At 45.7% G+C, this 137,877-nt stretch overlaps 2 protein-coding genes across 3 annotated transcripts; one reads left to right on the top strand and one right to left on the bottom strand.

The window, feature by feature from the left end:
• Positions 1-18,637: 18,637 nt before the first annotated feature.
• Positions 18,638-86,078, bottom strand: CWC22 (CWC22 spliceosome associated protein). 2 transcript variants are annotated; one of them, XM_077319556.1, is made up of 20 exons: positions 85,940-86,078; positions 80,766-80,870; positions 79,006-79,073; positions 75,719-75,835; positions 75,319-75,546; positions 71,430-71,558; positions 66,333-66,501; positions 63,714-63,767; positions 60,749-60,884; positions 60,452-60,658; positions 60,270-60,332; positions 59,703-59,807; positions 56,451-56,532; positions 54,930-54,990; positions 48,819-48,896; positions 37,170-37,322; positions 35,493-35,620; positions 32,526-32,627; positions 31,192-31,382; positions 18,638-23,467 (listed from the first exon to the last, which is right to left on the bottom strand). In XM_077319556.1, exons 2-20 carry the CDS (start codon positions 80,784-80,786, stop codon positions 22,881-22,883), a joined length of 2,679 nt encoding a protein of 892 aa, XP_077175671.1. In that variant the 5' UTR covers positions 80,787-80,870; positions 85,940-86,078; the 3' UTR covers positions 18,638-22,880. The 2 variants fall into 2 exon arrangements, with proteins under 2 accessions (XP_077175671.1, XP_077175672.1); XM_077319557.1 differs by having other exon boundaries at positions 31,213-31,382.
• Positions 86,079-97,607: 11,529 nt separating this feature from the next.
• LOC143828627 (baculoviral IAP repeat-containing protein 5.1-like) lies at positions 97,608-104,602 on the top strand. Its single transcript, XM_077318912.1, has 4 exons — positions 97,608-97,798; positions 100,557-100,690; positions 101,747-101,867; positions 104,208-104,602. The coding sequence occupies exons 1-4, from the start codon at positions 97,661-97,663 to the stop codon at positions 104,328-104,330; spliced, it is 516 nt and encodes a 171-aa protein (XP_077175027.1). The 5' UTR covers positions 97,608-97,660; the 3' UTR covers positions 104,331-104,602.
• The last annotated feature ends 33,275 nt before the right edge of the window (positions 104,603-137,877 follow it).

Raw genomic sequence — 137,877 nt, 5'->3', positions numbered from 1 at the left:
CCACTTTTCTCTACCCAAAGGTGTCTCAAAGCGGCTTCCAGTCGCCTTCCCTTTCCTCTCCCCACAACAGACACCCTGTGAGGGGGGTGAGGCTGAGAGAGCCCTCATATTCCTGCCCTGTCAGAACAGCTTGATCAGTTCTTTGGCCAGCCCAAGGTCACCCAGCAAACTTTATATAAATTACTGTTTAATTATGATTTTATGTTTCTTCGTTTAGATCTGACTAGTTCAATGTACTACGCTTATTACATCTCAGTAAATGTTTCCCTACTAATGATTTCCACCAACATCAGTCAAAGCATGACAGGCCAAATCGAGGTTCCTTCCACCCAGTGTAACCGTTTAAAGCACCTTCTATTTTTAAAAAGAAAATTACGTGCATCTTCTAAGCAACTATATTACTCTACATCTGTGCACTAAAATATACCGAAACAAACCTCAGTGTATTGTTACGATCCCTTATAGAGAACTTACAGCTGTCGCCCCGTGAATTTCTGAGGATATGAGGATTCTAATGCGAATGTTTTCAAAGCATACATTATGGCACTGTGCATTGTACCCTGGGTGTAGGAAGAGTAGCAGATCTTTTGAAGGGAAATGCATTTTTATCCACACATAAAGAACAATGACCCTGACCTAGATAGCCCAGGCTAGCTTGATCTCATCAGATCTTGGAAGCTAAGCAGAGTCAGCTCTGGTCAGTATTTGGACGGTAGACGACAAGTCCTGGGCTCATTCTGCACGCAGTAGATAATGCACTTTCAAGGTGCTTTTGCAGCTGGATTTTCCTGAGCAGAACAGGAAAATCTACTTCTAAAGTGCATTGAATGTGTTTTATCTTACATGTGCAGAACGGGTCCAGGGTTGTGATGCAGAGGCAGGCAATCCTGAGCTTCTCTTGCCTTGACCTCCCCATGTGGCCTCCATAAGTTGGCTTCAACTTGAGAGCAAAAGGACAAAGGAGAAACAAAAATGTGTGTCCGCAATTCAGTGAAGCCCGAATTGTGATGAGATAAAGAGCCATGCTGTGACATAGATTGACTCAACATTCTACAGAGCAAGTGCATTATAATTGGACCTGTTTTGGCTCTACTTATTTAAATAAACCACTGGCTCTAAAGTGGTTACACTTTGCTCGGGTTTTCCTCCCATTTTCAAGACACCCATTTTCCATTCTTCATTATTATTTTTTTACTGTAATGTAGTTTATCTGCCACCTTACCTATAGTCTTGCCTAGGATGCAATGACTTGCAAATAGACCGGTAATTTATTTTGTCTTTTTCTGCTGATTGCGTTTAGAGTTGTTTAGTTATATAAGACAATTTCAGCAAAGGAACAATTGTCGTCTACCTTGCAGTGTTTCAGCATATTGTTTAAAGGTCCCATTGGTCTCTTTAAACATATTAGAGGCATCTCCTTCTGCTGTGTCTATTACTACAATTAGGCCAACTGTAGGCATACAATATTATTCATGCTCCTTAATTACGTGATTCAGTTCCTGGCACTGTCTGAGAGTAAGGCTCATTTTATTTTTACTAAATATCGGGGAATGTTGGAACTGCCCCTTGCATTTCCTCCAAACTTCATCATTCAAGGGTCCCCAAGCATGCTGAGTTTCTATGCAGCATTGACTGCCATTTTTCTTTGTTGCAGAAGTCCTCATTTTCATGTTGTGTTGTACTACAAGCATAGAATAGTGACAAAGCAACACTGTTTACCTGACATCTTTCAAAGGAGCACAAACTTGGTAGTTTTGAGATGGCCCTAAGTGCTGTGCTCTCCCTCCCTTTCACTGCTGCTTTGGTTCACCCATATAGTAGGTGCTGCCAAGATTGCTGGGAAGCAGCAATGAAAATGAAAGACTGATGGTGCATCTGGTTGTCAGAAACATCACAGCTACTTGACCAGAGTCTACACCAGGCTTTCTCAACCAGGGTTTTGTGAAACCCTGGGGGGTCTTGATGGCCCTGGAAGGGTTTCCTGAATGGGTGGAAGTTATATTTTTTAAAATTTGTTAAATATATATTAGGTGATATCACCATATTTAGTATGTCAATCCATCCACCAGCTCCCAAAGTTGTCAGTGATGTGCCTGGAGGGAGTGGGAAGGGGATGGGGCCCAGGTAGGCATGTACACAGTTATGCTTCCCAACCATATTCTGCACGGCAGTATCACTTCTGGGATTTCTTGAAGCCTGAAGAATGTTTCAGGGCTTTCTCAACTGTAAAAGAGTTGAGAAAGGCTGAACGTAGAGAAAAGCGGCATATAAGAAGCAACTCTTCTTCCTCTTCTAAGCTGCAGTGTGGCAGTTCTAGGAACACAACGCCATATATGAGAATGGCTGGTATAGGGACTGTAACAAGGACACAGCAATGATGATAATTTCTACGGTTAAGATTTGTTGCCTTCTCCAAATAGGTAGCAAATGCTCCTCAGTGCTATCAGGTCTTTCCTTTGGGAATTTAAGCTGACGGTTACTTGCTCAAAGCCAGTGTACTTCATTGCCCACCAGGGATTTGAACAGATGTTAGCAGCCTGGCTGGGCTCAAAGCTAGTACCTGGTTTGGAGACCACCAAAAGAGACCAGCGTTGCTATGCAGAGGAGGGCAATGGCAAACCACCTCTGTTCATCTTTTGCCTTGAAAACCCATTGACAGTTGGTTGCAACATGATGGTACTTGTCATTATTTCCTCTGTCCAAGCCCAAACATCCTAGACACTGCATCATGCTAGCACTCAGATACAATTACAAGCACATTGTAGTTATGCAGTAAAATAAACAGCGATCTGTTTAAGGAAAGTAGAATTATAGGTTGAACCAGGTTGATGATACTGCATGATGCTTGACTAGTGGTTGTGTGGTTGAAACACGTGCTATTTTTATCTATCCCACTTCAGCTCCCTTTCAACCTAACCCTTTGGCAAAATAACTGTGACACAAAAATATTGACTTGTAAAGCCCACTGGCTCCTAATTTTATGACTGAATGAAAGCTGGAAGGTTTCTGCATTTCTTACATAAGCTGGTCTTTGAGTAGGTTGAGTATAAGTGATGTTTTGCTCTTCCTATGGCAGTTCTCCAATATCCAAGAAGAATGGGCCTTGGGTTGGATCCTGCCAGTCTGTTTTGCAGTTGGAGGCAACCTGTCCAAGTCTTATGAAACCCCACGACACCTTGAGAATGGATATTTCCAAATTATCCCCCGTCCCTTCTGCAACTCTTCCCAGATACCCAGTTTATGTTATTCTGAAGTTTAACTCAATATCCAGGTTTATTAATGGCTCTTAAGAATGTATTCGGTTGGGTTGAAATCAGGCATCAATAGTTTGGGTGATTCCCCAAGTGAAGTTCGGACTGGTGGGAGAATTTCATTATCTCAGCCTGGAGCGATGAGCAGTGACTCCTAAACTTTCACTTGACTCAAAGCACTTTCCAGAAGCTGGTCTCGGTGCTATGAGGGAGGCTGGAAAGGCAGACCACCAACATGCATGTACTGCTCTCAATAGAGAAGAAGGAAGACTATTCTTAGGTGAGACCTTTTGAGTTTTTTTGATATGGCACTGTTCAAAAAGTGCACACAGTGTGGAGGCTAAATAGCACAAGTAGATGACTATACATCTTGCCTCTTGTTTGTGGGTGAGAGGCATTCAGTTTCGGGTTGCTCTGCCTGTAAGAGGTGCTTTAAAAATCTGCTTCAACCATACCTAAGGGGCAACCCTTAATCGTGACTTCGAAACTACAAGTGGTATAGAACGCAGTTGCTCAGGTCCTCCTTACTAGGACCCAATAGAGGGCATTTATTCAACTGGCCTTCCAGCAGCTGCACAGGTTCCTGGTTGAGTTCCAGATCAGGTTCAAGGTGCTTTAAAGACCAATTCTAAGCTTCTGGCTTAGAAGCAGGTAGGAAATACACTTTTTCTCCCCCTCAAACTACATTCATATAATTCAGTCTCTCTAAACTTTTTTTACTGTTGATAAACCCCTGAAACTTTCTTCAGGCTTCAGGAACCCGCAGAAATGGTGTGATCGTGCAGAATATGGTAGGGAAGCATAACTGTGTATGCACCTACCTGAAGCCTCCCCCTTCCCACCCCCTCCAGGCCCATCATTGGCCATTTTGGGAGGGGTCGGTGGGTCAATATCCCCATATATGGTCATATTATCCTATAAAAGTTTAACAAATTTTAAAAAATATATTTAAATGTTAATTAACTCCCACTCATTCAGGACAGTCCTTCCAGGACTGTCAAGCAACCCCAGGGTTTCACGAAACCCTGGTTGAAATACAACAGGAGGAAAAATAAAGAGATATCTTATGACACATCAACGAACGCCACTGAGTAACCACAAGCCTCCATTCATCTTAGACTAAAGACTTCCATGGCATTCTTTACCCTGGTCCCATTTATGTTAGAAATTAAACACTGAAGGGGATTGGGAAGTGATTTTTTTAAAGTGCTGCCAGACTTAAAATTAATCTTGCCTTTCAGAAGTGTGATTCCTCAAATTAAGAATGAACGTGCCATTGACCTTGAAAATGGGAGCACAACATCCAGCTGACTTCTTCGTTGTGTGTGTGTGTGTGTGTATTGTTACACACAACTGCAGGCATTGTCATTATGAAAATAGGATCCATAAATAGCATAAAATTGAAAGCTATTTGAGATGACACAGGCAGGCAAAATGAAGTAACCCCTAGTTATAGCTTTCTGCCCTGTATGGCAAGCCCAATCATTACTTCCACCTCATTTGTAATCAAAGCAAGGCAAAGATTGCAGAATGTGGCAAATACTGCCACGGGGACATTAGAAGCTCACCCTCGGCTTCCATATTGACCTCCGATGCACTTTTAGCTTTAAATTGGCTGCTGGGAGGCATGTAAAAATAACCCAAGGTCACAGGAAATTGTTGCAAGATCAGTCCGCGCTTTGCAAAGAAACGACAGTGTGTTTTAAAGCACGCTTCTGCTTTTGTCAATATAAAAATGTAGCCTTTTGTTTTCCAGTGACACACAGAACGAACGTTTGGATTTGAGTCCAGGAGCACCTTAGAGACCAACAGAGCAGAGGTGACCAAACTGACTCTCCGTAGTCATCTGGAGAGTCATAGTTTTTCTACCCTTAGACAAGAGGTTCAGGGTATAAGCTTTCGAGGGTCATGGCTCCCTTAGTCTCTAAGGTGCTACTGGAATGTAAATCTAACATGCTTACTGTGGACCAACATGGCTACCCTCTGAAACATGTAAAGAACTAATTTATTTTTTATTTACTTAATTTGTATCCCCCCTTTCTCCTCAATGGGGACCCACAGTGGCTTACGTTAGTTTGTGTGACAGACTCAAAGTCAACTGGCGAGCTTCCATGACAGAGTGGGGATTCGAACCTGGGTCTCCCTGATTCTAGTCTGACACCCTAACCACTACATCAGATTAGCCTATCCAACTTTTTGCTACCAGTTTACATCACCTCTATGTTTGCCGGTGAGGCGATCGGATAAGAAAGGCAGCAAACAAAATATTGTGAGCATTTTCCAATATGGCAAGCATGTTTGTAGAAGCTTAACTCCAGCTTTTAGAATATAAATGCAAATGGTGGAGGACAGTTTCTTCATTTAATGTTTGCTGTATGTCAAATATATCTACAGTATTTGCTGGCGTATAAGACTACTTTTCCCCCCTAAAAACATGCCTCCAAGTGGGGGGGTCGTCCTATACGCCGGGTGCACTTCAGTTGGGATAGACATAGCTACAGGTCCATAGTACTGTAATGTAATGTAACATACTCTGTATTTTGAGTGGAAATGTTGGGGGGTCATCTTATACGGCCAGTCGTCTTATACGCCGGCAAATACGGTATATCTATTTATATCTAGAGCAGGGGTTTCTTGATGGCCCTGGAAGGGTCTCCTGAATAGGTGGGAGTTAATCAATTTTAATAGATTTTTTACATTTGTAAAACATTTATCAGGTGATATGACTATATATGGACAAATTGACACACACCCCCAATGGCCAATGATGGGCCTGGAGGAGGGTGGGAAGGGCTTCAGGAGCTTCAGGAAGGTGTTTATGCAGCTATGCTTCCCAACCGTATTCTGCATGATCGTACCACTTCTGGGGTTTCTTGAAGGCTGAAGAAAGTTTCAGGGGTTTCTCAATGGCAAAAAGATGACAAAGGCAGAGAGAGAGACAGAGAGAGAGACAGAGAGAGAGAGATACCATGCAGAGACTGTAAAAAAAAAAAACCACATTCTCTAACTGGCAATTGAAGGGTAACTGCTTTATCTGTTTTAAGCGTACAGAAAAAAGTTTCTGACATCAAGGTATAACTCATTCCAGATGAGCATTTAAGATAAATAGGGTAACAAGTGTTTAACCCCATTTAAAAGGTTACTTGAAAGCCAATTCTACTGCTTTCAAATCATGGCTTAGGATGCCAATGTGTTGACATAGCAGGCAAACACTCTAATTTAGCTGAAGACACTTTTAAACATCCGGCTGGCATGTTTATACTAGTAGCAACTGGCACATGGCTGAATGCAGCTAATGTCTGGCCTCCATGGGTGTAGTTACTCACAGAAGCAAGGAGCGTTAGCTAGCAGACAGGATAAGTGGATCTGTGGTGTTAAAGAACAAGTGCTATGGAAACTGGATTTAATGAGATAAGTTAATTTTCCGGGAGGGCTTCTTTCAAAAACACTCACAACGTTGGGTTGGTCTTCAAATGAACTAAAACGAAAACGAAGCTTGGTAAACATTACAACTCCAAAACCCACAACCTGACTCCTTTATCATAACATTCTTCTGTAAATCTTATTTGTAAGCAGGGGTGTGTGATTCTGTCCATTTTATCCGAACAAAGTCCGAATCAATGCTGATTAAAGGTTTCTTTGGCTTCCCCCGAAATGAATTGCAACACCTGCTACAATGAATCACCCGCATCACGCAGCCTCCAATTGATTTGGGCTTTGACCCGGTGACTTGTTGATCCTTTTCACTACCCTCCCTTTGGAAAGCGGAGAAAGTGAAAGGGAATTGCTGAAATGGCTGCTGGCCATTTAAACTCTCCCTTTCGCTCCCCTTTTCTGAGGGAGGGAAGTGAAAGGGAATGCTGGCTGCCAGCCAGTGGACTGGGGGGGGGGGGTTCAAACTGCCCCACACAGAACCCAAGCTGATCCAAGGGAGAGACTTCTCTCCCCATATCAGCTGCTGGTCAGGCTGTGTGAAGAGGGGGTGGTATGAATCACCCACCCCACAGCTCGACAAACAGCTGATCAAGTGTTTGGGGACTCTGGAGGCATTTAAGGGGATCTAGGTCCCTTTAAATGTCTCGGAACTGAATAATTCAGCATACCCTGAATGAAACCAAACTTGAACCAAAAACTATGATTCAGGTGATTTCAAATACTGACCTGAACCCAAAATGAACCTTTTTTTGTGTGTGCACAACCCTCTTTGCAGCTAGTAAAATATTACTGAACTAAAGGAACTCAAGGAGATTATAACATTTAATCACTTCTACATTCTTTTGTAGATGTGCAGCAGATAATTAGATGAACATGATTTGTCTATGTGAGGAACCCCTGGAGAGTTACTTTGGAAATTGCATCACGGCATCAGAATGCCCCCCTCCAACTCTAAGCTGGGGTGTATGTGGCTTGAGCAGATTAATTTCCCCTCATCCTGTTTGGTTTGAGACTCAAATATTCTCAGCAGTCCTACTCCAGTAGCACAGTTAGCCTACATTTGGACTACCCCCTTTTTTGCTTACTTTGGAAGTCGCATATCTTGTAGAAACTTTGTCTCTAGGTGGCTTGTTTTCAACGTTTTCTTCAATTCATAGGAGGGGTGGGAAAGCATTGGTATAACAATGTGGGGACTTAATGGGGAGAAAACTTGGAAACCCCTAAAATCTCTTCCTCATATATTATATGAATTCTCAGGGGAATGAGCTGACTCTCACTCCTTCCCATGAAGGCTTTTGGATGATATTGGTCCAGTCACAGTTCTGTCAACCAGCCTACCTCACAAGCTGACTACTGTGGAGAGAGAAAGGGAAGGAGAGAGTAAGCCACTTTGATTTTCCTTAAAGTAGAAAAAAAGTGGCATACAAAAGCCAACTCTTCTTATTCCTCCTTAGGTTCTCTTTTGGCCCAGCCCCAGCCCCACCTCTCCTGGATTGGTAAATTTTTGAAGTAACATTTTTTTCTGGAAAACTGAAGACTGTCTTCCTCCCACTATGCCGGTGGTTCTCAATTTTCCTAATGCCACAACCCTTTAATACAGTCCCTCATGTTGTGGTGACCCCCAACCATAAAACTATGCAAATGTTCTTTCATAAAAATTAAACCAAAACTGACAAATGGCATGAAGATCCATTGTTCATGATTGTATATAAATTGTTTTTTCCGGGGGTTTCTCCGTTCAGTTCTGCCTCTTGTCCTACCATGCCGATCTTGCTCTTTTTGACTGCTCCAGACAGACGAACGCTCTATCTCGATCTACCCCACACAGCTGCTGTGTGAATGGTACCCCGCCCCGGCCAAGCTGCTTGCCCTGCCGCGACCCCTGTGAAAGGGTCGTTCGAGCCCCGAAGGGGTCCCAACTCCCAGGTTGAGAACCACTGCACTATTTTAGAAGGAAGATATAGGAAAATACCCTATACCGAAAGGAAATGCACCTGTGGCTCTGGACATGGAGAAACCATGGAACATGTTCTCTTTCAATGTCGATAATATAATGACTTTCGATCTAGTCTAATTCTTCCATTGCTAGGCAGATTCCCAGGGCGCTCAGGAGAATTTTACATTTCTCTGTTGCTTGCAGATATAGGAAATAATACAACTTATAGAGTTGCCAAGTTTTGCGCAGCAGGGATCAAAATTCGTAATAGAATGGTCTGTTTTAAATGAATCTAGACAGCTGTGTTTATCTACCTTTTCTATTTTCTATTGTTATCTTTTAAGATGTTTTAATTCCTGGTTTTAATGGATGTTTCTGTATCGTCTTATGCTGGTCCATGACCGTAATAAAACTAACTAACACTGCACTATGCAGACATGCCAACTTCATCTCTGAAAGACATGGCTTTTCTACATTCATCATCTGCACAGGACCAGCTAGTTTTATCTAGATGGAGAGATAATATCCTTCCCCAGTTCAGGAGGGGAAGAGATTTTTGAAGCTGACATTTATGAACAAGAGTGCCGTCTAACAGGTGCTCAGATATTTTGAGACTGCAGAACACCAAAGTGGACATTAGCCTATCACAGGATTTTCTTTTAACAAGAGACAGGGCAGGGTTCTCACTTTTATTATGGCTATGAGTCTAAAGGAGTCCCACTGTGGGGAGATCTATTAGGATCAAAGAAAAAGTAAAGAGAAAAGCCAAGGAACATGTGCTGTGAAGAGTTCCCTTCTAACCCCCACCATTCTCTGTGCCCGAACTATAATATAGCACAGGAAGGAAATATAACTCTCAGCACATAACATTATGCCACCCGGGTTACAATAGATGAGCACATTTCCAGTCACCAATACATTAGTTGTTGAAGTATAGAAGCTGAAGACTGTTGATATATAGAAGCTCGATGAGCTGAAAGCTTCTTTACTCCTGAGAGCTCAAGAATCTCAAACTGTTGCAAAGAGACATGTTCTCTTTTTTGATGTCTGTTCTCTTTCGGGCTCTTTTTTTTTTTTTAAGCACATGCAAATGTCCTCTTTTTGGGTTGGAAGGTTAGGAATCTTCTAAGTTAGTAGCAATTATCACAACTTAGGTAGTTGTAGAGTTAAAATGAGATTTGTCACTAGTGATCACTAGTTCAAAATACTCAGCTGGAAAATATGTTCTCTTTTCTGCTTTTCAAAATATGGTAAAACAGTGTTGCACGTAACTGTAACTGTTGTTCATCGAGGTGTCTTCTGTGCAGGCATTCAGACTATGCTGTCATGGGAGGCTCTCTCATTTATTTATTTATTTATTTATTTAGATTTATATACCGCCCTCCCCGAAGGCTCAGGGCCACTTTAGTATTTTTTACTACTTCAAGAAGAAGTTCCTTTACTGCAAAGCTCATTAGAGGCCATTTTCCTGCCTAATGATCACATGTACCTCAGGGAAGGGGTCCCCCTTTCCCTCAGTTCCCCTGAGCTGCTACAAATGCCATGAGTACAACTGTGTCCTATGAATTCACAGTGGGGAAGGAGGGAGGGAATGTGTGCCTGCACAGAAGACACTTCTCTATATTTACAAGATGGACACAACCTTGTCAGTGGATAAATGGGTAGGTGCTATGGCTAGGAGAATCTTCTTTCAATTCAAATCTAATTCACCAACTGCCCCCTTACTTAGAGTCTTCTAGCAACAATTTCTGCATGTGGCTGCCTCTGAAGAGGCTACAATTGGTAAGAAGAAATAGCAGTGGTCCTTCTGTCTGGAATCAACTACTTGGAACATATAACTTCAGCTGCATCAATTTCACTGATTGCGCATTTGATTCCAGACCCAGTTCACAGTGTTTTAAAGCTCTCATACTTACAGAATCACATCTCCCATTATACCCCCAAGGTAGGAGCTTGCACATGCTCAGGGATTCCACAGGTGTGCAGAATGGTAGTCTTTGATTTTACAAATCCCCTTCACCCTGGAAATAAGAGCACACAAGAAACATGTTGTGTTAGGGAGGGAAAGAGAAAGAACTAGCAGCTGCAAAGCTGTTTGGAAGTGACAGGTGGTCTGTAGCAGTGGTACTTAACATTCAGTTACCATCAAAACAGTAATATTTTTGTCCCTGGCACAACACCTGTAACTCAGGAAGGCTTGCACCTTGCATGTTCTTTCTGCATTGGCTGTTTTAAGGTGGGAACCACCTGCCAATCACACGCCTCAACTAGGCAATGGCCTTGTCCACTCTTCTGAAACATGGTTCATGATGGTTAGAAGAGCCACAAGTGGAATGTCAGAGAGCCACAGATGGCTCCTGAATATTACTGTGCTAAAACTATTAGGAAATGCTGTAGATGTGTCACTTAGAAAAATCATGTCTAGGATACAGGAAACTATATAGCCTCAAAGCTATACAAGGCAAGCAGAACGAATGAAAAAAAACTGAAAAAGGGAAAGTAAATCTTAAAATTAGATAAGAAGTAAATGGTTTTCATTTGAGTTATGAAGCAAAGGGAAAAATGAAGTTCTGGCAGTTAGATAAGGAGCCCCATGTTTGTAAAGCAGCAATTGTTTTGAATTCGAAAAGAGACTGCATCAATTTAGAGCAAGGAGAAATGAAAATCAAGGCGCAAATATTGAAGCTCAAGGGGGGCAATGCTTATGTTACAAGAACAGCTGAACATTTAGAAAAAGCAAAGAATTCTGCAAAAGGGAGAAAATTGAATTTAAAAACCATTAAGGTGGTCAAGCATTGCCCCCTGTCCAAGAGAGCAGCATATTAAGCAAAATGTATAATGGGAGCGGGGTTCAGGTTAACATCAAACTTAACCAAACTAATAATCCAAGTGTGAGAAAAACAAAGATCAGTGTGTGGGAGAGGAGAAAGAAATGTGGTTTCTAAAACCTTTTAGAGATATTTGAAAATACATTGGTAGGATAAAGAACCAAGTATGTGGATGGGTCATAACTAAGATAAGCAGGTTGTATTGTACAGCTATAAAAAGAGGTGCAAGCAGTCCATCAAAGCTTAAGCAAAATTGTTTTCATAACCAGAAAGAAGCTATGATGTATTGTTGTACATCATGTACAGCAATAAGGAGAAAAGGCTAATTTCAAGTTCTGTGCAGCACAGTAGATAAGAGAATAAGAACATCACCTCCAGCAGAGATTCACTAGGAGGCAAGTCACTGGCCAGAGTCCCAAGTTCCAATATTACATTAATGTTGACCTACCTTAAAGGCAAAATTTGCTGACTGAAGTGGATAGGTTGCTGAAATCAGTGAGGCCAATCACTTGCCCACTTGATTCCTGTCCTTGGTTGCTCAAGATCAGTGACAAGAGGATAGGAGACCCCATCCAGGACATTGTATATCTCTCTATCAACAGGAGTGTTCCTGGAGGAACTGAAAGAGGCAGGGGTCTGACCATTACTGAAGAAACCATTGTTGGATCTGCGAGACCTGGCCAGTCACTGCCCCATCTCGTACCTTATGTTTCTGGAGAAGGTGGTTAAAAGGGCCACTGTGGACCAACTCTTAACATAGCTAGACGATACTTTGGTTTTCGATCCTTATCAGTCTGGCTTCTGGCCTGGCCACAGGGTGGAGATGGTGCTGATCACCCAAATGGACGACCTCTGTTGCCAGCTGGATTGAGGCACGTTGATGCTGCTCATGTTCTTAGACTTCATGGCAGTATTCTGCTTGGTTGACCACAGCTTCTGGCTCTCCGTGTCTGGAATTCGTGGGACAACACCAATGGCTGATCTTCTTTCTCCAGGGCTGTGGACAGAAGATTGCTGAGGGAGAGTTGTGTCACTGCCAGCTCCCCTGTGGAGTTCTGCAGGGCATATTTTTGTCCCCTATACTATTCAACAAGAGCCTCTTGTGGCGCAGAGTGGTAAGGCAGCTGTCTGAAAGCTTTGCCCATGAGGCTGGGAGTTCAATCCCAGCAGCCGGCTCAAGGTTGACTCAGCCTTCCATCCTTCCGAGGTCGGTAAAATGAGTACCCAGCTTGCTGGGGGGTAAACGGTAATGACTGGGGAAGGCACTGGCAAACCACCCCGTATTGAGTCTGCCATGAAAACGCTAGAGGGCGTCACCCCAAGGGTCAGACATGACTCGGTGCTTGCACAGGGGATACCTTTACCTTTACCTTTTTATACTATTCAACATCTTTATGTGCCCAGCTGGCCCAGCTGGTCCAGGGATTTGGCCTTGGGTTTCACCAATTTGTTGATGACACCCAACTCTACATCCAGATGGTTGGCCAACCAGACTCACCCACTGAGAGAGTTGCCAGTTGTCTGGATACAGTGATGGTTTGGCTCAAGCAGAGATACCTGAAACTCAACCCTTTAAAGATAGGGGTCCTATGGCTAGGCAGGAAAGGTCCGAGAGAGGACTGTCTTTATTGACTATGAACCCCAAAGTGGCTTGGCCAATACAAACAGGATGGCAATCCCTGACCCCCAAGATATACATTTGGCCTTAACCAGGGCCAAGGCCTTTTTGGTTCAAGCCCCGACCTGGTGGAATGAGCTCCCAGGAGAGCTGCAGGCTCTTCAAGAGCTGGCTGTTTCAAAAGGCCTGCAAGATGGAGCTGTTCCGCCAGGCATTTAGTTGAGGCCAATAACCAGCAACACCACTCAACTGGCCTCCTCCTGTGATGAATAAACAATAAAAAACTACAAGCAATGTTCTTAAATACTGGTGCAGTAATGGAATTGAATGAGATATTTTAAATGGTCTTTAAGTGGTTCTAATTAATAATTGTTCATTGTTCTTAATGTTATTTTGTATCCAACTTTATGTTGTTAACAACCCTGAGATGGCTTGCCAGGAGGGGTGATCATATAGATCCAAGTAATAAATAAAATAACTCTACATGGCTCTACAAATGCTCAACAAGCGGCAGAACCCAAATGCTGAGTGACATGCAAAGTTCCCTTGAAAATATAAAACTGAGCAGGGAAGGGAAGGTGGGATTATGTCTTAAAATTCAAAACTGTATTGGTGTTTACAGTAGGGATAGATAGCCTTACAGAAACACTAAGATGCACTGAGAGAATTGCCACATATATCCAAAAAGCAGAAATATTAAGAAGGCTGGGAAAAGCTATATACAAAGATGATAGGTGGTCTGTTTTAAGATCACAATGCAAAACAGGGATGATTGTAAACAATATAAATTTAAGTATTCATTGAATAAAAACAAGGAAGCAGCAGAAGAAATTAGAATGACAATTTGAGGAGGTTGCTAGAACATACAAACTAAATTCTGATGCAAATAATCTCATGCAGGGGCCAAACAATTAAAATCTGTCTATACAGATATCAACCAAACCTTCCAATCAGTAACTATTTCTATTAAATAATGTCCTAAAGAATACTCATTTGCATTATATGCCACAACACACAGTCGTATCCTGGAAAATCAATCTAAAAGTTCCATCTGGAGATGGATCATACTGATGTCAAAGGCTTTCACAGCTGGAGTCAAGTAGGAATGCACAATTAAATTCCATTGGTCTCCTCTTTCTCCTGCATCAGCAAGTAAAGGCCTTCCAGGTACAGTTATATAACCTGTTGGTAGAAGCCTTTCTGGATTCCAGCATGATATCAACAACCTGTGCGGAATAATCCTTTGTCCTCAGCGCTTCCCGCTCAATCGCCACATGGTCAAACTGAGCCACTGAGGACAAGGATGCCAAATAGAGCCCTGGATCAGGAGATCCAGTGCCACTGGAATTGGAAATGGTTGTCAAGAGGCTAGCTGACAAATCGTCGAATACCATGGTCTGCGTGGCCACCTGGGTGTGATTAGAAACATTTTTGCTTGCAGGAATCGGATCTGTCTGGGTACTGATGGTAACACCGGAATCGGGGGAAAGGCACATAAGGGGCCGTGAGGCCATTGAGAGATCAGGGTGCTTATCTGATCCACCAGAGTATGAAAGTATCGGACATGAACCATTCAAGTTGGTTTCTGGCGAGTAGTGAACAGGTCAATAATGGGGATACCAAAATGATGAATCAGCAGTTTGAACACCCTTGGATTTAGAGCCCACTCCTCTTCTAATAACTGCTGGCGGCTGAGCCAGTCCATCTGGGCATTTAAAGTGCCCTTGATGTGTTCTACTCAGATCAACTTCAGATTGGCTTCTGCCCACTGTAGAATTGGCGTGGTCTCCTTGTGGAGACCCGATTACCTGGACTCACCTTGGTTGTTCATATATGCCCTGGAAACAATATTGTCTGTTCTGATTAACAGTTTGGATTGGAATATTGTGTCCCTAAAGTGTATTAGTGCCAGATGTACTGCCTGAAGTTCCAGAACTTTTATTGGTAGGAGCTTCTCCCTCTTGGACCATGTAGCCTGAACTAAAAGATGGTTCCATTTTGCCCCCTAGCCCGAGAGACAGGCATTGGTGAAGATCTGGAAATCTGGATCTGGAGTGATCACTCTGCACTGTGATAGATTATTGGCCTTGGTCCACCATACCAACTCCTGTTTTGACGCTTAAGGGTAGGATAAGTTTCCTGTTGATCTTGTTGGAGATGACGTGTTGGTGAGGTCTGAGCAGGAGCTGAAGAGCTCTTGAGTGCATTCTGCCCCATTGAAGGGCTTGTCTGTGTACCGCCATGGTTCCCAGGAAGCTTGACAGGGCACTGGGAGAAGCCGATCTTGCCCTGAGAAGCTCCCTGGCCATGATAGTAGTATGGGAAATATACTGAGGAGGAAGGAAAAATTGTTCCTTTTGTCCCCTATACTTGTTGTTTGGTATTTATTACAATACCCAGATGCTCTAGTTTCCAGGATGGTTCTAGGGAACTCTTTTGAAAATTGATGAGGAAACCGAATGATGTAAGGCAGTCTATAGTTCGTTGTGTGTCCTTGATGGATTGCTCCCTGGTGATTGATCTGAGTAACAAATCATCTAGAAACAGGTGGAGGTGAATTCTCTCTTGACGGAGAACCACCACCGAGTTCACCAGGAGTTTGGTAAACACCCTGGGTGTTGGTGATAGACCAAATGGCATTTCCCTGTATTCGTAAAGAAGGGCATCCACCTGGAATCTCAGGAACCTGCAGTGTGGTTGATAGATAGGCACATGGAGATAGGCCTCTGTGAGATTGAGCAAGGTCAAGTATTCCTTGAACTGCAGTACCTCCACTATGGAATGCAGCATCTCCATTCACAAGTGTCGGGATCAAAGAAATTTGTTCACAAATTTGAGATCTAGGATGGCTCACAAATCGCCCTTGTGCTCTGGAACAGTGAAGAAGACTGAATAAATTCCTTTACCTTGCTCATCCCCCAGTACTGGCTCAATGATCTGTATTTGCAATACAGATTGCAAATACTGGGGCTGTCCTGTAGTCACTTTGTGTTTGTTTTACTGTCTCCCTTTTCTGGTTGGGGGTTAAACTGTCTGGAATACTTAAAGTGACATGCTCCTCTCTTGTTTTGGCACTGGTTTTGAGACTAGGATCCCCTCTTGAAATCCTGACAGATTCGTGGAAGGGCGTCATGGGAACAAAAGGAATAGCTGTTGAACATGTTTGGGCATGACTTTTTTTCACAGGTTTCAATCCGGACCTTGTTCAAGGCTTCACCCACCAGCATGTCACCCTGAAAGGAATAGGCCATAACTATGGCCTTTGAAGTATAATTGGCCTGCCAGGCCTTTAGCCATAAGCTCTGCCTGGCTGCAGAGGAGGCCGCCATGGCTTGGGCAGCATCTACTAAAAAGCTAACTGTGTTTAGCATCCTCTTAACACCTTCCAATTTTGCTCTCCGAATCATGTCTGACCCTTTGGGTGACGCCCTCCAGCGTTTTCATGGCAGACTCAACACGGGGTGGTTTGCCAGTGCCTTCCCCAGTCATTACCGTTTACCCCCCCAGCAAGCTGGGTACTCATTTTACCAACCTCGGAAGGATGGAAGACTAAGTCAACCTTGAGCCGGCTGCTGGGATTGAACTCCCAGCCTCATGGGCAAAGCTTTCAGACGGCTGCCTTACCACTCTGCACCACAAGAGGCTCATTTCCTCTTTGGTAGTAGTTGGGATAATTTTCTGGACCAGATGATGGAGGGCCTATTTGTGACTATAGAGCCCTGACTACCATTGCTATGGCCTCATATGATGTTTCTAAGGGACCCCTGACCATCCCGACACCTGTAACGCCACAATGGGCACATCAATAACTTGGACTTGCAGAATATTTTCAGCATACTGAAGTAAAGTATAAAGTTTCTTAATAAACCCCAGGAATTGTCTATTTAATCCACTCTTCTCTAATCTTTCTCAAAAACTGTGGAAAAGGGAAGTTTTTCCAATGTTTCTATTACAGGGAATAATTTGGGGTTACCCAATCTGTTAATATTGGAATCAGTTGACTTTGGTGTCTGAGGAACCATCTGTTTCAGATCCACTGCTGCAATGGCCTTACAAAGGAGACCTTGATAATCTTCAGGCTTAAAGAACCTCTTTGAAGGTTCAAAGACTTTAATATCCTCTTCTATCTCCTCATCCGAAAAGAACTCTCCTTCCTCTCGATGAGTGCCCTCACTGTCTGTGCATTCCATATTAATGGGATCTATTCTGGTTCTCTTTTGTGCCGCCTTGGATAGCCGGGGTAGGTTAGACTCAACATTACGAGTGGGGGTGGGGAGAGAAACTAGTGGGAAGGCCAAACAGAAGAAAAAACACCCTCTTTAACCCATCTCCTCCCTCATTAATCCACTCTGCCTGAGAAGGGGCCCCAGACCACTTATGTGACTGCCTTGGGGTAGATGGCAAACAGACTCAAAAAGATCTAGTGTCTGAAGCGAGTCTGGATTCCCCGTAATGGCTGCCTATGAAAGGAAGCCCGAAGTGGTGGCTGAAAAAAATGGCTGTTCCCGCCCATATAGAGCATTTCTTTCCTGCTGCGCTTCACTGCTGCTCGTCCGCTGATCTGTTCTCCCTGCCACGACCAGTGCAGCCCATGCTGGGAATGTGCTAGTTGGGAACCAAAGAAATGCTCTCCAAAAGAAATTTGTCTATGCGCAAGTTCTCCATAGCGGCATGTGTGGGGGGAACTGAATGGCGCGCCAACACAAATGGCCATCTAAGCCAAGGAGCTGCTAGCATGACACTCCCTCTAATTCTCTCCTAACTGCAGAATTAGAAGAAAGGAGGGGAAACAGAAGATTAGAAAATAAGATGTATAGGAAAGGGATAAATGTTGGAAATATGAAGAAGCCTACAGATAAAGGTGCGCTTCCAATCAGAGGCAGGAAGACAACTGATTTAAGGGTTCTTCCCACAAAAGAAACAGGAAGTTGCAAAAGTTTTAGTCCTGCCTCCCAGAGTGCATGGTGGGAAAACCCAGTCAAGATGCCCTCCGCCTCAGGAGAACCCTGAGGTTTCTTAATGGCCCTGAAAGGCTTTCCCAAATGATTGGGAAATACATTTTTAAAATTCGGTGTTATTACTATATATGGTCATGTCAACCTATTCCCCCCTCCTAAAATGGCCAATGATGGGCCTGAAGGGGGTGGGAAGGGGAGGAATGTATACAGCTATGCTTCCCAACCATATTCTGCACAATCACACAACTTCTGGGGTTTTTCAAAGCCTGAAGAATGTTTCAGGAGTTTCTCAACAGTAAAAAAGAGGTCTGCATATTTTGAGAGGAATATCCAGATATGTAAAAAGCAATTAGTTTGTGAATCAAGAAAATACGCAAGATGACTTGAGGAAAACTGAGCCTAGTTATGAAAACTAAAAGAAATCAGAGAAGGAAGATTCTCCCATAGAATTCTAAAAGCAAAAAAGAGACAAGTTTCCTTGTAATGTCAATTAATGACTGCTTCAAGGAATAACTAGCACTGGGAACCACACTTATGACATTCCTGAAACTGGGGATGAAATTAGGGTCAGGGCATGCAGTCCCAACCCAATTTCCCCACAGATCCTGTAATTTCAAACCAAGTCAAATCAATTTTATTGTATTTAACCATAGGCCGTTACAACAGACAGCAAAAAACATTACCGAGCAAGGGTGTGGAAAACTTAATACAGTAAAATGTTAAACAAAACGATTCCTTCTACAAACGACAGCTGCTTCTTCCAGTCCTTGTACCTGGATTTTAACCAGCCGTCATGCCGAATGTTACCATTCTGTATATATTTTCAGGAGACACTACATTACAAGTCTGGCTTGAACACTAAGCCACATAAAATATACAAATGGCAGGTCAAGACTTTTTTTGGCCCAACATATAGTAAGCACTTCATATCATACATGTTCTATTTAGCTTGACCAATGCAACAAATACAGAATGGACCGTGAGGACTTACACTGAAAACATACAACGGAATCTGAATGGTAAAAAAGCGCATGTAAAAAGAATAACATTTATCTTATGTATACTGAGGTACATTATGATGCTTCTAAAGCACCCTTTACCACCTGGAAACATTTGGAGCTGTGATCAAATTCATATATTCATTAGCTTCTTGTCTTCTGTAAGCTTAGATTCCCTAGAAAACTAATTCCTTTTAGGGACAGGAGATGCGTCTCCATAATGTGTCAAAGTACCCTGTTCAAGTTTTCAAAGAAGAAAAAACTCTGCTTAGGCAGAGGGCGTTGGACCCAACCAAGCTTCTGGTTCTTCCTCCTTCCTTCCACTCATGGGAGATACCATTCCATAAGAGGAAGGCTGCCTTTGAACCTAACTATACTTGGGTCCAACCCATGATACTCTTGCCATCCCATAGCCCGTCATATGGATTCAAGCAGAAATAGACAGAAAGCTCGATAAAGTACAGCTATAGTCCCAACTGTTAGGAATAATCTTACAAATGTATTCCCAAGTGTTTCCAGCTCGGAAGAATTCTTCACACAGAGATTTCTGAGCAATCTATTTGTGCAGATTTTCACTACCAAACCACTTCATAGCAGGTTTTATTCAGTAAAGCTGACCAGTTATGACTTATTCTATTCACAAGCTTCTGTGTACATGCATTCTTCTTTAGTCAGACTAAAATGCAATTACCAGTCCATTCATACAGGGTGAGCAGCAAATTAGCATACAGCAGAATGAAGATGTTTAATAGTCAAAGATCAAACAGGAATAACAAACTTAGTTTCTATGGTTACTATTTGTTTGGGTTTAATTCTGAGGGAAAAACATAATGAAAGAAATAAATATATCAAAATTGGAGACTGATGGGCAGATGTACCCTTTTAAATTGTGGAATGCTGAGAGTAACTGAGAGCCTGCCGTTATGTTCCATCTGTCTCCTCTCAAGTGTGAAGGCAACCTTTACAGCCCCCTCTTCTTTGAAGGGGGGGGCAACTTGCCATGTAGTATAGCTCCTTAGTCCCCAGACCAGAGAAATATATTCCCACATACCAATCCAAATTACATTACATTCTACTATTCTTTACATTAAAAACTACAATTTCAAAATAAGAAGTAAAACAACGAAGTATAGCCCTTCTAGGGGATTTACTGAGAACATAGATGTAAAGACTGAATGAGGTTAGCATAAACAGTGAGATGAGAAACTAATATCCCTATTTAGTCCTGGGGATTCCATTATTCTGAGAGCTGTAATAACTTGCAACTCCATCCATTTCCCTTTCTAGGCTGTTCTTGAATTTTCTTTGCAAGAAATCAGCTACTTTGAGATTAAATGTTAAGGAAAGTTGAAGTGTTCTCCATGTTTCTCACTTTTGTGATTCCTGATGTTAAAATTTGTGTTCACATTTATCCTTTGGCATGGGGCTTTGGCATTTAATGGCATATAACAATGTTAGTGTTGACCTTTTTAAAACATTCGCTATAAAACGTTTTATAAAACCAATGGTGTATTTAAAAAAATATAATCAAAGAGATCAAAAAGCCAAAGAACAGAAACTATTACGTTTAGGGAAAAACTGATAGTTTTATCTTGTGTTTGTAAAAAAAATAATCTATTTACTTCCATCAAACGCCTTTATTCCTAGAACGGCTTCCAGCTGTGCCATCTCCAATATTGTCCAGCTAAAATAATCATGCATGTTTAACAAAGCAATCATTGGGGAAAGTATATAGAACACTACTGCTATTTACATGTACATTACAGGTGCGCAATTACTTAGACTTCTACAAATTTCTGATTTGGGCGGGGCTGCAGAAGCACTCATTGGCGTTCCATCTATAAATACAAAAAGATCCAGCAGAATGTGGCTCACGGCTTTGAAGTCATCAATAAAGCAGGGATAATACATATGAGGCTCTGACAGACACTTCCAAAGCATGTCATATTTAAAGAGAGAAACTTTTCTGAAGCAATGAGCCAAGTAGTACAGCAATCCTTCTTGCTATCTTCATATCAGTAGAATCAAAAATTCACTTAAAAACAAACCAGGCTTCAGATAATTTCTGTAGCTGAAAATCAAAGCAAAAATCCAGGTTTCTTTGGTGGACTTCAGGCTCCATCCTAGCTAAGATGAACTTTTCAGTGTTGCCCCACTATTAAGGTTAGATCTAGACCAAATTTTCTACCAATGAAAGACACTTGTCGACAGAGCAGGCATTTCCTCTTTTTTCCTTTCAACTGCAGCTGATCCACTAATCTTCCTGAAATGTTGCTTCTGGGAGACCAAGGGCCTTCTCCAGAACAGCATGAGGGGCAATCTGGGGATCAGAATGACCCATTATGCACGGGGGGGTTTAGCGCACATTCGGGGTGGAATGGCGGCAACTAAAATCACCGATAACGCACGGTGCCAGCTGCAACTGGCCGCAGCTTCGGTGCATGCCGCCGAAAAAGCCGCGTTAGCGAAACGCGGAAGAAAGCGCAGCTTCCGGGTGACCGGGATGCAACCAGAAGCGGCGCCCGGATCGCTGCGTGCATAATTGGTTACTCTGGATTTTGCCACCGTCGCACCCCGCCCCGTGCATAACCGGTGTGCGTCGCGTCTTCCCCCTCCGCGTTTTCCATGTGACCCGAAATTGCCATTTCGGCGGCCGTGCATAATGGGCCTAACAGAAAAGGAGAATGAGCAGAAATGACACTTCCCCTTCTGTTAGTGGAAAACTGTTCAGATCTAATCTTTACTTTTCACATGTACAGCAACTATTTGATAAAAGGCCTCATGGAGTTGCTCAATTGTAAACAAATCTGGCTCAACCAAGAAGGAAAGTTATGACAGTGCCCATTGTACTGCAGTTATTAAGTTCTGAAGAAAGGTATACACTTTTATTAGTTGTACGGGCCAACTGTTAGTATCAATTTGCTGTGACATTCAAAAGAGAGCCTACCTTGCTTTACAAATCCTTTATATAGTTCTTGGATTTTTTTTAACCTCTTAGAAGTTTTTTGAACATCATTGTCTAGAAGGACAAAAGAAAATCAGGGAAGTGGACATTATGTGATGTAACCAGTCTTCCCCAACCCCTGGGCCATGGACCGGTACCGGGCTGCGGCGCCAGTGGGTGCGCCCCCCCCCCCCGCAGTGCGGCACTTGCTGCGCCGGGGCCCGGAAGCGATTGGTCATTTGCGCCCGCCAGCGCACCAGCACCCCCCCCGTTCCTGGGTGTCTCTCTCCCCCCCCAGTCCCCGGCCCGAAAAAGGTTTGGGACCACTGATGTAAGCAATACCACAATATCTTCAGATTTCTGTAAAGGTTTCAAGTTCAAAGCAGCAGCATACATTTTTAATAATAATAATAATAATAATGATGATGATGATGATGATGATAAAAAAGGCAAGCTCAATTTACCAATGCCATTTTTTGCTTCAAGGTTTACATGATTACAGAAATGCGGGCGTGAACTATTTCAGCACCCATGCTCAAATTATACTGTTCTATAAATCATCTTGACAACAAAAGTAACAAAACTCCAGCTGTTTAGAAAGCACAAATAATATTTTCAGTGTTTTTTTTTTGGGGGGGGGGGGCCGTGATACCAAGCACAAAATTTCAATGAAATGTTTTAAACATTTTTTTATTGACAAAATAAACAGGGTTTGATTTTTCTTCGACCCAAACATCAGATAAGCAGAAGGCTTCAGTAGTTATCATAGCAATCATAAAAAGACATACTGAAAAGTTTATAAAAGGTCCAATAACTTTTACAAAGGAGGACTTTATACAAATGGAGCTTACTACAAAATGGGACCTCAGAAGGAAAAACCACCCGAAGGAAAAACCACTTTATCTGCCAGCATCACTTGCGCCTACGTGGTGAGTCCTCCCTGTGTCTTCGCCGATCGTCGTCTTTCCTCGACACTTTCAGTGGCTCAGCATATCGGCTGTGCTTTTGTGGGATCTTCTCGGAGCCATTTCGATAACGCTCCTCCTCATCCCTCGGACTAGGATAGTTATGGGATTTCTCTCTGGATTTGGATCTGTCCTTCCGCCTTCTGTGGGGTTCGCCATCCTGAGTCCAGGGCCTGTCCCTGACTTCGTTATCCGAAGACGAATTTCTTCGCTCTCCTCTTTTCTTTTTAGAATGACTGTGTCGGCTTTCTAAATGGGCGTTGCTTTCCTGATCCCTGTCCTTGCCACCCCAGTAGGCGTTCCTGTCACTATAATAATCTCGGTCATAGGGCGGTTTCTTTGGAGCGTCGTCTCTCCGAGTTGGGTCTCTTGAGTTTCTGTCGGCATCCCTTTCTGAGCTTCTCTCCACATCGTTCTCCCACTCGGGTTGCCTCCTTTCCTTTTTCTTTTCCAGTTCTTTCTTTTTCCTCTCCTCTTTTCGCCGGGAACCCGAGTCCGCTGATTTTTTCTTATGAGACTTCTTCCGTTTCACACCTAAAAGTATAAATACACAGGATTTTGCTTTCAGGTTTATTATCTTAGCACAATGCACCACAACAATGGCTTGGATCCATTGACCCTATTGCAGAAGAAGAGTGCCATGAGCACTCTGAACTTTGTTCCCCCCACAAAAGTTGACCTGTAGGACCTTCCAACAACTTGTAAAGGCCTCCTTCTTGTGCAACAGGATCTCTGGATACACACAACGTACTGTTGCGTAGATACTATGCCAATATGCCAATTAATTAATCACTTCTCTGGTTTGAGATAATGATTTTAAAAAAATAATAAGTTGGAAGTTTTCCAGTACAAAGAAGCTGCATCCACCTTATTCTTCTATTTAGTCAACCAATCTTTGACAAATAAAGACCATGCAATTCCAGCATTGTTCACACTATTGCCTCCCGCATACTTCAGTGCTTAATTTTACAGTCTTTTCAGCCACAGAGGTATTATTATATTTGTAGGCTGCTGTTCCTGGGCCTGGGCTAACAATAAAACCATACAAAAAACACATAGACCCTTCCCCCTACTTCCCCTAATCTGCCAACCCCGGGGTGGTGGTGTTACACATCAGAAACCCCAAGGGGGGGGGAGGTCTTCTGTAGTTTGACAAGCAGCATTTCAGCTCCTTTAACTTGCAAATAGTGTTCTCGCCTCTCTGTAACTACCCCCCCCCTCCAAATTTCAAAGCTTTAAAAGTACACAGCTACGCTGAGAAAATGCTTTATTATTGGAACGGAGCTTTTACTCTTACATCAAGGGTAAGCTACTTGGTCAGCACTAAATGCCTCATCGGAAACAGAAGGGTCAGCTAATCTACAGATTCTAGTCACAAATAATGAACAGCCTGAATACAATTTACGTACATCTGGTGAGGCTCAGAATACATTTGGTGAATATCAACATCTCCGCTAATAGTGAATGTGAAGGTTAGGAGTCTACCAGCAGGACAGTAACATGGAACCACATACCGACAAAGTGGAAGTTTCTCTACCCTTGAAAGGACTACCCAGCTATGGAGCATCCTACCACTTTGTAAGTTAAAAGGAATTCCAGTGCAAAGAACTGATTATGCTCATTGCTTTCAACATTTCAAGACTCAAGAGAGCAAATGGAGGGGGAGAAGAGGCAAACCTTGGCTTGTTCAGTCCTCTAACTAAGAACATCCAAGAGGTATAGTTTGATTTTACAGCTCCATGTCACAAGCACCCTTGGCACTAGTCCCTTTATTCCTGGCAGTAAAACGTTCTACACCCTTCTACACCCTACTCTGAACCTTTGAGGAGCAGAGGAAAAGGGAATCAAGTCCTTACCTAAAATCATACTACCATGAAATTTTCATCTTCCCAACTACACTGTCTCTTGTAGAGTAGAGGGAGGGCTTCCCAACTCAACCTTTAAGCATAAATATGCACAGTAGCTGAGTTACAGAATTGGATTTTAGAGGTTCAGGATTAAGGCCACTTTCAAACAGGCTTTTTACTGTGGTTTCACTGCCAAAGTGCCAGGTGTTTTTGTTTTCTTTTTTGGTACATTCCAAATAAGTCCCTGCCTGTTCTCCAGTCCCCGTTCCCCGCCCCATTTTCAAAACCACTTTTGTTCTCATGTTTCTCTTTGAAGTGAAACCTGTTGGCTGATTGCCAAGACTGTTTCCTTATATGACATTGCCTCTGCAAACATGAGCCCTCTTTGCTGACCTTGTATCCTAGCAACAAATTAGCTGTGTGAAAGAGGCTGCTTTGCCTCTGCAGGATAAGCTCTGAGTTTGCAGTGCATTCCTTTTACGGGATGATTCTCCCGTTCCATTCCTCCCTTTTGCATCTGGGTAACAAAGAATGGAAGGAATGCATTCTGGATGGAAGATATACTTCTGGGTAGCAATGAGTGCATGAATGAGAACTTGAGGTACTTGTGGACTGAAAGTTAGATATGAGTAGACAGTGTGATGCGGATGTAAAAAAAAAAGCAGTAAATGCAATCTTGAGCTGTAACAACAGAGGCAGCACATTGAAATCACAAAATGCCATAGTCCCACTGAATTCCACGTTGGTTTGACTGCACCTGTAGTACTGCAAGCAGTCCTGAATGCCTCACTTCAAAAAGAATGTGGACAAAAATGAGAGTGTGCAGAAGAAAGTTATGGGAATTATCTGGGGTCTGGAGACCAAGCCCTATGAGGAAAGGCTGAGGGACCTGGGAATGTTCAGCCTGCAGAAAAGTGCATTGAGAGGGACCATGATTGCTCTTTAAGTATTTGAAAGGCTGTCCCTGGGAGGACAGCAGGGAGAAGACTAGGAGCCTCAGTAATGGGCTTAAACCAAGTGTAGATGGATACCTGCTAGATATTAGGAAAAGAAATGTTCAGTCACAGTAGCTCAGCAGTGGAATCGGCTTCCTAAGGAGGTGGGGAGCTCCCCCTCACTGCCAGTCTTCAAGCAGCGGCTGGGCAGATACTTATCCTGGATGCTTTAGGCTGATCCTGCACTGGGCAGGGGGTTGGACTAGATGGCCTGTATGGCCCCTTCCAACTCTAGGATTTTATGATTTAAACATTACCTGAAATCTTCTCTTCCTACCTTGCTCCACAGAAGGCAGAAAGGCAGGAGTGAGAAAATACCCTAAATGACCAGTGGCTACCCTTTTTTTCAAACCATCTTGTAACAAAGGCCAGTTATATTTGTCCTATGCCAATGTGATTTCCCACTGCAGCTCTTCCTGAGTCCTATGGCCGAACTAAACATGGGTTGAGCCATTCTAAAGAGTTGACATCTCTTTAAACTGCACAATGGGGACACAATGCTTGTCACGATCACCACCGAGTAGGAAAAGAAGAGGATCCTACCATCTCCTGTGCCATTTTTCCCAAACTGTAACAGTGCCAGGGGTGTTATTTGCCCCTGCAATTCATCCAGCACTGTTCCAGAACAGCAGCACAGTGCACGGTTCCAACCAGAATCAAGCACACACAGTGCAGTTTAATGGATTTTCCAGGTAGGAATGCTTTAAAATGGCAGCATGCCCCTAGGGGACTCCCGTCTGGTATAGAATGGCTCTGGATCTCACATTTTCCACTAATGCAAGGCACTGCTGGTAGAAGCAGGGCGCAACTGTCACAGAGCTCCCCTCACTACAGATCCCCTTCTTCCCAAGCGTCACTGACCCCCCAGGGGCAGGTTTTCACAGGGCATGGCATGTTCCAGCAGAAGGGAAAAAGATCGGAATGTTTCTTGCTGTGGTCTACTTCGGTGCTTGCACAGCAATGTGATCCAAGGCATTGTCAGCTTGTGCAACTAGCACATGATCTGCAAGAACAAACTTCCACAGCATATGAAATTAGGCCACGATCAGCAGTAATACGCTGGAACAGCTATACTCTTGGGACAAAACGTCTTCACGGTGACAGATCTGCACGAAAGCACCATCTGAATTCCAGCCATCAAAGCAGCCTGGAGCTCTCTTCACTATCATTACAAATAAACAAATTAAAGTGGATTTCCCCTCCCCTCTCTCACATCTGTAGAAATGCTACAACATTTAATCATTTTGGCAAACATTTCTGGCTTTGTTACCCCAAAAGTATCAGAACGTAGTGCTGAGGCTATCAAAATACATCGCTTTTCCAATCAACTACTTTTCGGGAGGGGGGGAGGAGGACAAAACATCAGTGTAGAAGGTACTAAAATTTTTTAAAAAATGGGGTGGGGGTGGAGAGGGGAGCCATGCTTACACCAGCAGACTGCAGCCTCAGTTAATTTGTCACCAAGGACTTACCTCTCTGATTCCTATCTAGTTGCAGCTGTCTACGCAGGAGCCATCTGGCTTCTCTGTTGAAAAGCCACATCTCTGACCTCAGCACTCCATTACGCCTCCCTCTTTAGCGCTTTGGTATAAATCTGATATTCTAGATTTCGGCAGCACAAAGCAAACTCGTGGCAAAAGACTAGGAGGCCCCTCCTCGAGCATTCCTAAACTGCACGGTTCTGGTGAATTAGAAGATTTTCGGTCCCTAAAATCGTTAATAAATTAATTTTAAACCAGCGTGCAGAATTCTACATGCAGACGCTCCTGCTGGGTTGTCATCTGCTCTCGCCACCGACTGTATACTCGAGGCTGGGCGAACAGGCGTTTTTGGGATTAACAACGTTCACTGCATTTCATATTAAGTAGTTTAAAAACCAGCAGGTAATTCTTGATGGGGGGAAATCTAATTATAAAATTGCCTTTATTGTATATTATGAAGTCGGCAAAGGACTTTTGGAAAGGACGGGAGGAAACAAGTGGGAGTATAACATACCACATACATCACAACTACGGTTAATATTTTCAGAACTGGGAATTGGGTATGCAGGGCCAATTTAACTAAAAACAGACTGTAGTGAATTCATCTGTGGTATCTGAGGAGCGGGGTTTGGGCATGCAGGCCATCCATAAGGTTTGGTCACACTCTGCAATCTGGCGACTGTTTATTATTACTGTATGAGCTACAGTCCATTCTTAACTTAATCTCCTTCATAGAGCCAGCTTGGTGTAGTGGTTAGGAGTGTGGACTTCTAATCTGGCAAGCCGGGTTTGATTCTGTGCTCCCCCACATGCAGCCACCTGGGTGACCTTGGGCTTGCCATGGCACTGATAAAGCTGTTCTGACCGAGCAGTGATATCAGGGCTCTCTCAACCTCACCTCCCTCACAGGGTGTCTGTTGTGGGGAGAGGAAGGGGAAGGCGAATGTAAGCCGCTTTGAGACTCTTTTGAGTAGAGAAAAGCAGCATATAAGAACCAGCTCTTTTTCTTCAGTAATATCAGGGCTCTCTCAGCCTCACCTCCCTCACAGGGTGTCTGTTATGGGGAGAGGAAAGGGAAGGTGACTGGAAGCCGCTTTGAGATTCCTTCGGGTAGAGAAAAGCAGCATATAAGAACCAACTTTTCCTCTTCTATATCCAACAAATTGAAATTCCTCGGTCACATTTCCAAATGAACTAGGTGCCAAACTGAATTTTTAAAAGTCTGATTATTTGGGTGACAATATTTCAACAAGTGACTAAGCCAGCCTTCCTCAACTTTTTATCATTGAGAAACCCCTGAGGCATTCTTCAGGGTTTGAGAAATCCCAGATGTGGCAGAACCATGGAGAGTACGGTTGGGAAGCATAGTTGTCTACACGCCTACCCAAGGCCCCTCCCCTTCCCACCCTCTCCAGGCCCATCATTGGCCGGGGGGGGGGGAGAGCAAGTCAACATGACCATATATGGTCACATCACAATAAGTGTTTCACAAATTTAAAATATATATACACAATTAATCAACCTCCACACATTCAGGAAACCCTTCCAGGGTTATCAAGAAATCCCTGTACTAAACAAACTATGCCGGTGTAGTGTTAGCGGTTAAGAGTGTTGGACTGGTATCTGGGCCAGCCAGGTTTGAAATCCCTGTCATGCCACAGAAGCTTGCTGGGTACCCTTAGGCCAGTCACACGTTTTCAGCTTAATGCACTTTTTATAAGGTTCTTGGGGGGATAAAACGGAGGCGTGAACAGCGCAATCCCCTTTATGTCCCCACTAGGGAGAATGGTGGGGTACAAATGAAATAAATAACTATTTAAGAAAATAAAGCTAGTTAGGGGATTCTCCCAATAGCCACTAGAGATCATTGTCCATGGGGTCGCGATGGGTCAGACACGACTTCGCACCTAACAACAACAACTGAGATGTTACTCTCTACAAAGAAATGGAGCTGTACACAACTGTTTTTACAAGGGAAGGAAGGGATGTCATTCCACAAGGACCACAGCATGAAAGTTTTTAACATCAGAAAAAAGCCTAACTTCAGGACTTTTCTTTCAAATGAACAATTCTGCATGTGAGTCTGGACATTCCGGGACTCCCGACCATGACTGGAAGCCTGGACTTGGACACACACAACCTGCCCAGTTTGCTCGGGGAGACCCCAGCTGCGCACTAAGGGGGACCCCCCCCAGGAGGAAACATTGCTGCCACCGAGACCACTGCCACCATCATCCATACTGCTGTGCCTGGTGCTTGCTCCGGCCCGCTTGCAGGTGGTGGAGTGGGACATTGTGGGACTACTGAAGAGTTCTACCTGACGCGTGGCACGCCCTGCTCTAGCCGAGAGGGAGCCAGTGCCCAGCATGGAGAGAAGAAGAAGAGTTGATTCTTATATGCCACTTTTCCCTACCTGAAGTGGTCTCAAAGCGGCTTAGTCGCCTTCCATTTCCTCTCCCCACAAAAAAATCAGAGTCCAGTTGCACCTTTAAGACCAACAAAGATTTATTCAAGGAATGTTGGTCTTTGTTGGTGCTACTGGACTCTGATTTTATTGTGCTCTCCCCACAACAGACCCCCTGTGAGGTAGGTGAGACTGAGAGAGCCCTGATATTCCTGCTCGGTCAGTTTTATTAGTGCCGTGGCGAGCCCAAGGTCACCCAGCTGGTTGCATGTGGGGGAGGGCAGAATCGAACCTGGCTTGTCAGATTAGAAGTCCGCCAGATTAGAGGGTGCAGCTGCAGCAGCGTGAGCAGTGGTTGCTGCCTAGGTACTGCTGGGAATACGCCAAGGGAAGTGGGCGGGGCTAATAAAGCCTCAGGGGAGGAGTAGGGCGGGGAAACAGGGGAATGGAGTCAGGGATAAAAGGAGAGGTGGAAAGGGCAACAGGGTGGTGGAGAGAGAGAGAGAGAGAGAGAGAGAGAGAGAGAGAGAGAAAAGGGTTAAGAAGGGGGATGGAGAGCCTAGCTCCAAGGGACAGCAGGAGGGGGGTCATCCCAGGCAGAGAAAGAGAGGTAGAGTTAAGGGATAAGGGTGGGATGGAGAGCTAGGTCCAAGGGACAGCAGGAGGGGGGGGGGGTCATCCCAGACAGCAGCCCAGGAACATGGACCATGTCCAAGGCACCCCAGGAAAGGGGGAGGAGAGTGACTCTAGCAAGTTGAACAGCAGGTAACATAACAATTTATAATACAACAATATAACTTTCATAATGTCACAACACCCCATCAAAGGGACACAACTTTTATTAAAGGAACAGGGTATTTCTACCCCAAGCCTGTGACTTTACCGATGGCAGTAATAAAGGTATCAGAACTCAAAGGCCACGGAGAGGGAAGAACCAAACGAAGGTTGACATTTATTGGCGCTTAAATTAATGAACTGATTGCATATTTTATCCCACCATTCCTCCAAGGAGCTGCCCCTGATCCTGCACTTAGCTCGATTTAGGGCTTGAAATGTGATGTTACGGTATTTGAAAACAGCTGCCTCCATCACAGAATGGCTTAGAATATACCGACGTTCTGTGGTTTGTCCTCTGCTCCCCAAGCAGCCATTTTGTGGTGGGACCCACTGAAAATTCCAAAAGTGCCCAAACGCTCAACATATTGGGTGGCCCCCAGCCCACAGCAGAACTGTGGACATTTGTCTTTAACCAAGGAATCCACTGTACATAGAAACAGAAGTCTCAATAACCTCACCCACATATTTCTGAATGTATTTGGGCTCTCTTACATCTTCAACCGGGCAATTTACCATTTGATGATGCCCACCAGTTCCAGTAATTGAAATTCCTGTAATTTCAGACATGTAAGAAGCAATGTGCCAACCGTAGAGCCATTTATATTTCCCCTCGGTGCAAATTTATAACGGCATGCAGAGTAAGCGAAGAAAAAAGAAAAGAAAAAGAGGATAAATTATAGATGGGAGTTAATACTTGAATCACTGCTGTGCTCACTGTCAGACGACGATTTGCTCTCGCTGGAGGACCCTGAGCTATCACTGCTGTTGTTGCCACTGCCCGATTCAGACGATTCAGAGTCTGAGGACGAATCCGACGACTCCACATCTTGCTTCTGAGTCATAATCATCTTTGGCGCATTTTTCAGATGTTCACGTAGCTCGTCCCTAAACAAATAAATTAGGCCGGTTTTAACCAGACAAGTAACTTTAATTATCTTCTTGCATGCGTGTCCCCCCCATGGCAACCTGCGTCTTTCCGAGCAGAACATGATCACTTAAGAACACAGTCAGTCCCTGTCTCCATAGCCCCACCCCAGAGTTCGTATCTTTTTGTGACTCCAAAGAGAAACAGAATCCTGAGGACACAATAATCTGTTCCACTTAATATTTCTGGTAAGGCCTTGGAGGAGGAGCATGTCTCATGTCTTAAGCGCCACTCAGCGCTTAATACCCACTCAGGGTGGCTGTCCCACCCCTGAGTGCCTCCTCCTCCAACCGGCTTGCCTGTATGTCCAGCAGCCAGCCAATCGCCTTCCGCCTCCCACCCCTGACCCCCCCCTCCTCCTTCCACTTCCCTCTGAGGCTTGGAGGCTGCAGATCCTGCCATGTGAGAGCTGCCCCTGCCAGTGAGTTCCCTAACAGCTGCCTGCAGCCTTTCCAGGTCCGGGGAGAGGGGGAGGCCATCCACAGAGTTTTTCCACTCCACCTCCCTAATATAGTGCCTGTTGTATTCCTGAATGTAACGGGCTTGGCCCCTAGTCTTTAAACAGCCCGTGGCGCCACGGGCGCCACGGACTATATAATTCGTTAAGCCCCCTAGAGGTGGGCTTTGTCCGTGATGAGGAAGGGTCCGGGTTGGACCCTTCCTCACGACAGACAATCGGAGGGACCAATCGGCAGGCGCGAAGCGCCTGCCGATTGGTCCCTCCGATTCCCAGGCTGAGCAACTGCGAGCCGCGCGCAGGGCGGCTCGCAGTTGCTCCCAGACTGACGCGGCGAGAGGCGCGAAGCGCCTCTCACCGCGTCAGACCGCCGCCCGAAGGAACCCCCAGCAGTCGCGCGAAGCGCGGCTGCTGGGGGTTCCCTCCCTGGGGGTTCCCTCCCTGCCGGTCTGATGCTGCGGGAGGCACGAAGCGCCTCGCGCAGCGTCAGACCGCCGCCCGAGGGAACCCCCAGCAGTCGCGCAAAGCGCGCCTGCTGGGGGTTCCCTCCCTGCCGGTCTGACGCCTTCTCCCCTTTCAAAACCCCTTTTTATAAAGGGGCTTTGAAACTAGTTTTCTAATAAAATGCAAAACAGGTTTTCCTTACGTCAGTCCCCCAAGACCAATGGACGTGAAGAAGTTGATGGCAAATCTTGTGTTTCTTGGGTTGTCCCGAGGCAAGAGCCCTTCGAAGAACAACTGCAGAGTTCTGTTAAAAAAACAAATGGAGCCATCAGGCTACAGGCCATTTTTCAAGCTTTCCACAGAGTGAGCTTGGGGTGATAAGAACATGTTTTTTTAAAATCCTGTTAAGCCACTGCAATTCTTCAAGAAACCACAACGGATTCGTCTCATTTACACAAAGCTTAACAGAGGTCCAGCCTTCGTAAGGGTAAACATCTTCACGCTACCGAATTAAAGATTTCTTTTTCCGACCGGGCAGAAGAGAAAAAAGTAGCTAACCACCTTTCAACAAAACAGAGTGCTGTGAAACTTTCGATTAACTTTGACTGCTGGAATCTCATGAGCATTCCAAATAACTGACTGCATTTTGTAGAGGAGAGGTGAGTTTTATTTATTATCATTCAATAGATGAACACAGACCATTGTGGGCTGAATCAACATTTTGGGGCTGGATCTATTCTATAGTGCATGACAGCTTCATGACTAAGCTAGCAACCTATCTGAACTGATTAAAACATTTCCATGGAAAACCAACACTGGAGAGAAGCAGGATCACTGCCTAATTACCTTTTACCAAAATGATCTTTGCTGGTTGGTCCCGGTGTGAAAATGGTTAGCATAATGATTTTTCTATGTTGAAACGGGGGCTTAGCAAAAGTTGCCCATCCCCTCCACCCCCTGCATAACTTTTCTTGGCACTGAAGCCAACATGCACGCAACCATTTTGGGTGTAGACTAATATGAATCCATCGCTTCCTGAAATCACAAGTCAAAAATACTAGAATTCTTTGGTACCTAGCCATGCTGTCCAGTAAAAAGCTCTTTACATCTTGAAGCCTGCGCATATTTCAACAATACTTGCAGGACACTATGTTGCCATAAGGACTGAAAGGGGACGCATAGATATTGAACTAGGAACCAAGAGGCTGATGGGATGATAGTAACCTTGCCATTGGCTTATCCTCACCTCTAAGCCTCTGCCTCAATGCCCCACCCTCAACAAACTGAGGCTCAGAAGAGGAACAAGTGGTCAGAAAATGGCATCTATCATCACACGCTCTCTCCCACAGAGATCAGGGGAAATCCCTAGAGCAGGAGTAGTCAACCTGTGGTCCTCCAGATGTTCATGGACATTTGCTGGCAGGGGCTCATGGGAATTGTAGTCCATGGACATCTGGAGGACCACAGGTTGACTACCCCTGCCCTAGAGCATCACCTGAAAGTGACATCATCTCCTTCTTCAACTCCAGTCTACACAGGCACCACTTTCAAATTAGGGATGGGCACAAACTGGCTCACAAGCCAGAATTCAGCATGAACTTGGGACAGTTCAAAGCTTGGGAACCAATGTTTGGGAAAGCTGCCTTTCCCTGTCTTTTGGCCCATTTGGTTCAGCTGTCTGGGGTCAGCCATTTAAACTTTACAGTGGTGCAGCTGCTCCATTGTTAGGTCGAAACAGTCAACTGGCAGGTGTCTAACCCTTCAGTTTTGCTCCTCTCTTCAAAAGGGGGGAGGGTATGCAAAACCAAAAGCTTACGTGGCTCATAGCTATTTACACCTAAGGTCTCAACGGGTCCACTGTCAGGTTTAAATGGCTCCGATCCATGTAACCCTTCGTTTTTGCTCCCCCCACTTTGAAATGGCGGGATACAAAACAAAATGGTTCAACCATTTAATCCTTCCTAGGTTTAGGAATGATGCTCCCTTTCTCCCAGTTGAGGCAAGGCGGGACTGGGAGAAAGGAAGTCTTTGTCTGGTCCTGGTGAGTTGCGGTTGGGAGAACGGTGGAAGGGAAGTCCTTTCCAGGGTGGACCCTGTCTCCTTTCACCCACCCATGGTTTAGCTTCAGCCAAGAGAAAGGGGGAGCTGAACTTGCTGGACCAGTTCAGGTGGAGCCTGCTTGGGTCAGCTTGGGGTTTGGTTCATGGGCCACTCAGAACCCTGAATTGCACCATCCTTTTTAGGGTTGTGCCCATCCCTGTTTCAAACTCTCCTGGCATTTTCTCAAGGAGATGTTGGAAATCCTTATGCAATAATGTGGAGAGAGAAAGGAAATGAGGAATGCCAAGTGAGACATCTCACACTTCACAAGAGACTGAAGGGTTTAAGTCTGTCATTGAACACAACATCAACTGCTAATGACTTAACTAAGGGTTTCATTACAGGAAAGGACTAGTGTGAACCGCTGGGTCAGTGCTTATTCACTGTCTAGTCACAGGCATGGGGGAGCCAGTTGTAACAACATCTAGACAACTACATAATGACAGTTGGCAATGCTTGAGGCTTTCTCATGGACTGGTGTCTGGAACGAAAGTGGTTTGGGGAGGGAGACTGACGCTTCAGTACATGTCAAGTTTGCACCTGTTACAGTTGACTCTAAGGGGATATATTTTCCAGATTATTACTCTACAGTGTTTCAGGACATGGCAGGACAGAAATGCCTTGCACTCTCAACTTTTCAACAAGCATATTGTTTGATGGAAAAACACTCAATAATTCCTGTGAATCCCCATGTGGCATCATTTCTTTCCGCCATTCCATTTTGAAAAGACATTAAATCTGGTCAATGCCACCTTCCAAAAGTGTCAAATGAGCAAACCGAAGCCAAGACTATCAGACTGCTGTAAAAGGGCTGGGATTTAGTCTCCCTTCCAAAGCTCAATTATATCCAAAGAAACAGATCTAACCTACTGCTCAACTTAGATTTGGAATCGTGGTTTGTAGGTAAGAAATAGGACTCATGTGCTTTGATTCGAGCCTGGCCTTTTGTAGAATTGTGCTCGCTCCATCATCTGCAGAACGTAACTGGTGCTCAGGACTCGTGTTTCCAGAGCAACATGCTAGCATAGCTATCTAGCAGGAAACGTAGAGTGTTAAAGCTTCTACTCACTCATCTTTTAACCTTGCATTAAGGTTAGGAAGTCCCATATATTCACTAAGTTCCTGGAAGAATATTTTAACAAAAATCCGACTGGATGACGTGGTGGTTTCTTCACTCAGGGTTATGCATTCGAGGACCTACACGTTTTAGAGAGGGACAGGATATCATCAACGTCTACATCAGTCAAAAGAATCTAGTTCATGTCTTATTTTCATACTGAGGTGGTTCTCTTTAAGCATGGCAAACGGCTCAGTTGTTTAAACAAGTATCTAGGACGGGTAACAGCCGTTTCAATGCAAAATCCTACATATGCACTGGGAGTAATCCCAAGTAGGTGAATTCAGAAGTAAGTCACATTTATTCAACGGGAATTATTCCCAAGGAAACGAAAGCCCAGTGGCCCATTAAAGACCGACAACTGCTCACGTCTCACAAAAGCTCTTACTGAAATAAATGTAATCTTCAAAAGGCCACTGGACTTTTGCTACACTGGTACAGACTAATATGGCCCCCCTTTCAATTATTCCCAGAAAAGTGTTCTTAAAACCACAGACACCTTTTCCAACCTTCCTCTATTCTGAGATGCAACGTTCTGTCAGGGGGACTCGTGATCGCTTGAAGCTGCCTTATACTAAATCCATCAAGGTCAGTATCGTCTACTCAGACTGGCAGCCGTTCTCCAGGGCAGTGGTCCCCAACTCCCGGTCTGGAGACCGGTGCCGGTCCGTAGATCAGCCGCGGCTCCTCCTTGTCCTCCCTGGCTGCTGCCTCAGGGGCTGCTCTGCCACTCTGCCGCTGGCTCACCTTTGGTGCTCTCCAGTGGCTGCCATGGCTGGGGCTCCCCCTTGGCGCGGCACTGCACAGCTACTGCTGGCAGCGCCCCCCAGCGGGCAACGGGAAGTCAGGGGCGCCAGCGGGAAAACAAGTGGATCAGGGGCTCAGGCACCGGCAGTGACGTCCCTCAGCAAAAGACCACCCCCCCACCGGGCCTCAGTAAAATTGTCAAGCGTTGACCGGTCCCCAGTGATAAAAACGTTGGGGACCACTGCTCCAGGGTCTTGGGCAGAGCTCTTTCGCATCACCTACTGCCAAATTCTTTAATGGGAAATGCCGATGATTGAACCTGGGACGTTCCACATGATAAGAGGCTCTAAAGGTAAAGGTATCCCCTGTGCAAGCACCGAGTCATGTCTGACCCTTGGGGTGACGCCCTCTAGCGTTTTCTTGGCAGACTCAATATGGGGTGGTTTGCCAGTGCCTTCCCCAGTCATTACCGTTTACCCCCCAGCAAGCTGGGTACTCATTTTACCGACCTCGGAAGGATGGAAGGCTGAGTCAACCTTGAGCCGGCTGCTGGGATCGAACTCCCAACCTCATGGGCAAAGCTTTCAGACAGCTGCCTTACCACTCTACCAGAGCCAAAACCCCATCAGTTCCAAAAGTGGCTAGCAATACATATTTTAACCAATTCTATCTAATTTTGAAGCATTAAAAAAAAATCTGTCCGGTTCAGGCCCATCCCTAGTTCAGACTCTCCTGGCATTTTTCCAGGGCAGTGTGGAAAGTCCTATGCAGTAGTGTGGGGCGAGAAACACATTTCAAACTATATCCGTCGTTGGCTGCCAGCGACAAACATCCTAACTTTTCAGTCCAAATGCTAGAATTGTTTTGTTTTGTCATGCTTACACTCCATGGCAATGAATCTGTATATAAAAGGTGGGCAAACATCTTGGCAACATTCCTCAGCTTGTTTGTTTCCAGCCGGTGTATGGTATCGTACTGCTCTTTGAAAATGCCTTCAAAAGCTTCCATGTATTCTTTTTTCAACATGCAGAACCTCTGAAATCATAAGACATAGTGAAGGCAAACGCATTCCGATAAGTGAATATGGATATTCCCATACACCCATGTTCTGAATCCAGAACCGTTCTACCTATGGAACTACAGTTGGCAAGTTAATGTTGCTATAGGAAATGTTATACTACTTGCTATCGTCAGTTATTTATTTTATTTTATTTATTACTTGAATTTATATACCGCTGTTCCCGTTCGGGCTCACGGCGGTTTTTATTTATTTATTTATTTATTTATTTATTTATTTAGATTTATATACCGCCCTCCCCGAAGGCTCAGGGCCGTTTACATTAAAACTAATCAACGATACATGAAACAGTCTTCGTTAAAACATACAGTAAATAATAACAGTGGTTGTAACCATATAACAGAATAATGTAACAGTATAACAGTATAATAAAATAATATAACGATGGAACGGTGCAATACCACAACAGGTCCAGAGCGCTCTGGTGGAGTTCTGGGAGGAAGGGGGGAAATGGGGGGAGGGGGGAGCGGGGGCCCTTCATTCGCTGTTGGTGGTGCCTGGTCTCAACCAAATGCCTGGCGGAGGAGCTCCTTTTTGCAGGCCCTGCGGAACTGTTTAAGCTCCGTCAGGGCCCTGATCTCCTCCGGGAGCTCATTCCACCAGGTGGGGGCCAGTACAGAGAATGCTCTGGCCCTGGTCGAGACCAGGCGGACTTCTTTAGGGCCAGGGACCATTAGCCGGTTGGTGGCGGTGGAGCGCAGAGCTCTTTTAGGGGCATAGGCAGGGAGGCGGTCCCTCAGGTACACTGGGCCCTGACCATGAATGGCCTTGAAGGTAATTACCAGAACCTTTAGTCTGATCCGGAATTCAACTGGCAACCACTGCAGTTGGTGGAGAATGGGCCGGATGTGGGACCTCCACGGTGTTGCTGTGAGGATCCTGGCCGCTGCGTTTTGGACCAGCTGTAGTTTCCGGGTCAAGGCTAAGGGCAGGCCTGCGTAGAGCGAGTTACAGAAGTCCAGTCTAGAGGTGACCGTCGCATGGATCACTGTGGCTAGGTGTTCCGGGGCCAGGTAGGGCGCTAGTAGTTTGGCTTGGCGGAGATGGTAAAATGCCAGCCGCGCTACCTTTGTGATCTGGGCTTCCATTGTAAGGGAAGTATCCAGAATCACGCCTAGGTTCCTGGCGGAGTGAGCCGTAGAGAGCTGTACTCCATCCAGGGCAGGCAGGCACGCTTCCTCGCATGGGTCCTTCCTACCCAGCCACAGGACCTCCGTCTTTGAAGGATTGAGCTTCAGACGACTCTGCTTCAGCCATCTCGTCACTGCTTCCAGGCAGCTGGCTAATGCTTCTGGGGGGGAGTCAGGGCGGCCATCCATCAGGAGGAAGAGCTGGGTGTCATCGGCATATTGATGACAACCCAGCCCAAACCTCCGTACCAGTTGTGCGAGAGGGCGCATAAAGATATTGAATAGGATAGGAGAGAGGACCGCTCCTTGTGGGACTCCACAAGTAAGTTGACGACGGTCTGATGTTTTGTCTCCAATTGCAACCCTCTGTCCACGATCCCGGAGGAAGGAGATCAGCCATTGGAGGGCTGTCTCTCGTATTCCGGCATCGGTGAGGCGGCGAGCTAGAAGCTCATGATCGACTGTGTCGAACGCTGCTGAGAGGTCTAGTAATATCAGCAGTGCCGACCCGCCTCGGTCCAACTGGCGACGGAGGTCATCCGTCAGGGCGACTAGCGCTGTCTCTACCCCATGGCCAGGCCGGAAGCCTGACTGGGATGGGTCTAGGACCGAAGCTTCTTCCAGGTACTCTGTTAGTTGGTTTGCGACATGAAAGAGTAAAAATACAATAAAACCCCTAAAATACCCCAATTGCATTGCTAAACTTATTAAACTAAAGGATGGCAGCACTAATAAATCAATTTATCCCTTCAACCAGCCAGGCCACAGTCTTGCCATCCTACGGGGATAGAAACCACTGTCATTTTGTGGTTGACCTGATGTTATGAAATGGGCTGTACTCTCTCTATGTTCTGTGTAAACTGCCCTGAGCTGCAAGGGAGGGATGGATAGATGTGTCAGGATTGTAGAATCTCTGTCATAAATTAGCCTGAGTTCCTCCATGTCAGTTATACTGCTTAATTGAACCTGGCGCCTGCTAGCCCCGGCCTTGTAGTTTGTAGCAATAAAATAGAATAGTGATGTTATTCTAACCTTATCTTGTTATGGGCACACAGGGTTGTTGTCAATTCTCTCAAGGATGGGAGTTTGGAATCCTGTTGTTGTTTCACATATGTCTTTTTTCACTAACCCCCCTCCTTGGGAACTGTCAAGTATTGGGCGGGAGAAATGTATTGATAAGCTGAGGCAAATCTGGCTTCGAGTCAGATTTGACTTTCAGTCCAATGCGTATAGTGCTAATCAATAAAACTATTTTCTTTTGAATAAGTTTTGTTGTGAGTTTCCTGTGCGTCTGACATCAAGTCAAATCTCACAACTCCTTTCACCTGCAAAATGCAGGGCGAGGGACATACTTTTTCTGAGCAGGGAGAGGGCCTGGATTGGGACCTCTCCCAGGGCGACGGCGCGAGTGCCGGCCCGCACAGCTCGGGCATGATGCGGGCAATCTCGGGGACAACCCCGGGGCCCGAGGAATTTTTGGAACGACACGTCACCCAGCGCAGGCGATTGTCAAAATACGACCGCCCTACTGGGGACGAGAGGTGGCCGGAGCACCTGGGACTGCCTAGCTACGCGCTGGAGCCTGTGGGTGAGACACAGGACTTGCAGTACAAGCTGGACAGGGTGACTAACTGGCTGCAGGATCTTTCGGGTCGGTTGGATCCGGAGGAGAAGCGCCGAACGCAACGCCTGCTGAAGGAAGTGCGTGGTGGTGGTGCGCACGATACCAGCCTGCGACGAGTGAGTGGTGGGCTTGCACTGCGGGAGCACGGCATGGCGGACACGCAAGCGGCAGCGGATGCTGAGGCGTTGGCCAGGGCCAGGGCGCAGCTGGAAATCGAGGCGGAGGCAGAGGCTCGAGCGAGAGAGCAACGCGAACAAGAAGGCGAGGGCGAGGAGCGAGAGGACGAAGGCGGCGCGGGCGGCGATGGAGCCGGAGGAGACGGCGCGGACGGAGGCGAGGACGCAGCGGCGGCGGCGGCAGCGGCGGCGGCAGCGGACGTTGCGGGAGCCGAGGCGGCGGCGGCAGCAGCGGCGCGCGAAGCGGCGCGAGCGGCAGCGTGAGCAGCGGAGGCAGCCCGGGTGGCGGAACGAGCAAGAGTGGCGGCGGGGAGAGGACGAGGCATCGGCCGCGGTGCAAGACCCCCAGCACCGGCCCCGGCACCGGCGGATTGGGGCCCGGGGCGCCTACCAGCCCACCTCCGGGGTGTGGAGATGCGGAGCACCTATAAATTCAAGGCTAAGTTTTCCGGAGACCCCTCCGATTTTCCTACGTTTCTGGTGCACCTCCAGGCCTACATGATGGAAATGGGGTTCACTTTCCAGGATGATGCTGAGAAAGTGCGCTTCGTGGGCCAAGCCCTAGAAGGCAAAGCAGCCAAGTGGTTTGTGGACTTGTACCGCTATCACCCCCAAGCCATTCGTGACTACAACCATTTCATGAGAGCCCTGCGCCAGATGTACGTGGAACCGTTCGAGCGAGAGACCGCGGAGAAGAAACTCAGGGCTCACCGACAAGGGAAGTTGTCAGTGGTCGAGTACGCCAGGGAGTTTAAAGAGCTGGCTTCCTCGGTGCCGGACTGGACGGAGCCCCAACGTGTGCTGTCGTTTGTGGGGGGCCTCAATCCTACCCTGGCAGACAAATGCCTCCTCCTGGAAGACCCGCTTACAGTCGAAGGTTGGGTCCAATTGGCTGGGGAGATGGAAAATCGATTGGAGCGAGCTTCGATGGTGCAAGTCCTGGCAGGCAAAACCGTGGCGAAAACTTCCACCCCGGCGAAAACCAAGCCCCGAGCCAAGTTGGAGCCGTCTGAGCGCACCCGGCGCATGGAAAAAGGGCTGTGCTTGGGTTGTGGCCAAGCGGGGCACTTTCTCGCAAACTGCCCCTCAAAAGCAACAGCGACCCCGAGGGCCGTGAGCAGCTCCCCACCGAAAGCCCAGCCTGCCAAGAAAACCACTCCCAAGAAAAGTGCCAAGTCTCTCCTGGTGCCGGTGACTGCCGTGCCAGCAGTGGACGACTCGGAGGAGGGAAGCGGGCTGGAGGACGAGGATCAAGCCGAGGAGCAGTCGGGAAACGAGGACGGTCTGCTGTAAAGGCGCCCCGCCAGCAGGCCGCCAACAGGGGCAAACGCGTGGTGAGTGATTCCCCCTTACTACTCCTACCTGCCAAGCTCTCCAACCCCAAGTCGGGGAAAACAGTGGGAGTCCGGTGTATCGTGGACTCAGGGTGCACCCAATCCCTAGTGAGCCCGGCACTGGCCGAGACTTTGGGGGTGGGAAAGGTGCCGCTGAGGGAACCCTTGCCCATCACCCAATTGGATGGGAAATGTGCTCCCGGAGGGGAGGCCACGGCGAAAACGCGCCCAATGGACTTGGACATAAAAAAACATTGGGAGCAAATCCAGCCTTTGGTAGCCCCTCATTCTGCCTTCCCTTGTGTGTTAGGGTTGGATTGGCTGAAGGAACATGACCCCCTAGTGAAGTGGAAAGAAGGGACCGTGGACTTTACCTCTCCCGCCTGCGAGCAGCACGCTCGACCGCGGGATTCCCCACTGACGGGGGTTGTGGCCGCTTTGGGATCGGGGGGGACAGCGCTCCCTCCTGAGTATCGAGACTTTGCTGATGTGTTCGCGGAGGTAGAGTGCAACCAACTGCCCCCCCACCGTAAAACTGACTGTGCCATTGAATTAAAGAAAGGGGAACCACTCCCCAAAGCCAAACTTTATTCCATGAGCCCCCGGGAAATGGCGGAGCTTAGGGAATTTTTGGATAAGAACTTGGCGAGGGGTTTTATTAGACCGGCCACATCTTCATTGGCGGCCCCGGTCCTTTTTGTAAAAAAGAAGGACGGTTCGCTACGTTTGTGTACTGACTACCGTGGGTTGAATGCGGTCTCCACCTGCAATGCCTACCCGCTCCCCCTGATAAAAGACTTGTTGGGCCACTTGGGGAAGGCACGAATTTTTACAAAATTGGATTTGAGGGAAGCCTATTACCGAGTTCGGATCAAGAAGGGGCACGAATATCTAACGGCTTTTAACACCCCCCTGGGGCAATTTGAGTACACCGTAATGCCGTTCGGCCTCGCCGGCGCTCCGGGCGTGTTCATGAATATGATTAATGAAATTATGCATGATTTATTGTACCAAGGGGTGTTGGTTTACATTGATGATATTCTTGTGTATTCTGAGAATGTTGAGAGTCATGCTGATCTGGTACGCGAAGTGCTCAACCGCTTGCGAAAGCACCAATTGTTTGCTAAACTGTCTAAATGTGAGTTCCACCGCGATGCGGTGGAGTTTCTGGGGTTCCGTGTCTCCCAAGCGGGGATTGAGATGGACCCTGGCAAGGTGCGTGACTTGCTGGCTTGGGAACCTCCCCGCACCAGGAGGCAACTGCAAAGTTTCTTAGGGTTCGCTAATTTTTACAGGACTTTCATCCCCAATTTTGCCAAAGTGGCGCTGCCCCTCACTGACTTGTTGAAAACCAAACAAGGGGGAAAAACGGCGAGCCGCCCGGGGACGCCCCTTCTGTGGACTCCCCCCTGTCAAAACGCATTCGACAAACTAAAGTTATTGTTTACGTCCGAACCCGTACTGGCCCATGCTGACCCTTCTAAGCAATTTACTGTACAAGTAGACTCCTCGGACGTAGCAATGGGGGCCGTGATCCTCCAAGAGGGGGAGGACGGAAAGTTACACCCGCTGGCCTATCTGTCAAAGAAATTCTCAGGGGCAGAGCGAAATTGGGCAATTTGGGAAAAAGAGGCGGCTGCAGTAAAATTGGCCCTTTCCACCTGGAGGCATTGGCTAGAAGGATCCGCGATCCCATTTGTAGTCTGGACGGATCATAAAAACCTTCAGGCACTTAAGCAGCCCCGATCGCTTTCCGCCAAGCAAATGAGATGGGCAGAGTTTTTCGCCCGTTTCAACTTCTCCCTAAAGCATCTGCCGGGTAAAATGAACTTTTTGGCAGATGCATTATCACGCCTGCCCCAGTACAACAGCAAACGAGACCCATTGGTGGACACCGTTTTCACTCCCGCCCAACTAGGGATGGCCGCCGTGACGCGCAGCCACGTAAAGACTGATACGCCCATCCCAGGGGGCTGGGTCCAGAAGGAGATGTCACAAGATCCGGAGTTTTGCTCCCTCCGCCCTGATCTGACTGAGAAGGGGGGGCTCTTTTTTAAGGGCGAGAGACTCTTTGTTCCTGTTGCGGCCAGGGGAAAAGTTTTGAAACTTTGCCACGACGCAAAAACTGCTGGACACTTTGGTTTTGTAAAAACTTTGCACCTAGTCAGGAGACAATATTGGTGGCCGTCCCTGCGCAAAGATGTGGAGAAATATGTGCAGGGATGCCCTATTTGTATTGCCTCAAAACCGGTTGGAGGCAAGAAAAAGGGGCTATTGCAACCACAGCCCACCCCCTCTCGTCCATGGACAGATGTCACTATGGACTTTATTACGGACCTCCCTCCCAGCCATGGGAACACCGTTATATGGGTGGTAGTGGATGCTTTTTCCAAACAGGCTCACTTCATTCCCTGCACGGGGGTGCCTTCAGCACCAAAATTGGCTTCTCTTTTCATTGAACACGTGGTACGTCTGCACGGGATCCCGACACGTGTCCTGACGGATCGGGGCCCCCAGTTCGTTTCTAAGTTTTGGAGGGAACTCCTGAGACTTTTGGGGGTGGAGCAAGCCCTCACTTCAGGCTATCACCCTGAATCAAATGGCCAGACCGAAAGGGTAAACCAAATCCTGGAACAGTACTTACGTTGTTTCATCAATCACCAGCAGGACAATTGGGTCTCTTTATTACCGATGGCTGAATTTGCCTACAACAATGGGGTTCACGCCTCAACTGGGGTATCACCTTTCAAAGTAGTGTATGGGACTGATTTAGCAACAGCCCCCACCTGGGAGCTCCACTCCACTGAGGCTCCTGACATAAATAAATGGGCAGCCACCATCAGTACAGGTTGGCCAGAAATTGTAGCTAGCCTCAAGGAGGCAAAACAAGCCTATAAAGCTCAAGCGGATAAGAAAAGAGTACCTGCACCTGACTGGAAAGTAGGAGACCTGGCCTATTTGTCTACTAAGAACCTGAGGTGCCAACAGAAGTCAAAGAAACTTGGCCCTAAATACGTGGGGCCATTTAAAGTGATAAAACTGATTAATACTGTGACTGTTGAGCTAGCTTTACCAAAGACTTATAGGAATGTGCATCCGGTTTTTCATTCCAGCCTGCTGCGGAGAGCTCCGGTCCCTGACGAGTGGCACCCTCCTCCAGACCAGCCTGTGCCAATTTTCATCGATAAAGACACCCACTATGAAGTCAACCAAATTTTAGACTCTCGTTTGCACAAGGGTCGCCTTCAATATCTGGTCGATTGGAAAGATTTCCCCTCGGGGGACAAAGAGTGGGTGGAGGCAAGGAATGTGAAGGCACCCCGCCTCCTCCGGGCTTTCCATCGAGCATTCCCGGATTGTCCTCGCCCAGTAGATGCCGGCTAGATGGAGGAGTGAAGTTAGTTTTAATGCGGAGGGATGTCAGGATTGTAGAATCTCTGTCATAAATTAGCCTGAGTTCCTCCATGTCAGTTATACTGCTTAATTGAACCTGGCGCCTGCTAGCCCCGGCCTTGTAGTTTGTAGCAATAAAATAGAATAGTGATGTTATTCTAACCTTATCTTGTTATGGGCACACAGGGTTGTTGTCAATTCTCTCAAGGATGGGAGTTTGGAATCCTGTTGTTGTTTCACATATGTCTTTTTTCACTAACCCCCCTCCTTGGGAACTGTCAAGTATTGGGCGGGAGAAATGTATTGATAAGCTGAGGCAAATCTGGCTTCGAGTCAGATTTGACTTTCAGTCCAATGCGTATAGTGCTAATCAATAAAACTATTTTCTTTTGAATAAGTTTTGTTGTGAGTTTCCTGTGCGTCTGACAAGATGGATAGAAAGATGGATAGATAGATAGGCCTTTCTTTTGGGACACTACTATTAACAATAAAATGCATTGCATATGGCCAAAGGCACATACTAAAAAGGTAAAGGTATCTCCTGTGTAAGCACCGGGTCATGTTTGACCCTTGGGGTGACGCCCTCTAGCGTTTTCATGGCAGACTCAATACGGGGTGGTTTGCCAGTGCCTTCCCCAGTCATTACCGTTTTACCCCCCAGCAAGCTGGGTACTCATTTTACCGACCTCGGAAGGATGGAAGGCTGAGTCAACCTTGAGCTGGCTGCTGGGACTGAACTCCCAGCTTCATGGGCAGAGCTTTCAGACTGCATGTCTGCTGCCTTACCACTCTGTGCCACAAGAGGCTCTAAAAATGGTTTCTCCTGGCTGTTTCCCATGGAAATCAGGCACTTCCAAGAGAAAGGCACATACTAGCTTGGGCCAAAAGATCCCACTTTCCAAAAGGAAGGCATGAGGACTAGCAGGGAGTAAAAGGTCATGCTGCTCAAAAGGAAAATTCATGACAGATGCATGCGCAAAAATGATATTTGTTAGGAATAATGTCTATCTGCTCTTTTTCTGTATAGGGATCTTTAAACTCTATGCCAGGACATTTTCAGTTCATTATGAAAGTATTATGAGGAAAGTGTTTTTTAGCAGAACACCACCAGGAAGGCAGTCAACCCTTTGAACAAGCAAACTCTGAATCGACTGCTAAAGGAGGACAGAGACCACAGAAAAACTTTGGAACAAATTCTTTGTGTCAATATTCACCCATAAATAGTGACACAGTGTCTCTGCAGTACTTGACAGATACTCTTACGTGAACTGCTCAAATGTCTCCCCCCAAAAGCAATTTAAGTATAACATAGGTGACAAATTAAAAAAAAATAACTAGTCACTGGACCCGGTTGGCCAAAGTTGTTGTGCAAATCTGTTATAAAATTTGATTTTCCTAACAGAACCACTTGGCACTAAAATCTGCTTCTCTACAAAAACTTTGAAAAACAACCAAGAAAGAATTGGGGGCTGGGAGGGGGAAAAGCGCTAATATAAAGTTATGGGTAGGTTAACTTGCCTGTCCTAAGCAAAAGTGGAAAGCATGATTAAAGCCTGAATGGTTAAACAGAGATGAACAAGCCTTGTGGCTAAGGAAGAATCAGCATGGCTTCTGTAAAGGTAACTTTTGCATCATCTACTTGAAGAATTCGTTTAGCAAGTTGTTTAGGATGATCTTGTAGATATTATATACTTGGTCTTCCAAAAACACTTATCTTTGTAAGTAAATGTGGCAGTCAAGAGATAAGAGGATAAGTCCTCATGCATCAGCAAAAGGAAACAGTAAAGAGACAATTCTCACTGTGGAGAACAAACAAATGGGCCCCACCAAGTATGTCTATGGCTTAACTTGTTCATAAACTATTTGGAGTATTGGGTGAAGGCCAAGCCTAGAGATTACCAAATTACCAAGGATGAAAATCCAAGCAAATAGTGATCGGATCTCTCCAAATTGGGTGACTGCACAATGACATGGAACATGAGATTCGTTGTGAGAGAAAAATGAGTTATGTTGGGGCAAAAAATCCTACACAGCCACTGTCAGGGTATAAAATTGTTGTGCTGGACAAGAAAACAGATCTTGGGATTGTGATGGGCGTCTTAGCCAAATATCAGCTTAATGTGCAGCAGCAGTGAAAAATGAAGCATTCCTTCCTAGGGATCATTAGAAATGGGAATGAAAACACAATGGCCATGTGGCCATATTTGGAATGCTGCGTGCAGTTCTGGTTGTCTTATCTCACAACAGCAATGAGCCAAAAAAGGAAAACAAAGAGGGCAACCAAGAAGTCAGATCACTTTCCTTATAAGGAAAGAAACTGAGTTTTTTTGTGAGGCATACACAGAAAACTTCTCTCCCTGTAGTCTTCTACAGCACGGCACATACATGAAGATTTAAGAACTTATTTTTGTCACCCCAGTGAAAATGGCGATGAGCAGCAGAATCAGGAAGAACAGAAAAGACTTTGCACCATGCATAATGAACACATGGAATGTGCTGCCACACGATGCTTAGATGGCTTTAACAGGGGTTAGACAATGGTTATGATCTACAATAGCTTCCATGTTCACAGGTTCATGACCAACTCTGAACACCAGCTGCTGGGGGAGGGCAACAGCAGGGAAGGGCTGCAGCTTTCATGCCCTGATTGTTGCGTTCCCAGAAGCATCTGGCTGGCCTCTCCAGGGAACAGGACACTGGGCTAGAGGGACCTTTTGTCTGAAACAGGAGGGCTTTTTTATGGCCTTAATTTTTTATATTGTGAATGCTGTGTGTGGGGGGGAGAAGCTTCCTTCAACTCGAAGTCATTTTCACATAAGAGGCAATACCTATTTAAAGTTGCACTTCTCCAGCTAAAGGGATACTAAGCAAGTCTCTATTTTCAGGGGCAATGAGAACTGAAAGAATGAGCACACCACTTTCCGCGATGTGTAAGAGGCAGAAATTAATCTTTTCCTTGTAAAGGAAAGGTCAGCTGAAAACAGCCAATGGTAATTAATCTTTTCCATCATCGTTTCTTCCACATTATCAGCACGTGCCACTAAATACCAGACAGCGTCTTGTCATAAAAGAAGCATTCTGTAAAATGTGAGATGTAGGATAAAATTCTGTTGTTTTTTTTGGGGGGGGAGGGATGGGGTACAGGATTTCCAACAAAGGAAGAGGTTCAAGAAAACCTTGGATTCCATACTGAGGACTAGGGGGTGCGCCTCGGCTTGGCGATCACCAAAGCCCAAGGCGGCGTGTCGGAGGGCAGCACCATAGCGCGAAGAGGAGGGAGCAGCAGTGGCAGCATACCAGCTGGCAGCCCCATGCACGTCTGCATACGGCCAGTGGCTGATGCACTGCCACCCCTCCTCTCCATGGCGTAACGCTAGCCTCCTATGTGCCACCTTAGGCTTTGGTGATTGTGGAGGCGGCCAAGGTGCACGCCCCTACAGAGGACTTTCAAAATGTTCCACTATTCCTCCTCCCCTATTTTACTGTTACCCACCACTTAAAAAAAGACCTGTTTTTTCTATTTCTATTAATAATTAATAATGTCACTACTGCGATTTTTTATAACTAAATAAATAAATCTGAACATTCAGGGTATAACAAGACAATTTTTTCTGCTTGAGGCATGAACTGACTACTGAAAAGGTATGATTGAGGTGAAGTGAGACTATGAGACCCTCTCTGATCTATGAATGCTCGTCCAAGATGCAATGCACGGAGACTCAGCACAGATTTCACATCGGCCCTCCTTACTAGATGCTCTTGCATCCTTGTTTCATCCACTACGAAAGCGACTCACCCCAGCCAGTAAGCCGAAGAATTTCTCGTATGTTCTCTGCTGAGCACAGCAGTCGAGAATCATGTTGCATAACTCTTTCTGTGAGGAGAGAAGGATGAACTTGTAAAAAAATTCTGCAAAGCAATCACGGAGCTCCTCAAGTTCTAAGGCAGGAAAGTCATTGGAATGAACATCGCAGGTATGTGTTTTTAAAAGCATACGGGCAAATATACAATGGGTAACGCATTAGTAATAATGTGAAATAATGTTATATTTTACTCCAGGATTTCTCAAGCAGGGTTTCATGATTGGCCTGGAAGAGTTTCCCAAATGGATGGAATTAAAGCCTTAAAGCCTGTTGCATCCAGGAATGCAATGGGTGCTAGCGGTGCTTCCTCCCCTCCCCTCCAGGTGTGGCCGCCGGCTTACGTGTTGTTCCTGCCGACGGGCGGGACAATGGGGGTGCAGGTGGGCATGTGGGTGTCGTTAGATCTGGAGGGCCTGTTGTTGGCCTGCGCGACAGGTGCACAGGTGGTCCTGGTGGCACGTCCGATGGGACATTGGGTGGGGGAGGCAGGGTAACCCAGGAGTGGCCACCTCGGTGGATAGGTATGGGCTGGCCATGAGGCTTGGTGAGTGCCTTGTGGCCGGCCAAGCGGCTCGCAGGGTGTGATGCTGGCGGGGCGAACTAAAGTTCTCGCTGGCTGTGGGCCCCACAGGCAGTTGGCCTGCGGTGGCTGCTGAACGCTGCGTAGTTCGGCAGCTGAGGCAGGGCAGGAGTGCCCTCCTTGGCGGCCAGGCAGGGTCCAGGTGCGAGGCTGCGAGAGTGCCTTGCAGATGGATTCTGGAGGTTGGTGCTCCAGGGACTGGACTAATCAGCCAGATACCGCTCCACCCACAGGGGCCTTTCACAAATATTAAGGAGAACCATGGTAAGGATAAGGGGCAAAGCCCTTTACATTCAGAAATCGGGGTGGGGTGGAAGAACTCTGCAGATGGCCTCTTCTTCCCCCCAGGACCTGGAAAAGCTGCCAGCTCCAGGTAACTCACCAGCAGGGGCATCTCTCACGCAGCAGGGATCTGCAGCCTCCAAACATGGGAGGGAAGTGGAAGGAGGAGGGGGTGGTCAGGGGTGGGGGATGGAAGGCAACAGTGAGCCTCTTTCATATGAGATAGCCCATGCAAAGCAATAGATAAGACGTGTAGTAGAAGACAAATAAAATACACTTTAATCATACTCAGTTTTCTCACTTTGCAAAGAACTTGCTGCAACAGAGGGCATGGGGCAGGAGGTTGTGGGAGAAGGGAAAAAAACCCTACAACGGCATTCCTTCCTGCCCCTTTTATTCCAAGGACAAGAATTCAGTATTATTATTAATTGAACTTATATCCCCGCCGTTTTCCAAAGACTCACAGAGATTCACATACATAAAACCCTGTAAAAACCCCTACATTAAAAAAAAAAACATTTAGCCCTAAGGCCATAGGACCCTCTACAACAGGGGTAGTCAAACTGCGGCCCTCCAGATGTCCATGGACTACAATTCCCAGGAGCCCCCTGCCAGCGAATGCTGGCAGGGGGCTCCTGGGAATTGTAGTCCATGGACATCTGGAGGGCCGCAGTTTGACTACCCCTGCTCTACAAGCCACAAGATTGGCAGCCACAATTTTCTAGTCCCCCAAGCAGACCTCTCTAGAGGTGGAGGTGTAGATGTAATACCAGAACAAGCCTAAGAAGGGACCATTTTGTTTTTAGCACTAGCCTCAACCAAAGACCTGGCAGAACAGCTCTGTTTTGCCCGGCGGAACTGAGACAGCTCCAGCAGGGCCAGGCTTAAAAAGGCCCTAGTTGAGGCCAAGCGTACTTCCTTAGGGCAGGGACCTCCAACAGATTAGGGCCCATAGAGCAAAGTACTCTGCAGGGGGCATAAGGAGACATGTGGTCCCTCAGATAGGCGGGACCCAAGCCACAAATGGACCTAAAGGTCAAAACCAAAACCTTGAACTTGATCCGGGTCATGACTGGCAAACAATGGAGCTACCTCAGCACAGGCTGGATGTGGGCCCTCCAAGGTGTATTTGTGAGGATCTGAGCAGGTGCATTCTGTACCAACTGGAGTTTTTGGATCAATGGCAAGGGTAGTCCACCGTAGAGTGAGTTACAGAAATCCAATTTGGAGGTGACTGTTGAATGGATCATAGTGGCCAAGCAGTCCGGGGGCAGGTAAGGCCCTAGTGGCCTTGCCTGGTGCAGATGGAAAAATGCCATGTGGGCTACTTTCATGATGTGGGCCTCCACAGATAGAGAGGCATCCAGAATCACACCCAAGTTCCTTGCTGAGGACCAGGTGTTGAGCTGCACCGGCCAACATCAAACTCATGTGGATGATGCTGAGAAGACAACTTCCTCCTCTAGGCCATCAATACTTTACCACTGAAGTTCTACTCTACTAAAGCTGAGCCTAATACCCCTGAATACTTACCTATACTTCCTGTTCTTGTCATTAGATATGCTCTTCAAAAACATACGTATCCCACACAATGCGTAATCAAGCACAAGCCAGCATAGCCAGGGCAAGTATTATATATCAGTGGTTCCCAACCCCCGGTCTGGGGACCAGTACCGGTCCTAAGAGCAGTTAGTACTGGGCCACGGCTCCTCCTCGTCCTCCTCCCCGGCTGCTGCCTTGGGGGTGACCTGCCACTCTGCCGCCGGCTCACCATTGGTGCTCTCCAGCGGCCGCCATGGCTGGGGTCCCCCTCAGCGTGGTACTGTGCAGCTGCTTCTGGCAGCGTACCCCAGTGGGCGGCGGGAAGTAAGGCGCACTGGAGGGAAAACAATTGGAGCAGGGGCTCAGGTGGCGGGGACATTCCTTGGCAAAAGAGTACCACTCCAACCCCGGGCCTCAGTAAAATTGTCAAGCGTTGACCGGTCCCCGGTGATAAAAAGGTTGGGGACAACTGTTCTATATTAAGCGATATTAAAATGACCACAAGACAAATGCTTTAGGTGAAGTATTTCGAGATCATTTTAATACACGGCACTGGTCTGATGCATTAGAACGTATATTAACTTTTCACTGTTCTGCAGTGGTAACATCGCAGTCAATCTGTTCCTAGTCAATAAAACAAGGCAAAGTGCTGATGCTGTTGCTAACGAAGCCAACATGACTTGCAGACCAAATTGCTTTTTGCTCTCTCAACTGCAGTCATAATATTTTAATATCCCCTAGGGGCTGGAGTAATTAAATATTTTAATATTTTAATTAAATATTAGAATGATTTCTGGTGGAATCCCTTGCATAGCGATGCGCGGGGAAACGGATTTGACTATAAAGCCACTTCTGCTGGCTTTCCTCTCCAAAACAAGCAGAGGTTAGCTCTAAAGTGCCAGTCTCCCAGATTAAAGATTAAAATGTTTTCACTCTTTTATAGGATTGGCCAGACAGAAGTCATACAGTAGCTTCAGCTGCAAAATGCAGCTTTGAGCCTGAATTTTAAGCTTTCGACTGCTGAACTGTTTTCCTGCAGCACCGTATCTGACACATATTTGACAAAACTGCTGGCAGATCGGCGTGTGTTAAAATGAATTTTAAAAATTCATTGGTTAAGGCCAGGACAAAATGAAGAACTACTACAGGCCTCCCACCCTGACCCCCCCCTTTCTCCACGCCCTGCCTATTCTTTCCCATCTCCCATGTCGTTGTCTCCCCATGCCTACGGATGTCCATCATGCCTGTAGACGAGATGATAAAAAATGCAAAGGGGGTTGCGAAGATGGAAATTGGCATGGAAATGAATTTTAAATGGCTTTACATCTGTAACCGCTCTGCGGTAAAAATAAAGGAATAAGCCCTGTGTGGGAGGAATTCGTCCGTGATGAGCAAGCCCACCGATAGGGGTCTTGCCCCTGAACTGACAAGTGGAGGGCCCAATCGGCTAGTGCGAAGTGCCAGCCGATTGGGCCCTCCACTTGACAGTCCGCCTCCCCAACTGCCCACCCTCCACCGGAGGCTGCCTTTGGCTCCTGCCCACCATTTGGAGCCTGACTGCCGCCGAGGAACGTTGCCGCCTGACCGCACTGCATTCCCATGTGGCGCCAAGCCCACTGCCGCGCCACGACTTCGCCTGCAGCCCGCCAAGCCACTTGCCCGCCTGGACGCCTCCCCAACCGCCCACCACCAACCATGGCCTCCCTTCGCCTGCCGCGCTTCCCGCTTCAATGTTATTATGTGTTGTGAGCTGCCCCAAGCCTGCTAGCAGGGAGGGGCAGCCTAGAAATTGAAACATAAATAAATTTTAAAAAATAAAATAAGCTGCTTTCAAGGCTATTTTGCATAGCCTACTGCTCTAATCAACAGATACCTGGGATTGAACCCGATCTTTTAAAACTACCCTTCAACCTGTATCAATGAAAGGTGTAAAGACATAACTAAGAAATAAGCCAAAATTTAATCTGCTCGCTTCTCCTATTCAGTTTATTCATCGCTGGCTGTGAATGTGGCATATTGGCTAAGAATGTCCGAACCGGGAGGCCCAGGTCCCAATCCTTACACTGCCAAGGAAGCTTGCCGGCTGACCTTAGTTCAGTCACATGCTTGCAGCCTAACATATCTCACAGGAAAGAAAACAACGGAGGCAAAGAGAACACTGTAAGTCGCCTTGGGTCCCCACTGAGGAGAAAGGTGGGCTAAAGATAAAACCGATTAAGACAAATATTTGGAGGATAAGCAGCAATCCAATGGATTTGTCTCCTCTCCTCTCCTCATTCCAAACAGTATTATAAGACTTGTGCGGACCCAATGCTCTCAGTCATAAACCGTCATTATCAGACTGGAAACTGCTGCTAGGACCAAATGCTTCTCACAGCCCCTTCGTTTATGCATAAATCCTGCCTTCCTACAGTTAACACTAGCCATGTTTCCTGCTATCATAGAATCATAGAATCACAGAGTTGGAAGGGACCTCCTGGGTCATCTAGTCCAACCCCCTGCACTATGCAGGACACTCACAAACCTATCGCTCATCCAATGTAACCTGACACCCCCTTAATCATGGTACAAATCTCTGGGGAAAACATTTTTTTGCTCGCTCTTCACTTTCAGAGAGAAAGCATACATGTCGATAGGTGTGGCTTTGAAATCGTCCAGGATCAAGTCTGGGTCTGGCCACAGCTCCCCCCCTCCCCCCCGGAGGTCCACAGCCTTCAGAGGGATGAAGAGGCACCAGAGACTAGGCTGCCTGGCATACAAGAGAATCTACAGGAGCCAGTCAGCAGGGGGAGAAACACTTGAACCACGGAAACAGCTAAGGTTGGGCCAGGACCAGGTGTGGGGGCTACAAGGTGAATAGAGAAGGGTGGACAGAAGAGGTGAGAGAAAGATTAGAATGAGAAATAAACAGCAGGTTTTGCAGACAGACTAGGGGTGAAGGATGGAACACAATGCCAGAGAGGGCAGGACAGAAAAGGCAGGACTTCTGGTACTCACCTGGCATCCTACTTTAATCAATTCTGAGGTCTAAGGAGCTCCAACAAGAAGGTGGTGCTAGGGGGCAGGGAATGACTCACAAAAGGGGGTACTGACAAAATGGCCCTGGTTTCTTATCCCTTGACTTTGGCCAGGACTTTGGCCAGTCCTGTGGGATTATTTAATATTGATGATGCCAGCAACAAACTCATACAACACCTGGCTTTACTTTTAATCTCATACAAATAATTGATTGATGTTTATTGTTTACTACAGTGCTGCAGCAGAGAAAGCATTTTGCACATTGCACAATCTATTTCAGGGATTGTTATCAGTAAGAAAGTAAAAATAAAATGTATTACTATCATTTTAGTAATGCAAAAAGAGAGAGAGAGAGAGAGAGAGAGAGAGAGAGAGAGAGAGAGAGAGAGAGAGAGAGAGAGAGAGAGAGAGAGAGAGAGAGAGAGAGAAATATATATATATATATATATATATATATATATATATATATATATATATATATATATATATATCATTCTGGAGAAGATGTAACTGAGCGGAGGTTTAACACATCTGCTATGTAGTGCAATTAATTTTGTTAATAAATATGTAAGAAAAAGAAGCTTTTCCCCCAGAAAACAGAAAAGGAATTGTGGAGAATTACCGTTTGGCTCTCTGGAAAATCCATCTTCAGCAGTTTATGAGCACATTCTTCAAAGTCTAAACTGTTGGGGAGGGGGAACAGAACAAAGCATATTGGTTTGTCAAATGCACTGGTTCAGAACTCTTCTCTACAAATTTCTGCACTTTCTGAATGAGAATGGTGGAACATTGCAGAACCAAAACAAATATCACTAAGACTGCCTAAGGAGGTGGTGAGCTCCCCCTCACTGGCAGTCTTCAAGCAGCAACTGGACAGGTACTTATCCTAGATGCTTTAGGCTGATCCTGCATTAAGCAAGAGGTTGGACTAGATGGCCTGTACGGCCCCTTCCAGCCCTATGATTCTATTCTATGAAAATAGCTAAGCAATGCTGGTTTTCAACTGCATTGAAGAGGGAAACAAATTTTCTCAGCTCTGTTTCAGAGTTTCTGGCATGATAAACCTTCTTTTCTTTCCTCTCCATTTCACTTTCTGCACTTCATAGGTAGGATACACCTCTATTCCAGACTTCCACTGAAGTATGCTCATGTAGGTTTTTTTTTTTTTGAGAAATTCCTTGCAGATAAAATTGTTTCAGTCAGTCTTGTCACGCGGCGGTTGAGTGAAAATTCACTTTTTTGTCTCATTAAAAATATCAAATTTATCTATAAGGCCCTTTATAAAGGTCTGCTAAAAATAATTCTCATCAGCACTTTTTCACTGTTTTCAAAATTTTCACTGGAGGTATAGCCAAAACCAATAGATTTTCAGACAGACTGAAAACAAGATGACTCTCATTTGTGAGTCATTATTGCTGCTACATCATATATTCAACAGAAATGGTAACTAAACAAATGAGAACATTCTGCCGCCTTCTGAACATTGTCCCATAGAAAACATCGGTCTCTGATTTGGAAAAAAGAAGTCTATTAAAAGCATCCCGAAGTCCGTATAAAGAAAACAAACCTCGGCAGGGTTCCTTCCACCACCCCAATGTCTCATCCTTCTCTTAAAAACATACTGGCTAAATGTTACATTTTTATTTAAGTTAAAAAAAACAACAACAACAATTTCTTTCAACAGCAATCCTTAAGAATTTAATGGGAACTCAAACCTAATTCTCACACAGTCTAAGGCAGTGGTCCCCAACCTTTTTATCACCGGGGACCGGTCAACGCTTGACAATTTTACTGAGGCCCGGGGGGGGGGGGGGGAGCCTTTTGCTGAGGGACATCGCAGGCGTCTGAGCCCCTGCTTCACATGCTTTCCTGCCGGCGCCCCTGACTTCCCATCACCTGGGGGGGGACCCCCAGCCATGGCGGCCGCTGGACCGCACCCAAGGTGAGCTGGCGGCAGAGTGGCAGGGCAGCCCCTGAGGAGGCAGCTGGGGAGGAGGACGAGGGGGAGCCACGGCCCGGTACCAACTGATCCATGGACCGGTACCGGTCCCCGGATTGGGGGTTGGGGACCACTGATCTAAGGCATTCATACTCATTCTGTAATTGTAGTGAGATGGAGACACACACAGGCTGCATTTCGTACCTTGACTGAATTGCAAGATAAATAGTTCGCCGAAAGGAGACCAAGTTAATTTCCGTTTTATCGTGGATGGTCACTTTTTGTCCTTGAAGAGAAAAAGAGAGCATGGAACTTTATGATAATGCGTTCAGGAAGAACAAAATCTCAAAACATTACCAACATGCTATTTAAGATACATTCATTTAAGATAATTCATCCACAAAGATGAAATCTCACACCAAATGTGTAGGATCTCAAATTAGAACAGTATTAAAAACTGAAGCACAATAAGAATGCTTCTTGTGCCTGTAAGAACACCTTAGATCTGGCAACTGTATTCATATGAAGTTGGACAGAACCTTGAAGTACAGCAAAAATGTATTCCCAGAATGCTGGATCAGATCAGTAGTCCATCTCACAATGGCCACCCAGTTACTTTGGAGGGCCAACAAACAGGGCATAGAGACCAAGACCTACCCCTAACACTGCCTTCTAGCATTGATGGTTCAGAGGTCTGCTGCTGCTTGGGCTATTCATGGAACCAAGACTGAAACTAACAGTTGCTCTGAAATTAGCCTCTGCCGTAGTTTTCACGGCCATGGCCTCAAGAGTTTCCACAAGAGCAACACAAGAGATGCGTGGATTCTGTAACTGCCATATTCTAAACTTGGCAGTTAACTTTCCTCACTCAGCAGTATTCCTGTTTACTCTTTAAGGAAGCCATCTGCACTTTTGGTAGGTTTTATAAACGTGAAAAACCAAACTTGGGAGTACTCTTGTACAGAAGAGCCAACATTTCCACACAATCATTTGTAGCTTGTGACAATAATAAAAAAAAAACTAGTATGAAGGTAGTTGAGTTATTAAGAACTAGTGCAGTCCTTATCTTTAAGAAGTCATTAAGATAAATAGAACTAAGTTTGAGTCCAGTGGCATCTAAGGCCAATAAAGTTTTATTCTGGGTATAAACTTCCGTGTGTGCACACAAAAGCTTGTACCCAGAATAAAACTTTGTTGGTCTTAAAAGATGCCGCAACTTAGTTCTGCTGCTTCAGACCAACAGGGCTACCTATCTGAATCTATTAACACTATACTTTCCAAAACAACACCCCCCTCCCCGGGGTTTTAAGATACCTCAAGGAAGCACACTCTACTGATTTGGTTTCAAGAAAAGAGTGGGCATGACCCAAGACAAGTTAACAATTTAAATAACAATGTCAATGGACATGCCCATTTAGTCATTTATTTAGTCATTTAGTAATTTAGTCATGGTCATTCAGTCCAACCCCTTGCCCAATTCAGGAAACTCACAACTACCTGCCCACCCATAGTGACCCCAATTCCATGCTCAGATGACCCCCCCCAAAGAAAACCAAAATCCCTGGCAAGTCCGGTCTAGAGGAAATTTGCCTTCCGCCCTCAAAGTGTACATTGAATAAACATACACACACGCACTAAAGAAATTGTAGCTGTATGTATCAGAGTCTATCATAATGGCTGTTGGGATTATACACAGAATCAAACAGTGGAAAATTTTGGGGGGGAGGCCTTGAGAAATGTGATTCAGGACTACACAACAGAATATTCTCTTTTCTTTACTATAGCACAAGCAGACAAGAAGGCAATTATAAGGAGATGATTTGCAAGAGGCTGTTTGAATCTCAATGAAGCTATTCCCAAAATATATAACTCTTCAGAGCTCCAGCTTCTGTTACCTAAATTGCAGTAAATCAATATGAACGTCATATTATACCACGGATTCCCATGGATCTGGGGAACCCTGGGGATATGCAAGGGTTCCCCAGTGGTAAGTGGCCTTCCCCAGAAGTTTGGATGGCTGCTGGCATCACTAGATGCCATTGTTGTTCTATAGGCCTAGTCTCTTTCTCCACCATGGAAATGGTAAATGATCGATGGATTAATTGGTTGGCCCCCACATCTTACTTTCATGCCCACTTCTCTGAAGGGGAATGTCACCATTTCTGGGGTTCCACATAGCCTGCAAAACATTTCAGGGGTTCTTCCAGAGTCAAAGGGTTGGAAAAGGTTGCATTATGCCTTTCCATGCCATGACTATCCACCCTGCTCTTAACAATCGGGACTGGGAGGAACTTTCCACAGCTAACCGAATCCCTCTGATTGCAGCCAAGGAGAAGGAGAGAACAAGAGCTGTCAGGAGCAGTGGCAGCCAAAGAGGTGGCAGATGTTAAAAATTCTAGGCGCCATGATGCCCTGGTCTCTGGAATCTGCCAAACCTTGGTATGATATTGGGTCTTTTAAGTGTAAACCTATTGAATTGTACATATAGCATATAAAATATAAACAGTATTTATATAAATATAGATAGATGTCGTCCTAGGAAAGAGGAACCAAGTGGAGATCTGCAGTGGGAAGGGAGAATTGGGAGAAACTGCCCTCCCCTTCCTCTGGCAATGGAAGTGTTCTGCAGGTGAAATGGCTCCTCTGGGTCCCAATTCACTGCCTATTAGACCCATGCCGGGTTCTCTTTTCCGCTTCTATTTTTTTCAACCTTTCCACAGCTGACAAATCAGCATAAAAATCTACCAAAGAGTCACCCTAATCAAATAATGGCCAAAACAAAGTAGCAATAGTAAAAAAACCCCCAAAAAACATTTAAATGTTTGCAGTAAATTCACTAGTAGCAGCACGATTATGCTTTGTAGCTAGCTGAAAGAACAATAATGGATTGTTATCTGCATTCTGCGGCCCCCTTTATGATCAAGCACTTTCCAAACTTATTCGCCCACCGATAGATGTGATGCCACATCAAACCAATGCAGAGCAGATGAGAGAACTTCTTCTTGATGAAAAGCCTCAGATCTCTCTGCAGACAGCGAAGTTCTGTGCTCATGTGATACAAGCCCGCCAGAAGGACAGGAAATATATTTAAAGCTCTAGAATTCTGAACCTTAATTTTTATAATGATATCTTTTTAGCTTAATCTTCATTTTCTGTACTCTGGTCTAAGACTGTACAATTAAATAAATTCTGATTGTTATCTGCATGTTTCAAACATTGTGTTAATGACAAAAGGAACTTACTATCCAAGACCCAAGAGTGTGATTCTAGAGAAATGGTCTATGTTTGTTATGCTCTGGCATAGGAAAAGTATAGAGTGGATTTAACTTTTGAAATGCTGATTCTTAATAATAGTCTTAATAATAAAAAGTTTAAAAATAAAAACAATGATTTTAGCATATGCATCCTATTAAACTTTGATTAATCCATACAATCTGCTTTAAACGGCATGCCTACCTTCTTCATCTTCTTCCTCTTCCTCCTCTTCTTCCTCCTCCTCCTCATCACTGCTTCCAGCATCCTGACCAGTTCCTGAGTCACTGTCGCCTTCATCAAGAATTTCTAAAATACAAAACACTTTACTAAGCACCAAAAACTGATGCAGTCCAAACTAAGAACTGGAGGCTGCTTCAAGCAAAACCGTGTCATCTCAATTCTCTCTGGGAATCTGAGCTTTAACCCAATGCAAGAGTGCAATAAAGCAGGGGTAGTCAAACTTTAGTCCAGAGCCTCTGGGGCTCATGGGAATTGTAGTCCATGGACATCTGGAGGACCACAGGTTGACTACCCCTGCAATAAAGGATGTAATCATTATTTTAAAATGTTTTTAAAAGCAGCAGCAAGGACTGCCACAACACTGCACCATTCTCCTCCTGAACAGTCTGGTTTTTGAAACAAGATGTCAAAAATCACAACGTTTACTTCATGATGCAAACAATCCCTCCTTATTCCCAAGCACCATCCCAAAACATACTTCATTGACAGAAGAACACTGGAAAGTTAACATAAACTTGAACTACAAACCTTTCTTCAGTGTTTTGTACTTCTCTTCGTTCTCCATAAAGTCAGGATCCAGCTTGAACACATCTTCATGAGAAAAGAAGGGAAAATTAGGCAAGGCCTTAAAATAAATAAATTAAAAGCTCCAATTTGAAGCATCCAAGACAAAAAGGCTTTTTTTTTTTTTTTTGCAGCCTCACGCTTACTCAGAATGTCGTCTGGATTATAATCATCCTCCAAAGGGAGCATATGGGTAAACTGATCCTCCTCCTCCACAAGATCGAGTCCATCTGGAACGACTGGGTGATCCTTGAATCCATCTTTGCGCACGGCGAACATGACTTCTATCATGTACTGAACCCGCTTGTCGGTTTCAGATTCGTGGAGAACGTGACGAAGGCGGTCAAAGATGGCTGTGGTTGTAAAACAACGCGATAGGTTGAAAAGCAAATTTCATAAAACGGTAGGAATCAAGGGGGAAAGTGTGTCAGCAATGTACATACCATTGATGCCTCTAGGAGACACTTCTGTCAGTTTGAGGCCACATTCCTTTAGAAATCCAATCGCCACTTCAATGCTGTCGTCCGTGGGCCGCTCCAGAAGCAACGTAAGCATTTCCAAACATAAAACCTCGTGAGCCTTGCCAGGAAGAGATAACACCACAAAAGAGTTTTAATTACACATTGAGTCTCTTTCTCACCAACTATATGCCATGTGCATTAGATGGCTAAAAAGGCAAATGGGATTTTATAGAATCGTCGAGTTGGAAGGGCCTCACGGGCTATCTAGTCCAGGGGTAGTCAAACTGCAGCCCTCCAGATGTCCATGGACTACATTTCCCAGGAGCCCCTGCCAGCAAATGCTGGCAGGGGCTCCTGGGAATTGTAGTCCATGGACATCTGGAGGGCCGCAGTTTGACTACCCCTGATCTAGTCAAACCCCCCTGCTCAATGCAGGATCAGCCTAAAGCGTCCAGGATAAGTATTTGTCCAGCCACTGCTTAAAGACTTCCAGTGACGTATCAAAAGATGCATAGTCTCCAGATTGTTCTTTACTCTGCTCTGGCTAGGACACACAGTACTGTGTTCAGTTTTGGGCACCACAGTTGAAGGAGGATGTGGAAAAACTGAAGAATGTACAGAAGAGGGCAACACAAATGATGAGGGGTTTTGAGACCAAGATGTTTGAGGAAAAGTTGAGAGAGCTTGGTCTGTTTAGCCTGGAGAGAAGATGACTAAGAGGTGATATGATAGCCATATTCAAGTACTTGAAACAATGTCATCCAGATAATGGAGCAGAGTTGTTTTCTGCTTCCCCAGATGATCAGACCAGAACCAATGAGTTGAAATTAATTCAAAAGAATTTTCGGCTAAACATCCGGAAGAAGTTCCCGACAGTTAGAGCAGTTCTTCAGGTGAGCAGGCTTCCTTGGGAGGTGATGAGTTCTCTTTAGGAAGTTTTTAAGTAGAGGACAGATAGCCATCTGACAGAAATGCTGACTCTGTAAATGTAGGCAGATTGTGAGAGGTTGAGCAGAAGGGATTAGCTCTTGAGGCCCTTTCTTGCATGCCCAGTGAAATAATGATTTATTTATTTTATTTAGATTTCTATACCGCCCATTTCTTTGCAGCTCTGGGCAGGTCACAAGGAGAATTTCTTCCAGGCCAGACACACCAGGGATTCTGGGTTGGTTTTCTTTTTCTTTTTTTGTTGGGGGGCGGGGAATCATCATCTGGCCACAGAACTGGGGTTGTGAGTTTCCTGTATTCTGCAGGATGGGGGGTTGCTCAGATGACCTTGGAGGTCCCTTCAAACTCTATGATTTTATAAATTTACATAACAGGGCATTAATCATGCTGGCAACTAAAGCTTAACAGCAGCCATAGTGGCAAAGTGTGCTGACAAGTTGCAACCGACACATGGAGACCTCATGAAGTTCAACCCCATGGGGTTTTCCAGGCAGGAGATGAGCAGTGCTGGTGGGTCACTGCCTTCCTCTGCACAACAACTCTAGTGGTCTTCCCTGGCAATCTCTCATCCAAGAACTAACCATGGCCGACCTTGCTTAGCTTGCAAATCCTTATAAAATCAGGTTAGTCTGGGTAATTAAGCCTGCTAAAACAACCACCACCATACAATGAATCAAAGGCTGAAGGGCTAGCAACATATGCTCTCTCCATGGCATTAACAAGCAAAGGGCTCATTGAATCCTTCTGTTCCCAATGGCTTTGGCAGAGTTTCCCCCTGTACACTGCAAACTGCACACTTCTATGTATCTTGCACATGATTCAGAACCTGAGGTGCATACAGACCTCCAAACAAACAAACAGACAAAGAGGGTTGGAAGCTACCAGGTTTTCCACTTGGTCTATTTGTGTTTCCCTTTTCTCTGTGGCCACCGTCCCATATAGCTTTTATTTACACAAATCCTACAATTCCCAGCATGCCCTTTTCAATTCCAATAGCCCTCGCCCCAAATTCACAAGTACCCAGTCCTGTAGCACTAGACTAAGAAGTTAATTTAAATTAATTCCTGTGTAGAATACATAAGACATGAAAATCAAGTTAGCAAAATGCACAGGCATGGCCTGAAAAATGGCACTCTTCAGCCACGCCTGTGATTGAGGCCAGAACAAACAAAGAAACAATTGGCCTTCCTCGATTTCCCCCCTTTCCCCATGCCCCCTCCAATTTTCTCCCATCTCCCACACCGGTTTCCCAATGCCTGTGAAATTTCAACACGCCTGTAGATAAGCTAATCAGAAAGGCACAGGGGCTCTGGAAGCGGCAACTGGAATGTTAAGAATTTTATATTTTAAGATGTTTTTAATGTATTATATGTTGTGAGCCACCTTGAGCCCATTTACGGGGAGGGGTGGCCTGCAAATCGAAATCAAAATATAAATGAATAAAATAAATAAAAATGTTTTCTGCTAAGAATCTCTGTCACAACTTGTGCCAGATACCTGGCTCTGTCAACACTCTGAATATGTTTGATACTTGACTGGTAAAGTACTAGGTCTCTGGCTCCCACTCTGAAATTGCCAAGGCAGGGTCAACAGGTGTATGAGGAAATTATCTGCAGGGACATTCTGAAATACCAGCTGCAGCCTACACAACAAAGCTACTTGGGTATCTAAATGCAGCTGCAGAGTAAGGACTCAATCACCAACCCCACATTGAAGCAGGGGAGGGGAGAGGATGTCAAGGATATAACACAGGGGTAGTCAAACTGTGGCCCTCCAGATGTTCATGGACTACAATTCCTATGAGCCCCTGCCGGTAGGCAGGGGCTCATGGGAATTGTAGTCCATGGACATCTGGAGGGCTGCATTTTGACTACCCCTGATATAACAGATAACCGACACAGGACTCGGAAGTCTCCTCGCCTCTCCAATTCACCACCACAGTTTGGAATATCTAAGCAATAAGAATGACAGAAAATTTGCTTCATACAGAACACCTTACCACATTCTGATTCATAAGATGGGCAACAAACTTGGAAGCAGTCAGACAAAGTTGCTGCAAAGAAGCACAAAAAACAAGCTATTAGTAAGAATAAAATGTCTGTTTGATTTCTCGTTATTCATTCCAGATGTGCTGAGTGGCTTACACTAATATTTAAAATTTCATGTTCAAAAAAGTGGCCTCCCCCATGCTCACATTGTGCATGTGTCTTCTGTATGCCCATGTATGCCCACTAACATTTGGCTGAGTCCCCCCTCCCTGCTCTTCTTCCTCCAGATAACCAAACATTTTGAAGTGGGTAGCGACTTGCACCATTAGCAAAAACACTGCCCAAAAATTATGCTCCTAATTTTCAGTCTGCTGTCTGCAATATGACATTTGCTAAACAAAGAGTGAACCAGGAACGCAGTTTTCCTTCTCCACATGATAGGTTGATTTTTTGCAGTGAACGAACTCTGAAAATTCAATAGAACGAGATTGTGCCAAATGGTTCAGTATGCAACGTACCCGTACACCATTAAGCTCTGTGCAAACTGCATGAATGTGGTTTCTTTAAATGGATAACAGCACAGTGCAGAAAACGTAAACCTACCACTACTCAATTTTTATCGCTCCATAAGCCAATCCACGTAACATTTTTGCCCTGCCAAGTAGAGTTCTTATCTAGCTACACAAAAGGAAATGTTTTGATGGAAACATTTTTACATCCTGATTACGCATTTTAAGACATTTTGAAAAATGTGCCCTTTCTAATTGCTTGTTTGTTTGTTTGTGTGTGTGTGTGTAAGTCACTTTCTCCCTAGACCACATCCTGAAGTGGAATCTGAAAGAAAAAAGTCAATAGAGCAGCTCCAGAAAAAGGAGTCTGTGAGCTGAATCAGCGGCTGTGAGAAAACTTCAGAATCACACATGAATTTCTAAGCTTGAGGGAGAACAAAAACTGAAGCAGGTGCCAGCCTGCCCAGGAGTAATCAGAAGAATCTGAAAAGTGCTTATGCGGCTAACAGTGCTTGTATTAGGGCCATGTGGATAGTAGCACTTAGAAAGGAGTCTTTTAAGAAGGACTCCATGGAAACAAACCTGTCCTACCTTGAACGGCTTATCACAAAAAACAAACAGAAAACAAAACATTATACATACACATCTCACTACAGATTTTCAGAGCACTAAATCTTGACTTCAGATTCTGTGCCCACCTTATGCGCCATTTACCCCCTCCGGTTTATTAATTCTGCAACAACAATTTTTAAAAAGCACTTTTTTTCTAAATTGGGGTGGAACATCTCTTGTGACATGTGGATAGTGTCCAGTTTTCAAAAACAGTTTTTAAAGCCTATTCTGTGAGGACTGCACTCTTTCTCCAAATAAATTGACCCTAAACAATTCTTAAGTTTGAAGGTTCACAGAAGGTCCATGTGGCTCAGATGCCATTTTAATGTTAGGCTTTTCAGGAACTGCCAAAATGGTCCCTGTAAATCATTAAAGGGGAAAATGTTTGTAAAACTTTAGGCTTGCTATCCCAGTGTCTTTCTTTCTTTGTACATCTCATGTCAAATTCACTCCATGCAGATGATCTCCCACCATTACTCTGCTTGCATGCAGCACTGAAATCCCTTTGTTTTGTTTTTTTACACTGGGGATGTTGGCATTTGCCTCCTCTCCAATCTCCCTTTCAAGTCAATACCAGCAAGGAATTCAACCTAGCACAGCTCATTTAAAACCTTCCTCTCATTGTTTACATTTTTTAAATTCTGCAATCTGAGGCTAGCAACAGTCTAATATCACTAGACTCATGCTTCTTGTAAAAAAATAAACTCTAAAATAATGGAAAAATGGAATTTGTACATCAATAAAGAGGGGAAGACGGTGGAAGGTGCAGAGAAGACAAAACAATGTATGCAGGGAGTGACTTTCAAGGGGCGGCAAAAGGGTGTATGTTGGGAAGCCGAGCTTTAAGCTTTCTGTATCTGTATGCTTTCAAATTACTGAGAGAATCTGTATGATTTCAAATTACCTTTGGCTTGGAAGCAAAACAAGGGAGAAATTGGCACAAAAAATTGGACTCCCAGAAAACCCAGAGAAACAGTGACCAGAAAGCAAACTGAGCGCTGGAAAAGGAAAATCAATGCAGGATGACAAACAAAACCCGATGGATATGTGTGGGGAAAGCATTTGTGAACAATAGCACAAAATAGTATATTGCCATATTTGGGAACTGAAGGAGGGGGAGAAAAAACAAGGGTGCCATTACCATTTTATCTATTACAAAATATATAAAAACTGCATTAAGCACGTATTCAAGAAGAATAGCACCCGGTAATCTAGAATTAGCTAGATAAAATATACACAATTCACTAGTCTACAAACCTTTAGAAAGATCTTCAGCACACATGACATCTATTTTGTAACAAGCCATAAAAAAAAGTCACAGGTTGATTCTGTAGAATGCCCACATATCACTTTTAAATTCACCTCATGGCATTTCTGATGACCCAAAACATACCCAGTTCTTAAATGTGAGCGTAAATCTCTCTGGATACAATGACTCCTTGAAATTTAGAGTCAGCAATTGAGGCAGTTTTCATCTTCGGTGACCATTTTGTACAATAACTCATGTACCTTATCGTTTCTCCTGTATCCTTTGCGAAAATTTAGAATGAGCCTCTTGAGAATCAGTTCCCCAATATTGGGAAACTTGGAGTTGATGATGGCTACAACGGCTGCGTAAACGTGAGTGAAAATGGGCGAAGCACTCTGGGCTTGCAAAATAGATCTTGCCAGCAATCCCCTGCAAATGAAAATACACATGCGTTGAAGCACCTTTGCAAAACAATCCCTATGTTTCATTTACTGCTATACTAATAAAGACGGAAGTCCAAACTGCTCGGAGATGGTAGCGGTTTGTCGAGGTCGCAGGATTTTTTGATTTCTGCTCATCAACAGCTAACTAAACCGGCAGTATAGTCACTAACAGCATTTATAATATTCTTTCTCAAGCCGCTTCCCTCCCTCTCAATGCCGAGCTTTGAGCAGCCCTGGTTCATTTATCAGAGCACTGCAGAAAGTAACAGCAATATCAAAACACAGTTTGCTCCTGCTTTACAGAACTTGCACGCAGATGCTAAGCAAAAAGACCAGTAATCCCAGTTTGGAAAAACTGCAGGCCACTCAAAATGACTCTCTCATGTTTTAACTGGGTATGTTTTAATCTGGGGCTGCAACAAAAGACTGCAGATCTCCATTCATCTGCAAAAAGGTGGTTCAAATCATTGAGGGTTGGGGTTTTTTCATTCATTGGCTTTAAAACTGTTGGCTTTATTGTACTGGTACTTTTCTGTCTGTTTTAATGGGGTTTTTAAGCTGGGCATTTTGTAACCCGCCGTGAGCCTGCTTGGGAGTGGCGGGTACTATATTTAATAATAATAACAACAACAATAATAAAGATTAATATTAATATTATTAAGATTAAGATGGAGGAGGAGGATGGGAGGTTTGGTACTTCGACTCCTGCCATGTGTTGCTAGCTGAAACCACCTCCAGACATCTATTGGTGGTGGAAAAGTGCTGCTGAGACACCTCCATTTTATGATGATCCTGTAGGGCAGGAGTAGCCAATCTGTGGTGGCAAACGCTGGCAGGGGGCTCATGGGAATTGTAGTCCATGAATATCTGGATGACCACAGGTTGACTACCCCTGCTGTAGGGTTTTCAAGGTAAGAGGTGTTCAGAGGTGGTTTTCCATTGCCTGTGTCTACATAAAAACCCTGATGTTAATTGGTGGTCTCCCATCCCGTTTGGTATAGTAGTTAGGAGGGCAGATCTGGCAAGCTGGGTTTGATTCCCTGCTGCCCCACAAGCAGCCAGCTGGGTGACCTTGGGCTTGCCACAGCACTGGTAAAAGCTGTTCTGACCGAGCAGTGATATCAGGGCTCTCTCAGCCTCACCCACCTCACAGGGTGTCTGTTGTGGGGAGGGGAAGGGGATTGTAAGCCGCTTTGAGACTCCTGGTAGAGAAAAGTGGCATATCAGAAACTGGCGTAAAGACTGTGCCACGACTGCAGAAACATCCCTGATCTTCCAGGCTCTCCCTTGCACACAGAAAGTGATTTCTGACTCCAAAATAGTTCATTTCAGGATATGTAGGGCCTAAATGCCATAACAGACACAAGGTCTGGGAGGCTGTGTTGCAGTGGAGGCAAATCTCTCTCTTCTTTTGTCTTTAGATTTCCATGGACACAAGAGGCAGGAGAGAATGTTTTCACTCACTCACCCACTTCAGTCTCCCATTTGTATGGCCTTCTACTGGCAGATCGAAGGATCTAGCCCAGGGGTTGTCAAACTGCGGCCCTCCAGATGTCCATGGACTACAATTCCAAGATGTCCATGTGTCCATGAACTACAATTCCCAGGAGCCCTTGCCACCATTTGCTGGCAGGGGCTCCTGGGAATTGTAGTCCATGGAAATCTGGAGGGCCGCAGTTTGACTACCCCTGATCTAGCCCAACGAAAAGGAACTGCTGTTCTCATCCCGCTATCCTGGCATATCATTTTACAGTCTGAAAGCCAGGGCCACGCGAATGTTAAACATGCAAGGGGTAAAAAATTAATTGCAAATGAAATTGGCCTGAATTTATTTTCATTCCTGGATTTAAATCTCTGTAAATATCAAAGTCGACAACATCTTCTAGAAGTGTGCTTGCCAGCAATCTTTGCTAATGACATTTTTGTAGGAAGTGTGTCAGAAGAGGATCTTTATGGATTAAGAGCTCACTACTGCTATTGTTCCCCATTCACCCCCCACGCCCCAACAGAAGCTATAATTCTGTTTGTCTCAGAACCCGACTCCCCTTGTGTATAATCATGGCTCGGGGTGGGAGAAAATGAATGACTGAGCATTGCACTGCAAAAGCTCATGAAACGCTATGGAGTATAGGTTTCGTTTTCATTCAACTGCTGAAACAAAAAAATCAATAAAGCAGTGGTCCCCAGCCTTTTAATTATGGTGACCATATCTGCTTGGTTGGGTGACCCATATAAATAAGAGAGAGCACATCCACAAATCAATAAAATTGCATAAACTTGGGATCCATGTTCATAGGCTTCATGACCCACTTTGGAGTTGGGACACTGAGATTGGGGAATACTGCTCCAGAGACTTATGAGGTAAGAAGTTCTATATTGTATTTCAATACAGCTTACTACAGGTTTAAACTATTGCATTCTGGATCAAGTTCAAGGTGTTGGTAATGACCTTTAAGGCCATTGGCAGTCTGGGCCCAGTGTACCTGAGGGATGGTCTAACTCCTTATGCCCCTCGCAGAGCATTCTGTTCTACAAATCTGAATAGGCTGGTGATCCCTGGCCCATGGGAGGTGCACCTGGCTTCAACCAGGGCCTTTTCAGTCCTGCCCTTACCTGGTGGAATGAGCTCCTGGAAGAGCTAAGGGCTTGTTGGAGCTATCAGTTCCACAGAGCCTGCAAGACGGAGCTCTTACACCGTTTGGCTGAGGCCAGAACAAAGAAGATCTGATGAGTCCCTCCTCCGAGCACCTACCCCGAGGCATTGGGCTGAAGGCATCCACTGAGTCAGTTGAGGAGGCATTATTGGTTGAGGGGGGTTTTATGGGCACAGTCAGGGTTTTATTGTATTCTTTTTAACTTTCTGTAAACCACCGTGAGCCGGTGGGACAGAGAGCGGTGGACAATAAATATAATAATAAAATAAAATAAAAACACCAAACTCCGAAATATTAAACCACAATGGCAAGAATCTCATTTGGATGTACAGAACGGTAACCTTGTAATTTACCGTCATCCAAGGCAAGCCACAGTAAGAAAACAGTCCCTGCATTTGGCTCTCCCTAGACGCCGACGGGTGTGCAGAAATGTGCAAGACACACAGGCTGGAGCCATTTTCAGATATTATAGTCTTCGTTTATTCCTGATTAAAAATCTAAATTAAACCACAGTTAGCTGCTTATTCTTAACTCTTAGAGGTCAACCAAAAAGACATTAAGCCTAATTCTGACAAGTTTAGAAGAGGGGAAAGTCTGTGGTAACCTTTGAGAATGCCTTATAATGTGCCTTATAAGAGCCTCTTGTGGCGCAGAGTGGTAAGGCAGCCGCCTGAAAGCTTTGCCCATGAGGTTGGGAGTTCAATCCCAGCAGCCGGCTCAAGGTTGACTCAGCCTTCCATTCTTCCGAGGTCGGTAAAATGAGTACCCAGCTTGCTGGGGGGTAAACGGTAATGACTGGGGAAGGCACTGGCAAACCACCCCGTATTGAGTCTGCCATGAAAACGCTAGAGGGCGTCACCCCAAGGGTCAGACATGACCCAGTGCTTGCACAGGGGATACCTTTACCTTTACCTTTATAATGTGCACTTAACCACATGAACAAGATGGTAACAGTCACAGGAAATGCTGACACTTTATCTAGGGAATTTCAAAGGAGCACAGGTAGTCTCTTAACCAGCAGTAAAGCAGTTCGATTCTACTCAGAGACAGAGAATCATATACCCTCATACAACTGAGCCAGATAAAATGGGCAGGGCTCTGCTAAAAATCTGGTTGCTATGGGCACGACCTCAGGACAGGCAGGAAACGCATGGATTGATGATCTCATCACAAGTTGCCATGGTTCTTCCACTAATTCCAACAAATGAGAACTGAGTAAAAGCTGACAGATATATAGCCAATATTGATGGATAAAGAATCTGCTTCGTGACCCTCCTGTGACTTGATATTTAAATGTCTCCAGTAATAACATCATCATGGAGAGTTTACAGATGCCAAGATCCAGTGACCTTGGAGATCATGGCAGACAATGCTACCTCCCCAATAAGAGTACAATTTATTAAGCATAACTGAGCAAAAACAGTGGACTTTTTTTTATGCAAGGCATCACATTACTGTAAAATTCACACCACATTCCCTTATCTGCATTTTCTACTCAATAGTTCATTTTCCTCAAGCCTAAAACATTCATCCTGAACCAATACACACTTTGTTTCTATTTCATGTCCCACCCATTCAAAAAGAATCTATCATGATAATAGATCAGAATATATTCACTTTTAACTCTGCAGAATTCCCGTAGCTTTACAGTCTAAAGCTCGTCAAAGAGACTTGAGAAAAATCTTGTTTTATTTTTAAAACTGTGAACTTAATTACCCAGACAGACATGGCTTTGTTGGCCCAACACAATTTAGGAGGCCTGCTAGCAACTCTGCATTGATTTTACCACTGAGCTTTATAATACAAAGCTTGTAAAACCACCATACAATGCTTTCAAGGCAAGCATGACCCACACCTTTTGCGTTCAGTGGGGCTTACACACAAGTAAACCTAGGCAGGATTGCAATCTGTGCACAGACCCCAAATCCTAACCAAGATCCTAACAGATCCAAAATCCTAACCACTTATTTACAGCGAAACTGAATATAGCGCAAGAAGGATCTAACTAGGGTTGCGTGCTTTGGTGCGGTACAGCCGCTCCGGCAACCATTTAAGACCGAGGCAGCCAGCACCGGTCCCACCCCTCTGCACCGCGGCGCTAGCTGCCTCAGGCTTCTGCGATCGCCAAACCGGCCGAACCATGCCGAAGCCCGCAACCCTAGATCTAAGTGACAAAATGAGGGGCTACTCGCTAGGAAGCAACTTGAAATGTATTCTTCAGTGATACAAACAGATTTTATTTGGAGGACTGAACACTCACCTTCCTCTGACAATATTTTCTTGAAGAAGCTCATGGATGATATTTTCAATGTTGGAGACGTTCACTTTATTGACAAGACCATTGATGGATTTCTTCAGGGCTTCCCAACTCATCCTTTGGTACGCTAAGCTGTTGGCACAACGTTACAGGTTTATTTATGGATAGAAAAATGGGAAGTTAAAAAAAAATTGTTTACATGAACACACACGACCACGTCTGAGGATGTTTCTAAAGCATATTTTAATTACTTCATTTATACCCCTGACTTTCTCCCCATGGGGAAGCCAAAGTAGCTAATGTTATTCCCTCTCCCACGTTTTATCTTCACAATCACCCTGTGAGGTAGGTTACTGACAGTGTATGACTGGTCTGAAGTCACCCAGCAAATTCCCATGGAAAAGTGAGAATTCAACCTTAAGTCCCCCAGATCCAGCACTCCAACCACCACAATGCACTGGCTCTCAGCATGACATACAAGCATATTTATATTGGCTCTTATAAAACTGGAATTCTAGGAAAGAATGACTAACATTATCTCTTTTACTGAGAAATTTAGTACTTTGCTAGATCAGGGTAATGCCGTGGACATGCCATATTTTCCGGCGTATAAGTCGACTGGGCGTATAAGACGACCCCCCAATATTTCCACTCTACATATAGAGTTTGTTACATTACATTACAGTACTATGGGCCACTGGCAGCAATGTCTATCCCAACTGAAGTGCACTCAGCGTGTGGGACGACCCCCCCCCCCACTAGGAGGCATGTTTTTCAGGGGGGGAAAGTAGTCTTATACGCCAGCAAATACTGTAGTTTACCATGATTTCAGTAACGCTTTTGATAATGCGGTATGGGATCCTATTACTGTTAGGTGGATCGAGAACTGGTTGACAGATCGCACCCAACGGGTGCTTGTAAATAGTTCGTTATCTTCTTGGAGAGGATCGATGAGTGGAGTACCTCAGGGATCTGTCCTGGGCCCTGAGTTGTTCAACATATTTATACATGATTTGGATTATGGAATAGAGCGGGAATTCTTATTAAATCTGCAGATGACATTAAACTGGGAGGGGTGGCAAACACACTAGAAGTCAGAATCAGAATACAGGATTGATCGTGACAGGTTAGAAAACTGGGCTAAAATGAATAAAATGAATTTCAATAGTGATAAATGTAAAGTTCTTCATTGAAGTAGGAAAAATCATATGCATCACTATAGGAGACTTGTCTTGGCAGTAGTACATGTGAAAAGGAATTGGGTGTCTTAGTAGATCAGACACTGAACATGAATCAGCAGTGTGACTTGACAGCTAAAAAGGCAAATGGCTGTATTAAGAGAAGTATAGTGCTTGGATCACCTGAGGTGATGTTACTGCTCTAATCTGATCTGGTAAGAACTCACTTGGCGTACTGTGTTCAGTTTTGGGCACTACAACTGAAGAAAGATGTAAAGAAATGGGAGCGTGTCCGGAGGAGGGCTATGAAGACGGTGAGGGGCTTGGAGACTAAGTCGTATTAGGAAAGATTGAGGGAGCCTGGTCTCTTTAGCCTGGAGAGAAGACGACTTAAGAGGTGATATGATAACCATCTTCAAATACTTGAAGGGCTGTCATATGAGCAGAGTTGTTTTCTATTGCCCCAGAGGGTCGGACCAATGGATTGAAATTAATTCAAAAGAATTTTTGGCTAAGCATCTGGAAGAAGTTCCTGACAGTTCAAGTGATTCCTCAATGGAACAGACTTCCTCGGGAGATGGCGGGTTCTCCTTCTTTGGAAGTTTTTATTAAGCAGAGGCTAGATAATCATCTGACAGAAATGCTGATTTTATGAACTTAGGCAGATTGTGAGTGGGTGGGCAGGAAGGGATTGTGTTAGTGTTGGTCTCGTGTGGTCTTTCCTTGCATACCCAGGGAATCGCTGATTGCCACTGTGGGATGGGAGGTGAATTCCCTTCAGGTCAAGTTGAATTCTAAAGATTTTTGATAGGGAGGATCATTTTGGCATGAAATTGGAGTCACTGTGGATGGGCAGGTAGTTGTGAGTTCCTGCACTGTGCAAGGGGCTGGACTAGATGACCTTGGAGATCCCGTCCAACTCTCTAATCTAGTAAAAAACCTCAGCTCATGGAATGATTTTGATTACCAAAGCATGATTTCTTCATCTGCCCTTACAACCTAAAATAACACCAAAGACACTACTCCTGGGTCACAGGGGAGCACAAGACATGAAAAGGGTGGAAATCTGTATAAACAGCACCCAAATACATTGATTGATTGATTGCCATCCTCAGGCTAGCTAGCTCCTGGCTGCTCACAAGGTAAAATTCCTACAAAAAAATCCCCAATAAAATTATACAACAATGACCCTCCTCAACAACGGTAAACAGACCTCCCCTTCCCCATTCGACTGACCGCCCCCCTCCCTGCTTGTGCCTGGGGGAATAGATGGCAGGGAAATCTGCAGGAGGAATAACCAGTATACATGTGGAAATACCCACTAGGATCTAGCCCTGAAGAAACAACCCCTTACAGATAAGACCACCGATTTTAATACAATGAAGCAACTCAACATAGGACTACACTATACATTGTTTCACTGACAACACTGAATAGTTAAGTCTGTTGCAAAAACATAAAAGCTAAGTAGGAACAATAAACCAGAAAGGGCAGTTTTGGACTCCAGCTCAGCCCAGCTTCCCTCCCTTGTGTATGATATAGAGGACTGAACAAACATGAGATTTCAAACGCTGATTATTAAACTGACGTTACTTTGACAGGAATGAGGATCCTACTTCCAGGATTGTCAGAACAAGAGCCAGACAGCCAAAGGGTAGGAAAATGTAAGGGCTAGCATTCTAGATGTATTTCAGTGGTGGGAACAAGAAGGTAGTTAACAGACTAGGATGTGGGGAGACCCACAATCAAGTCCCCAGGTAGATGTAAACCTCACTGACCTCCCAGGACTGTTGCAAGGATAAAATGGAGAATGAAGAACCATGTGCACCAGTCCAAGCTCTTTGAATCATAGAATAACAGAGTTGGAAGGGACCTCCTGGGTCATCTAGCCCAACCCCCTGCACTATGCAGGACACTCACATCCCTATCGCTCATCCACTGTAACCTGACACCCCCTTGAACCTTCACAGAATCAGCCTCTTTGTCAGGTGGCTATCCAGCCTCTGCTTAAAAATTTCCAAAGATGGAGAACCCACCACCTCCTGAGGAAGCCTGTTCCACTGAGAAACCGCTCTAACTGTCAGGAACTTCTTCCGGATGTTGAGACGGAATTTCTCTTGAATTGATTTCATCCCATTGGTTCTGGCCCGTCCCTCTGGGGCAAGAGAGAACAACTCTGCTCCATCCTCTATATGGCAGCCTTTTAAATAAATAGTTGGGAGATGTGGCCTAGGGGGATAGAAATGTGGCATAATTTTTTTAGGGGGAAGGAAACCTCACTCCTAGTGGAGCCAGTTGAGGTGGTGGTGAGCTCTAGAGATAAACCTGGTGGGTGGAGGACTCATAGTGGAAGCCTGTTCCACTGAGAAACCGATTTGTCTGTCAGGAACGTCTTCCAGATGTTTAGACAGAATTTCTTTTGAATTAATTTTATCCCACTGGTTCTGGTCCGCCCCTCTTTGGAACAAGGAGTGGATAAAACAAATGGGATAGTCAGACAATGATGGACTTATCCGCTTTGGAGGCCTGCCAGAGTCTCAGGCACCGACAAGGTCAGCCAACGGTTCTGCCCCATCATACCCTCTGCATCATCCTAAACTCCCAGGTCAACACCTCTCCCGAAAGACAAATGTTGCCAACCTATTTGTCCCATTTGACAATTTCTGACTGCAGCCTTGACCTGGTGGTGATGGCTGCATCACATGTCTACGCACCTGCTTTTATCAGTGATTTGTGCCTGCATCATCCGGAGCTTGGCTGGAGGAATATATGCTCCACCGGTGCGGGTGAGAATTGGATCCAGGTCCTCTTTCTTCTTTTTGGGAGGGGGTTCATCACGAGTTGATTTCTCAGGGGTATTTCTTCTCTCGGGCGAAAGGGACTTCCGGGACTTTCGCCAATTAGATTCCCGCTCTCTTTCATGTCTGTCCTTCTCCCCTCTCCTGAAAGTAGGGAAATTCCACGCATTGAAAGCGATTATTATCTAGGAGAGCAAGGCAAAGCTACACAGACTGCTAATAGCTGACATGAGTTCAGAATACGAATCTTATTTTTAAAAAGAAAACCAAACAGTAAGAATACACTAATTATAGGGGGGCGGGATTTGCTACTTACTTTGGGTCCATGTTTCTGTCACTGTAACGGCTCTTTTCTGAATGTTCATGGTCAGGTCTGCTGTGATCAGAGTAACCTCGGCCTTGTGACGACCGAGACTTCCCATGTCCTGAGTCCCTATTGTAGAGGAGGTGAAGAGTAAGAAAGAAGCACAGCTGTTTTTAAACATAAAGGCTATTAGATGCAGCATGGCACTGAGCAAATTCGGATTCTTATGTTCTGGTGGCCAAATCAGAAATACCAGAGATCTAAGAATTAAGGCAGCAGACCCCAAACCGCTAGCAGGGGTGGAAAGGACAGGGCGGCAAATATGCATGGGTGGAAAGGACAAATATGCATGCGGGAGCTTTCACGCACGTGCGTTTGCGCCTGCACAAACACGCATGCTGACGGCTGCACCTCCCTCCATGCAGCCTGGCGCTTGCCGGGCCTAGAGTGAAGGCCCAGCAAGCGCCACACTGTGAGGGAGGTGCCTCCCTCTCCTCTACCGCGGCCCGGTGGCGATGCTTTCGTGGCCCGCCACCGGACCGCAGACCGGGGGTTGACGACCACTGAATTAAGGTATACATACAGATCTTTATTATGGTCACAGACCAGCAAATAGGTGTGTGTGTGTGTGTGTGTGTGTGTGTGTGTGTGTGTATATATATATATATATATGTAACAACATTTTTCTAGACTAACTAGAGAACAACTTCGAAAATGACCCTTTAAAAAAAGTGTATTATTAATACCTCTCTCAAGAAGGCAGCAGGCAGATCACGAAAACAATTCAAGCTAATACATAACAATAAAATGTTAATCTTTAAAACAATGTAATATCTTCTGTCTATCGAATCTATCAAACAATATTAGAAACGTTTAGTCCATTTATTAAAAAGGCCTTCCCGAAAGGTTCTGTCTCTGATGGTCTGGGAAAGGATTAGAAGCAGGGCATCTTTTCTATAACTTCCTCTCATGAGCTGTCCGACCACTGGCAGCTGCAAGAGGCAAAGCCAAAAGAGATTGTAACTTGACTGCAGGAGAGGATCTTCAAAAAGCCCCTCAGATATATGGAGCTGATGCACCAGAGGCAGTCCTGTAGATATTTGGGTCACGGGCTGCACAGGGCTTCATAGCTAATACACACGGCACTTTGAATTGAACCCAGGAGCTGAGCAGCCAGCTCTTGCTGCGAAAATGGTACACCCCTGCTCTAGGAATAAAAAGGACCAGCGAGGTGAAGTATATACTTGCACATACTCAAAGATCATTTAAAGAGAAACTACTGCAGGAAATTAGGCTTTTGGTGGAAGACTTGGAGGACACCCCCCCAGACCTTGCACTAGGCCCTTTCCCTGTAGGCATTCCTATACCAGTGGAATGGAAAACCCTTTAATAAGAACCCATCGCTCAGTGCTTTAAATGCTTTAAAGCAGGGGTAGTCAACCTGTGGTCCTCCAGATGTCCATGGACTACAATTCCCATGAGCCCCTGCCAGCGTTTGCTGGAAGGGGCTCATGGGAATTCTAATCCATGAACATCTGGAGGACCACAGGTTGACTACCCCTGCTTTAAAGTAACGACTCTTTTTTTCTGTTTTGTTTTTTTCTTTTGTGAACCACTTTAGACATAGTTCCAAGGAAAGGTGATATATGGGGAAAAGATAGTGGGAAGGGGGGCTGGAAGAGGCTCGGAAAAAAACAGTGTTGGGGGATTTTACATCCTGCACTCCCTCTTGAGCTGCTCCATGATTTCCAAACCTGATCTCTCTATTTCCACAACCTACTCCCTCTTCCCCTTTCTGTGTTCTGCAAAAGGAGTCCTACAACGGCAACAAACCCCTTAAAACTTTTTGCCGACTTAACCTAAGAAACTCTAATAATTGTGTATAATTTTACTAATGGCAAATACAGCATTTTCATCTCCACTGCTCTTCCATCTTATTTACCACCTGGATTCTTGTCATCCATAAACACATTTAATAGTTCTTGTCTGGTACACAAACATTTTCTCTGTGGTTTAAATAAGAAGAAGAGTTGGTTCCTACATGCCGCTTTTCTTCTCCCCGCAACAGACACCATGTGAGGTAGGTGGGACTGAGAGAACTCGGACAGAACTGTTATCAGAACAGTTCTAACATGACTATGAATAGCTAAGGTCACCCAGCTGGATGCAGGTAGAGGAGGTGGGAATCAAACCCGGCTCACCAGTTTAGAAGTTGGCGCTCCTAACCACTACACCAAGCTGGCACTTATTTATTTTTTCATTTGGTATTTTATTAGAGTAGGACCATGAGAGTACATAATTGGTCAAGAGGAAAATAACATTATTTATTTAGATTTGTTACCTGGCCTCTCTGCCAAGGCAGACTCTGTGACCATTGTCTAAGGTGGCCGAATGTAGGTGGCCAAACCGTGGCTCTCCAAATGAGCATGGTCACAGAGTCCTCCTCGGTGGAGAAAGCGAGTTATAAATTCAAATAAATAATGCTGTCGGGGGCTCATAGGAATTTTAGTCCATGAACCACTGGAGAGCCATAGTTTGGCTACCCTTTCTCTAGAGAAATGGGAACATGCAGATTCCCCTCCCCAAACCACATGTGTATAGGGGAGGGGAAAAAGCCAGCTCCAGTGCTTGGAATGGCAAGACCAGTGTTGTTAGCTCAGATAAGAGCCTGCTGCAGAAAAAGGGGATTTTCATAGAATCATAGAATCATAGAGTTGGAAGGGGCCATACAGGCCATCTAGTCCAACCCCCTGCTCAACGCAGGATCAGCCCAAAGCATCCTAAAGCATCCAAGAAAAGTGTGTATCCAGCCTTTGCTTGAAGACTGCCAGTGAGGGGGAGCTCACCACCTCCTTAGGCAGCCTATTCCACTGCTGAACTACTCTGACTGTGAAAAACTTTTTCCTGATATCTAGCCTATTTTTGATCTCGATTCTACTGCGATCCTACCACCCTCAACAAGTAATTAATCCAGTAGGGGAAGGAGTATGGCTACAATAGAGCGGCAGGAAAGCAGCCACTATGGCACTTATGGTCCTTTAGATCAGAGTGACAGAAGTTCGTTCGCATCTAAGCAGCACACAATTCACTTTATAATCATCTGCCTGTTGAGAAAGCAACGGGAGCTTTCATGGTTTAATGCTGAGCAAGTTTCATTCCCCATTCCCAAAAGAGCCCAGTGCCAAATTGTGATCGCTTTTAAACTGCAGACGGCGCCTGAAAAATAGCCCGCCCACCCCACCCCCGTGTTATTTGCTATAAACGACTGCTATAAATAATCCTAAAAAGAGAGTTCCTACCTGTCTTCGGGAGAGGGACTTCTTCGGCGAGGACTGTAAGCATCTGTTCTTTCATAGCTAGAACCAGGCTTTAACACAAAGGGATTGACATGTCAGATCCTCAGTACAGAATTTGAAAGACATACTTGAACAGTCAAACTGCTGATTGGGGATGCAAGGAACTGTGTGAAGTTCTGTGCAAACAACAGCAGGTGCGTCTCCACCCCCAAATACTCCTGAAGGTCAGGGAACATTTTGATACAGGATTTGATGCAAACAGAAGGGAAAACTGGCAACTGTTCCTGGTAGGAGCAAGTCACTTTTTGATTACAGTCTGGACTGCTTACATCCTAACCACAAAGTGGCATGCAAGACGAGCATCTCCAAAGGGACGGTTAGCAGCATTCTTCTACTAGCCTCTGCGTAACATCCATGTTTTAACACAAACTGACAGAAATGTTGACTATTGGAACTTAGGCGGATTGTGAGTAGGTGGGCAGAAGGGACTGTGTCAGTGCTTGGCTCTTGTAGGCTTTTCATGCGTGCCCAGGGAAATGCAAAATGCCACTTTGGGCTCAGGAAGCAAATTTCTTCCAGGCCAGACTGGCCAGGGATTCAGGTCTGGTTTTTTTTTTTGGGGGGGGGCATCATCTAGGCATGGTCATTGTGGGTGGGCAGGTAGTGTGAATTTCCTGCATTCTGCAGGAGGTTGGACTAGATGTCCCTGGAGATTCAACTCTATGATTCTATTAAGGATGGTATTTTCCCTGTTTGCTTATCCCAAAAAGTGACAAACGGGATTGTCACTTTTCTCCAGAAAACACCATTTTTCTATTATAAGCAGACAGGTAATACTTAATACCCAGTCAGGTAACACTTAACAATAACTCTTCAGGTAAAGCATTTTTCTTCCCATGCTGTATTCCTTCATAGTTTCAAGATGCTTCCACAGATGACAGCTTACATGGGGAAAATGCAAACACGCTCAAAGTCTGCATATGTATTTGTCAAAGTGTTTGCAAGTTCAACACATAATTATCCTGGCAGTGCCCTGGGCATTTGCTAGAGCTGCTACCACAGGTGGAGATGCCAAAATGGCTGCAGGAAAGAGAAGGAACAGTAGTAGGGCTGGGTGCTTCGGCGCCCGAAGCAGCCGTTCATGTCTCAAGCAGCCAGCACCGCAGCGTGGGTGGGGTGGAGGCATGGGTGCCAGCGTACCGGCAGGCACACACAAGCATGCGCCTGCGTGTGTGTGCCGGCTGGCGCCCATGCCTTCACCCCCACTCCCAGCGCCGGCTGCTTCGGACGCCGAAGCGCCCAACCCTAAACAGTAAGTAGTACTAGCCGGTCACTCACTTGCCCTACCCTCCCTTTGGTTAGGATCACCCTGCAGGGCTTCATGCAGCAAAATGGCAGCCATCTTGAAATCTGCTCCTCTTGCTTTCCACCTTCTCCCCAGCAACAATGCAGTGGAACAGCCACCACAGGCCCTCTCCCCTCTGAGCATTCTGTTTTCAGGAAAGGGATCACAATTTCCACAAAATAGTCTGTGAGAAAGCAAAACAACCCCCACCTCCCACCCCCGGTGATCAAGTGGGTAAGAAGCTTCTCCCCTCCAACAAACCTCATTCTCTGGAAACAAGGATGAAAAGAAGTCATGGTCACCATCCAATCTAAAAGACAGGCACCCAGTGAAAACCAGGACGTCAGAATCCCTGCAGCCCACCTCAGAGTTCTCTTTATTTCTTTACAACACTGAACAAAAAACCCCTCACATTTACCTGGGTCGATCTGCTCTTCATTCTTGCTGTCAATCCACCTATTAATTCTGTATTACTGATACCAAGCCTATGTATGCCACAAGTATTCTTCTAAGAACAATTCATCTACGGAAGAAAAATAACTGAAATAACTGGAATGTTCCGTAAATAAAGCCACCCAGAAAAAAGGTAATATTTCAGTCAGTGATGAAATTATTCACTTGTTACAGTAAAGATTTTTCCCTAGTCTCTTGCTAGAGCCATCAGAGTTAACATTACCATTTGCGTTATCATAATGTTACCACTAATGTCATTATTACCACATTTGTCAAATAACGATTTGAACAAGTATCCTGAGTGATTAACCACCTGCCTCCGAGGAATTATGTCAGAGAGATCCAAGCACACAATTTTAAAAAGTCTTAAGGGTGCATTTATCTTCAGAAGAGGGGGAACGGATTCCTCCAACCCACTGAGGGATCCCACACTTTGCCTCCTGGGCTGAAGGTCTGGCTAAATGTTCCAAAATTTTTGTTTGTTTGTTTTTATTTAAAACAAAAATCAAAACTGACTCCTGGGTATACCTAGGAGTTATGATTTTTTAAAATTAAAACATTTTTTGGAACATTGTCCTTTATCGGAATAAATAGTTGTTTGCCATTGCCAACTTGAGACTAATTTTTTCTGTTTGCTTCACGGATGGTAGGTCTTTACTGGTTAAGTTAATAAAATCAGCATGACTATCTAGCCTCGGCTTAAAAACTTCCAAAGAAGGAGAACCCCTCAGCTCCCAAGGAAGCCTGTTCCACTGAGGAACCACTCTAACTATCAGGAACTTCTTCCAGATGTTTAGCCAAAAAAAATTTTGAATTAATTTCAACCCATTGGTCCGACCCTCTGGGGCAATAGAAAACAACTCTGCTCCATCTTCTATATTAGCGATCCCCAACCTGTGGGCTGCGGACCACATGTGGTCCGTCGACTAACTGGAGGTGGGCCGCGAAGGACGCCTTCTCTCCCCCCCTGGCCTTTTACTTCATCCACGATCCGGCAGGCGCACATGAGACTATCTCGTTGCAGAGAAACAAGCTCAAGGTTCGCATTGATTATAAATGTTCCTTATGTTCATTGTTGTGGCGTGTCTGTATCTTATTTTGAAGGGATGTTTAAACATTACCATAGCGACCAGAGTCAGAGAGCGTTAGGGCAGTGGGCCTCAGTAAAATTGTCAAGCATTGAGTGGTTCCCGGTGATAAAAAGGTTGGGGACCACTGTTCTATATGACAGCCCTTATAGTATTTGAAGATGGTATCATATCGTCTTTTCTCAAGGCTAAAGAGACCAAGCTCCCACAACCTTTCCTCATACAACCCGTCATCTTTGTAGTCCTCCTCTGGACATGCCTGTTTCTCTACATATTTCTTCAGTTGTGGTGCCCAAAACTGAACACGGTACTCCAAGTGAGGTCTAACCTGAGCTGAATAAAGTGGTAACATCAACTTGCGTGATCTGGACATTATACTTCTTTTAATACATCCCAAAATCCCGTTTGTCTTTTTAGGTATCGAGTCACACTGCTTACTCATGTTCAGTGTGTGATCACCAATTGCCACCAATATGCTGATGACACCCAGCTCTTCCTCCTGATGGATGACCGCCCTGACTCCCCCCCAGAATCCTTAGCCAGATGTCTGGAAGCAGTGACAAAATGGATCAAGCAGAGTCACCTGAAGCTCAATCCTACAAAGATGGAGGTCTTAAGGTTGGGTAGGAAAGGACCATGGGAGGAAGCGTGTCTGCCCACCCTGGACGGTGTGCAGCTCTCACCAACGTACTACGCCAGGAACCTGGGCGTGATCCTGGTTGCTTCCCTTACAATGGAAGCCCAGGTCACAAAGGTAGCAGCAAATACAACATTAACACAGTGCTCTCTAAATTTAGACATCTTGCTATAGCAACAGTGCTTCAGAATTCCAGATCTTGATGGTTCCTTTTGAATTGGGGAACCTCAAAGCATTCAGGGATTTAATGGAAGGTGAAGTACATATACAGCAACCAGCCAAGACAGGAATTGAAACAGAGCCTGAAAAATTCCTACACAAAGTTGTACTGTATTACCCTGATGAGCAATTTGCAGCCAATTCCAAGATGACTTAGGTATATTAGCAACCAGTAAGTCTATGGATTCCATAGACAGCAAAAGTCACAAACAAGGAAATACTAGAGTGTCTTAAGCCTGATCTATCACTGGAAGGCAAAACCACAAAACTCCAGCTTAGTTACTTTGGCCATATTATGCGATCCAACTCAATGGGGAGAGCAATTATTCTGGGATTGGTCAGTGGAAAAAGGAAATCAGGCTGACAAGAATGCACAGTGGTTAGAGACGATCAAAATGGACATTATACACCTAAAAAAAGTGGTGCAAGATCGGAAGATGTGGAGACAGCTGAGCCATAGGACCGCCAAGAGTTGGACACGACTGAATGGCTAACATCATCAAGTCTGGTTAGCAATTTGCTGCATAGGATGGGGGGGGGGGGGAGATACTGAGAAAACTGAGGGAGGAGGTATTTTTAACAGGTGTTAAGAAAACTATTAACTGAGAGGAGCTCAGTGTGTATAGGCTGTATCAGTAAGCAGCAGCAGAGATGCAAATATTATGTAAGAGCAGCCCCTGAAGAAAGAAGTCAGGAACAGACTGATTTTTAAACACTTGTTAATAGATTTTCTTTTCCTCTGCTACTTTTGCATTAGTCCCTGTCATTTAGTCCTTTTGAAAGATGGATTACCAGCACACACACCCTGCTGTAGCCACATTCTCTACTGCCACTGCATTGGTAACTGTTTTGCAGGGGTGAAAGATGCTCAAGGATCTTGAATGGGTCTTTGGGCTCCCCGTTCTTTCTGGATGTCTATAAAACTGCCAGCTCAAGGCACTTTACAGTAAAACCCATAAAAACAGAATAAAAATTACACTAATAGCAGCATAATCCCATTAATTACCTCCCAAGCCCTCCAATTTCCTCCAGACCGTTCCCCAGCCTTAGGAGAGGCCATCTGCCTAGATGGACGGGCATCCTGGGGACACTAGAGGAGGGACCCAGATCTTTAATCCCAGACGGGTTTGTACATCCGCACCACTAACAGACAGCATTTTCCTCCTGCTTCAATATACTGGTCACAGAGTGTGCACATCCACCTACCAAGTATAAGAGGTTTCACTTTTTTTGGGGTCCAGCAGGAAGGAGTCTTACTTAATATAAAGGCATACCTACATTTGGATACATACCCACTCCACAAATATCAAAATCAATACAGGCATGCACAGGTAAACATTGGTCTACAATTTTAATACACACATTGATCTTAAAAATCAGATCTTGGCTTCTTTCTGCTTTAGGATACTGTCCTCCTGCCAAGAAGAGTCTTACTTGTTGTTGTTATGTGCGAAGTCGTGTCCGACCCATCGCGACCCCATGGACAATGATCCTCCAGGCCTTCCTGTCCTCTACCATTCCCCAGAGTCCTTTTAAGTTTGCACCTACTGCTTCAGTGACTCCATCCAGCCACCTCATTCTCTGTCGTCCCCTTCTTCTTTTGCCCTCGATCGCTCCCAGCATTAGGCTCTTCTCCAGGGAGTCCTTCCTCCTCATGAGGTGGCCAAAGTATTTGAGTTTCATCTTCAGGATCTGGCCTTCTAAAGAGCAGTCAGGCCTGATCTCCTCTAGGACTGACCGGTTTGTTCGCCTTGCAGTCCAAGGGACTCGCAAGAGTCTTCTCCAGCACCAGAGTTCAAAAGCCTCAATTCTTTGACGCTCGGCCTTCCTTATGGTCCAACTTTTGCAGCCATACATTGCAACTGGGAATACCATAGCCTTGACTAAACGCACTTTTGTTGGCAGGGTGATTTCTCTGCTTTTTAGGATGCTGTCTAGATTTGCCATAGCTTTCCTCCCCAGGAGCAAGCGTCTTTTAATTTCTTTGCTGCAGTCCCCATCTGCAGTGATCTTGGAGCCCAGGAAAATAAAAGAGTCTTACAGTGAGGTCCTAAATAGTTATACCTTTCTAAGGTCCACTGAATAGTGTGACACTGCTTGCAATGGCACTGTAAAACATTCACTTGTGGGGCAGGCTACTGGGAACAGTAGGGGAAGACACAGTTAATACTATAAATTTAAAATGTCAATACATCACGTTCAGCAGATTATAATCATCAATCTGCAAGCACTCTGTGCTAGAAATCAGTAACTGTGGAGACCTTGACTTCACACGTGCACATGGATCTGAGACTGCAGTCCATGTCTGCCTGTGGCTTTTAGATTGCACTGGGGATTCACACGAGCCTGTGGATTTGGGACTGCGGTGCGTGTCCACCTGTGCCCGTAGCTTTTAGATTGCAATGCGGATTCACGCATGCATGTGGATTAGAGACTGCGGTGCATGTCTGCCTGTGGCTTTTAGATTGCAATGGGTATTCACATGCGCCCATGGATTTAGGATTGCGGTGCGTGTCCACCTGTGCCCATGGCTTTTAGATTGCAATGGGGATTCACACGAGACCGTGGATTTGGGACAGCGGTGCGTGCCCACATGTGCCCGTAGATACTTCTTTAATCCCGTAGAACAGATCAGGGGTAGTCAACCTGTGGTCCTCCAGATGTTCATGGACTCCACAGTTACTGATTTCTAGTACAGAGTGCTTGCAGAAGTTCATGGACTATAATCTTGAGCATTTGCTGGCAGGGGCTCATGGGAATTGTAGTCCATGAAGATCTGGAGGACCACAGGTTGACTACCCCTGCCGTAGATACTTCTTTAATTCACGCATGCATGTGGGTTTGAGGCTGCGGTGCATGTCTGCCTGTGGCTTTTCGATTGCAATGGGGATTCACACGAGGCCGTGGATTTTTAGACTGCAACGCGGGTTCCCCCGCTCTTGTACCCTCAGCGGGACATTAGGACGACGCTGCCCGGCCGCGAGGCCGCTTCGCCTAGTCCTACCGCCTGGGCAGAGGCCTCTCGGAAGAAGGGGCACCGGCCAAGCGAGAGAGACCGAGGAAGACCCGCCGCCGCCCAGGAAGGGCTTTTCTCCCCTCAGAGCTGAAGGAATCGGGGGGAGGGGAGGGGAGGGGAGGGGAGGGGGGGGGAGGGGGGCGCGACCGTTTCCCTCGCAGCCCAACTTCTCCGCTTACCTTCGCCACTCGCGCGCCTCCGACGGCGACACCTCCACTTCCGCCCAGTGATGGGGAGGGGAAACGACGGAAGGCGGGACTTCCGGGACGGAAGTGAGGGATACCACCTCAGCATTTGGATTCCGAACCTCCACCCCCGCCAGCGAGTCTGTCATTTTCGTATTTATGAGTAAAGGGCACTTCATTCACTTTAAAAAAATAAATGAATAAATTCGGGTTTCCGGATGGAGAGGTGAAGGGCGATGACGTCACCAAGGGGGCGCGTCGTCTCGCTCTCCCTCCGGCCGGACTACAGCTCCCAGCGTTCCTTGCGGTTTCTCGCTTTGAGGGACTACGGCTCCCCGGGCGCTGTAAGAACATGAGACGAGCCGTGCTGGATCAGGGCAATGGCCCATCTAGTCCAACACTCCATATAACACAGTGGAGAAAACCCAAGTTCCATCCAGAGGTCATCCAGCTGGGCCAGAATTCCAGAATCTTTCCCACAGTTGCCCTTCAAGGACCAAGACTACAGAACATTACTGTCTCAGAAAAAATGTTTCCTCTATACCTTGGTATACCTTCTGATGGACTCTGACTGCACCATATGCTTAAAATTCATCTAAAACCAGATTCTTAAATCTTATTAACTCACTTCGCTCTACACTAGAGTTTCTCAGCCAGGGTTTTGTGAAACCTGGGTTTCTTGGCATCCTGGAAGGGTTTCCTGAATGGGTGGGAGTTAATTAATTTGTAATATATTTTTAATGTATTAAACATTTATCAGGGGATGTGAACATATATGGTCATGTCAACCCACTCCCCCCCTCCCAAAATAGCCAGTGATAGATATGTTAAGATGGTGGCTGGAGCGGTCAAACAGTCAGACTGCTACCGGTTCTAACTGAATGTGAACACATATTATTTTGAGCTTTTGTTAAAATACGAGACTGAACAGGTTAAAACTGCCCTTAGCCATATGGGAGGGTGGTATAAAAATCAAATAAATAAATACTGTATGGTTAAATGGCTGCAGAATCTAAAACATTAGATGAATGGGAGTTACTCTGGAGTAAAACTGTAAAACACATGAAATGTCAATAATTGAGAGAAAACTTGCATAAAACAGTTTATAGATGGTATATAACACCTAAACTAATTAGTAAAATGACTCAACATGTATTTTTTAAATTTATTACACAAGGCTCAGGGCTGTTCATATGAAACAGGAACAGGAGCAATACAGAAAATCAGTAACCATAAATAACAATAGAACAATAATAAACAGAATTCAGCTGTTAACTAGCACAGTTGTTGGAGAATGGGCTGAATGTGGGACCTCCATGCTGTTGCTGTGAGGACCCTGGCCGCCACGTTCTGGACAGCTATAGTTTCTGGATCAAGGTTCTGGATCCTGGTTGTCTGGAGATCAATTGTAATCATGGGAGATCTCCAGGTTCCACCAGGAAATTGGGTACCCTACTTTAGGCTATTTTGTGCATTACTACTTTACCCCAAAGCTACTGAAAAATAATTTAATGCACAGCAGTGCTCACATTGGAAAGAGAGGGAGACTTTTCATACTGTCAGACTAATGCATACCAGAAGATGCATTAGACCCTACACCAGTCCAGAGGGGTACTATGCAGAAACAATTCTTGATCACTTCCACATAAGCAGTCTAAGATAGTGCTCGGGCTCTATGGTACATCAGAACGGCAGACAACTGTGTGCAATTTTTGAGGAACACACTCGTGCAGTGCACAGGTTCAGCCACAGAAATCAACTGTCAGATTGAATTTGTCAGCGTGCATAAGAAAAATAACAATTGCTTCTCTCTTGGGCCTGCTGTAAGAGGCAAATGGTTTTTAAAGGAATCTTGAGTTCCGTTACTAATCTTTTTATTGAAGAAAAGCCCCTGCTAAACGTGTGACACGTTTAGTGTTTACAAAGTATTAAAATCATGGACTTAAATGGCTAACTGTTAAATGTTCCAGTGGCTTCCTTTGAGAAGCGTTGTGTCCAACGTGATATGAAAATTCTGCCCATTTAGAGAATGGTGTGTGGGTTTCTTTTATTTTTTTAATTTGGAAAATGTGTATGCCACCTCTCTAGAGTTGTTTCAAGTGGTTTACAACTAAAGCAATAAAACAGTAGCATGAAAGTGCAGCTATTTTAATAAGTCACTGCAAGGAAGAAAAATAATATGGCATCAAGTTGCAAATGAGTCATGGTGACCCCAACTATAGGGTGTTCAAGAGAAGAGCTGAGATGGTTTGCTATTGCCTTCTTCTACATAGCACTGCCAGTCTTCCACCCCACATGTTGACCATGGCAAAACCTGGGCTATGAAGGCTGCTACCATTTCAAAACCAGTCATTACAAACAAGCAGTAGCATTAAACAAGTCATTAAAATCAAGCATAAAAACAGCATAAAACATTAACACCTTTCCTTATCATACATACCCATTCAAGTGTTCTTGAATGGTGCCAGCTTGGTGTAGTGGTTAAGAGGAGTGGCTTCTAATCTGGCGGAGCTGGGTTTGATTCCCTGCTCCTCCACATGCAGCCAGCTGGGTGACCTTGGGTTTGTCACAGCCCTGATCGTGCTGTTCTCACAGAGCAGTCCTGTCAGAGTTCTGTCAGACCACCTATCACACTGGGTGTCTGTTGTGGGGAGAGGAAGGGAAGGCGATCGTAAGCCGCTTTGAGACGCCTTTAAGTAGTGAAAAGCATGGTATAAAAACCAACTTCCACACCAAGTAAGCAGCATTACTCAACATAAAGCCAAGGTCAAATATATGCCAAAAATGCACAAGACTGAGCTACCTCAGAAAGCTTGTGGTGAATCACAAGCTTGAATGCCAGCATCGTCTAGTGTAGCTCTCCCCAACCTGTGGGCCGTGGACCACATGTGGTCCGTCCACTAATTGGAGGTGGGCCATGAAGGACGCCTTCTCCCCCCCCCCCCTCAGCCCTTTACTTCATCCCCCCCGGCCCTTTACAACACACTTCGGGTGTCATTGTCTCCCTTCACTCCCAGATGGGACTATCTCGTTGCAGAGAAACAAGCTCAGGGTTCCCATTGATTTGTCATTGTCATGAGTTAAAATTTCCATGAAAATAAAATGTTCCTTATGTTCATTGTTGTGGCGTGTCTGTATCTTATTTTGAAGGGATGTTTAAACATTACCATAGCGATCAGAGAGCGTTAGGGCAGTGGTTGAGAGTAGAGGAGTAATCTACCCCCCCCACCGGGCCTCAGTAAAATTGTCAAGCGTTGAGTGGTCCCCGGTGATAGAAAGGTTGGGGACCACTGGTCTAGTGGTTAAGAGCAGCAGACTCTAAATTGGAGAATGGGGTTTCATTCCCCCCTCCTCCACATGAAGCCTGCTGGGTGAGCTTCGGCAGTCACAGTCCTTTCAGGACTACCTCATAAGGTGCCTGTTGTGGGGAGAGGAAGGGAATATGATTGTAAGCCGCTTTGAGAGTCTCTAGGGTAGTGGGATGTAAAAACTAACTTTTCTTCTTCTTTACACAAAAATCTCCTTCTACACCCTTTAGCAAATGATGGTTAAAATAGAGAGGCATTAAAACTATCATGTCACCTAGTAGTGAAAGCTTTTAATTCATGAAATCGCTACTGGGTTTTTTTTGGGGGGGGGGGCATATTATATGACATGATTTTCTAAAGTTCCCAAATGCCATTTCATAGTTTGAGCTGAGTTGAACATTCACAGTGCTTTCAGAGTACTAAATATCTTCTCCCGTGAAGTGTGGAGTTAATTTCCAGGTAAGCCTCTAGCGCCATTTCTGAACGGAACTGAGATTGTGGCAGAAATAAATCGGCTTTATGTCTGAAGTCTCTATGGAGCTTCGGGGGAAAAGAGATGATTCAGCAGATAAAACTGGGTTAAGTCAAGGACAGCTTGTTTCTTTAATTAATAGAAGTCTTGAGTGTTAAAAGAGGGGGGGAGAGCCAATACATTGGAGTTCATATAAGGGCACAGATATTAATTCTTATAATAGATCAACAGCCCCCTAATGAGTTAATGATGCCATCCATCTGCCAGGTGATGTTAGAGGCAAAATACAGCTCCGGGTTCCTTATTTTTACTTACGTATAGAATATTTATGAGGTATGTGTTTATTAACCTTGGCTCAACCCCCAGGCTAAAGCAGTTCTTCTCTTTGATAGGAATGTCACCTCCAGCCAACATTAGCCAAAGCTCAATTTACTTCTACAATTTTGGGGAAGGTTAAATTTAAATCCGGTCCTTCCTTCAAAGAGCTCAGGACGGGGTATGAAAGCTCTCAGGTGCTCTCTCATTGTCATTTTTGTCCCATTCCCTTAGATGCAGAGGTCAAGCTATGTCAAGCACTTCCAGGTCATTTTCTGTGTTCCGTACACCAGTGGTCCCCAACCTTTCCGAGGCTGGGGACCGGCAGGGCATCGGGCCGCGCCCCCGCGGACCGCGGATCGGGCCGCGCCCACGGATCGGGCCGCGCCCGCGGGCCACGCCGCGCCCGCGGGCCGCGCCCACGCCGCGCCCACGGATCGGGCCGCACCCGAGCCGCGCCCGCGAGCCGCGCCCGGGCCGCGCCCACGAGCGGGCGTGGCCTGCACAGGCGCGGCCCGGCCCTGATTCCCTCTCCCCGCCTCCCGCAGTAAGAAGCTTCCCGGGCCGCAAGCTTGCGGCCCGGGAAGTTTTTTACTGCGGGGGCGGGGAGAGGGAGCTGCGGCCCGGTGCCATGGCCTTTGCGGCCCGGCACCGTGCCGCGGCCCGCAGGTTGGGGACCACTGCCGTACACTACACACCAGTAGACATTCAATAGATTTATCTTTAGGAGTATCTGTAGCTATGACACCTGAGAAAAATCTGAGGATGAATATTTATTTAGATTTTTATGTGGTGTAGTAATTTGTGAAGAATAGAAGAAGAGTTGCTTTTTATACCCCACTTTCCACTGCCTGAAGGAGTCTCAAAGTGGCTTACAATTGCTTTCCCTTCCTCTCCCCACAACAAATACCCTGTGAGATAGGTGAGGCTGAGGCCTTTTCCGCACAGGGAATAAGGCCTGGGCTGGCGCTCATCTGGCTACAGGGCTAATGTCCGCTTCCAGATGATAGGCCAGGCCCAACTCAGGCCCTTGTTTGCCCTGCAGCAAGGGAATACAGCTATACCCGTGTTTCCTTCCTTGCTACGGGTGCCATTGGAGCCTATGTCGGGCCAGGCTCATCTGGAAGGGAAGAGTCTGGCTGTTCAGGCCCAGCTCCTCCCCTGCCCTGGGCCAACTATGGGGTTCCAGCCACCGCAGAACTGCCTGTGGTACTTTTGTTGTTGTACAGGGGTAGTCAACCTGTGGTCCTCCAGATGTCCAAAATTTGCTAGCAGGGGCTCATGGGGCTAGCAGCATTTGCTAGCAGGGGCTCATGGGAATTGTAATCCATGGACATCTGGAGGACCACAGGTTGACTATCCCTGGTTTAGGAACATGGTATTACCACTGCATTCCTAAACAACAACAAAAAACAATGGGCCCTGCTCCCCCCACCCCCACCCCCACCCCCCATAGGGAAATCTTTCTGCCCTAGATTCCTTGTTTGGAGACAAAAATCCAGGGTGGACTTCAAGCCCAAGGGAATGGGGGGGGGGGCAGAGGAAAAGAGCACACTGGTAAAAAGAGGGGGGGAGGGTAAAGTAACCCACAACCCTCCTAACCCCAACTCACCTGAAGACGCTATGCCCGGGAAAAGCCAGTCGGGGAAGGGAAGAAGCCGGAAACAGCAAACCTGGAGGCAAGCCTGGGATGGAAGGAAGAAAGAAGCTGTGACAGATGGTTAAGAGGGGCAGGGTTAAAGTAAACTCTGGAGGGTGAGGAATTAATAAGGGGAAAAGAGTATAAAAGGAGGAAGGTGAAGACAGTAGGGTGAAGTAGAGTGAAGGTGGAAGAGAAAGAGAGGAGAGAGATATATCAGAGAGACTGTTGGTCGAATCCTGTACTGATGTAGTTCCTGGATGGAATTGTCATTGTGGATGGGAAAAAGGCTCCCACTGGGGGGAGGAGAGAACCCCAAAGGACTCCCACTGACTCTAACTCTGCTTCTAGCTCAGACTTCTCTTCTAGAAGTTCAACAGGAAGTGTCATACAATGTCCACGCTTCTCCTCCAGCCTCCTTGTTGTATCCCTGCAAGCTTCATTAAAGTTCAAGAGCTGCACGAACCCAGTGGTGAGACCTTCTTCTTTCAATAAGGGGAGCATATGGGGACAGCCCACTCACGGGACCCCCGAAAACCCCCACAGTCACCCAGCTGGTTGCATGTGGGGGAGCACAGAATCAAACCCAGCTCGCCAGATTAAAAGTCCACACTCCTAACTACTACACCAAGCTGGTGGGGGAAGACTGCTGTTTGTCACTTCCTGTTTCAGAACAGGAAGTGATGTCATGACACTCTAGGAATTTTATCTCTGTTTTTATCATCAAGGCATTACTTCTAGTGCTGAACGAAAGAGAAAGAAATGACTTCTTACACATCCTCCCCTTCCTCCCACTGGTCCATTGAGTAAGGGTGTTGGGAGGTACCCAGGCAGAACTCGGTAAGTCTGGATTCTACTTCAGCACAAACCTACATTACAGGGTTGTTGTGAAGATATAATGAAGGAGGGGAGAATGATGTAAGCCAGTGGTCCCCAACCTTTCTGAGGCTAGAGACCGGCAGGGCATCGGACCGCGCCCGCACAGCGGGCCGCCCCCACGCGGGCCATGCCCGCGGGCCACGCCCGCACATCGGGCCGCGCCCCGCATCGGGCCGTGCCCCACATCGGGCCGCGCCCCGCATCGAGCCGCGCCTGCGCGGCCCGCGCCCGCGCGGGCCATGCCCACGCGAATGCGCGGCCCGACCCTGATTCCCTCTCCCCGCCCTCCCGCAGTAAGAAGCTTCCCGGGCCGCAAGCTTGCGGCCCGGGAAGTTTTTTACTGCGGGGGGGGGGGCGGGGAGAGGGAGCCGCGGCCCGGCACCATGGCCTTCACGGCCCGGCACCAGGCCGCAGCTTGCAGGTTGGGGACCACTGATGTAAGCCACTTCAGGTGTCTGTTTGGGAGAAAGGTAAGGTATAAATGAAGAAAATAATAATTAAAAAACCCTCCATCATGCATTAGTTATTGTAGGTCTTACGAAGCCTTCATTCTTGTTAATTTATTCTCTGTCATTTTATGTCTGGATTCATTATGTATTCTTCAGCCATCAGACACATTATGTCTCCTGATGTTTTATGTTGTTTCAATTCACACGCATGCGCGTGCACAGAAAAACCCTCTCATTAAAATCTTATCTTATACATAGCTTTTAATCATATGCAACACAAAGGAAAAGAAGGGCTGTTAGAAATGCTTATGAAGACAAGTGCAAAAGAAACTTCAATACGGCATTGTAAAGAAGACAAGATGGCTTTCAATTTGGGAAGCACCATACACAGAGGTCCCATTGTTCTTAATGCCTGGAGGTTTGTTCTTGTTAACACTCATGTAATCAACATTACTTTGAAACATGGTGCCCAGATTCACGCTGAGCTTTTAATGTGGCGAGCATTCCTTTTGTAATCAAGGTAGAAATAATCTTCTGGGAATTTCCTCTGGACATGACCTATCCAATCCCTCACTTTGAGTGGCATCTGACAAAGGCAGGATTAATGAATTGAGAAAGAGTTGGGTTTGGGTATACCAGCAGGCCGCACCATCTGACATTTCACAAAAAGAAACAGAAACTTCCCTGGTAAACTTGATCACCCCAGTGTTGTTATTCATGTTGTGTTGTAATTGTTACTGATAGATTGTTGCAATGTTCCATTGAAAATTATATAATTTATATAATGTTATAGATTGTTATAATGTTCCATGTAAATTTATGCAATGTTCCATGTAAACCTCCCAGAGCCATAAAGAATGAGCGGTATAAAAATCCAGATCCAAATAAATAAAGACTCTTGCGAGTCCCTTGGACTGCAAGGCGAACAAGCCGGTCAGTCCTGGAGGAGATCAGCCCTGACTGCTCCTTAGAAGGCCAGAGCCTGAAGATGGAACTCAAATACTTTGGCCACCTCATGAGAAGGAAGGACTCCCTGGAGAAGAGCCTAATGCTGGGAGCGATCGAGGGCAAAAGAAGAAGGGGACGACAGAGAATGAGGTGGCTGGATGGAGTCACTGAAGCAATCAGTGTGAGATTAAATGGACTCCAGGGAATGGTAGAGGACAGGAAGGCCTGGGGGATCATTGTCCATGGGGTTGCGATGGGTCGGACATGACTTCGCACCTAACAACAGCAACAACAACATTCAAAATGCATGTTAGAGACGGGGACAACCGATCCCCATCGGCTAATGCAGGGGTAGCCAAACTGGGATTCTCCTGATGTCCATGCACTACAATTACGACGAGCCCCTGCCACCCCTGGGCTGGGCTAATGGGTCCTAGTGGAGACTTGCTGAGCCTGAAAGGGGAAGAGAACTTGAGGTCACCGCGGAGAGCTCAATGAACGTGTCAATCCAGTGTGCCGCAGCAGTGAAAAAGGCACACTCTATGTTAGCGATCATTAGTGAAGGTGTCGAACGTAAAACGACTACAATTATAACGCCCCTCTACAGATCCATGGTGCGGCCTCACATGGAGCGAACAGTTTCCGGTGGGCGAGATGGATTTCCATGGTTGCGGTTCCCGTTTCCGCAGGCCTTTCTCATCCTTTCCCGTGAAAAAGGAAGATAAGAAGATAGTCTGTGTCATGGAACGATCCTGCTTATGGAAGAGGCAGAGAGCTGATCTCAGTTCATTAACAGATGGTGGCTGTTTCGGGACTCCACTCTGCTGGCAAGAGGGAATCAAATGAATCCGTTGCAGGAATGGTGTCATTACCCTGACGGTTTCCCGGTACAGTTCCCAGCATACAGCACCTCATTCCTTTCAGATCCAGCCCTCCAGATTACTGTCTCGTTTCTCGTTTGCACATCAAAGTCCGCTTTCATCGTATTCTGTAAAAGGATGCAGAGAATGATAATACAGCCTATGAAACAGGACCAACTTCTGTGTTTCACTGGCCACGCGTCGTTCTTGTTCCTTGATCCTTAAAAATGGCCAAGGAATTTACGCCCCGGGACGGACACATTAAACATCAAGGATGGGGGGACGACGACTCCCACTTGAAACCATATTTCAGTGGCCTGCATTGTTCAAATAAATGTCAGTCCCCTAAATTTACCCTTTGCTCAGACTTATGGATCACTGGACAACAAGCAAGTATGACTGTGACTCAGAGATCTTAATCGACAGTTTTGTAACATTCCTACGTATAGTTTTTCGTAGGGACAAAGAAAAGATGCTCTTATTGAAGAGATTTTGTGTGTCTCTCTCTCTTCCAGTCTTTCTGAGAATTATGGAAGAAAAAACAGGCTTGGGAACTCAGAAGGCCTATGGGCATTATGTTGGAGATCCTCTGACTTTACAGAATGAAAGAATGCCTCTTTACCGCCAACTGTGCTCTACCTGTATATCAAATATTACAGAAAATGTCAAAAGTCTCTCATGCGCTTTCAACCCAATGGAGCCAACCCAGGTCATGCTGGGTTAAGACCCTGCATGGTCAGCAGTGAAAGTGGTGGAGTAGCATCTGGGAGACCCCTCTTCAGATCCCCACTTGTGCCCCACTGGGTGATCTCAGTCCAGTCGCTCTCAGCCTAGCCTACCTCACAGTGTTGTTGTGAGGGTAAAATCGAGAAGAGGAGAATGATGTAAGCCACTTTGGGAGAAAGGGAGGATATAAATGAAGGAAATAAAATAAATAAATACGGGTAGACAGTATGATGCAGTGGTAAAAAAGGCGAATACAGTCTTGGGCTGCATCAACAGAGGCTTCATATAAAAATTGCAAGATGAAGAAGAGTTGGTTCTTATATGCCACTTTTCTCTACCAGAAGGAGTCTCAAAGAGGCTTAGAGTCCCCTTCCCTTTCCTCTCCCCAAACAGACACCCTGTGAGGTGGGTAAGGCTGAGAGAGCCCTAATATTACTGAAGAAGAAGAGTTGATTCTTATATGCCACTTTTCTCTATCCGAAGGAGTCTCAAAGTGGCTTACATTCGCCTTCCCTTTCCTCTCCCCACAACAGACACCCTATGAGGTGGGTGAGGCTGAGGGAGCCCTGATATTACTGCTCGGTCAGAACAGCTGTAACAAGGCTGTGAGTAGCCCAAGGTCACCTAGCTGGCTGCATGTGGGGGAGCGGGAATCAAACCCACCTTGCCAGATTAGAAGTCGGGGTCCTAACCACTATACCAAGATGTCTTAGTCCCTCTATATATCATATTGGTCAGACTGTACATGGAGGCCTGTGTTTTGGAGGCCTCACTTCAAAAAGGATGTAAACAAGATTGAGAGGGTGCAGAGGAGTGCAACGAGGATGATCCGGGGCCAAGGGACCAAGCCCTATGAAGATTGGTTAAGGGATCTGGAAATGTCCAGTCTGGAGAAGAGGAGGTTGAGAAGGGACATAATTGCTCTCTTGAAGTATTTGAAAGGTTGTCACTTGGAAGAGGGCAGGGAAAGGTTCCTGTTGGCAGCAGAGGATAGGACCTTCAGTAATGGGTTTACACTATGTATAGAACAGTACTGGCTAGATATCGAGAAAAATGGTTTCACAGTGAGAGTAGTTGAGCAGTGGAATCAGCTGCCTAAGGATGTGGTGAGCTCCCCCTCACTGGTGGCCTTTAAGCAGCAGCTCAACAGATCCTTATCCTGGATGCTTTAGACTGATTTTGCATTGAGCACGGGGTTGGACTAGATGGCCCGTATGGACCCTTCCAACTCTAGGATTCTGTTATTCCAAATGTGATGAATGCTACAACACCTTTAGCCAATATTTCTGTTCCAGTAGATAAAGTTCAACTGAATGCAAAAAAAAAAAAAAAAAAAAAAGTGGTTAACATGGAGCCCCTTTCGGGTGCTTTGCTCTCCAGCCAAATCTTACAGCATCTAATTGAATTTAATCCTATCCTCCCACTGGGGATGTGTTAATTCTATAGTAACCAGGGGTATTTTCTAGAGTGAACCAGCACAAAAGCACCAGATGAAAATGCACTAAATTGGTTCAACAAGACAGTTACAGGCAGCAACTGTGTAAGGGAATTTGTTCTGCAGAAAGTCCATACACGTCCAAGTGCACTTAGTGTGACACAAAAGACGCGTGAAGGAGCTAGCATGAAAAGGCCTGGTTTTTCATTGTTGCTGTCCTTTTGACAACCGTGCTTTGATGGCAGACTTGAGTGTCTGGGTGAAATTACACCTAATAGAAGATGAGGAGCTCTTGCTGAAAACACTCCCTCCTCCTGGTATTCGATTCTCATTTTTCTACCCTCTTCCTGTAGCATATTGTTACACACTCCCCACTCTGGTTGCCAACCTCCAGGAGGAAGCCTGGAATCCTCCCATAGCAATTACCGATCTCAGGATCACAGAGTTCATTACCCCTGGAGACATTCGGCTATTGTTTACTTGAACATGGAAGAGTAAAGCAAAAGGGAGAGATTTGCTTGCTCATCTGTCAGTTACACACAAACACACATGATCTTTACAGGTGAGACCAATCGATCCAGGTAGTCCCCTGTCCTAAATATAAAGAGGTAGACCATGCTAAGGGGGCCAGTTGCTCAAGACGCAGTTTGATGAGAGAAAGCAGTTCTAAAGGCAGCAGCCCACATGGAGCTCTTCCTTAGAGAGATCAACTCCGCTCTGGAGAGCATGTCTGGATTTAAAGAATTGTACAGCTACGAGAATCGCCTGAAAACCTTTGCAGAATGGCCTCTGAAGGAGAACTGCAAATGCAGTCCTGAAAAGGTAAGTCTGGAAGTATTTGGTCGTTGGTCTCTCTTTAAATGTGCACGAGCAAGTGAGGATCCTATGCATGGTGGTTTGAAAGTAAGCCCTTCCCAGTTTAATAGGGCTTACTCCCAAGTCGACAGATACCAAGTTTGATTCCAAGCAGCACCTTTAAGACCAGCCAGCTTTTGCTCAGAATGAAACTATTGGTCTTAAAGGTGCCGCTTGGAATCAAACTTTGTATCTGTCGACTTGGGAGTATCTGTCAACTTGGAGTCCAAGTAGCCTCTTTTAAGACCAGCCAGCTTTTGCTCAGAATGAAACTATTGGTCTTAAAAGAGGCCACTTGGACTCCAAGTTCCCTCTTTTGCTTCAGACCAGCATAGCTACATACCTGAGTCTCCCAAATCAACAGCTAAGACAAATACCCTTGAAATTCTCTTTTGAAAAAGATTGTATTTTAAAAAGCTGCCAGATCCCTTAATGTGAGTAATAAACTATTCTCTTAGGGTTGCCAACTAGCCTAGAGAAGCATTCCCCTCCCCCATCCTTTTCACAAAGGCTGAATGTGTGGAAATGAGCAGCTAAACCTTTCCATGGTATGGAGGCAAATTGCTTCACCTGGTCAATAACATCCCATTAAACTGCTGTTAAAGGGACAGCACATTTCCCCCCCTCCAAGCAGTTGGCAACCCTGTAAATCTCAGTAATATGTGCATTTGCTTTAGGGCCCCATACACACACACACACACATATATATATGTTCTCCCCCCACCCCCCAGTGCAAAAGCAGAAGCTGTGTAACAGCTTTTAAGTATGTGCAGCATGAATTCAAAAACTTGCATACCATGTTATGGTGTTTGGTGTTAATGAAAGGTCCTACATGGATCTTTCTGGATTTTGCCATGGAGCAGCATAATGTCTTTATTTCCTATCTTTCCCCACGAACTCTTGGAATATGTATGCTTTGAGTGCCGTCAAAGTTACTTCTGACCTTATGAATGAATGACCTCCAAAGTGTCCTCTCATTAACAGCCTTGCTAGGTTTTGTAGAGGGCTGTGGCTTCCTTGATTGAGTAAACCCATCTCCTGCTAGATCTTTCTTTTTTTCCGGCTGCCTTCAGCTTCTCTTGGAAAATACCACTGCAATGCTACAAAATACTTTGCAGTACTAGGGCTTCCCCTGTCAATCACAGACACACTTAGTGGACAGCCACCTTTCCCCAATGGCCTACTTTAGAAAACAAGGCTAACTCTTCCTGTTTCAGTATCTCTATGCTGGCCAAGACTGTGCTTGATCGCAGCACAGAACTTGTTCTAAGGGAGAAAGGCGTCAATCTCTTTTTTCTACTTGGTGCCTGGAGCGTCTGAATTGAAGGGTGGCCTTACCCTTTCTTGCTTATGCCGCTGACCTCCTGACTCTTCCTTCCTTGTAGTCAGACTTTCCTAAATTTCCAGTGATGGGGCTCAGGAAGCCTCGATGCAAGTGACATTTACAGAGGAGAAGTAGTGATGGAGTCCACCATCTGCGTCTCCTTGGCACATTTAGGGGGGAGAAAGTGCTGCTGAACCATACAGAACATGTTTCAGGTAGACTTGTCTAGGCTTGCGATGGCGAAGGAGAAAGAGGAAAGGATGGGAAGATGAGCTAGTGAAGCAAGCAAGCTACATCCAGCAACATGCGGTGATGGCCATGCCTAGCAACGAGTATGAGTTTGCGGGGGGGATGGGACATGGAGCGGTATACCATGTGGCCTGTGCTCTAATGTAACTTCCAGGGAAAACTGGAATGTAACATGGGGTAGCTCTAGAAATCACTTGAAGACTGTATGGCAGGCTTTCTCAACCATGGTTTCATGAAACTCTGGGGTTTCTTGACAGCCTTGGGAGGGTTTCCCAAATGGGTGGGAGTTAATTTTTAAATATATTTTTAAAATTTGTTATACATTTATTGTGTGATATGATCAGATATGGTCATATTGACCCCCCCATGACCAATGAAGGGCCTAGAGGGGGTAGGAAGGAGAAGATAATGGGAGGCAGAGAAGGGGGTTCAGAGAGCAGCTCTCAGGTTTGGGTAGAGAGAGGCACCCCACTCAAGGAGATAATACCTATGTATACTTAGAGCAGGCTTTTTCAAACTTTTGACCATGGAGGAGTCCCTGGAATAAATTTTCAGGCTTCAGGACCCTCCGGAGTGATCTCAAAGTGATGCAAAGGTTATTGTTTTGTATATTTTTTGTTGATACCTGCCCTTAGCCAAATAAGATGGGCAGGCTATTAAAAAAAGAAATAAAATTTAAAACATTAAAATCTGCCTGAGTCTAGAAGCTACATGAGGCCCAGCTAAATAAATACATTCAAGAACCCAGGATATTATAAACAATTTCTATATAGGGGTTGTCTGTTGGCTGCACAGGAGTCTACAGTCACATTGAGACTTTGGGAACTTGGAGATAAAGTGTGGGGCCCATCACAAAATGTCTGCCATGCTGTGCTGGAGCCAATCCCAAGCTTGTAAGGTTGCAAACCCAACATCCCCCTATGATGGAGAGGGCTGTTTCTGAATATTGCAGAAACAAAGGTGATACATTCTGGATTCTTCTGAATTATCTCTTGCTATGAGACATGAAAAAGTTGGGACTGGCTCTCCATTTTGGGGAAGTGGCAGATGGGTACTGGGAAACTGACTGTGTGCCATCATAGTGCCTGCAGGTGCCCCACCGGGGACCCATAGCCATAACAATATTCAATGTGTGGTTATCTTCTTGTTCAGATGGCTAAAGCTGGATTTATCCACTGTCCAAATGCCAGCGAACCTGATGAGGCTAAATCTAAAACCTTGAATGTGGCAAAGTGTTTTTTCTGCTTGACCGAGCTGGAGGGCTGGGAGCCAGATCACGATCCTTGGTAAGTGCAGTCTGGCTAAGGTGCAATAGTAAATCATACTTGGGAATAGCGACCAGCTGGCTCTGTGTGGTGTTCTACTAGTTAAGACTTCCCAAAGAGGCATTCTAGGGCATCTGCCTATCACACAGATCAGTTAAGAAAATCTTAAATCTTGATTAGTTGCATATTGAAGCAAATGCATGCTGGCGGGGAGGGGAATTTATTGAAAATGTTTTGAAGCACTCCGATTAGAAGAAACCCAATTTATTAGTCTGCCCTGGCCTTTTCCTGTAATTTTTATTCCTATAATTTTTATTTTTAGAGCTGCAGAGATCTGCGAACAGAGTGCTGCTTTTTTGCCTCTGCTTAAGCCAGCTTTCTGCAACCTTTTGACTGTGGAGGAACCCCTGAAATATTTATCAGGCTTCTAGGAACCCTGGGAGTGATGACATGCCCCTTTAGAAAACTAGGTGCCGAAATAAAACACAGGAATAAAATCAACCAATTGAACATTGCGGAGAAAGGGGCTAGGCCTGTACGGCAACAGGGGGAAGTGGGTTCCAGTGACATGTAATGATGTAAGTGGCCATCCAAACTTCTTGCAAAGGCCATATGACCCCTGGGGAACTCTCGTATAACCCTAAAGTTCCCTAGAATCCTGATTGGGAATCCCTGGCTTAAGCACTTGCCTCAAGGGAGGGTGCCAAATAAGTGGGGCTGAGCCCGTGATGTGATTTGTCCAAATGGTTGCTCCAAGCAATCTGGGCAAATGGCTCTCACATCATATCTGGTGTCTACCTGAAGAAGAGGACTTTTGATGTATCCATTTGTCTATCTACCTGGAACCCTCTGGGGAGAGCAGGTTTATAATGGAAACAGTTTCCCAAAGTTTGACTGCGCTATATTTGCAGAAGAAGAAATTGTGTGTTGCTCTCAGTTTCTTAGTCTCCAGACTACAGATGGAAGAGGGTTCCCACCACAGAGTTTATAGCAGTTCCCACCATAGAGTTTACAGCTGGTCACCAGAAGTTCTTCCTTGGCTTCCAGCCGTTCCTCTTGATGTTCTTTCCATCACAGGCTGGAACACTCCAAGCGGAGCCAAGACAGTTGTGGGTTTTTAACCCTCTCCAAGGACGTGGATGATCTGACAGTAGAGGAATACTATCAGTTAGAGAAGGAGAGGATCACAATTTTTCTTGTGAGTACCGAGTGGTCTTTGATGGATATCTGTTTCTTTAAACAAAAGTGGTTTTGGGGAAACATCTTGAAACTTCTTCTTGGCTTACATTAGGAGCATATGTGTGGTGTGGAGACAGTTGGGGGGAAATTAGCAGTTCAGTAGGGTTATCTACTGTGGGTTGAGAAATTCCTGGAGATTGGGGGGATGGGGTCCTGAGGATGGCAGAGTCCTCAGCAAGATATAATGACACACAATCCATTCTCTCAAATAGTCATTTTCTCCAGGGGAACTCACTGTTGTCTGGAGATCAAATTCCAGGAGATCCTCAGGCACCACCTGAAGGTTTGTAACCTTACAGTTAAGTGAGAGTTGTACAACATCAGATACATGAGAAGAACAGTCTAGAACTTCACATCATGTGCTCTTAAGAATGGAAACAGTGCTAACACTGTCAGAAATGACACAAAGGGTTGTTGAAATAAGTTGTATAACAGGAGTTATAGTGACCCTGCAGGGTTTTCAAAGCAAGAGATGTTCAGAGGTGGTTTGCCATTGCTTGACTCAGTGTCATGACCCTGGTATTCCTTGGAAGGCTCCCATTCAAATACTAGCCATGGTTGACCCTGCTTGGCTTCTGAGATCTGACAAGATCAGGCTAGTATGGACTACCTAGATAGGGTGTTCCATAACATAGGCCACACTTTATAGAATATGATGGTTATTCTGAAGATGTCAGTGCATGAAGGATATCTTTTCCATGACAAATTAGATGGACAAATTAGCAAAATGTGTTGAAATTAGGGTTGCCAACATTCAGACAGAGCTCCTGTCCCATGTCACCCAATAGTGTCCTCAGTGTCCCTGCCCTCCTGAGGATTCTCACCAATTGCCAGGTGGCACTGGAAGATCTCCCAGAATTATCAGTGATCTCCAGACCACATACATAAGTTCCCCTGGAGAAAATGGCTACTTTGTTGGGCAGACTCTGTGGCATTATACCCTGCTGATGTCCAACTCAGAGCTGGCCAGCCTAGCTGACACGGTATTAAGAAGGTTCACTTGTAATTTGGTCCTATATGCCACATTATTTAAATTAAGAAACATGGGTTAAAATGTCATAGGCCATATGGACATTCATGGAATCTTTGTACATTACAGAACACTGGTGGGAGGACAGGAAATACAAATACAGTATTTGCTGGTGTATAAGACTACTTCCCCCCCCTGAAAAACATGCCTCCAAGTGGGGGGGTCGTCCTATACACCGGGTGCACTTCAGTTGGTATAGACCAGGGGTAGTCAAACTGCGGCCCTCCAGATGTCCATGGACTACAATTCCCAGGAGCCCCCTGCCAGCGAATGCTGGCAGGGGGCTCCTGGGAATTGTAGTCCATGGACACCTGGAGGGCCGCAGTTTGACTACCCCTGGTATAGACTTAGTTGCCCATAGTGGCCCATAGTACTGTAATGTAATGTAACAAACTCTATATTTTGAGTGGAAATGTTGGGGGGGTCATCTTATACGCCCAGCCGTCTTATACACCGGCAAATACGATACTTGTTCCTTGGTTTCTGCAGTATTGACAAGGGAATTTTTTTTTTGTACTGTATATCTTCAGCCCTATTGCTATCTCAGTGAGGAGGTTGTCCTGTAGAGCAGGGGTAGTCAACCTGTGGTCCTTCAGATGTTCATGCACTACAATTAACATGAGCCCCTGCCAGCAACCGCTGGCAGAGGCTCATGGGAATTGTAGTCCATGGACATCTGGAGGACCACAGGTTGACTACCCCTGCTGTAGAGGGTTGTGCAACTTGTTTTGGGTTGTGTTACCAACTCTGGATCGGGAAATACTTGGAAATTTAGGGGTGATGTCCGGGGAGGGGCCTCAGTGACGTATATTTCCATAGAATTCACCCACCAAATTAGCCACTTTCTCCAGGGGAACTGTTCTCTGCAGTCTAGAGATATCTTGCAATCCTCAGAGAACTTCAGGCACCACTTGGAGGTTGGTGATCAGAGCTTTGGGGAAGAGGTGAAAGTCCAGTGTGGCATATGAGAGAAATGCCAGGGTAGTGCAAGAAACAATGCTTCCTACAAAACAGAAAAACCTAAAGCAACTCTTAGACCATTTATGCCCTGGAGGTTTCATGCTGGGCTGCAGGCTGGAGTTTTAGTCGTGGCAGGTTGCCCCACCTCTTCCTGCACCCACATTGGGGAGCATTTGGCCAGGTGCACCTCATCCGCCCCCAATCTGTGCTCCTGACGGGGTTGGGGCAGTGAAGTTCCATGAAGTTCAGTGAAGAACGGGAACATAATGATGTCTTGACTTCATAAGATTTCCTCCCCTAATTCTTAAGTGTAAAGCTGCAAGAAGTGTTATAAGTTCCTTTGAAAAAGAAGTGGCTGCGACCAGGAAACGTCTTGTGGACCATTTTGTGAAGAAGTACCAATATACTCCCGAACCAGAAAAGCCATCTTAGATGCTCCTACCCTACTCTTCTTTACTGCGGAAAGAACTTCTGCTTGCCACATGGAATGAAGAGTCTAATAAGGGGAGCCTGTTGTTGACATTTCGATTGGCATGTGTTCACATTTTAGGCATTTAGATGCTGACTTGAGCAATGAGCTTTCTCAAATACTTATTCCTATGTTGTTATGATTGATATGTATTGTTAGTAATGATGATTTGCACGAAACTGGCAAGTTTTACTCCCCTATTTTTACCTGATTTGCAAAAATAAAATTTTGTATGACCCCCTCCATCCTTCAGACACTAGATTATTCAGCAGACATCTTACACAGTGGCATTCTAAAAATGTACCTGAGCATTTCAAGACACTTATTTGGGCTTGACGGTATGTGCTTAGCATTGTCCATCTTAATCATTAGTAGCTGTTAAGCACTATTGGGTGCTCAGCTAATACGATTAACCCTTCCATAAGTTGGATTTGATCCAGCAATTTGTATATCCTTCTCACACTTGCTGCCTCCAATGAGTCTTTTCTGCCCCAGTCAATTCTGGTCATTGTGAAATCCCTGAAACATTCTTCTGCCTTCAAGAACCCCCCAAACCGGCATGACTGTGCAGACTATGACTTTTCTAGGCCTGTTTTGACCTTGAGCAGTCATTGGGCCAGGCCCGGCCAGCAGCTCTCAGGCAACTTGCTCCCAGGCAACTTCTGTGACTCTTCCAGGCTCAGCTGTTCAATAGCAATCATCCCACAAAGCCATTGTGGCGTATTGGTTTTGAATTTCAGAACAGGCACTTGGAAACTAGGGTTCAAATCACCACTCTGCCATGGAAACTCTTTGGGTGGCCTCACAACCTCACAGAGTTGTTGTGAGGATAAAATGGAGAAGAGGAGAATGACGTAAGCCGCTTTGGATATACACTGTGGAGACAGGTGTATAAGTGAAGTAAATAAATAAAACACCTAGCTGAAAATTAGAGCCTCTTGTGGCGCAGAGTGGTAAGGCAGCAGTCTGAAAGCTCTGCCCATGAGGCTGGGAGTTCAATCCCAGCAGCCGGCTCAAGGTTGACTCAGCCTTCCATCCTTCTGAGGTCGGTAAAATGAGTACCCAGCTTGCTGGGGGGTAAACGGTAATGACTGGGGAAGGCACTGGCAAACCACCCCGTATTGAGTCTGCCATGAAAACGCTGGAGGGCGTCACCCCAAGGGTCATACATGACCTGGAGCTTACACAGGGGATACCTTTACCTTTACCTACCTTTACCTAGCTGAAAATGGGAGACGGATTTTTAAAGTAGGTTAGTTGTTAGAATGGAAGAAGAGAATTAATCAGAGAAAGGTAACACACACGCACTGATCTCCTCTTCCTAAAGAAAGACACGTGCTTGGGGTTTCTCCATTGCAATCTCACTTGTGACCACTTGATGCACTAGTGAGCACACAGGTACCACTCAGCTGCTTAAACAGCTTAACAACAACCCTCCAAGGCTGCCTTCACTAAATTACTTGTTGATTGCAATCCCAACAGTTTCCCACTATGCCATTGTGCTAGGCCTAGGTTGGCAGCCTGGGTAGAGGCTGCCAGGGGGAGGAAAAGATGCAGCAAAAGGAAAGAGATTATGGTGGCTTTCAGGAAAGTAAATATAGAAACAACGAGGGCGAGGGAAATTAGAAGTTCCCTGAAAATTCTTGCGGGTTCTCTGCATGTATACTTTAATATTGGGTGAAGATGTCCGTTCCTATCTTAACCCATCGTTATACAATTTTAATGTATACTGCTCTTAGGAAAAGATGCCTTGAATTTTGCAGATACACTCAGGGAAATGAGGGTAAGCAGTTAGCAAGGCCAACAGCAAGACATGTAGCACCCTCTTTCCCATAAAACTGCTGTAGGTATGCATTATCCACCTTCAGGGACTTCAGTAATGATATTGCCAACGCCGTCCTGTCTGTTCTTTGTAGCAAAATAGTATACTGGGACTGCCCTGTGCTGAAGTAGCGCTCAGGAGACTAATTCTGCTCTTGAGTGATGATAGTGATGGGGGAGTTGAGATGCAGGACTGGAATTAATGCCTTTCCTGAGCCGGAGGGCTGGTTGAATTGTCTCTTATAGCCAGTTCCAGTAGGGGTAACAGTGTCCCTTTCTGCACTCATAGTTTAATCTTGATTTTCAGTGCTGGGTGTGGCCTGTGTATGTATGAACAAGTCAGCACAGAAACGTTTTCTTCTGCACCCCCCCCCCCCGTTTCTCTGCACCCCAAAAGAAAAAAAGGTTATTTGGGAGTGGGCTGGAACTAGTGTTTTGAATAAACAGTATTCAATAAACACTGGTCCAATTATCAATGGGTGAGTTTATGTTAGCACAAAGGTGTCCCCTCTAGTTTCTGTGTTTACTCTTGGGTGTCAGTTCTTGCTGATCAACCCCATCCAACCTTGTACAAAGTTGCGATGCATTTAATGTTTTGATCCCACACCCCATTCATGTAGTCTGTTGCAGGTTGTCATATCATCTCCCCCTCCTTTCCCTTCCCATTCCGTCAGCCTACACGGCAACGGAATCCTCATTTCCCTGGTTTGAAAAAAAGAACAGGGAAAGCTTTGCATAATGTTTTTTTTCTGAGATGACTCTCAGTTTGTTCAGTGGCATATATGGGAGGGAAGTAGCCTAGAGATAGAAAGGTTGTTAGTTCAATTCTGACTTTTGCCAGTCATTTTCTTCCATCAAAAAAATGACAAAACCACACACTGCTCTCTATTTAAAACTTTCCAAAATATCTTGTTCTTACAACCATCTGGTGACCTTGGGCTTGCCACAGCACTATCAGGGGATAGTGCTGTTCTGACCGAGAGAGCTCTCTCAGCCTCACCTAACTCACAGGGATGCTGTAGGGAGAGGAAGGGAAGGTGATTGTAAGCTGCCTTGAGACCCTTTGGGCAGTGAATAGTGGGGTATAAAAACCAACTCTTCTTCTTTGGTGTAGTGGTTAGGAGTGCGGACTTCTAATCTGGTGAGCCGAGTTCGATTCTTCACTGCCCCACATGCAGTCAGCTGGATGACCTTGGGCTCGCCATGGCACTGATAAAACTGTTCTGACCGAGCAGGAATATCAGGGCTCTCTCAACCTCACCTGCCTCACAGGGTGTCTGTTGTGGGGAGAGGAAAGGGAAGGTGACTGTAAGCCACTTTGAAAGTCCTGGTAGAGAAAAGCGGCATGTAAGAACCAACTCTTCTTCTTCTTCTTTCCCCAAGGGGTATGGACCATTTAATGCTCCTCGCGCATCCTGTGCTGCAGCCATGGTGGGTGTGTGTGTGTGTGTTAAGCTGAGTCCTGGGAAAGGAAACTGGACCCTGCCAAGCAATTGAGTTTCTTTTCCCACCCCCACCAGGAAGATGGAACCTCTTTGCAAGTGGGGAGCTGAAACGCGTTCTTCATTGTTTTTGCTTTGTTAATAGAAGAAAAAAAAATAGAAGACTCACAGTGCAAGAGATCGCAAGAGAAGGGAAGACAGAGGATGGAAGGCAGACATATTTTGCAATGACCGGCAATCAGGGAAAAAAAACTAACAATGTTTCTGCATGAAAACACTCCAGATTTGGGGTGAATAAATAGGAAGAATAAATAGGAAGAATTGTAGTATATCTAAGTCCAGTAGCACCTTTAAGACCAACAAAGATTTATTCAAGGCGTGAGCTTTTGAGTGCAAGCACTCTTCGTCAGACTAAGACTTGCACTTGAAAGCTCATGCCTTGAATAAATCTTTGTTGGTCTTAAAGGTGCTACTGGACTCTGGTTTTATTGTGCTACTTTAGACCAACACGGCTACTTTTGAATCTGTAGTATATCTAGTCTTTAAAAAAACTGGGAAAACAGAACCTGGGCCTATCCCGCAAACAATAGATAATGCACTTTCAATGCACTTTAGAAGTAGATTTTCCTGTTCTGCACAGGAACATCCAGCTGCCGAAGCACATTGAAAGTGCATTATCCTACGTGTGTGGACCGTTTATGCACTGGGAACTTCACTGCCCCACCTTCCATGCAAGAACACAAATGGGGTGGATGAGTTGCACCGGGCCAAATGCTCCCCCACGTGGGTGCAGGAAGAGGTGGGGCAACCTGCCTTGACTAAAACTCCAGCCTGCAGCCCGGCATGAAACCCCCAGTGCATAAATGGTCGAAGGGTGGGAAATAAGTACAGAACAACAACAAAAACTCAGGGATATCCTCTTGGAAAGTGGGGTGGAATGCAGAATGGAAAAAAAATATTCAGGCAGGAATGCATAGTGAACCTGCCTGTCAATCTGTTATAGCAGAACAAAACTGGTATCTGACAAAGGGAGCTTTGACTCTCCAGAGTTCATATGCCAAAAGTCTTGTTGGCCAAGGTAATATTTGATTTGAATCTCGCTGTTCTACTGCAGACCGACTCAGCTATCCTGGAAAGCAAAACAGAAAGGGATCTTGTTTGAATCTTTCTGTCAGTTTTTCACGGATTAGTTGCAGCAGATGCTTTTGTGGGGCGCAGGGCACTTAATCACGTGGATAAAGTAGATTTTGAGGCCGCAGAGAGATAGGTGATATATACATTAAACTGGTGTGTGTGTATATATATATAAGGTAACTGGGGTAGATGTTTCTAAATAAGCAGGTCAAAAGGCTAGGAAATGCAAGATGCTACCGGACAATTGCCAGTGGACAATTTTACCTCCTGGAAACTGTGGGAGTTTGGTTTATTTCCCCTTCATGTTTTTCCCTATTTCCCATGAGCTGCATTTCAGTGGGCATCTTGGGCTGCAGTGGGTGGAAAAGATATCAGGAAGTCCTGCTCTGCTGACAGAAAAGACTTCTGTCAGTGGGAATTTCCCACTGGACCTGATTGTGAACTAATGACATTTCTGTGCAATAGTACAGAAGAAAAGCATGGTGAACGTTCACAAGGGATATAATTGGTTGTAACAGGTTTTCCCAATGTCAGTGGTCACTTGGCTTTTCTTGAATACTTCTGAGTTTTTTTTACAGAAGTGTAACAGCTATGCTTCTTCCATTTCATCCCCCCTTTTAATCCCCCCTCCTGTGTGTGTGTGTATATATATATCCGTGTGCCTATGTATTCCATTCATACATCTGTTGAAGTGGGCTCTCGCTTATGAAAGCCTTGCTTCTGACAATCTGTTCGTTTTTAATGGGTCACTGTTGTATAGTGGGTTCATAGTCAGCGTAGAATCATAGAGTTGGGAGGGACCTCCTGAGTAGAGATTGTCTAGCAAAGTGAGGGCAGCAGCTGCCGACGATGATTGTCCATTTATTTTCTTTCCCACGTTTTGACACTCAGGCCCCATTTTGCTATACAAACGGCTCATGTGGCTCTCCCATTCTTTTAAGGCCCAAGTCTAGACCGACTCAGCCTTTTATTTATTGATTTGATGGATGTATTTACCGCCGTTCCCGGACTAGCCAGCTCGTGGCGGTTTAGAGGAATAAAACCCATAAAATACAACAGATACATTAACTACAAGGGATCCGTCAGCTCACTGCAAAACATCCCAAAGTGGCCCACAATATCCCCTCTGAAACATACTTTTGAGGGAAAAACAACAGCGTGTGACAGATCGGATGCCATAACTTCCAACAGATGGAGCTATAGCCTCAGAAAAAAATAGATTTTCACGGCTTTCCTGGTAACGTTTTTGTACAGAATTATTATTGGTCATTGAGATACACATAACCCTCCCCCCCACCCTGATAGTTTTTGCCATGTGCTTGTGGACGGTGAAACATCTCATTCTCAATATTGTAGAGAAGTGAAGCTCCTTCACGTCCCAATCTAATTCAAACAGTCTTCTGTCAGTCAGCTGCAGGGTTGGGCTTGGATTTTAAGCAGCAGGTAGCACCTGGTGTAAACATAACGGATGATGAACAGCTGATGGAATCCTATGATTGTCCAAGAGGTGATTTGTCAGGTAACAAATCTGCATAAGCAGATGTTTGCCATGGCTTCTTTGCAGAACTTCTGTTTACTAGATTACACTTCTGTGGAGAACATCTGCCTTCACTTATCTGCCCCTTATTCAGAGGATCGGAACAGGCAGCTCATGAGGTTAAGGTTTTAATTACACTCAAGTAGTTCCAGAGATGTTGAATGAGGGAAATCTATGTGTTCCATATGAGTCTCCTCAACAAGCTCAATAGAACTGTTTCCAGCTGGGAAAATGGTACAAAGGAAAAGACAGAAGCCCCTTCACCACATGCATTAAAGCCCTGATGCTTACACTCAATAACTGAGGAGGCATCACAGACAGCTTGGTGTAAAGGCTAAGAACAGCAGCTTCTAACCAGGCGAGCTGGGTTTGATTCCCTGTTCCTCTACATTCAGCCAGCTGGGTGACCATGAACTTGTCACAGCCCTAATAATGCTGGTCTCACAGAGCAGTAATATCAGGGCTCTCTCAGCTCCACCTACCTCACAGGGTGCCTCTTTTGGGGAAAGGAAGGCTAAACAGACAATACTGACCTTGATGGACTGATTAGCTGATTCTGTACAAGGAAGCTTTATGTGTCCATATGTCCAAATCCGCACTTAATATGGCGAACCAGGTTTAAATGATCTTCCGTGAGTTGAATCCTGATTTTGTGAACTGACAGTTAAAAATTGTTGGGTTTTCAAGTTAATATAATACAGCTTTGCCTACTCATGATACTGAGAGCAGTAAATATCGAAGAAGAAAAAACTTTTATTCAGATAGATCCAGTTCACTTTCAGGTTACAGTCAAAAGGAGAGAGAAAAGCCTAATCTAAAAAGTATTTTCCTTAACAGAAGCAGCCAGTATTTACAGGAGAGACCTGCAGAGACATGTGTCTCCCTGGAGGGCCATGTGGAGAGAAGGAGAGGACAAAGTGAGAAAACAAGGAGGGGTCAGAGGGCAGCACCTAGGTCAAGACAATGACGCACTGGAGGTTTCATGCCAGGATGCAGACTGGAGTTTTAGTCATGGCAGGTTGCCCCACCTCTTCCTCCAACCACACGGAGGAGCATTTGGACTGGTGCACCTCATCCACCCCCTATTTGTGCTCCTGCATGGGAGCTGGGGCAATGAAGTTCTCAGTGCGTAAACGGTCAATGAGAGGCATCCTGTTCAAAGAGATAACATCTATAATGTTCTCTTTCTTGCAAGTGGCCCAGTTTGTAATGCCCGCATGGGCGGGGCTCCTCCCCCCCTTCTCTGTGTTTCAAGCAGCCCAGCCTCTCTTAGTTGGCCCTCTGAATGAGGCTAGCTCATAACAACCACATAGGCAGAGCACTACCGCCTTTCCTCCTGTAGGCAGGGTGGGAAGGGAAGAAGGAAGGGAGCCGGGGTACTCTGGCCTAGTCAAGGCAGTGTTGGTGGGAGGATTCCCCCCCTTCTCTACCTCCCTAAGCCTCCCCAGTTCCAGTTCCTGCCATGGTGGGCCGTGCCAAGAGGGCTCAGTGGGTAGGTTGTGGTTGTAAAAATCTCTTTGGCTTTGAAGGATCTTTGCCGTTCCACTGAAGATAAAGACCAGGATGTTTTAAATGGCTGTTAGAATCACAGAAGACACAGCGTAAGTCTTTTGTTAAACAAGTGGCAGTCAGTAAAAAAGCCGAAGAAGCAGGTTATCTGGTGGCACTGAAGGCCGAAATTATTCCTGGAGGTTTCTGTCTCTACCACTGCTTCACATGAATTTTTGCTCTTTTCTTTAAGAGGGAGAACAACAGGAGACATGACAGAAGGTTCCCTGTGGTGAAGAAGAGCAAACTGACAGCCAACTCTGAGCATAGGCATTCTTTTGTTCTTGAAGCAAAGGAGATCAGTTTGTACTTCTTTGAGATCTCCACGGCCCATCTGGAAGTTGGCAGTTTTAGAATGTGTGACAGTCAAATTTAGGTGGCGATGGGGTGGGTTATGCTGGTGACACAGGAAGAGAGGGAGAGGTCTGGCGACATCACTTCCTGTGAAGTGGGAATGGCCTGGCGATGTCACATCTGGTGGGAGTGTCTGGGTGATGTCACTTCTGTATGTACCCCCCCCCCCCAACATCCATTACTTACTCCAACAAAAAATAACTTATGGTTTTGCATACCATAACTGTACTTAACTACTATATGAGGGTAGGTGAAAATGCTTTCGGAGCAGGGAAGGAACAACAGCATCTAATTAAAAAAAAATTAAAAAGATTAAGAACACCTAGATTGGAGTCCAATCATATTTTAGTGAATAGAAAGATTTTTGGTGTTGGTCTGAAACAGCATAGCAAAGTTCGATTCCAGGGGCATCTTTAAGATAAACAAAGTTTTATTCAAGATATTAGAGGCAAGATCTGTTATAACCAGGAATACAACGGGCACCAGGATGCACACCTGCACTGTAGCCTTCCTAGGGGCTGGCTATAAGGCAAAAGCTCCTGCCTATCCCTGGACTCTTGAGACCCTGGCTCCAAACCTCAGGGAACACTCATGACCCAGGGATCACCAACCTCCATGTGTGGCCTGGAAATCTCCTGTGATTGGACGATAGAGATCAGCTTCCTAGGGGGAAATGGCTGTTTTGGAGGGAGGACTCTACAATGGCAGCTCATCTCCAGGCTCCTTGGGAGGGGGGAACTCTGTAGCAGAGAGGTTGCAGGATGGGAGAGGTTGGGACCTGGGAATCTGCTTGAATTGCAGGTCATTTCCAGGCAACAGAGATCAGTCCCCCTGGAGAAAAGCCCTGGCTTTGGATCCCATGGAGGTACAGGGATGTGAGTCTCCAGGTGGGAAACAAAGAGAAATGCTGGGTGGCAGTAATTGCTAATAACAACAAACATCAAATAATTCATAAACTTGTCACAGTTGCTTCCTTCAGCGAAAATATTTTATTGATAGCACAATTTGCTTAAAGAACTGACAACAGTTCAATATCAGAGTAAATCAAAAATAGTTCTATGTTACATGAAAACATTGGTTGATATAGAACTTACAGAGGGCTTCTCAATTACTTCTTCTATGTCAGCTTTTCTCAACTTTTTTACCGTAGAGAAACCCCTGAAATATTCTTCAGGCTTTGAGAAACCCAAGAAGTGGGATCTCCAGGTTCCAGCTGGAGGCTAGCATACCTACCACTGGTCAGAAGGCCAGAAGGTCCATATTTAAAGGAAACTAATCCCATAACAGTCAGTGAGCAAGTGAAGAAAGACTTACATCCTCCTCCTGCAACAGCTTCTTCTGCCTGTGCTCCAGCTACATCTCTTTAAGGCAATGGCAAGTTGTACAGCTTGATGTAGTGGTAAAGAGCAGCAGCATCTAATGTGTGAGCTGGATTTGATTCCCTGCTCCTCCACATGCTGCGTGATCTTGGGCTAATCACAGTCCTGGTAGACCCTGTTCTCAGTTTCTCTCAGAGCTCTCTCAGCCTCACCTACCTCACAGGGTGTCTTTTTGGGGAAGAGGAAGGGAAGACTATTATAAGTGACTCTGAGACTCCTTTGGACAGTGAAAAGCAGGGTATAAAAACCAACTCTTCTACTGGGGAAGGTGCTACTGGGAAACAGTGTCTCTCCCCCTCCACATGTCCCCATGTCCCCATGGCCTCATGGTGCTTCTGTACCCCATCTACACTTTCCCCCTCTTCCATGCCATTGGTCTCAAATTTGCTTTGTTGTGATAATCATAAAGGTAATTTCACAGCATCCTTTTCTTTGAGGTGACATAATTGGTTCTGCTGCGTATATCTCCTCTGTCCCCAGACCGGAGAAACACAGCCCAATCTACCATTGCAAATTACATTACCTTCTACTGTTCATTACATTGCACGACAATGACCATTCCAAATAAAACAAAAGAGAGTTGTTATTGGTAGACCCTTGCCAAAGAACATCAACCTGCCTTCATTGGAGACACCCTACAAAAGCAGGGCTCACGAGGTGTTCGCTTCAAATCCCTAACCCTTCACAAAAGAGCTGTCAGATGAGCAAATCGGCTTGTCTTGTCTGGCGTGCTCTTTCCCGTTAGCTTCCTCCCTCGTTCATGCCTCCTCCTCCTGCCCATTCCCGTTTCCTTCTCCATCACCTGCAGCGGGGCGGGCCAAGGGAATGACTGATGGGCCATTCCACTCATCTGACAGTCCTGTTGTGGTGGTGGGCTGGCAGGAAGCGAGGTGTATTGTATGATGCCTGTCACCAGCCTCGATGTGTGAAAAGGGGATTTCGTCTGCGAACAATGGCGTGGTATCCGATGACAGCCACGTTTGGGTGCCCTGCTGTGACAAAGTACTGAATAATGTTCTGCTAATCGCGTGTCTCTCTATTGATTTTCCTTTTAATCTATGCCTCATCGCTGCTAGGGGAGAGGCACGGACGTGGCTGAGAAAAAGAAGTGTTCAGATTACTTTCTGCTTTTCATCGGATGAATTTGAGAATAGGCTTCATGGCAGTGCATTTGCACTTTCTGGTTTTGTCAGATTAGCCAGTAGCTTTGTCCTAACCTTCTAACCCCATTGAATTCAGTGGACTAGCTCCATTTAGGATTGCGCTGTGAGATCAGTTCACGGGACATGCTTCAACTCATTCTGGCTCCCCTACATTTTGCTGATCCGTCAATGTATAAAAAGGGTCAACAAATGTGCTTTTTTTTGGTTTTATCATATGCTATATATTTTAATGTATTTTTAATGGTCTTCCCAGTTGCAATGTATGGCTGCAAAAGTTGGACCATAAGGAAGGCCGAGCGTCAAAGAATTGAAGCTTCTGAATTCTGGTGCTGGAGAAGACTCTTGCGAGTCCCTTGGACTGCAAGGCGAACAAACCGGTCAGTCCTAGAGATCAGCCCTGACTGCTCCTTAGAAGGCCAGATCCTGAAGATGAAACTCAAACACTTTGGCCACCTCATGAGAAGGAAGGACTCCCTGGAGAAGAGCCTAATGCTGGGAGCGATCGAGGGCAAAAGAAGAAGGGGGCGACAGAGAACGAGGTGGCTGGATGGAGTCACTGAAGCAGTCGGTGCAAAGTTAAATGGACTCCGGGCAATGGTAGAGGACAGGAAGGCCTGGAGGATCATTGTCCATGGGGTCGCGATGGGTCGGACACGACTTCGCACCTAACAACAACACATATTTTAAATTGCTTTGTCCTGTTTACTGTCTATTTTGTCCACCTGTTTTGCTGTTTTACTGTTTTTAGAATTTTGATTGTCATAATCAATGGTATAAATATTTCAAATAAAGTAAACTGGTTCATATAACCCATGCTGCTCACATTAAGGATCCACTGCCCTGTTCCCTGTGCCAACAGCTTTCGGCATTCCGCAGGGCCTGTAAGACAGAGCTCTTCCGCCAGGTCTATGGTTGAGGCCGGCTCGCAAGAGAACATCTGGGCACCCCCCCTGCCCTGCTTTCTGAAACCTTGAGGGGCCATTGGGCAGACTGAGGTCATCAGCCCGCATCCATCCCGAGGTTAGTGATGGTAGGAAGGAGATCTTTCCCTTTTTTACCGCCGAGCTTGGATTGTTTTTGCGTAGATTTATCGTTAGTGGTTTTATGAGTTTTTACTGGGGTTTTAAGCACTGGGGTTTTTATGTATTGGGGTTTTATATTGTAAGCCGCCGCGAGCCATTGTGGGAGCGGCGGGATAGAAATGTAAAGATAAATAAAAAATAAATAAATTGCTGATCACAGAGGACCCAGGCTTTCTCAGTGGTGGCCCCCCAGAATCTAAGACTTCCAATCCCAGAACATCCTTCTTGGCCCTTCATTCTTGGCTTTCCATAGATGTGTCAATCTTAGACTTTCCCAGAAGGCTTTTTCAGCTGCTCCTGGGATGCAGGGACCACCAGCTCACAGTAGTGGTGGCTCTCACCCACCTCATGTTGAGCTGGCCTGGGGTTAGGTTGGTCTGGGCAGAGGTCTGGCTCCTAAGGCCATTGGCTCATGGGGACTTTATGCTGGCCGGCACTCATGGGAAATATAGTCCATGAACATCTGGAGAGCCACAGTTTAGCCACCCCTGCTGTATAGATTAGAGCAGTGGTCCCCAACCTTTTTATGCCTGGGGTCCGGTCAACGCTTTACAATTTTACTGAGGCCCATGGGGGGGGTAGTCTTTTGCCGAGGGACATCACCGCCGCTGCCTGAGCCCCTGCTCTGCTTACTTTCCCACCGGTGCCCCTGACTTCCCGCTGCTGAGGGGCGCTGCCAGTAGCAGCTGCGCAGTGCTACTCCGAGGGGGAGCCCCAGCCAAGGCAGCCACCAAAGGTGAGCTGGCAGCAGAGTGGCAGGGCAGCCCCTGAGGCAACAGCCGGGGAGGAGGACGAGGAGGAGCTGTGGCCCGGTACCAACTGATCCACGGACCGGTCCCGGTCCCCGGACCAGGGGTTGGGGACCACTGGGTTAGAGGGTTGAACTAAGATTCAGGAAACCTCAGTCTGTTTTGTCATGGAAGATTGCTGGATGATCCCGTGCCCATCGCTCTCTCTCTCTCTCTCTCAGCTTAAATTTCACAGGGTCGTTGTGTGGATAAACTGGAGTAGGGGGTGCAGTGGTTTAAGCTGTTTTGGTTCCTCAGTGGGAAGAAATATAGATCATAAATATCTAATGGAAGACATTCCTGTATCACATACAGTTTGGCTCTGAGTGGTGAATATCTAGGCATGGACTCGCCTTGAGTCCCTGGGGAAGGTACGGATTAATCCCCATAAATCATTCTGAAGCCTACAGAGGGACGCCCCCCCCCAAAAAAAACATTATCACTAAACTACAAACACAGTGATGGGAAGAGTAGATGAAGCGTCCTAAGAGGGAAAGATTTTAATTAGATGCTTAAAAACATCCTGACCTTGTAAAGATAAATCTAAATTGGACAGAATTGCAAGCTGAGACATTAGAGATGATGAGGAAACAAACAATGATTAGATCCCAAATGAGAATTGGTCTTCCGCGTGTGTCAGGTAATACTTTCTGGCACAAAACTAAGATCGCCCATTAGCTCTCAAGATAGGGGGGTGGGGGAGGGAGGGAAATGTCACAAAGATACTCTGACTGGATATGCAGAGCTAGTGGAATGGGAAGAAAGCATAGTGGTCAAGAAGGTAAGCCGGGAAAGCCCCAGTTCAAATCTCTCCCATGGATGGGTTTCGACAAGCCATTATAAGTCAGCTTCAGAGGGTCTTTGACAGGTGTGATGGACACTCAAAAGTTAATCCCTCACAGAGTCGTTGAGTGACAAGCTGTTCAAATGGAATTCTGGGGAGAGCGTCAGTTAAGGAATGACAGTTGGGAACTGACAGTTGGAGAAGAGAGAATTTAGTGCTGTCCGCAGACTGGGAAAGAGGCTAAAGGAGTGAGGGGATCACAGCGGATCCCCATCCAAGCCGAAAAGGGACAGAGCATCTAGTCAAAAGAAGCAATCCATGCCCAGTGGAAAGGGAAATAGCTCTAAAATGGAGAGTGATCCCTGATCTGTGTATAGCAAAGTATCTGGGGGACTTAGTTGTATGCTCCTGCCCTCTAAACGGTAAGAGTCAAGAGAAACTTAGGAACTTCTGTGTGAGTGTTTATGCAGACACTGAAAAGAAAGCTCTCTCCTTAAAGTTTCAAAGACCTTGTTGAAAAGCAAAGACATTTATTTATTGGCGACATTTAGTGCTATTACAAAGTTGTATCCGTTTTTATTAATGGTTCACCTCATATCTCATACCCCTGATTCCACCTGACCTATTCCCCTCCGAGTTAAACAAAATAGTCTGGTTTTGTTGAACTTTCAGAAGTGTCTCCTGTGCCATTACAAAAGGTGATTTCATCTCTTCCCTCCAGGACCCGGGCTGGGTCAGCATCAATCATCAATCATCAATCAAAATATATCATAATGTGAGAGGGTGAGACAGCCATAGACCAACAAATACGAAGAAAATAGATATAGGGCTGTTTAGCAAGAAAGAAGAAACCACAGAAAAATCCTGTGCACAAGGAAGGGAAGGGGGTGAGATTGCCATATCAGGCTACTCCTGACTCCCACTAGAGTGGGGCTGAGGCACGGGCTAGGGGAGCCAATTGGCCAGCTAGGTTTCATGTTCTGGTCAAAATGAGGACCCTCTTAACCACTCAGTAATATAGTTATTGCCCAGCTGATTGACAAGGACCAGGAAAACCACTGTGAGGTTAAAACAGGGAAGGAAGGGATTAAATAGGGAGGCGTAAAGGTGGATCTGTTAGCCAATCAGCTCTCCAGCTCTGGAGAGGAAGGTCTGATTTCCCTGGAGAGAGAGGAAGAAACTCCTCCCTCTAAACTTAGGGTTGCCAGCCTCCAGGTGTGGCCTGGAGATCTCCTGGAATTACCACTGACCTCCAGATAACAGAGACAACCCCACCCTCCTCAGGTTCCATCCCGAAAACCTCTAGCTATTTCCCAATCCAGATCTGTCTGGCAATTCTAAACTGGCCCTTAAAAATCAGAGAGAAGCCAATGTCAGGCTGGTCTTGGCCCAGGTAGTGTTTAAGCCAGCTGGGGAAAGGAGGAAGAGAACATTTAACCCTCCCCTCATCTTCAAACCTTAGGCCTTAAAACAGTGGTTCTCAACCTTCCTAAGGCCACGACCCTTCAATATAGTTCCTCATGTTGTGGTGACCCCCAACCATAAAACTAGGCAAGTGTTCTTTCACAGAAATTAAACCAAAACAGACCAATGGCGTGAAGGTCCATTGTTCGTAATTGTATATAAATTGGTTTTTTTCTGGGGTTTCTAGGTTCAGATCTGCCTCTTGTCCCACCATGCCAATCTCGCTCTTTTCCACTGCTCCAGACAGACGAATGCTCTATCTCGATCTACCCCACAAAGCTGTTGTGTAGATGCCTCCCGGCCAAGCTGCTTGCCCTGCCGCAACCCTTGTGAAAGGGTTGTTCGACCCCCAAAGGGGTCCCGACCCCCAAGTTGAGAACCAGTGCCTTAGAAGGAATGGGCAAGTTAGATGAGACTTTGAACTCTGAACGTGCCACTCATTTGCCATATCTCTATACATTTGAAAAAATCCTTACACTTTCTTCGTGGAAACCAGGGCAGCAGATATCCTTCTTGTTCTCCCCCCGCCCCCCCCCCGCCCTCTTTGTCTGCACAAAAACCATGCCGTTTTTAGGCTGAAGGAGGGTGATCGGCCTAAAGTAATTCACAACCGAGTGGATATTGGAACACCTACCTACTCAGTGGTGAACTTTCTGATTTCTTTTTCTTTTTTTAATGTCACTGCGAGAATATTGTCCTTTTTGTTTTTGCTCCTGGTATTCTCAGTTTGTCAGGGTCTTTTACTTATTCATTTATTTTACTTATTAATTGCATTTTTAAGCCGTCCCTCTATTTGAGCAGGCTCCGGGTGGTTTACAACATGTTAAAATTCTACTTAAAATACAAGTGAACCCCCATAATGCTCTGCTTTCCCACCATTCGGCCATATCCTGGTTGTAATATCACTGGCTGCTAATCAATGGTAGGATGTTCCAGAAAAGGGAAAGTCCTGGAGTAGAAGAAGAAGAAGAAGAAGAGTTGGTTCTTATATGCTGCTTTTCTCTACTTGAAGGAGGCTCAAAGCGGCTTATAGTCAACTTCCTTTTCCTCTCCCCACGACAGACACCCTGTGAAGTAGGTGAGGCTGAGAGAGCCCTGATATCACTGCTCGGTCAGAACAGTTTTATCAGGGCTGTGGCGAGCCCAAGGTCACCCAGCTGGCTGCATGTGGGGGAGTGCAGAATCGAACCCGGCATGCCAGATTAGAAGTCCGCACTCCTAACCACTACACCAAACTGGCTCTCTGGAGAGGGAAGGAAGGAGGCCCACTTGATTTTATTTGCTTGTTCTGGACTAACCATAGGCCTGGTGGAATAGTGTAACTTCACAGGCCCTGAGAAAATGTAGGTAGTTCCATCAAGGCCTTAGATCTCAGCTGGCAGCCGGTTCCACCAGGCCAGAGCCAAAGTCAACAGTGGCCTAGCTCTGATTGAGACCAGACATATTTCTTTGGGGCCAGGGATCACCAATGTGTTGGAATTAGAAGATCGAAGTCTTCTTCAAGGGACATACTGGGAAAGGCGGTCCCTTGTAGTACTCAGCTGTATTCTTATGCTGTTTTTACACCATTGGAAGGGCTCTTGATAAGCCCTGTGCTGTTTATTCTGCTTTTAGACACAACTTTTGGAAAAGTGATGCCCAAAATGGCATAACTTTAACGCTAGAGACTGCTACTAGGACACAGACAATAGCACCAAGAATAAGAGGCTTGATTCACGTAAGGAAAAAGCAAAAACAAAACGGGGATTATTCAGTCCAAACAGGGAAGTCTCCCGAGCTGGCAGGAATATCACAAATGTTGGCCATTCTAACCTTATGCCAACACCGCTCCCCTTTCAAGCTGAATTTCTAGCAGCATTTGGTCTTTGGCAGGAAATAAATGTATTCTGTCATCATTTCCCACAAGACAAAAGGGTTGCCTGTGATGAGCAGCCTTCTCCACTAGATGGCAGTCATTTCTATAAATCATTGGTGGAGAAATCTCTATCTCCTACGTCTACTCAGCTATAACTTAATTTATTTCCCTGACACACACTTCTGCATTTTTTTAAGGCTTGGAAAAATTGCCTCAGGGTGCTTTCGCACACAAAGGTTGTTGCTCGGATCAAGTCGAACTTGGCTGCCGTACAACTTGAAAAGTGTTTGGGAGCTGTTCTCTAATCACGCCACGCTGTGTGGCAAGGAATCTTGAAGAAATATTTGATCTGGTTCTGGCCTCCTCAGAACTACATTGCTCAGTTCGGAAAGCAGATTTTTGTCTCTGATTCCCTTGCTGAATCCATCGGTCTTAAGATGGTCAACTTCAAGATGCGGCCTGGAGTTCTCCGGGAATGAGAACTGATGTCCAAACTACAGAGTTCCCCTAAACAAAATGGCAGCTTCAGAGCGTGAATGAACTCTATGGCTTCACATCTCTGATGAGTGTGCTGGTTGCTCTCTGGGTCAGTCAGAACTCTTTAAGCACAGGAAGGCCAGACTCAGGGCAGGCAGCCTCAAACCAACCAGGAAGCAAGGAGGGCAATGATAAGTTCTACCAAAGCTGTTGATCCCACAATTGCTGGAGCAGAATGGAGGCTATTTATGGAGGTGAGTGCATACAGCTGTCCCCAGGACCAGAATCCTGCAGGCACCTACAGCTGGACTTAGTCCAGTATCTGGCCAAATCACATGACAGATCTTAATCCTCACAAGGCTCCTGGGTAGGGGCTCCAGACTCCCGGTGGAGATTAGGGTCCCCCAATGCCAGGTCTTACTGCCCAACCACCAATCAGCTGGCCAGGGAACAAGTTACCCCCCCCCCCCAAAACAGGGAGATCCATCTGACCTACAGCAATGTGTCTATGACACTGCCAATATGACCTGGAAGTGATGTCATCTCATCTAGGTCATTGGAGCAACACGCTGGTATTGGTGCAAACATGCTATAGTAGAAGCCAAATTTACTATAGAGCTTTTCTCCAAATACCAGATCATACCAGGGAGCCAGCCTGGTGTAGTGGTATGCAGATGTCTAATCTGGCGAGCTGGGTTTGATTTCGCGCTCCCCCACATGCAAACAGCTGGATGTCGCTGGCCTCGCCACAGCACTGATAAAGCTGTTCTGACCAAACAGTAATATCAGGGCTCTCTCAGCCTCACCCACCTCACAGGGTGTCTGTTGTGGGGAAAGGAAAGGGAAGGCGACTGTAAGCCGCTTTGAGACTCCTTCGAGTAGAGAAAAGCTGCATACAAGAACCAATTCTTCTTCATCACCCTGATGATGTCAGTTCTGGATCTTGTGGTCAGTGATGCTGGAGGGGCCTGCCTTGCTGCTCTGGGTAAATCCCCAGTAGCCAGGAGGATCCTGGCAATCCTACTTATGGGTAGTGGAGAGGTCCCAGCATCCTACAGGCACTCTGCTGCCAGAGTTCAGGCTCTACCTGGGCTTTTAGGGGCTCTTGGGCAGCCCTTGGGATCCCAGGCAAAGGTTAGGTTTCACCTATATCCATCTTCTGTTCATGAACACATTGTTACTGGTCACATGATCTCAGTGGGTGGCTTTTGTCTTGAGTAATTGTAGGATCTTCCAGGGTTATAATCACAGTTGTCATGATTACCTTCCCCGCCCCTCACTGATATGCCACCTTCTGCTGTATTTACTTCATAACTGAAGTGGACAAATTGCTGGAATCAGTGAATGCCCTCTTGATCCCTGCCTATCTTGGTTGCTTAAGATGAGGGCCCAGCGGACAGGATGCCATCGGGGAGAGATTATCAACCTCTCCCTGTCTACAAGGAAGTTCCCAGAGGTGGTGAAGGAGGCAGTGGCTCATCCCCTACTGAAAAATCCATTGCCACTGTTATGGGCTGGAGTGTCACCAATATGTGGATGACTCATGGAGAACCACCCGGACTTCCCCCCCAGATACATTTGCTAGATGTTGCTTGAAACTCAACTCCTCCAAGATGGAGGTCCTGTGGCAGAAAGGTGGCAGACCAGGAAGCACGCCTACCCACCTTGGCCAGGGCACAACTTAACATCTCGTCCTCAGACAGGAATCTGGGGGTGATTCTGGAGCCTCCCTTTTTAGGGAGGCCCAGATCACAAGAGTAGCCCACATGGTGTTTTACCATCTTCAGCAGGCGAGGCTACTAGCACCCTATCGTCCACTGTCTAGCCACAGTGATCCATGCAATGGTCACCTTTAGGCTGGATTTCTGTAACTTGCTGTACACAGGCCTATCCTTGTCCTTGACCTGGAAACTCCAGCTGGTGCAGAATGCAGCTGCTAGGGTCCTTACTGGTACATCTTGGAGGGCCCATATCCAGCCCGTGCTGAGGCATCTGCATTGGTTGTCAGTCCTGGCTCAGATCCGGTTCAAGGACTTGGTGTTGACCTTTAAGGCCATCTGTAAGGCTTGGGCCTTACCTATCTGAGGGACCGCTTGTCTCCTTATGCCCCACGCAGGGCTCTCCACTCTGTGGGTGCTAATCTACTGGAGGCCCCTGGCCCTAAACAAGTATGCTTGGCCTCAACCATGTTATCTGAGAGGTGCTTTTGTTTGGTAGCAGCACCCCTTTGTGCCTATCTGCAAAATGCATCTACTTTCCATATCCCCGTTAAGCGCAGTGCACAAAATAAAGCCATAAACACAACCATGTTTCTTTATCATTGAAAGAAATTAGGGACAAGGTGGATTCTTGCTGATGAAAAAAGGTATGGCTTAAACATTAAGAGGTTGTTGAGCAATCTTGAAGGAGAAAGAAAGGAAGGGCTCCTTTGAGGATTTAGGACAAAGTATCTCTCAGTCTTAGATAATTGCGGAAAGCAGGTTAGGGACGTAGCTCTGAGAACACAGAAGTACCTGCACTTCAAAAGGATTTTTTTTTCAAAAGCCTTGAAAAAGTTGGGAATAGTGGTTGGTGACAGATTTGGATCAGAAGGAAGCGGCGCAATAGCTGGCACAGCGGGATACGATCTTTGATGCTGAACGATGTGAAATTTAAGATGATTCCAAGCTTTTATACAGAAACTTCCATTGGAGATGCCAGAAGGTGAGGAGACGGGTGAATGAGGTCAGGATACTCAACTATTGTAAACCCATCGAGGTCACCACTGTAAGTGGAAGAGGAAATCGTTCAGGCCATGAACTGAAAGAATGGACAGGTCGAAGGAAAGTGACCTTGAGACCACTGGTCAATTAAGCAACAAAAGAGGCTGTTGGCAGTTATTATGCAAGAGACTGGTCTGATGGGTCTTAGATCTGGGGTTTGCATATTGTCCCCTTCCCTAGTACACGGGCAAGTGTTAAAAAGATTCATGAGAACTGGTGTAGTGACACAGTTAAGAGACCAAGATGAGAACTGGGAACTTTTTGTTTCATGAATTCTGTAAGTGGTGTTAAATGTCCTCTTGTCCCTCAAGCCTCCTTCTACCTTCATTAAAGGTTCATAAACAGAAGGACTTCTTTAGGCCAAGTGCATACATTACCCACAGAAAGGTGGGAGCCCTGAGGTACATCTGCTTTCTCCCTTCCCCTTGGAAAGGATGAAGGAAATGTATAATAAGTATGGGGTAGACAAATGTTAGCACTGGCATGTCCTGAGGTTTGGGGGAAAATAGTGGCTTGTAACCTACTAGACTGCTCAGTTTAAAGACTTCTTCCAGCTTCAGAAGCCTTCATCCAATGGATGAGGACTGCTTCAACCAGAAGAATATTTCACATTTGGTGAGTCGAATGGCAGGATATAAGCCAATGTCAGAAGAAACCAGAATGAGCTGACTACGTGGTTCATGCACGTTTTCTGCATTACCACCGGCAGCAGTCATACTTAAGGAAAGTGAGGGAGCCATATGGAATGGAAAAAGCCAAGAGGAGGCGGGGGGCAGTTGGCCAGGTTCCCGAAATCTGGACCTGGCTCTACATGCCAATAATGGAATTAATTGAATTAGGTCCAATAGTGTGTACGAAGTGTTTCAAACACTCTGTTCTATATTTTTTGTTTGTTTACTACTACTACTACTACTACTACTACTACTACTACTACTACTACTACTATTATTATTATTATTATTATTATTAAATTTGTTACCCGCCACTCCCAAGCAGGCTCGTGGCGGATTACAGAATGTCCAGTTAAAAAACCCATTAAAATGGACAACAGTAACAATACAATAAAACCAGCAGACCACAACATGGCGGAAAACCCCCAAACCCTACCCATACTTATAGAGGGAGCAGGAAGGAGAGATAAGAAATCATAGTTAGAGTTTGACATCAGGAGGGCCCCATTGATCTTCACCCACTTTTACAAAATTTGCATCCTACCTTTCGGCCCTTATAAGGGCCACCAAGGCAGCCAACCATTTTTATTAATGCTAGTCCACTCCAGTCTCAAGATGAGACAGCTGCTGGGGTGTGGGCTCCATGCTTGGCTGAGTGGCTTGTAGGCCCACAACCTGTTGGGTCCAGGCTTCTTAGGTAATTTTTCAGCCATCTCCTGATCTTGAGGCAGCCACCCCATCTCTTTCAAATGTAAAAACAGACCCAACACTCGGTGAAGAGCATAACACAAAGACTAATGATCCATAGAGTCCAACTTAATGACTCCCCCCCCAAATGGCTGGCTAATTATATAGCTGTAGAAAGCTAGGAGAGGGTTTCCAGGATTGCCATGTTAACAAGGGGCATTGTGGGTACGGGCAGCAAATCCGTATCACAACAAGGTGTTTTAGATAACCGCCCCATTGATAGGAATCCTATCATGCAGCAAGCGGAGAAACTCTCCCATTATCTCCGGAGCGTTATGAGCCAGTTGTGCTAATCGAAATGCGAACGCGAATCGTTTTCGGCTCAAGGGTGGTGTTCATCAAGATATCAGAGTTATGTAATATTATTCATAACGGGGAGCTTTCCAGGAGGAGGGAGGGAGGGGAGGGGAAGGAAGGAGAGAGGATCAACTCATATAAATTAAAAATCTAATCAGTCATCTTAATAGATTCCCATTGAGGAGCCTTCGTGGCACTGAGATATGGTCTGTCGAAGATAAGGCTGTCTCTTCACATTTCATCATTTCATTGCTCGCTTGACTGGCTGGCGGCGAAAACACTGGCGGCTTAATCCTAATTTCTAAAGCCGCATCAACAGCTCTTCCTTTCCGCGGGAACGATGCGGCGGTACGATTACCAATTTACAGCTCTGAATACCTCGGTGCCCTCTATTTTACAGAAGGCGAACCTTTAAACAAAATCGCCCCCTCCCCGAATCCCCACCCACAGCAACATGATCTCTTGCAAAAAAAAAAAAAACACAGCAATTTTTAAAAAAGAATGATAGCGACACATCCTAACCGAAGTAGGCACAGCTTAAAGTCAATGAAACTTTCATAGAATCATAGAGCTGGAAGGGACCTCCTGGGTCATCTAGTCCAACCCCCTGCACCATGCAGGACGCTCACAACCCTATCGCTCATCCACTGTAACTTGCCACCCCCTTGAGCCTTCACAGAATCAGCCTCTCTGTCAGATGGCTATCCAGCCTTTGCTTTAAAATGTCCAAATATGGAAAACCCACCACCTCCTGAGGAAGCCTATTCCACTGAGAAACCGCTCTAACTGTCAGGAACTTCTTCCTGATGTTTAGATGGAATTTCTTTTGAATTAATTCCATCCCATTGGTTCTGGTCCATCCCTCTGGGGACTTTGATTGTTTGTAGTTGTTATTAGGCCATGTCACTAGGCCCTAGTTCTTGCAGGGGTGGACATCCGACCACATTCTAAAGATCAAAGCTCACTTTATTTATTTATTTGTTTATGCTCCGCCCCTCCTGGCATGGCGGCTTGGGCAGCTTCTAACTTTTGACTTATAAAACATACATAATAAAGAAAAAAATTACATATTAAATATTAAAACTTTAAAACTGTACAATCTAAAAACAATCCTACCAGCTGTTTGGACAACTGGTTTATCAAGAGCGTTCGATTCTTCAGGCTTCGGAAACCCACAAATTGGTGTGAATCTGTAGAATATGGTTGACCATTTTGGGAGGGGGGGGGGTCAAACATGACCATATATAGTCATATCATCTGATAAATGTTTAACAAGTTTAACACATTTTTAAAATGAATTTTTAAAATTCCTACCCATTTGGGAAACCCTTCCAGGGCCATTAAGATACCCCAGGGTTTCACAAAACCCTGGATGAGAGAGCCTGATCTATTGGGCACACACAAAGCATCTCAGCGTGTATGTGACTAATGCCAACAAGTTGAATCCTAACGTTTTTCAATCATACTAATCTTTATCAGAGGTCAATATACAGATACACACAGTTTTACAGGAAACAAATTCAGTTTTCAACAGGGAGTGTAAATAATTTGATTTAGCTTATTCTGGTTCTGCAATACATTCATATTGATTGTTATGTGCCAGGCAGAATTCTCAGCCAGCATATATTTTTGTTCCTCTCCTGGGTCTTGGAAAATCCTGAGAAAATAAGTATTTATTCCCCCTGCTGAAAATTGAATTTTCCCCCTGCGTAACTGTGTATATCTGTATATTGACCTCTAATGGAGATCAGCATGATCAAAATGTGTTAGGTCTGAACTTGCTGGTATTAGCGATGACTTGTGTGTGCCTAATAGATGATAAGACATTCTTTTATGGATTTTAAACACTTAGAGGTTGGACTGGATAACTTGTATGGCCCCTTCTAGCTCTGTGGTTCTATGAGTCTAACTAATAATTGTTGTTGTTATGTGCGAAGTCGTGTCCGACCCATCGCGACCCCATGGACAATGATCCTCCAGGCCTTCCTGTCCTCTACCATCCCCCGGAGTCCATTTAAGTTTGCACCGACTGCTTCAGTGACTCCATCCAGCCACCTCATTCTCTGTCGTCCCCTTCTTCTTTTGCCTTCGATCGCTCCCAGCATTAGGCTCTTCTCCAGGGAGTCCTTCCTTCTCATGAGGTGGCCAAAGTATTTGATACGACACATTAAAAAGCGGATGGATTGATTACATGTTTAACGTTTTTTTTAGTGGGGTGCCTTCAGCAGATGAGGAGTTTTTGGCAAGTCTAGTTTTTCAAATCACCGTGGCCTAACAAGCTTAATTTTGATACAACCATTAGTCAAAATGTCAACATCTGGCATTGTGTGATCTAGATCTATATTTCTGGGTCTCTCCCCAATGCAGGGTTCTTAACGGTCCTTTGAAAATGGACTTGTTTGAATTCAGAAGCTATTTGTTTCTGATCTGATTTCACTTCTCATTCTGTGACGTGGTGGGTCTGATCGAAACAAGACATATGCTAGGAAATATCCCTCCACATAGGCAGAGAATCTCTCCTATAGTTCCTCAAGTAATTTGTGGAAAGGCAGAAGCTGTATTGCACAGATAACATGACCACTTGCAGCTTTGATCTCTATTTTTCACACCTGAAATATTAGGTCACGTTTGATTTTTTTTCTATCAGAAGTGAAAGCAGCAGGTATTCGCTCTAATTGTTCACCCCCCTTTTTCTCCAACATATTTTATCACATTTGGCATTGCTCATTGCTAGCTCTCAGGATCCAACAACACATTCCTTACCTGGAAGAACGACAGTTTAAAAAATATCAATGAATAATGTAGCAAAGAACCAGATGTTAATCTTACAATTTTATAGAACCTATTCCTGTTCTAAGGCTTTCCAGATGCTTTTCGAAATACATGGTATAGGAAATGCGACTGAATAGAGCCACATTCTGGGGCAATAGGGAGAAGCTTGCATGATCACAGATAAAATGAAACATTGTGCAGGGTTTCCCTACAAGGGTTGGATGATTTAAGAGAGAATGTTCTTCTGTCTGTTGGATTTAAAACATGTTAACAGTGATAGAGGCTATTATTCTGTTGCCCCAGAGGGTTGGACCAGAGCTAATGGGTTGAAATTAATTCAAAAGAAGTTTTGGTTAAACATCCGGAAGAAGTTCCTGACAGTTAAAAGAGTCCCTCAGTGGAACAGGCTTCCTCGAGAGGTGGTGGATTCTCCTCCTTTGGAAGCTTTTAAGCAGAGGCTAGATAGTCATCTGACAGAAATGCTGGTTTTATTTACTTAGGCAGATTGTGAGTGGGTGGGCAGGAAGGGATGTATCAGTGTTTGTCTCCTGTGGCCCTTCCTTGCATACCCAGAAAAGTGCTGATCACTACTGTGGGAAGGTAGGTGAATTTCCTCTAGGCCAGGCTGGATTCTGGAGACTTTTGGTGTGGGTGGCAGATCACTTGGTCATGAAACAGGGGGTCACTGTGGGTGGGCAGGTAGGTGTGAGTTTCTGCATTGTTCAGGGGATTGGACTAAATTACCCTGAAGGTCCCTTCCAACTCCGTGATTCTATGATTCTGTTAATAACAACTTAAAAAATACCCAGTTCTCCACCAACAATTATTTTGGGGCATACGGAAGACATCTATATTCTAAGTTATTAAACTTCTTGCTTCTAGCTGCAGAAGTGCAAATGAATAAATCTTGGATAAGCAAACATACACCTGGCCTAAATGATCTGGGAAATTTTAATAGCTGGAAACCCCCCAGGCTAATCTGTTGTTACCCTTGCCGGGGAAAATTTACACGCACTTGTAAATTTCTGGCATGAAAACTGCAGAAGAGGAAAAGGTTGGATTCCTTCCCCCTGTCTCTCCCCCTTATGCTGTTCTTTTCCTTGAGAAAGCCGTCCTGGCAGCTGAATTTGTAAAAAGGAAAAAAAAGCCATTTACAAGAAACGTAGGAGAAATGGTAACGATCTATGTCAACTTGTGGCCAAGTCCGATCTCAACGGGGCACGTGATCAGAAAGCAACTGTTTTGCACTTGAAAAAGAATCATTGTCCTATAGGAAATACATTTTCATCCCTATCACTTCTGCAGAATGTGAAAGGGTAGGAGGTGTTCTTGGTCCCCAACCTTTTTATCACCGGGGACCGGTCAATGCTTGACAATTTTACTGAGGCCCAGGGAGGTAGTCTTTTGCTGAGGGACGTCGCCACTGCCGCCTGAGCCTCTGCTCCACTTGCTTTCCTGCCGGCACTCCTGTCTTCCCGCTGCCCGCTGGGGGGCACTGCCAGCAGCAGCTGCGCAGTGCCATGCCAAGGGGGAGCCCCAGCTATGGCAGCCGCCGGAAAGCACCAAAGGTGAGCCGGCGACAGAGTGGCAGGGCAGCCCCCAAGGCAGTAGCCGGGAAGGAGGACGAGGAGGAGCTGTGGCCCGGTACCAACTGATCCACGGACCGATCCCAGTCTCCGGGCCAGGGGTTGGAGACCACTGTTCTTGAGGACCCGGTATTGTTTAGGCAAATGCATTCAAGCAAAGCCAAAATACGTCTGGTTCCCGCTCAGAATTTGACTTCCAGAGAGGGGAAAGGGAACCCCAGGAAAATTCTGTGTGTCTAAACACGTGTTATTTTCGTTTAAAGGCAGCTCCTCAAAAGGCAAAACAGGAAGTGCACAGAGAAGTAACATATAACGGAAAGGTACTAAGGAAAAGAATGCAGCGTGGTGTAGCCTGATCTTGTCCAATCCGAACAGGTTCTGTTCTTGAATGGGGGACCACCAAGGAAGATTCTGAGGAGGAGGGCAATGGCAAGGCCTTGAAACCTCCTTGTTGGGGTCACTGTAAGTTAGTTGTAACTTGATGACACTTATATGTGAAGGCACTGGGGGGAAAAAACCCAAAGATTGTATGCGTTAAACAGGAGTTGCTCTGGGCACTAAAATAGCTGCCAGTCCCCATAGGCAGGTTGTATAAAAATAGAACCACAGAATCATAGAGTTGGAAGGAAGAAGAAGAGTTGTTTTTTATATGCCACTTTTCTCTCCCTGAAGGAGTCTCAAAGCAGCTTACAATCTCCTTTCCTTTCCTTTCCCCACAACAGACACCCTGTGCGGGAGGTGAGCCCAAGATCACCCAGCTGGCTGCATGTGGGGGAATGGGGAATCAAACCCGGCTTGCCAGATTAGAAGTCAGCACTCCTAACCATTTCACCAAGCTGACCCTCCAAGCCATCTAGTCCAACCGCATGTTCAGTGCAGGATCAGCCGAAAGCATCCATGTTAAGTATCTGTCCACATGCCGCTTAAAGACCGCCAATGAGGAGGAGCTTACCACCAATCAATCCAATTTTATTACAGCAATTAGTAAATAAGCCTGGTGCAGTTAGGAATGCAGTGGGTGCTAGAAAGGTAGCATGGGGGGGGGGAGAGACGGCATGTGGGTGCAGTGTGAGGGCACAAGAGGCATGCGGCGGACTTACCGCCGTGTAGCATACCTCTCCCCGGGGAAAGCCACGCGGTGAGTGGGCAAGGGCTGGGGAGTGGGAGTGGTGCTCCACGCCAGGGGAGGGACGGCACCTTATCCTTCGGCCCTGTGCCACTGGTTTCTCTGCTGCCTTCTCCGCTGGCCCTCTGTATCAGGACCGCAACACTCCTGGTGAGGCTCCAGCGATGGCTGGCTGGCGCTGTCGCGGATTCTGTGGTGGTGGCTGGGCTTTCTGTCTATGGAGTGGGGCTCGCAGCTGTGTCAGCAGCTTGTGCTGCGCTGGCTCTCCGGCGCCTAGAGGAGCTGGCGGCACTGGTGGACGGTTGAAGCAGCAGGCTGGCGAGGGGTTGGTGGCAGGTGGGGAGGTGGCAGAGTGGGCGAGGAAGTGTCAGCTGGTTAAGCTGTGCGGTGCCAGGCTTGCACGGCTGCTGGTGGGTGTGTCGGGCCGGCGGCAAAGCCAGTGAAGTGGGGGAGCGGAGTGGCAGTGGTGGCCAGGCAGCGTCTGTTGGCAAGGATGGGTGCGTGGCTTGTAGCTGGCTTCTGGAGGCGGCCACTCCAGGGGCTGGCCCAATCCGGTCGCATCCAGCTTTGCTGGCTGGGGCCGGATTGGCCCATGTGGGTGGTAGTGCAGGCCAGACACCAGATGTTTCCCGGACAGCATTCCGCCCACAGGGGACTTTCCCAAATATTAGGGAGAACTATGGTAAGGATGAGCTCATAAATTCTTTAAGCAGCCGATTGCACTGCTGAACCACTCTGACTGGGAACATTTTTTTCCTGAAATTGTGTCAATACATAGTTGAAAACCATTGTTGTCCTATCCTTTGCAGCTAACAGGAACCTCTCCCTGCCTTTCTTTAAGTGACAACCTTTCACAATCATAAAAAAAGCTATCGCGTCCCCTCTCAACTTCCTCTTCTCCAGGCTGAACATTCCCAAGTCCCTCAGCCTTTCCTCATAAGACTTGGTCCCCAGGCCCTGGATCTTCCTCATCACTCTCCCCTGCACCCTCTCAATTTTGTCCACATCCTTTTTGAAGTGAGGCCTCCAGGACTTCACCCAGGACTTCAGGTGTGGCCTGACCAACGTTATATGCATCAGGCCTATGGCATCTTGTGCTTTTGATGGGATGCCTCTGTTGATACAGCCCAAGAATGCATTCACCCATTTTCTCACCGCATCATACTGTCTGCTCATATTGAGCTTACAGTCTGCAAGTGCCCCGAGATCATTCACACTGCTACCCAGAAGTGTATCTCTCATCCTGCAGTTTGACCCATAGTTTCTAAAGATTTAAATTTCAGGCAGCAGTATTCTACTATTCCTGTGGAAGCCTGAAAAGCTCCTTCCCCCAGCCCATTATGATGAAGTGAAAACCTCTCTGTGAATGTATCGTGTTTAAAGGCTATCTGGCTTCCAGATCCTCACATTCTGTCTCAATTTACTTTGGGGCTGAGGGAAAAGCTTTGTGTGTATGCGTTTGTGCACTTTATTGTTTAACACAGTGGTCCCCAACCTTTTTTCAGCTGGGGACCGGCAGGGCAACATGCGCGCTGCGCGGCCGAAATCGCGCATGCGCGGCACTCCCTCGCATGCGTGCATGCGTGAAAGTGCCGTGCATGCGCGATTTCGGCCGCGCAGCACGCATGTGCGCATACACGACCGGGCCGTGCATGCGCGATGCGCGGTGCGGCCATGATTCCCTCTCCCCCCCTCCTGCAGTAAGAAGCTTCCCGGGCCGCAAGCTTGCGGCCTGGGAAGTTTTTTACTGCGGGGGGGGGGAAGGGAACCGCGGCCCAGCGCCCTGGCCTTCGCGGCCCGGCACCGGGCCGTGGACCGCAGGTTGGGGACCACTGGTTTAACAGACATCAGAATCAGACTTGTGATTTCTAGACAATCATGGCTGCTTATATAACAACTAGCCAAAGGCTACCTGAAGGGCAAAAAATATTAAAACTGCCCAAGATCCTGAACGAGCTCATTTGGTGGACAGGTAGAGGAGAGATAGCCTACATTCCTGGCCATGAACCAGTCTTTTCATAAAACACATCCATATTATCAGATTTGGACTGAGATCAACCTGTTTAATTTTTCTAACACTGAATGGCCCCTAGAGCGACTGTACTCAGAGCTTGTCTTGTAGACATGATTGGGAAGAAAAGACCTGTAGGTTGAAAAATCCATAGACTTCACCGTGGAAAAACAGCCAAGAATAAACAGATCACAGCAAAGCAGGAGCAGAAAATTGTCACAAAGGACATGGTTGGGCCAGCACACACACTATGTGTGTAGCCACCTTGGTGTAGTGGTTAGGAGAGTGGACTTCTAATCTGGTGAGCTGGGTTTGATTTCACACTCCTCTACATGCAGCCAGTTGAGTGACCTTGGGCTCGTCATAGCACTGATAAAACTGTTCTGACCAAGCAGTGATATCAGGATTTTCTCAGCCTCATCTATCTCATAGGGTGTCTGTTGTGGGGAGAGGAAAGGGAAGGCAATTGTAAGCCTCTTTGAGACTCTTGGTAGAGAAAAACAGCATATAAGAATCAACTCTTCTTCTGTGTGGAAATATAGCATTTAGCAAAACTGAATGATAACATGGGCAGATAAAATATATGCTTCATGAAATAAGGACTGTATAAATAAGACAATTCTAGGTGAATCATAAATTTTTAAAGGGATCAGAGAAACACATAATATTTCACTCCTTAAGGTTCTACTATACATATTCTGAGAAGTGTATTCAACATTTTCTGGAATACTACAAAGATGTTGTCAAGTCCCTGGAGAATTTCCAGTGAGCAGACTCACTTGTTGATAGGAAATCTCTTTACTGAAAAGAATGACGATCAGGAGTATGGTATTCCCTTGCTAAAACTAATTTGCAAGCATACAATTTTCCAGACACGTAACCAGTAGACACGTGAAAATGGCAAGAACATATGAACAGGTTTTTGACAGATGTCCTCTTGAAATTACCTGCTTTTTTCCCATTTGATGTCATTACCATCCCAAATGTCATCCCTAATGACTATTTTCCCCTGATATTGTTTCCCCTCAATAACCCTGTGCATCATTGATTGTGTATTGAATTTGACTTTCAGATGGTGGCTTCAACTATGGCCATGGAGCCTGCACAATTCATTCTATAAGGGAGACATTTTGATTGAAAATATAAATACTTTAATGAAGATCCTCCAACATTGTGGGGACGGGGAGCAAAGTTTGAGGCTGTAGTTTACCATTTCCAGAACTTCTGCAAGAAAGAAGCAATTTGTGTTTCTATTATGGATGGAGGAACAACAGGGAGATCAGACTAATGCTGTCAAACCCCTATATGTCAGGACCGTAGAGCTTCACCCAGACCAAGATGTGCTTCAGATATTAGGAGTGTGGCTATGCTGGGCTAACTGAAATACCTGTGAAGCATGGAACAGCCAGATGACCTTTGTTGACCTATCCCAGAGGTATGCCAGGGAAAAGTGAACTGGTTGGGACTTGGTTGTCATCTGTCAAGACCCTGTTCACATGTTACCTGTTTATTTTATTTCTTTGCTTCCATGGTCTTGCCATGAGTCATGTCATGCTCACATGTTACCTGTTCTTCACATGTTACCTATTTTACCTGTTCCCATGTTCCCTTCCCTACCTCGACACACTAGTATGCTTGCTTTCTCCAGTATTTTTTCATAGACCAGAGGCCCGATGGGGGAAGTAGGCATCTTCTTCTCAGAGAGTTTTTTGTATTGCTCTGACCTTGCATGTGTTCAGGTTAAGAATGCCTTGTAGTGTCTAGGTTATAGTGTATGATTTGTATGGGGAAACATAACCTAGGAAACCTTTGTGCCAGGTATTTTGTTCCGTGCACCTAGTTTCAAATTGTGGGGAGCAGTCCTGTGGAAAACATAAAAGTTATGTTTATAAGCTTGCCCTTTAGTTCTAGCAAGGAAGCACCTTGTTATCTGTTCGCCGCTTTCTTCAATAAAGAAATTTCCTTCTGCTTACTGTGAGTTCGACAGAGACTTGGAATCATCCTCAGAATATCTGGTTGACTGCCTCTTTTTGCAGCTGTGTTTAAGATGAAGGAAGAAAACAGAGGACCTGCTGGAGTTTTGCTTCCTGCAGAATAACAGATGCCTCTTAGTCTTATCTGAAAACATTCCCCAAGTCATGTATAAGAAGCATGGCGAGGTTCCAATTCAAATGCCAAAGTAGGTGCACCGGGGCACCGAACCCTCCCCAAAGGCCCTCTGCAAGTGCTTTTCTTTTAACTATTTTTTGTGGTTAGAAAAATGCTCCAGGTAAAAAACCCACAGGAAGATGATGTAGGCCTTATCGCCACACTCCTCATGACCTCCCTGTGACTGGGACAGTTTCGCTTTTGATATGCCACCATCCTTTCTCGTTTGGTTCCCACCAGAATCCCAATTGCGCACAGACTGTGATAAGAGAATTGGTGTAGGGGATGAGAAATTGTGGCCTGTGTTTTATCAATAAAAGTAATGGTAACTGGAGTTACTCCTCGCAATTCTTCTAAGCAGGAGAGAGTTCCCGGTGCTGATACGTTCTGCTTATAAAGGACAGCGAAGTGGGATAAATCACACTGTCAATTTAATGGTTTGGTGTTCGCTGCCTCTGTATTATCAGCACGATTATTCTCGGTGTTCAGGCGAAATGGATAGAAATATATAAAAGAGATCCAAAGTGGGTTTTTGTTTTTTTAAAAAAAAGGCGCCTGTCTTTTGTCACCATGTTACACACGCTGACAGAAGGCACACCAAACAAACGACTTGCTTTGTTTCGCACCTTTTTATTATGATGATGCATTGGAAAGAAATGCTGCTTTCTGTCACCAAGCAACATTTAGACAACATTTCCATGTTTTGAAAAAGTGTTCCCCGTCAAAGAAGGTAACAGTATAAGTGAAATAACATCAGCATCGCTGATCCTTCTAGGAGTTCCTCCACAAAGGGGCAGCAATGTTTTCCAAGCACCTAGCAAAAAAAAAAAAATCGGCTTAATTATGTTGTGCGTGCATATTCCGCAGGCTCGGTGGATTGTTTGTTCCAAATTTCGGGATCGTGACAAAGCGTCCTCATTATTTTGGAAGAGCAGCAACCATAAACCATGCACTCGCGTGTTACTTTAGATCTACGCCAGGTCCGCAAGGGAAACACAGAAGCGGTGCTGTGAGAAATTCCAACAAAAGAAAAAAAGGATCTGTCCAATGGCTTAATCAAGTCATATTAGAAATATAAGAGTCTCTGTTATCTCTTTATTATAATTCCCACCTGGACTCAGCCAAAACGGTGTCTAGATGATTTTTCCGTTTTCAATTGAGTATCTTTCGTCAGTGGCAGTAATGAGTCCTCCACAAAGTAATATTAATACATTCAATGTATTCAATCCCAATGTGTTCTATCATCTTGCTTATCATTTTTGAAGTATAATTAGGGCAAAAAAACGCTCACATGATATGGAGAGCCAAGGCTGTAAGCCCCTGGTCTCAAGAAATTCCAACAGGACAGCACCAAAATCACAGGGGGGAAAATATCTCAAGTGACAGGGTGCAGCGTCTCAAAGTTATATGCTTAAAACTCATGGGATAGAATCATAAACACCAGAGAGCAATGGAGATTCCTCACATGGATCTCTGCCATCTCTTTTCTTCTGCAACAGTTCCCTGAGCTTTTCATAAAATTGATGCAAGGGCTCGTGGGAGCTTTATGAACAAAATTATACAGGACATGGGGAGGCTGCAATGAAGAAGGGGCATTGGGTGAAATAGGCAGGTGGTTCTGCCCAATTCCCTCCTCCTTGTTGCAAACCGCCCCCCCCCCATGCCATTTCATCCATCATGTCCCATGACTCCTGGAATCAGCATATCATCTGTTTTGGGAAAATGGGGAGTTGGGAAATATCCAAGAGCGCCTTCTACTCTTCGGATTGAACACGAAGGGAGTTTACATGCTCCGTTCTTACAATGAATGGATTGGGGCACTCGAAAGCTCATACCTTGAATAAATCTTTGTTGGTCTTAAGCAGGGGTAGTCAAACTGCGGCCCTCCAGATGTCCATGGACTACAATTCCCAGGAGCCCCTGCCAGCATTCGCTGGCAGGGGCTCCTGGGAATTGTAGTCCATGGACATCTGGAGGGCCGCAGTTTGACTACCCCTGGTCTTAAGGGTGCCACTGGACTCTGATTTTATTGGATTGTTCCCTGCGGTGTTTATATTGATATGCCTGTCAGGTATATTGATACATCTATGGTATCCTTTCACTAATAATAATATTATAATAATTTTATTTTTATAACTCATTTTTCCCTGGTTGGCTCAGGGCGGGTGACATCAGGTTTAAAACAATAAAGAGGAAAAATAAAATTACATAGATAACATTAGTAAATTTAAATTTTTAAGTTAATTTAAAAGCCCCCACCTCTTCCAATTAAAAAGCTCACCAAGGGGGCCAAGTTAGTGTTGGGTGGATTTTGCGGATGGGATGGGCTCTCAGGCAGGGATGCCTGCATCTGTCTGGTGTTATTTCATAGTCTCAGTCATAGGCCTGGTGGAACAGCTCTGTCTTACAGGACTCTCAGAATGGTTTAAGGTCCCTGATCTCAGGATAATGTTTCATCAGGCCTGGGCCAGGGCACTGATCAAGGTCACTTTGACCTCATTGAGGTAAAACGATTAGTGTAAATAGCACAGTTGTAGACCTGGCTGAATAGCTCTGTCTTAC

Source organism: Paroedura picta, chromosome 2 (genome assembly GCF_049243985.1).
Source record: "Paroedura picta isolate Pp20150507F chromosome 2, Ppicta_v3.0, whole genome shotgun sequence".
NCBI lineage: Eukaryota > Metazoa > Chordata > Lepidosauria > Squamata > Gekkonidae > Paroedura > Paroedura picta.
This window is presented reverse-complemented; position numbering and strand designations above follow the sequence as displayed.

What these genes read in the sequence shown, in the direction of transcription:
- CWC22 (XM_077319556.1), bottom strand. Translation starts at nt 80,786, where the DNA reads ATGAAGAGCAGATCGACCCAG. An exon ending in AGTCCCTCTCCCGAAGACAG is followed by an intron (nt 75,836 to 79,005) that starts GTAGGAACTCTC and finishes CCTCTACAATAG; the next exon opens with GGACTCAGGACATGGGAAGT. An exon ending in CAAATCACTGATAAAAGCAG is followed by an intron (nt 71,559 to 75,318) that starts GTGCGTAGACAT and finishes TTGTGCCAACAG; the next exon opens with CTTAGCGTACCAAAGGATGA.
- LOC143828627 (XM_077318912.1), top strand. Translation starts at nt 97,661, where the DNA reads ATGGAGCTCTTCCTTAGAGAGATCAACTCCGCTCTGGAGAGCATGTCT. An exon ending in GAGCCAGATCACGATCCTTG is followed by an intron (nt 100,691 to 101,746) that starts GTAAGTGCAGTC and finishes TTTCCATCACAG; the next exon opens with GCTGGAACACTCCAAGCGGA. An exon ending in AGAGGATCACAATTTTTCTT is followed by an intron (nt 101,868 to 104,207) that starts GTGAGTACCGAG and finishes CTAATTCTTAAG; the next exon opens with TGTAAAGCTGCAAGAAGTGT.